This window comes from Ornithorhynchus anatinus, chromosome X1 (assembly GCF_004115215.2).
Source record: "Ornithorhynchus anatinus isolate Pmale09 chromosome X1, mOrnAna1.pri.v4, whole genome shotgun sequence".
Lineage (NCBI taxonomy): Eukaryota > Metazoa > Chordata > Mammalia > Monotremata > Ornithorhynchidae > Ornithorhynchus > Ornithorhynchus anatinus.
The window spans coordinates 124,580,552-124,702,447 of NC_041749.1; the positions used below are offsets into that span (position 1 = coordinate 124,580,552).

Genomic DNA, 121,896 nt, shown 5'->3' on the forward strand with positions numbered 1-121,896 from the left:
AATTATCATATCCTGTCTAGACTACTGCATCAGCCTCCTCGCCGACTTCTCTGCTTCCTGCCTCTCCGCTCTTGAGCCTCTTCACTGCCGGGATCATTTTTGTGATCATTTTTCTAAAAAAGCACTTAGTCCATGTCTCTCCTCTCCTCAATAACCTCCAGTGGTTGCCCATCCATTTCCGCAACAGACAAAAACTCCTCACCATCGGCTTTAAAGCACTCAGTCAGCTCCCCCAACCCACTTTACCTTGCTGTTCTCCAACTAAAATCCAGCCCGTACCAATTTACTAACTGCACAACAAACTTGTCAGCCTCGCCACTGACCCCTCACCCACATCACCCCTCTGCCCTGGAGCTGCCTCCCCTTTCATCTCTGATAGAACACCATTCTCCCCACCTTCAAAGCCCCACTAAAGTCAAATCTCCCCCAAGAGGCCTTCCCTGACTAACCTGTTTTGCCTACCCTATTTGCCCCCGCTCCTTCTGCATCACCTATGCACCTGGATCTGTGCCCCTAAGCACTTTGATACTTACCCCACCCCCAGCCCCACAGCTCTTATGTACAGATCCTTATACTCTGCCACTCCCCTTCTCTGTCTCTGTAATTTATCCATCAATTAATCATAATCAATAACTACTATGTGCAGAGCACTGCACTAAGCACTTGGGAGAGAATGAAATGACAATATAGCAGAGTTGGTAGACACATTCCCTGCCCACAACAACCTTATGGTCTGAGACAAGTTGTCTCCCGCTACAGACTGTAAGCTCCTTGATGGCAAGAATCGTATCTACCAACTCTCTCATATTGTATGCTCCCAAGCACTTAAGGACAGTACTCTGCCATGCTCTGCACCCTGGCCTCTTGAACAGGAGAGAGGGAAGAAGGTGAGAAGATATGTTGTTCCAAAAGGCAAAGAGACAAGGAGGCATTAGCACTCCCATGTGTCATCCTGGAAAGGGGATCCAGAGTGAGGAGATTTCACCCCTTTCTCCCCAAGACTGAAGCTGCACCCAAGAATGCCCCAGAGACCTAAAAAGAAGGATAGAATCAGAGAAAAGAAACTTGAAAAGCTTTTAGGGAGAATTCCAGACCCATAGTGAGCAAAGCTACTGCAACCTGGAGATCTCTCTGCAGTCTCTGTGAGGTCTCTGCAGTCTCTCTGCAGTGTTCTCTGCAGCCTCTATGGTTTCTCTGTAGTCCCTCTGTGGTCTCTCTATGGTCTCTGAAGTTTCTCTGGGGTTTTTCTGTGGCATCTCTGCAGTCTCTGTGTGATCTTTCTGCTGTCTCTCTGAGGTCTCTGTGGTTTTTAAAGTCTCTCTGGGGTCTCTCTGTGGCTTTTCTGCAATCTCTAGGTGGTCATTCCGTGGTCTCTGCAGTCTCTCTGGAGTCTTTCTGTGGCCTCTATGCAATCTCTGGAGGTCTTTCTGCAGTCTCTGTGGTTTCTTTTCATTTCTCTAGAGTCTCTCTGGGCTCTCTCTAGGGTCTCTCTACGGTCTTTCTGAGGTCTCTCTGGGGTCTCTGGGGGGGTGTCTCTCTGCAGTCTCTGTTGCAGTATTTATATGGTCTCTTTGTGGTCACTGTGCATCCCTCTATGGTCTCTCTGGGGGTCTTCACTCTGGAGTCTCTGCAGTCTCTCTGCAGGGTCCCAGCAGCCTCATTCATTCATTTATTCAATCGTATTTATTGAGCACTTACTGTGTGTGAAGCACTGTACTAAACACTTGGGAGAGTATCATATAACAATAAATAGAAACATTCTCTGCCCACAGTGAGCTTACAGTCTAGTTGAGGAAGCAGATACGAATAAAAATAGATAAATTATAGATATGTACATAAGTGCTGTGGGGATGGGGGGGTGAATAAAGGAAAAAAGTCAGAGTGATGCAGAAGGGAGTGGGAGAAGAGGAAAGGAGGGCTTAGTCAGGGAAGGCCTCTTGGAGAAGAGGTGTCTTCAATACAGCTTTGAAGATGGGGAGAGTCATTGTCTGTTGGAATTGAGGAGGAAGAGCGTTCCAAGCCGGAGGCAGGACCTGGGAGAGGGGTTAACGGTGTGGTAGATGAGATAGAGGTGCAGTGAGAAGGTTGTCAGTAGAGGAACCAAGTGTGAAGGCTGGGTTGGAGTAGGAGAGTAGCGAGGTGAGGTAGGAGGGGACAAGGTGATTCAGGGCATTAAAGTCAAAGGTGAGGAGCTTTTTGTTTGATGCAGAGATGGATGGGCAACCACTGGAGTTCTTGAAGAATGGGGGAAATGTCCTGAACGCTTAGGTAGAAAAATGATCTGGGCAGCAGAGTGGAGCATGGACTGGAGTGGGGAGAGACAGAAGGCTGGGAGGACAGCAATGAAACTGATACAGTAATCAAGGCAGGAGAGATAAGTGACTGTATTAACATGGTAGCCATTTGGATGAAGAGGAAAGGGAGGATTTTAGCCATGTTGTGAAAGTTGAACCAACAGAATTTAGTGATGGGGTTGAATGAGAGAGATTAGTCAAAGATAAAACCAAGGTTACAGTCCTGTGAGACAGGAATGATGGTGGTGCTGTCAACAGTGATGGGAAAGTCAGGGGGATAATAATAATAATTATGGCATTTGTTAAGCACTTACTATGTGCCAAGCACTGTTCTAAGCACTGGGGTAGATACAAGGTAAGCAGGTTGTCCCATGTGGGGCTCAGTCTTAATCCCCATTTTACAGATGAGGTAACTGAGGCACAGAGAAGTTGGGTGACTTGCCTGAAGTCCCACAGCAGACAAGTGGCAGAGCCAGGCTTAGAACCCATGACCTCTGACTCCCGATGACAGGGTTTTGGGTGGGAAGATAAGGAGTTCCGTTTTGGACATATTAAGCTTGAGGTGACCGGAGGACATCCAAGAAGAGATGTCTTGAAGGCAAGAGGAGATGCGAGACTGGAGAGAGGGAGAGAGAAAAGGGGAGAAGATGTAGATTTGGGTGTCATCCACAGAGCGGTAGTAGTAGAAAACTTGGGAGTGAATGAGTTCTCCAAAGGAGTGGGTGTAGATGGAGAAGAGAAGGGGACCCAGAACTGAACCTTGAGGGACACCCACTGTTAGGGGGTGGGAGGCAGAGGAGGAGCCCGCGAAGAAGACTGAGAATGAGCGGCCAGAGAGATCAGAGGAGAACCAGGAGAGGACAGTGTCAGTGAAGCCGAGGTTAGATGATGTTTCCGGGAGAAGGGGGTGGTCGATAGTGTCAAAGGCAGCTGAGAGGTCAAGGCGGTTTAGGTTGAAGTAGAGACCATTGCATTTGGCAAGAAGGAGATCATTGGTGACTTTTGAGAGGGTGGTTTCTGCGGAGTGAAGGGGACGAAAGCCAGATTGGAGGAGCTCAAGGAGGGTAATTGGAGGAGAGGAATTTGAGAGTGGTTGTAGACAATTTGCTCAAGGAGTTTGGAGAGGAATGGTAGGAGGGAAATGGGAATACAATTGGAGGGAACTGTGGCATCAAGAGAGGGATATTTTTAGGATAGGGGAGACACGGGCAATTTGAAAGCAGTGGGAAAGAAGTAATTGGAGAGCAAACAGTTGAAGATGGCTGTTAGGGAGGGAAGAAGAGTCAAGTGTTTGCTGTGATTTACCTTTCAGTCCCCTTCAGTTTGAAGAAGGTACTGATGACTTCCCTCTTGGGTTCAGGCTCCTCATTGGATACTAAAATCCTGCAGAAGCAGCTGGGAAATCCAAACAGGAAAGAGAAGGTCCAGAGAACCCAGAACTCCCAGGCTGGTCAATGTGTGTATAAGCCTTGGACATATTAGAATGTGCCTACCTATGGGAAGCAGCGTGGCTCAGTGGAAAGAGCCCCGGCTTGGGAGTCAGAGGTCATGGGTTCGTATCCCACCTCTGCCACTTGTCAGCTGTGTGACTGTGGGCAAGTCACTTCACTTCTCGGTGCCTCAGTTTCCTCATCTGTAAAATGGGGATGAAGACTGTGAGCCCCACGTGGGACAACCTGATGACCCTGTATCTCCCCCAGCACTTAGAACAGTACTGTGCACATAGTAAGCGCTTAGCAAATACCAACATTATTATTACCTTTGAGGAGCTTATAGTCTAATAGGGAGAAAACTGGAATCACGTACATCCACTTGAAAGTTCTTAAGGAACTCGGAGAAAAAGTTGCAGATTTCTGTGGGGAGTGTAACTTGTTGTTATGGATGGGTCATGGCATGGGAAGGCTGGCGAAACACCAGTGTAACTCTCAGCTATAAGAAGGGGTCCTGAGGAGAACCTGGGAATTTTAGACCAGTGTGTCTCCCCCTGCAACCATACCTGGAAAGTTGGTGGAATCGATGATGCTTGTTTTTGGCAGGGAGCGTATCTGCCAACTCTGCTTTACTGTACTCTCCCAAGCCCTTACTAGAGCACTCGGCATATAGTAAGTACTCAACAAATACCATTGATGAGGATGATGATTAATTTCAGGATCAGTGAGTAGTCAGAGAGACAGGGACAGGAACAGAGTTAGAGAGAGACAACAGTATTTCTGCTAGGGGAAATTGGGCCTCGGTGATCGGCTGCACTTCTCTGCCTGGATCAACAAGCTTGTAGATAGAAGGAAACCAGGAGACATAATAGATTTAGATTTTCAAAAGGCCTTTGATTAGGTTCCACATCAAAGATTTTGAAAAAAAAACAGTAATTTCCATGATTTGGATCTTGAGACTAGCAGTGAGGCTGGGGAGTGTGACCGTGGAAAAAGCTACTGGTCCTGGCTGAGGGGGAGAAGAGGAAGAGGAGGGAGAAGGCCGGGGGGGGAGGGGAGGGGGGAGCAGAGGGGGCGAAGGAAGTGGAGACTGGCTGAGAAAGATTTGAGTGACAGGTGGGGTACCAGCATCCTGCTTAAGAAACTTAGGGCTCGGACCGGGCTGGTGCAGGGGACTGTCCGCTCTGGAGCCCACAACTGAAGAGGGACATTATGTACTTGGGGCGGGAAGCCAAAATGATGAAAGCCTGTAAAACAAGACCAGCCTAAACCTTAAATTGATTTCCCAGTTAGGCAGGAGAACAGAATGTAAAGAAGACCCAGCCGAAAAACACCTAAATTCAAATGTGTGCCTGTCTGTCTCTCTTTCTCATTCCCTCCCTGCTCCAGTGTCTCTCTCCCCTGCTATACTGTAAGTTCCTTGAGAGCAGGAATGGTGTCTACCAACTCAAGTGTACTCTCTCCAGCCGTTTAAGTAAGCACTCGATAAATACAATTGATTGATTGATCAAGGTCCTGAAAGTCTACTGTGTGCAGAGCCCTGTACTGAGCACTTGGGAGAGTACAGTAGAGTTAGCAGACATAATCCCTGCCCTCAAGGAGCATTCAGTTTACTGAGGGCACAGTATTGTATTAAGGGCGTGGGAGAGTTCGTAACAGAGTTGGTAGACACATTCCCTGCCCACATGAGCTTACAGTCTAGAGGGGGAAACAGACATTAATATAAATAAATAAATTATGGACATATACATAAGTGCTGTGGGGCTGAGGGTGGGGTGAACAAAAGGTACAGATGCAAGTACAGCAGCAATGCAGAAGGGAGAGAGAGTAGGGGAAATAAGGGCTTAGTTAATAATAATAATGATGGTATTTGCTAAGCTCTTACTATGTGCAAAGCAATGTTCTAAGCGCTGGGGGGATAGAGGGTGATCAGGCTGTCCCACGTGGGGCTCACAATCTTAATCCCCATTTTACAGATGAGGCAACTGAGGCCCAGAGAAGTGAAGTGACTTGCCCAAAGTCACAGAGCTGGCAAGTGGCGGAGCTGGGATTAGAACCCACGTCCTCTGACTCCCAAGCCCGTGCGCTTTCCACTAAGTCACTCTGCTTCTCTAACTCCCTCCTCAAATCCCCCATTCACCTTCTCCCCCATCCCTTGCCCCTAATGACCTGGCCACCTACTTTATTGAGAAAATTGAAACCTTCAGGCATGATCTCCCTAAAATCTCCCCTGTTCCTCTCCAATCCCTCCCTCTTCCTGCCTCTTCTTCTACTCTCCCAACTTTCCCAACAATATCTCAAGTGGAGATCTTCTGCCTTCTCTCAAAATCCACCCATTCCACTTGCTCCTTTGACCCCATCCCTTCGGCTCCCTCCTCTCTTCCCTCCCTGACTGCCATCAACTGTTCACTCTCCGTTGGCTTCTTCCCCCCTGCTTTCACACATGCTCATGTTTCCCATATCCTAAAAAAACCCCTCCCTTAACCCCACAGCTCCCTCCATTTATTGCCCCATTTTCCCCCTATCATTCCTCTCCAAACTCTTTGAGTGAGTTATCTAAACCTGTTTGTCTCAAGTTCCTCTCACCCAATTCTTTTCTTGACCTCTTCCAATCTGGTTTCCTTCCCCTTCGCTCCATAGAAACACCCTCTCAAAGGTGGTTTGCCAAATCTAATGGCCTCTACTCCATCCTAATCCTCCTTGACCACTCAGCTGCCTTCGACTCTGTGGACCATCAACGTCTCCTGGAAACATTATCCAACCTCGGCCTCACTGACACTGTCCTCTCCTGGTTCTTCTCCCATCTCTCTGGCCTCTCATTCTCAGTCTCTTTCGGGGGCTCCTCCTCCACCTCCCTAACTGTAGGTGACCCTCAAGGTTCAGTTCTGAGTAGGCTCGTTGTGGGCAGGAAATCTGTTTATTGTTATATTGTTCTCTCCCAAGCACTTAGTACAGGGCTCTGCACACAGTAGTGCTCAATAAATACAAATGAACGTAAATATGATTGAGTATTCTCCCACTTCCTTAAAGAACTCATTCAATCCCACGGCTTCAACTACCACCTCAATGCAGATGATCCCCAAATCTACATCTCTACCTCTGATCTCTCTCCTTCTCTGCAGTCTCAAATTTTCACCTGTCTTCAGGACATCACTACTTTTTGTACATTCCAAGCGCTTAGTACAGTGCTCTGCACATAGTAAGCGCTCAAAAAATACTATTGAATGAATACTTTGATGTCCCACCAACACTTCAAACTTAATATGCCCGAAACACCTAAACTTTGCCCTCCCCTGGACTTTTCCATCACTGTAGACACCAGCACCATCCTTCCTGTCTCACAACCCTGAAATCTTGTGGTTATCCTCAAATTGTCTCTTATTCTACCTACATATTCAATCTGTCACTAAATCCTGTCAGTTCAGCCTTCGCAACATCACTAAAATCTGCCCTTTCCTCTTGCTCTAAACTGTTACCACGTTAATCCAAGCATTTATCCTACCCTGCCTTGATTACTGCATCGGCCTCCTTTGCTGACCTCCCTGCCTCCTGTCTCTCCCCTCTCCAGTCCATACTTCATTCTGCTGCCCGGATCATTTGTCTACAAAAACATTCGGTCCATGTTTCCCCACCCCTAAAGAACCTCAAGGGGTTGCCCTTCCACCTCCACATCAAACAGAAACTCCTTACCATCGCTTCAGAGCACTCAATCACCTTGTCCCTTCCTATCTTACCTCGCTGCTTTCCTACCATAACTCAGCCCACACATTTCCCTCCTCGAGAAGCGGCATGGCTTAGTGGAAGGAGTCTGGGCTCAAGAGTCAGAGGTCGTGGGTTCTAATCCCGGCTCCACCACTTATCAGCTCTGCGACTTTGGGCAAGTCACTTAACTTCTCTGTGCCTCCGTAACCTCATCTGTAAAATGGGGATTAAGATTGTGAGCCCCACGTGGGACAACCTGACTATCTTGTCTCTACTCCAGTGCTTAGAACAGTGCTTGGCGCATACTAACAAATACCATACTATAGTAAGAACTTAACAAATACCACCACCATCATCATCATTATTATTATTATTATTATTATTATTATTAATGTCGAACTATTCACTGTACCTAAACCTCCTCTGTCTCACTGCCAACCACTCCCCCTTCATATCTGACAGTCACTCTCCCCATCTTCAAATCCTTATTGAAAACACATCTCCTCCAAGAGGCCTTACCCAACTAGACCTTCATTTCCTCTTCTCCCATTCCTTTCTGCATCGCCCTTCCACTTGGGTTTGCACTCTTTATTCCCTCATGCCACAGCACTTTTATACATATCCTTAATTTATTTATTTATATTAACGTCTCTCTCCCGCTCTGGATGATAAGCTCACTGTGGGCAGGGAACATCTCTACCAACTCTGTTACAGTGTACTATCCCAAGTGAGAGTATAGTAGAAAAGCAGCATGGCCCTGGGAGTCAGAAGAATCTGGGTTCTAATCCTGACTCTGCCACTTGTCTGCTATATGACTTCGGGCAAATCACTTCATTTCTCTGTGCCTCAGTTACCTCATCTGTATAATGGGGATTAAGACTGAGCCCTCTGTGGGACAAGGACTGTGCCCAACCTTATTATGCTTAGAAGAGTGGCTGGCACACCACTTGTCTGCTGTATGACCTCAGACAAGGCACTTAACTTCCCTGTATCTCGGTTACCTCATCAGCCCCCACACACCTCAACCCCATAGCACTTATGTAGATATCCATAATTTATTCATTTATATTATTGTCTCTCTCTCCCTTTAGACTGTAAACTCACTGTGGGCAGGGAATGTGTCTGTTATATTGTACTCTCCCAAGTACTTAGTACAAAGCTCTGCACACAGCACTCAATAAATACAACTGATTGATTGATGGATAAAATGGGGATTAAGACTGTGAGTGCCACGAGGCTCAATTAGTTATATCTACCCCAGTGCTTAATACAGTGCCTGGCACATAGTAAGAACTTAACATATACCACTAAAAAAAACTCTATTATAGTCTGCCAAGTCATCAGTAGAGTGCTCTGCACCCAGTAGACTGGAAGCTCCTTGAGGGTAAGGATCATGTCTACTAACTCTGTTGTACTCTCCCTAGTGCTCAGTACAGTGCTCTGATCTGTATGGTTTTAATGATCTATATCTACACCCTTACTCTTTCACCCATACTATGTTTTTGATATTTTATGTCTATCTCCTCTATTAGAGTTTAATCTTCTTGAGTACAGGGACTGTATTTTATGTCCTCATATCCTCAGGAGAAGCAGCATGGCCTAGAGGATAGAGCATAGGCCTGGGAGTCAGAAGGATCTGGGTTCTAATCTAGGCTCTGCCATTTGTCTGCTGTGTGGCCTTGAGCAACTCACTTAACTTCTCTGGGCCTCAGTTACCTCATCTGGAAAACAGGGATGAAGACTGTGAGCCCTATGTGGGAGAGGGACTGTATTATCAATTATCTTGTATCTTGTATCTACCCCAGCGCTTAGAACAGTGCTTGGTGCATAGTAAACTCTTAACAAATACCACAGATTATTATTATTATTGTTGTTATTACTATTCTCTTCCCCAGGCATGGTACTCCCTCCCTTCCCAACCCCACTAAAACACATCGGTCACCAATTTTGACCACTCTATAGTCAGTCAATTAGTCAGTCAGTCAACCAGGCAATCATATTTATTGAGCATTTACTGTGTGCACAGCACTGTACTAAGCGCTTGGGAGGGGACAATACAACAATATAACTGACACATTCCCTGCCCACAACGAGCTTACAGTCTAGAGGAGGAGACATTAATATAAATAAATAAAATTACAGATATGTACATAAGTGCTGTGGGGTTGGAAAGGGAGATGAAAAAGGGAGCAAGTCAGGGGGAAGCAGAAGGGAGTGGGAGAAGAGGAAAGGAGGGTTTAGGGAAGCCCTCTTGGAGAAGATGGGTCTTCAATTAGGCTTTGAAGTTGGGGAGAGTAATTGTCGGATATGAAGAGGGAGGGCAATCCAACCCAGAGGTGGGATGTGGGCAAGAGGTTGGTGGCAGGTTAGACGAGATCACGGTATAGTGAGAAGGTGAGCATTAGAGGAGCAAAGTGTGTGGGCTGGGTTGTAGTAGGAGACTAGTGAGGTGAGGTAGGAGGGGGCAAGGTGATTAACTGCTTTAAAGATGTTTGCGTTTGTCTCCCTGTTAGAGAGGAAGCTCCTTTTGAGCAGGAAATAGTGGACAGAGCATGGGACTGGGAGGCAGAAGGTCATGGGTTCTAATCCCAACTCGGCCACTTGTCTGCTGTATGACCTTGGGGAAGTCGCTTCACTTCTCTGGGCCTCAGTTCCCTCACCTGTAAAATGGGGATTGAGGCTGTGAGCCCCATGTGGGACAGGGACCGTGTCCAACACGATTTGCTTGTATCCACCCCAGTACTTAGTACAGTGTCTGGCCCATAGTAAGTGCATAACAAATACCATTATTATCATTATTATTATTATTCTGTACTCCTCAAATGTCTAGTACATACAGGGCACTTCACCAAGCAGGTGCTCAATCAATAATACTGCTAATTTCACTATTAATACTGCTACTGCCCATCATTGGGCAGGGATGATCTCTATCTGTTACCGAATTGTACATTCCAAGCGCTTAGTACATGCTCTGCACATAGTAAGCACTCAATAAATACTATTGAATGAATGAATGAATATACTACCTTTGAAGCCTCCCTAAAAAGAGATCTCCTGATTTCTCAGCTCAACTTCCACCTTCCTGGTTGTGTTATTCCATAATAATAATGGTATTTATTAAGCACTTACTATGTGCTAAGCACATCATCCAAGTAGCATTATTGTGTATATTCACTAATATATTTATCTATTTGATATTCTATTCATTTACTCCCAAATTACTGTGCATTTGGCGATTTATTTCTGCCAGTCACTCTAATAGTAATAATAATAATAATAACAGCATCATTATTATTACTGTATTTGTTAAGCACTTACTCTTTGCCAAGCACCGTTTAAGTGCTGAGGTAGGTACAAAATAATCATTCCCATCCCACATGGGGTCCACAGTCTAAGAGGGAGGGAGAGTCGGCATTTGACCCCCATTTTACAGATGGGAAAACTGAGGCACAGAAAAGTTAAGTCTTCTGATTCTCAGTCCTGCGCTCTTTCCACTAGAGAAGCAGCATAGCCTAGTGGAAAAAGCATGGGCCTAGGAGTCAGAGAAGCTGGGTTCCAATTCTGACTCCACTTGCCTGCTGTATGACCTTGGGCAAGTCACTTCACTTCTCTGGGCCTGTTTCCTTATCTGCAAAATTACAGCGATCATATTTTTTATGGTATTTGTTAAGTTCATTCATTCATTCACTCATTCGATCGTATTTATTGAGTGCTTACTGTGTGCAGAGCACTATACTGAATGCTTGGGAGAGTACCAGCATTAGAGAAGCAGCGTGGCGCAGTGGAAAGAGCATGGGCTTTGGAGTCAGGGCTCATGAGTTCGAATCCCAGCTCTGCCACTTGTCAGCTGTGTGACTGTGGGCAAGTCACTTAACTTCTCTGTGCCTCAGTTCCCTCATCTGTAAAATGGGGATTAAGACTGTGAGCCCCATGTGGGACAACCTGATTCCCCTGTGTCTACCCCAGCGCTTAGAACAGTGCTCTGCACATAGTAAGCGCTTAACAAATACCAACATTATTATTATTATTACCATACGACAACAGACATATTCCCTGCCCACGACGAGTTTACAGACTAGAAGGGGGGAGACGTACATCAATGTAAATAAATAAATTACAGACATATACATTAGTGTCGTGGGGCTGGGAGGGGAGAAGAACAAAGGGAGCAAGTCAGGGTGATGAAGAAGGGAGTGGGAGAAGAGGAACGGAGGGCTTAGTCTGGAACGGCCTCTTGGAGGAGATGGGCCTTCAATAAGGCTTTGAAGGTGGGGAGATTGTCGGATTTGGGGAGGGAGGGTGTTCAAGGCCACAGGCAGGATGTAGGCTAGGGGTTGGCGGCCAGATAGGCGAAATTGAGGTAGAGCGTGAAGGTTAGCATTAGAGGAGTGAAGTGTGCCAACTGGGTTGTAGTAGGAGAGTAGTGAAATGAGGTGGGAGGAGGCAAGGTGGTGAAGTGCTTTAAAGCCAAAGGTGAGTAGTTTTTGTCTGATGCAGAGGTGGATGGGCAACCACTAGTTTTTTGAAGAGTGGGGTGACATGTTCTGAATGTTTTTGTAGAAAAATGATCCAGGCAGCAGAGTGAAGTATGGACTGGAGTCGGGAGAGGCAGGAGGCTGGGAGGGCAGCAAGGAGGCTGAGCAATAATCTGGGGGCCGGGGGGGGTAGGATGAGTCATGGTATTAATAATAATAATGTTGGTATTTAATCGCTTACTATGTGCTGAGCACTGTTCTAAGCACTGGGGTAGATACAGGGTAATCAGGTTGCCCCACTTAAGGCTCACAGTCTTCATCCCCATTTTACAGATGAGGTAACTGAGGCACCACGAAGTTAAGTGACTTGCCCAAAGTCACAGAGCTGGCATGTGGCGGAGCAGGGAATAGAACCCATGACCCCTGACTCCTAAACCCATGTTCTTTCCACTGAGACATGCCGCTTCTCTATTAATTATTAATGTATTAATGTGGTAGCAGTATGGATGGAGAGGAAAGGGAGGATTTTGGCCATGTTGGGAAGGTGGAACCGACAGGTTTAGTGATGGATTGACTATGTGGGTTGAATGACAGATAGGAGTCAAGGATAACGCCAAGGTTACAGGCTTGTGAGACAGGAAGGAGGGTCGTGCCATCTACAATGATGGGAAAGTCAGGGGGAGGAAAGAGTTTGGGTGGGAAGATAAGGAATTCAGTTCTGGACATGTTAAGCTTGAGGTAACAGGAGAGATGACTTGAAGGCAGGAGGAAATGGAAGGCTGCAGAGAGGGAGAGAGATCAGGGCTGGAGATGTAGATCTGTGGGTCATCCACAGAGCAGTGGTACTAGAAACCATGGGAGTGAATGAGTTCTCCAAGGGAGTGGGTGTTGATGGAGAATAGAAGGAGAACCAGAACTGAACCTTGAGGGATGCCCACAGTTAGGGGGTGGGAGGCAGAGGAGGAGCCCGCGAAGGAGACTGAGAATGAGCGGCCAGAGAGATCAGAGGAGAACCAGGAGAGGACAGTGTCAGTGAAGCCGAGGTTAGATAAAGTTTCCCGGAGAAGGGGGTGGTCGACAGTGTCAAAGGCAGCTGAGAGGTCAAGGCAGTTTAGGTTGAAGTAGAGACCATTGCATTTGGCAAGAAGGAGATCATCGGTGACCTGTGAGAGGGCAGTTTCTGTGGAATGACGGGGATGGAAACCAGATTGGAGGGGATCGAGGAGAGAACTGAAGGAGAAGAATTTGAGACAGTGGGTGTAGACAATTCGCTCAAGGAGTTTGGAGAGGAATGGTAGGAGGGAAATGGGGAGACAACTGGAGGGAGCTGTGGGGTCAAGAGAGGGATATTTTTAGGATAGGGGAGACATGGGCATGTTTGAAAGCAGTGGGGAAGGAGCCATTGGAGAGCAAACAGTTAAAGATGGCTGTTAGGGAGGGGAAAAAGGAGGGGGTGTGAGTGGGTGCGAAGGAATGAGGTCGGAGGGGTGGATTTTGAGGGGAGACAGGAGATCTCCTATAGAGATACTGCTGGGAAGGATGGGAGAGTTGAAGAGGGGACGAGAAAGGGGAGGGACTGAGGAGGGTCAGGGGCAATTTTAGGGAGCTGGCACCTGATAGTGTCAATAGTCTTAATAAATTAGTTAAAGTGCTTACTCTGTGCTTACTATGCATCAAGTACTGGGGTAGATACAAGTTAACCAGATTGGACTCAGTCCCTGCCCCACATTGGGCTCACAGTCTAAGTAGGACAGATATTGAATCCCCATTTTCCATTGAGAAGCAGCGTGGCTCAGTGGAAAGAGCCCGGGCTTGGGAGTCGGAGGTCATGGGTTCGAATCCCGGCTCTGCCACTTGTCAGCTGTGTGACTGTGGGCAAGTCACTTAACTTCTCTGGGCCTCAGTTACCCCATCTGTAAAATGGGGATTAACTGGGAGCCTCACGTGGGATAACCTGATTACCCTGTATCTCCCCCAGCGCTTAGAACAGTGCTCTGCACATAGTAAGCGCTTAACAAATAACAACATTATTATTATTATTATATGCAGAAACTGTTTTCTCTCCCCTCCTGTTGTTGGCTTTTTTGGCTGCTGACATAGTGGTCTGATCATTTTAAAGACGTCAACCAGGATTCTGAAATGTCTTACCTAAATGGAACTGGTAGTTTTGAACCTATCATCATACAGTCGGTTCTCCCCTGGGGCATGTTTTACTTCGCGCTTTGGTTAGAACCCTGTAGGGGCATCGGGGACTGTTTTTCTGACATAGAGAAGCAGCCTAGTGGATGGAACACGGGCCTGGGAGTCAGAAGGACCTGGGTTCTAATCCCAGCTCTGCCACTTGTCTGCTGTGTGACTTTGGGCAAGTCACTTCACTACTCTGTGCCTCAGTTCCCTCATCGGCAAAATGGGGATGAAGACTGTGAGCCCCATGTGGGAGATGGACCGTGTCCAACCCGATTTGCTTGTATGCATCCCAGTGCTTAGTACAGTGCCTGGCACATAGTGAGCGCTTAATAAATACCATAAAAAGTCAGACACACATCTGTACAGTGCTCAAGCACTTAGTCCAGTGTTCTGCACACAGAAAGCACTCGATAAATACCACGGATCGACAACTTCATGTGACATTGGAAGAAATGGATATGAACATCAGCCTGGTGTCAGCCAAGTGCTCTGAATTAAGAATTGAGACCCATAGTGAACCCAAACCCAAAAGTCATGGTTTTATCACCTCTGTTTTAAATGGAATTTATTAAGTGCTTATTTTGTGCCAAACCCTCTGTGAGGCACTGAGGTAACTACAAGATAATCAAATGAGACACAGTTCCTCTCCCACTCAGGCTTGGCTCACAGTCTAAAAGGGAGGGAGAGCAGGGATCTTATCCTCATTTTACAGAGAAGGAAACTGAGGCCCAAAGAGTAATAATAATAATAATGTTGGTATTTGTTAAGCGCTTACTATGTGCCGAGCACTGTTCTAAGCGCTGGGGTAGTCACAGGGGAATCAGGTTGTCCCACGTGGGGCTCACAGTCTTAATCCCCATTTTACAGATGAGGTAACTGAGGCACAGAGAAGTTAAGTGACCTGCCCAAAGTCACACAGCTGACAAGTGGCCGAGCCGGGATTCGAACCCATGAACTCTGACTCCAAAGCCCGTGCTCTTTCCACTGAGCCACGCTGCTTCTCACAAGGTGAAGTGACTTCCCCAAGGTCACTCAGCAGGCTAGAGGCTGAGCTGAGACTACAACCCAAGTCTCCTGAATCCCAGTCGCAGGGTCTTTCCACTAGGCCACACAGCTGACCATACCTGGTCCGAGCTCAGCCCCTACACCAGTCCTAGGCCTGCACAGGCTGCTCTCATCCAGCATCTTTATCTAAAATTGCCCTCAGCCTGGTCCATCCATTTTTTTAATAATATAAAATGAGATAGCAGAAATATTTGGGGAAGAGTACAAAGTGCCCACTGAAGCTGACTTCCTCCTTAAATAAACCCTGACCTGATTACAAACCCCAGGACAGTCTTGAAGTAGGGAATATTCCTGTAAGCAGGGGACATGTGGGTCAGAACTGTCTGCTCTCCCAGAACCAGTCAAGGACACACTTACTGCATGGCATCGTGGCTAGAGCACAGACGTGGGAGTCGGAAGGTCATGGGTTCTAATTCCGGCTCCGTTTGTCTGCTGTATGACCTGGGGCAGGTCACTTCACTTCTCTGTGCCTCGGTTACCTCATCTGTAAAATGGGGATGAAGACTCCGAGCCCCACGTCGGACAGACACTGTAACCAATCCACCCCAGCGCTTAGTACAGTGCCTGGCACATAGTGAGCATTTAGCAAATACCACAATTAGTAGTAGTAGTAGTACAGTCTCTTGAGGAGGGTGAGTCGAGGCTGGAGGGAGCCAGAGAGAAAGAGACCAGTGTTCCCTTCCCCTCTTCTGGAAGACCACACCCCAGGAGGGAGGGATTGATAGGGTTGACACATCGGAGTGAAAATTCCGTATGGGCAGGGAATGTATCATTTGCCGGTTTTGTACCTCCCAAGGGTTTAGTACAATTCACTGCAACCAGTGGATGCTCAATAAAAACTATTATTACAAGCTGCTGCTGGTAGGAGGCTTTGGCCAAAGAGCAGTGGGGAAACTCACTTCCTACCACTGACATCAGGTTTGATGGGGGGGAAATCAGTCACTCCGGTGGGGATCCTGCGGAAAGTTCATCCAGAGCGACCACCCTCCTGAAGAAAAGGGTTCTGGGAAACAGCCGATCATGTTTATTAAGTGCTTACTGTGTTCAGAGCACTGTATTAAGCGATTGGGAGAGTACACTACAATAGAGTTGGTAGATAAGTTCCCTCTCCGCAGCAAGCTTACACTCTAGAAGGGGAGACAGAGAGAGCAGCGTGGCTCAGTAGAAAGAGCACGGACTTGGGAGTCAGAGGTCGTGGGTTCTGATCCCGGCTCCGCCACTTATCAGCTGTGTGACTTTGGGCCAGTCACTTAACTTCTCTGTGCCTCAGTTACCTCATCTGTGAAATGGGGATTGAGACTGTGAGCCCCACATGGGACAACCTGATTGCCCTGTCTCTACCCCAGCGCTCAGAACAGTGCGTGGCACATAGTAAGCGCTTAACAAATACCATCGTTATTATTAAAGGGTGCAAATCCGAGTTCAAGGGTGATGCGGAAGGGAGTGGGAGAAGAGGAAGCGAGGGCTCAGTAGGCCTCTCGGAGGAGACGTGCCCGCAGTAAGGCTTTGAAGGTGGGAAGAGTGATCGGCTGGCAGATGTGAAGAGGGAGGGTGTTCCAGGCCAGAGACAGCACGTGGGCAAGGGGTCACTGGTGAGATAGACGAGATGGAGATATAGTGAGTAGGTTGGCATTAGGTACTTACCTGACTCCTCACCGCCGAGGGGGAATCACATGTTCTGTGCCCAAGAATCTCTGAACTCTTGCAGGGGGGAATCCTAAGGTTGTGACCGCCCCCCACCACTTCCCCATGAAAACAGATTCCCACTCGCCCGGTGGTAGGAACTTCTACTCCCAGTCACTCATCCCGTCCCTCCTCCTGGCGCAGCGGCGTGGCTTAGTGGAAAGAACTCAGGACGGAGAGTCGCCACTCACCTGCTGCGGGACCTTGGCTAAGTCACTTAATTTCTCCAGGTCCTCATTTTCCTCATCTGTAAAATAGAGATTAAACGCCGGTTCTCCCTTAGCCTGAGAGCCCCGTGTGGGACAGGGACTGCCCGATCGGATGGTATTGTGTGTACCTCAGTTCTGGGCTCACAGTAAGCGCTTATCTAATACCACGATGTTTCCCGTTCTCCTGCCAGTATTCCTTCCCCCTGCCACTCCACCTGTCCCTCGCGCTTTCCAGCCCTTGTGCACATCAAAGGCGCCCGCAGGGGGAAGCGCTTACTCCACCAGCAAGTCACGGAGTTTCCAGGGCAGCCACGAGGAGTCCACGAGTCTCCCGACCCTGGAAGGGAACTCATGTCAGGAGAAAAAGGCGGCTTTTCGGCTCGCCGTCTCCGCCCCTTCCCAGTGGAACTTTGCTTTCCCGGGGCAGCCGAGCGCTGAACCTTTTTCTCCCTTTTTTGGTCTCGGTCCCAATCCCAGTCCTCGTCCCTGGCCCCTTTCGGTGAATCTAGGGCCCCCTCGAGGGACGAGGAGCCGGGCCACGGTCACAGGGGCGAGTGGACGGACGGGCGAGCGAGGGGGCGAGCGGCAGTCGCCCCGTCCCCACCCTCCGGACCGGCGAGCGGAGCCCCCGACCCGGTGGACCGAAAGCCGGGCCCAGGGCGGGGAGGTGACTAGGATGCGATTCTTGCCCTCCCCTAAAATTCAGCGGCTCCCGGGCTCGCCCTGGCCCTGGCCCTCGCCCCCGTCCCCAGGAGCCCGGAGCCGGGCGACGAGCGTCGCCGGCCCGACCCCGTGGAGCGGGCGGGGAGGAGGGAAGGAGGAGGAAGAGGAGGAAGAAGGACGAGGAGGAGAAAAATGAAGAGGAAGGGTTGGGGGGGGGGGCATGAGAAGGAAGAAGAGGAAGAGGAGGAAAAGGAAGAGGAGGGAGAGAGGGGGGAGGATGAGGAGAAGGAAGAGGAGGAGGAGGAGGAAGAGGGGACGGGGGGGAGGAGGAGGAGAAGGAAGAACAGGAGCAGGAGCTCGCGTATTCGGCCCCGGCTCCCCCAGGCGGGTAAGGGGGCGACTTGGCCGGGCAGCTGGGGCCCGGGGGAGGGGCAGCGATGTGCGGGCAGAGCAGAAAGGAGGGGGACACTGGACCAGACGCGGTGGAGGGGACGGGAGGGGCTCCTCCTCCTGGCCTCTCTCCCTCTTCCGCCGCAGGACAGAACGACACGAAGACACCCAGGTCCAGTTAGGCAGGAGGCGGCGGCGGGTGCTCGGCCGGCGGGCGGTGCCGGGAGGGAGCGGTCTCCACCGGGCCGAGGGCCGTGGGACCCTCCACCCCCGCCGGGTCTCCGAGCTCGGGGAGCCGTCCCGGGCGCGGATGATGGGACGCCGGTCGAGCTTCCCAAACTTGCTCCTCCGCCTGTCCCACAGCTTCAGGGCGGGAAGTCTAGGAGGAGGGGAACGCTTGTCCGCAAGGACCCGACCGAGCCCGGCAGGAAGGGGCAGATCGGGTGGGGAAAGACCCCCCCCAGTGGAAAAGCTTCACCTGAGGACCCACAGGGCAAGTCCCAGACTGGGCCTCTGCCTCCCCCTGGCATCCCCTGACAAATGACCAGCGAGAAACTGGGAGATGGGAATGGGAAGGTCCGGGGGTTGGGGGCGAGTCTGATCGGGGCCACCTTTTCCCGACTCTGGCTTCCTCTTGCCAGTTTCACAGTCAGCTCCTAGGCGACAACTTAGCCCCATCCCTTTCCCACTTGGGTTTCATATCCCCCTCCAAGCTCCCCGTAAAACTACAGAAGTTTGGCTCTTCCCAAAGAGAAGTCAGTAACTCCTTAGTATGTCTGGGGAAAAAAAGGCCCAAATGACTGCCACAGGTTAGGTCAACCTATCCGGATGATTGGCCGGACAAACCCAGTCTGTACCCTCCCTACAGATCTCTCCTTTACTCACCCAGGGTTACCGAATTGCCAAGTGGCTGTGCTAAGCATTGGGATAGCTTCCAGATCATCGGATCAGACACAGACCCCTTTCCCGGACTGCCCCACCCGGAGCTCGCAGTCTAAGAGGGAGGGAAAGCGGGGATCTCCCTCGTTGTACAGAGGAGGAAACCGAGGCCCAGAGAGCTTAAGTGACATGCCCAAGGTCACCCAGCATGTGGTCCTGAGCTATGGTCTTTAATAGCATGGTTGTAGGTAGCTCCCCATCTCTGAGTCTGGGAAGTTAAAGTGTACTTGGAATAAAAAAGAAAGAAGACACTGCTTGGAAGATTTACATTAAAGAGATAGAGGGTTGTTTCTCCCCTTGTTGGAAACACATGGCTAAAGTTTTTTCTGTGTGCGTGTTTGAGTGACTGTTTGGAAATCAATGGGGAAGGAAAAAGTTTATGAATTCTAAGGGCCGGAAGGAGCCTCCTGCTTCTGGCCTGGATGTCACTTTTACCCTAGCCGAGACACGTCTCTTCTCATCTCAATCATCCCTGGGGACAGAAGGATCCTCAGGTGATGGAGATTATTTCTCACACGGCCAAGTCTGCCAAAGCAGCCCAAACAGAAGTTCATCTCTGCACAGTAGTTCGCGAAGCAAGTTTTCTGGGACCAAATCACTTGGCTTTGGCTAATCAGACAAATACAAATGACTTCTCGGGAAACACTCGTTGCAGGCTGAGTCCTCAGGAAATCGACATTTAAGTCTTTGGTCTCAGGATTCACGGGGCTCTAGAGGTCTTTTGGATGCCCCCGGAAATATTTGTTTTGACTCAGATTCCAGAGTTGGGGATCAGACTTGGGGTGAGATTAGTTAGGGGCGAGAGGAACCCTGAGGGGTCTGAAAGGGTCAGAGTCCTGTCTGCTGAAAGCGGTGTTGATCACAGAGGCTCCATCCTCCCCTAACTGGTGTTGAGCTCAGCTCCAGACCTTTGGTTAAGAAAGTCTCCTGAAGTCTGGGATAGCTGAAGCCATTTGGCCTTTTCTATCAATATTTAAATTACGACTCAAATGGCTGCATAATCCCTCCTCGAGAGAGAGTGGGTGTACTTTAGAAACAACGTGCAGCATCAGTTGACATCTGGCTGCAAAACAAAACAAACTACCATTAAGGACCTTTTTCTGTTTGTCTCCTCCTCCTCCGCCCACCCACCCCTCCCCACCCTCCCAACCCCAAATTCCCCACCCCCTGATTTTATCTACCTCCCTTCCCTTCCTCCCCTCCAGTCTTTTCTTTCATCTTCCCCTGCCTCTGGAAGCTCCATTCGGAAGGGAACAGGCAGCCAATACTCTTATGTCTGTAAGTAATCTTTTCGCTCTGCTTTAATGGCTTGCTTTGCAGCAACGTTAGGAATATTCAGTTTAGAGTGCTCTGGTGGGTAAGATAGCCAAGCAGGGCAGAAGCAAATGGCTTTCCGAATAAAAGAAGAAACTATTGTAGAGAAGAAGTGGGCCTTACTTATTCGGTATGCTCCTTTGAAGTCTGTTTTTGTTTTAATTGTGTTCTTTTTCTGCCTTTCCTTGTTCTTTCCTTTCTGGGGTCCACTTAGCTGGAAGTGTTTAATTGAGGTGGTTGGAAGACACGAAGAAATTCCACCTGCTTTGACAGTTCGAGGGAAAGGGGTCTTCGGGGCTGTGGAGGGACAGACAGTCCATAAGTCTGAGAGAAGCGGATCTGATTTACCTTTTACACTGTAATTTGCTTCTATTGGTTTTTCATGGTTATTTCCCTTGGGGCAAAATCAGTGAGGAATGGGGTGGGGGGCAGGAGGGAGGACCGGGGAAAGCAAAATTAAGAAAACATACGGAGGAGAGAGAAGGCACCCCCAGGTTCCTCCAGCAATGAAGTCGGATTTGTCAATAGATGTTTGATCTCAATGATTTAGTGATTAATCTGAAGCCAAAAAACATCCCTCCGTTTGGGTCTGGGGGACGGGAGAGAACACCGAGGGAGAGGGAAGGAGCCGGAATTTCATTTCAGGTGGGTGGGACAACCTGTCAAATGTAAATCATCCTTAATGTGAGACGTCCAGAAACTTTTTTAACCTTCATGCCCCTGTCTGTAAAATGAGGAGAGTGCTGCGTCTCTCCCTGTTTCCCTATGAGTGTTGTGATGAAAAAGATGAGGGAATCTTGCTTAAGAGCTTTCCATTTCTTGGGATCAAAGTTTTCAGCACAGAGAGGAGCTAAAACATGCTAGCAGAGAGGAGAGAGCATCTGTTTACCTCCAAGTACTAAATTCACTTCTCTCACTCGCAAAGGAAGGAATTAATTGAGAATCAATTAAGGACTGTATGGTCACCGCATTGCATAGTGATTGGAAACAACAACAGAACAGCCAGGGAAAATGGCATCGGGGCTGTTAAAGGTTAACATTAAATCTCAGGAATTAATATTGATTTATGACAGGAGGCAATTGGACACCACGGGGACAAGACGGAATAATTCCACTCCAGGTGATGTGACCAGTCAGTCCCTCACCTGATCGGACCAGTTTCTGAGATGTATTTAACTCACCACCTCTCGTAACTGCCTTAACATCTCGGGACAAGCCAGGGCTCTGTCCCGTGGGGGCTGCTGCACCTCTAAACATTAGCAAATCCATCCTGGATCTCCTAAAGCCCACCCAGCCGGGACTCTCCCTCCACAGGGGGACCAGGGCACTTTCCCTCCTATGCCCCTCGCCCCCCATGGTTATGGAATGGGAGGTCGACACCCAACCAATCAAGCGCTCAAATTTAACGTTCCCAACTAATAAGGCTTCGAAGATCCTTAACTTTTCCCTCTAGAGACTTATTAGGGATCACTCACCCATCAATCATTGAGAAGCAGTATGGTCTAGTGGCTAGAGCCGAGACCTGGGAGTCAGAAGGTAATGGGTTCTAATGCCGGCTCTGCCACTCTTTCATTCAATAGTATTCATTGAGCGCTTACTATGTGCAGAGCACTGTACTAAGCGCTTGGAATGTACAATTCGGCAACAGATAGAGACAATCCCTGCCCAATGACAGGCTCACAGTCTAAACGTTCGTCTGCTGTGTGACCTTGGACATGTCACATAACTTCTCTGTGCCTCAGTTCCCTCATCTGTAAAATGGGGATTGAGGCTGTGAGCCCTATGCAGGACAGGGACTATGTCCAACCTGATTTGCTCGTATCCACCCCAGTGCTTAGTACAGTGCCTGGCATATAGTAAGCACTTAATAAGTCAGCTGTGTGACTGTGGGCAAGTCACTTCACTTCTCTGTGCCTCAGTTCCCTCATCTGTAAAATGGGGGTAAACTGTGAGCCTCACATGGGACAACCTGATCACCCTGCATCTACCCCAGCGGTTAGAACAGGGCTCTGCACATAGTAAGCGCTTAACAAATACCAACATTATTATTAAGTACCATGATTATTATTATTATTGGCATTTTTCCTTTCCCCAGTAGCAGCGTTCTAACTCACACATTCACAAACCACTATGCCTAAGTGAAGGATCGATCTCAAACTGTATCCCAAAAGACTGCCCTCTCTTGCCCCACCCTCTTCTCCCCCCCACCCCACCCCCACCCCCTCTGCTCTCTACCTCTCACCCAAAGCCCTTCTTCATGAAAGTCTGGAAATGGACGCTAGGGATGTTCCCTGCTAATCCCCACCTCTCTGATCAGATATTCTGATTAGCAGCTGTCCATAGACTGGTTTATTACCTTTATTCATTTCATCATTTTTGGTTTCCTTTAGCTCTTAGCTGTTGCACCTGTTTTTATTCTGCTCCCCGCCGTATCAGTCGATCGCTGAATGTGAAAAATCTGGCTCTGCCTGGCTCCTTCATTAGACTATATACTCCTCGAGGATAGGGACCGTGTCTTCTCCTTATAGTGGACACTCCCAAGGGCCTAATTCAGTGCTCCGACCCCGTAGGTGTCGAATGAGGGTGAAATATTTAGGTTAGACAAAGAAGAACTTCCTGATAGTCAAGGCTTTGGGAGCCTGGGAAGAGTGTTCTGAAGAATGTGGTGGGATTTTCTTCCTCAAAATTTTTTAAGGACAGAAAGGCACATCATTATTAATAATAATAATAATAATGTTGGTATCTGTTAAGCACTTACTATGTGCAGAGCACTGTTCTAAGTGCTGGGGTAGATACAGGTTAATCAGGTTGTCCCACTTGAGGCTCACAGTCTTCATCCCCATTTTACAGATGAGGTAACTCAGGCACAGAGAAGTGAAGTGACTTGCCCACAGTCACACAGCTGCCAAGTGGCAGAGCTGGGATTCGAACCCACGACTTCTGACTCCCAAGCCCTTGCTCTTTCCACTGAGTCACGCTGCTTCCCTAATATTATTCCCTAGTGTTACTATTATTACAATAACTATGATATTTGTTAAGCACTCACTTTGTGTCGAGCACTGTTCTAAGCACTAGAATAGATGCAAGAATGATCAAGTCCATCTAAAGAATAGGATCTGAGTGCCTCACCAAATCCTTTCGGCTCAACCTTCACGACATCCCTAAAATCCACCTTTTCCTCTCCATCCAAACTGCTACCATGTTAATCCAAGCATTTATCCTAATCCTGCTATGATTACTGCATCAACCTCCTTGCTGACTTCCCTGCCCCTTGTCTCTCCCCACTCCAGTCTGCTTCACTCTGCTGCCCGGATCATTTTTCCACAAAAACATTCAGTCCTTGTTTCCCCACTCCTCAAGAACCTCCAGTGGTTGCCTATCCACCTTTGCATCAAACAGAAACCCCTTATCGTCATCTTTAAAGCACTCGATCACCTTGCCCCCTCCTACCTCACCTTACTACTCTCCTACTACAACCCTACCCACGCACTTCGATTCTCGTAATGTCACTGTACCTCGATCTCATCTCACCTATCGCATCTCCAACCCCTTGCCCACCTCCTCCAGGAGGCCTTCCCAGACTGAGCACCCCCCTTTCCCTCTGCTCCTCCCCTCCCGCCCTGTGCTCTTGCCCCCTTCCCCTCCCCTCAGCACTGCACATATTTGTATATATTACTCATTACCCTATTTATTTTGTTAATGAGGTGTATATCTCCATGATTCTATTTTATCTTGATGATGTTGTTTTTTGTTCTGTTTTGCTTTGCTGTCTCCCCCGTTATTGGGCAGGGATTGTCTCTGTTGCCAAATTGTACATTCCAAGCGCTTAGTACAATGCTCTGCACATAGTAAGCGCTCAATAAATACTATTGAATGAATCCTACCTCTGGCCTGGAACTCCCTCCCCTTTCATATCCGGCAGGTGAACGCTCTCCTCACCTTTAAAGTCTTATTAAAATCCCATCTCCTCCAAGAAGCTTTCCCTGACTAAGCCCTCATTTCCTCTTCTCCCACTCCCTTCTGTGTCATCCTTGCACTTGAATTTGTGCCCTTTACTCACCCCACAGCACTTATGTAAGATTTGTAACATTTATTTATAGAGAAGCAGGGTGGTTTAGTGGAAAAAGCACCGGCTTGGGAGTCAGAGGTCATGGGTTCCAATCCCGGCTCCATTACTTGTCAGATGTGTGACTTTGGGTGAGTCACTTAACTACTCTGTGCTTCAGTTACCTCATCTGTAAAATGGGGCTTAAGACTGTGAGCCCCACATGGGACAACCTGATTACCTTGTGTCTACCCCACTGCATAGAGAAGCAGCGTGGCTCAGTGGAAAGAGCCCAGGCTTGGGAGTCAGAGTCATAGGTTCAAATCCTGGCTCTGCCTCTTGCCAGCTGTGTGACTTTGGGCAAGTCACTTAACTTCTCTGTGCCTCAGTTACCTGATCTGTAAAATGGGGATTAAAACTGGGAGCTCCATGTGGGTCATCCTGATCAGCTTGTACCCCCCAGCGCTTAGAACAGTGCTTTGTACATAGTAAGCGCTTAACAAATACCACCATTATTTATTAGTACAGTGCTTGGCACGTAATAAGTGCTTAACAAATACTATTATTATTATTAATATTATGTCTTTCTCCTCCTCTAGAGTGCAAACTTGATGCGGGCAGGGAACATGTCTACTAAATCTGTAATATTGTACTCTCTCAAGCATTCAGCATAGTACTCTGCATATAGTAAGCTCTCAATAAATACCACTGATGGATTTGATTTCCTCACTGCTGGAGGCAGGGGAATGGATGGAATAACCTCGAGGAGTTCTCACTAGTTTTGTGATTTGTTTCAAATCCTTTTCTGCAGAAATGACTGTATCTGTGCTTCCAACTGAGATCATTCTTTGCAGATCAGGGCTCCCCTCTGACCTTTCATTTAAGACTGTAAAAGTCACGACTGATTCGGGGTCCGAATTCTCTATTGGCAGCTTGCCCCTACCCGTGTTGCTAAGCTGTGCTGCTGAGATCCTCTTCTCCCTTATAGATGGTCACCGCTTTCAATCGTCTCAGTTTCCAAGCAGAGTGTTTCTGTTTTTACATAAAGTAAAGGTAATGACATTATTGTCCTTTAATACCCTTCACCTTCAGAGCTCTCGAATAACAGCCCTTGTGATAACTCACTATGGTGAGCACAGTTTTCATTAGAAAGAAGCAGAGCAGGATTTGTTCTGTGTGTGAAGAGTAATAGTCACATTACTAATCGATTGTTGCATTAATTGATTGCCTGCTTGGCGCAGTGCACTGTACTAAGCGCTTGGGCAGTACAGCGTAACGAAGCCATGTGTTCTCTGCCCACGAGAAGCTTCCTCTCTAACAGGGGAGACAAACGTAAAATCAGTTACGACGAGACTGGTCAAAATAAATGAGCCGAGCAGACGAATATACCTGGGTGCTAAGGGGAATGAATGCTAGCCTTGGCTGAAGGGGTGACATGGCTCAGGGGACTGGAAAACCAATCGGGAAAAATCTGGTGGAGGTGGTGGGATCGTAGAAGGGACATGACTATGGGGAGAGCCGTGGTCCGTCCGATGTGGGGAGGGAGGGAGTGTCAAGCTGGAGAAATGGTATGAGCAAGGGGACCTGGGAGGGAGAGTCGAGAGCGAGGGTCAGGTGGGAGGTGGGCTTGGGAGAAGCAAAGTCTGCGAGTTGGGGAATAGTGGGCGAAGAGAGTAAATAGGTAAAATAGGACCAGATGGTGGAAAGCCTTGGAGCCGATGATGAGCTTTTGTTGGATGTGAAGAGACGCAAGGAGCCAGTAGAGGGTTTGGAGGGCAGGAGAGATTCTAGGCAGAACTGATGCTTCGGGAAGATGATCTGTACAGCAGCATGTTGCATTGATTGGAGTGGGGAGGTAGCTAATACAATAATCTAACCGTGTCAAGATCGGAGCTTTTACCAGGGCGGTAGCGGTTTGGGTGGACGAGAAGGGGTGGATCCGGAGATATTATGTGGGAAAAGATACGGTAGTGCACTGTGATAATCATCAGTGAAATGTTTGTAGCCACCTAGCCACCTATCCAGATGCACTGCAATGGAGTAGGGAAGTCGGTCAATCAATCCTATTTATTGAGCACTTACTGTGTGCAGAACACATAGTATGGAAACAGCATGGCCTAGTGGAAAGCACAGAGGACCGGGTTCTAAACTTGGCTTTGCCACTTGTTGGCTGTGAGACCTTGGGCAAGTCACTTACCTTTTCTGTGCCACAGTTTATTCATCTTTAAAGTGGAGATTAAATACTTGTTCTCCCTCCCCTTAGAAAATGAGCCCCTTGTGGGACAGAGACTGTGTCCGACTTGGTTTTCTTGTTCATTCATTCATTCATTCCATCATATTTATTGAGCACTTACTGTGTGCAGAGCACTGTCCTAGGCGCTTGTACCTGCTTGAGAAGCAGCGTGGCTCAGTGGAAAGAGCACGGGCTTTGGAGTCAGAGGTCATGAGTTCAAATCCCAGCTCTGCCACTTGTCAGCTGTGTGACTGTGGGCAAGTCACTTAACTTCTCTGTGCCTCAGTTACCTCATCTGTAAAATGGGGATGAAGACTGTGAGCCTCACGTGGGACAACCTGATTCCCCTGTGTCTACCCTAGCGCTTAGAACAGTGCTCTTCACATAGTAAGCGCTTAACAAATACCAACATTATTATTATTATTATTATTATTACCTAATTCAGTGCTTAGCATAGTACTTGGCACAAAGAAAGCTCTCAGTAAATGCCACAATCATTATTACCAGCGAAAGAAAACAGATTTCAATCCTTTTTCTATTGGATTGCAAAAGTATACAGAAACCCTCAGAGCATGAAGATATCATTGTTTGAAGGCTCTGTACATTTCATTCATTCATTTAGATTATTCCAAATGGCAACTCTGTTTGCCAGGTAAATTTAATTAGCAAATTAAATTCACACTGCCGCCCGCTTTCAGCCCGGAGCTCTGCGTGCCCCCTCCCCTTAACCCTCCCTGAGACGGCAGCACACACTCCAACCCCCGTATTTGGGTTCATTTGGTCTTTAAACAAAGAAGCAAAAGATTTCCCATCAAGATTTGGGAAGCGGTGTGCCTTAGTGGAAAGAGCACGGGGCTGGGAGTCAGAAGGACCTGGGTTCTAATCGCGGCTCCACCGCTTGTCTGCTCTGTGATCTTGGGCCAGTCACTTCGCTTCTCTGGGCCTCAATTACCTCATCTGGAAAATGGGAATTGATACTGTGAACCCCATGTGAGACACGGACTATGTCCAACCCGATTAGTTAGTATCTACCCCAGCACTTAGTAGAGTGCTTGGCACAAAGTAAGCACTTAAATATCAGAAAAAAAGTGCATTGGCGATGCAGAAGGGAGAGGGAGAGTAGGGGAAGCGTGGGCTTAGTCGGGGATGGCTTCCTGGAGATGTGATTTTAATAAGGTTTTGAAGGGGGAGAGAGTGGTGGTCTGTGGTATCTGAAGGGGGAGGGCGTCCCAGGCTGGAGGGGAGGACATGGGCATGGGGTTTGCAATGAGATAGATAAGATCGAGGTACAGAGAGTTAGGCTGGCATTAGAGGAATGAAGTGCGCAGGCTGAGTCATAGTAGGAAATCAGCCAGGTACGGTAGGAGGGAGAAGGCCCGATCGAGAGCTTTAACGCCAATGGTGAGGAGTTACTGTTTGATGCAGAGAAGGGTGGGCAACCACTGGAGGTTCTGGAGGAGTGGGGAAACATGGCCTGAACGTTTTTGTTCAAGAACTCGATTGGGGAGAGCGGGAGGCAAGGAGGTCAGCGAGGAGGCTAATTGCAGAAATCAAGTCAAGATGATATCTACACCAGACTACTTGTTTTGTTTTGTTCTGTTTTGCTTTGCTGTCTGTCTCCCCCGTTTAGACTGTGAGCCCGTTATTGGGCAGGGATTGTCTCTATCTGTTGACGAACTGTCCATTCCAAGTGCTTAGTACAGCGCTCTGCACATAGTAAGCGCTCAATAAATACTATTGAATGAATGAATAATACTGAACAATGAGACTTCACCCTGCTGGGAGTACCCCCTGGAACTTGTTTCTATCGTGTGGCTCAGGGGAAAGAGGCCGGGCTTGGGAGTCAGAGGTCATGGGTTCGAATCCCAGCTCCACCACTTGTCAGCTGTGTGACTGTGGGCAACTCACTTCACTTCTCTGTGCCTCAGTTCCCTCATCTGGAAAATGGGGGTTAAAAGTGGAAGCCCCATGTGGGACAACCTCATTACCCTGTATCTACCCCAGCGCTTAGAACAGTGCTTGGCACATAGTAAGTGCTTAACAAATACCATCATTATTATTAAAAGGGACCAACATGCTTTTCCCCATATATGCCAGACAGTCTATATGGAACACCCTAGAAATGGAAGGATAAGGGAGGAGGGAGCTGTGAAAAAGGGATTTTTCCCAACCAGATTTTCAGGTCCCCTTTTATTCTCCATTTATAGCCACTCCCTTGGAGAACTCATTCTCTAGGCTATAAGCTCATTGCGGGCAGGGAATGTGTCTATTGTTGTATTGTACTCTCCCAAAGTGCTTAGTATAGGGCTCTGCACACAGTAAGTACTCAATAAATATGATTGACTGACTGACTACCATCTCTATATGGATGATTCCCAAATCTACATCTCTAGCTCTGATCTCTCTTCTTCTCCACAGGCTCATATTTCCTCTTGCCTTCAGGACATCTCTACTTGGATGTCCTGCCGACACCTCAAAATTAACATGTCCAAAACAGAACTCCTCATCTTCCTACTCAAACCCTGTCCACCCCCGACTTTCCCATCCCTGTAGGCAGCACCCCCATTCTCACTGTCTCTCAAACTCATAACCTTCGAATTATCCTTAACTCCTCTCTCTCATTCAACCTGATAGAGAAGCAGTGTGTCCTAGTGGATAGAGCATGGACGGGCCTGGGAGTCAGAAGGACCTGGGTCCTAATCCCAAATTCACCACTTGTCAGCTGTGTGAATTTAGACAAGTCACTTAACTTCTCTGTGACTCAGTGACTTCATCTGTTAAATGGGAAATAAAACTGAGCTCCACATGGGACAGGGTATGTGTCCAACCCAATTGACTTGTATCTACCCCAATAATGTTGGTATCTGTTAAGCGCTTACTATGTGCAGAGCACTGTTCTAAGCGCTTGGGTAGATACAGGGTCATCAGATTGTCCCACGTAAGGCTCACAGTTAATCCCCATTTTCCAGATGAGGTAACTGAGGCCCAGAGAAGTGATGCTTAGTACAGTGCCTGGCAACTAGTAAGCACTTAACAAATACCACAATTATTATTATCATTGTTATTACTATTATTATTCAACCCACATTTTCAATCAATCACCAAATCCTGTCAGTTCAACCTTCACAACATCTCTAAAATCCACTTTTTCCTCTCCTTCCAAATTGTTACCATGTTAATCCGAGCATTTATCCTAACCCACCTTGATTACAGTATCAGCCTCTTCGCTGACCTCCCTGCCTCCTGTCTCTCCCCACTCCAGTCCCTACTTCATTCTGCTGCCGGGATCCTTTTTCTAAAAAAAGGTTCAATCCATGTTTCCTCCCTCCTCAAGAACCTCCCGTGGTTGCTTATCCACCTTCGCATCAAACAGAAACTCCACTGACTTTAAGGCACTTGATCGCCTTGCCCCCTCCTATCTTACCTCGCTGATTTCCTACTACAATCCAGCATACTCATTTGGCTCCTCTAAAGGCAAACTAACTCACTCTACCTCGATCTCATCTTTCTCACCGCTAACCACTCCCCCACATCCTGCCCCTAGCCAGGAACTCCCTCCCCCTTCATAACTGACACACGATCACTCTTCCCATCTTCGAAGCCTTATTAAAATCATATCTCCCCCTGAGAGGCCTTCCTTGACTGAGCCTTCATTTTTTCTTCTCCCACTCCCTTCTGTGTCGCCCTTGCACTTGAATTTGCAAGCTTTAATCACCTCACATCAACCCCACAGCAACTGTGTACATATTCATAATTGATTTATTTATATTAATGCCTGTCTCCCCCTCTAGACTGTAATCTCGTTGTCATCAGGGAACTTGTCCGGCAACTCTGTGACACTGTACTCTCCCAAAGATTTAGTATACTGCTCTGCACACAGTAAGTGCTCAGTAAATATGACTGATTGATTCACTGATTGATGTCAGACAGTTTATATGGAGCATTCTAGAAAAGGTGAGGGAACTGTGAAAAAAGGGTTGTTTTTTTCCAACCAGATTTTCAGGGACCCCATACAATCTCTCCTTCTAAACTGTATACTCCTTGAGGGCCACGATCATGTCTGCAACTAAAAATAGTAATTGTGGTTTTTGTTTAGCACTATGTGCCAAGCACTGCGGTACACACTGGGGTAGCTACAGTACAATTGAGCCTGTCATTGGGCAGGGATTGTCTCTATCTGTTGCCAAATTGTACATTCCAAGCGCTTAGTACAGTGTTTCGTACATAGTAAGCGCTCAATAAATACTATTGAATGAATGAATGAATCAGATCCAATCCCCAGTCCCACCTGGGGCCCACAGTGTAAAGGGGAGGGAGAATGGGTATTTAATCCTCCTTTTACAGATAAGGAAACTGAGTTACAGAGAGATGAAGTGACTTGCCCGAGGACACACAGAAGACAAGAGGTGAGCTGGGATTAGATCTCAGGTCTCCTGACTTCCAGTCCTGTGCTAACTCTATTGTACTCCAAGAAGCATTCAGTACAGGACTCTGCCCAGTGTAAGTACTCAATAAATAATGTTGATTGATAAAAATATCCCCTTGGGGCTTCTTTTCAAAGGGATACTGTGAGCCCCATGTGGGACAGGTGCTGTATCCAATGTGATTATCTTGTATCCATTCCAATGTTTAGCCCAGTGCTTGGCATATAGTAAGTGCTCACTTAATACCACCACCACCATTCTAAGCAATATATTAATATACTGAGAAGCAGCATGGCCTAGTGGAAAGAGCCCTGGCATGAGAGTTAGAGGAACTGGGTTCTAATTCTGGCTCTGTCACTTGTCTGCTGGGTGACCTTGAGCAATTCACTTCACTTCTCTGTGCCTCAGTTACCTCATCTGTAAAATAGGGATTAAGACTGTGACAAGGGACATAAACTGTGTTCAACCTGATTAGCTTGGATTTACCCCAATGTTTTGTACAGTACCTGTCACATAGTAAGTGCTTTAAAAATACCATTAAATATATAATTATTAATAATAACATAATTACTATCATAATAATAACCAGATCTTCTAGATCAGTAACAAAAGACACGTGAGTGCAGCTCTAACCTAAAGCTGACTTTCCAAGAATCCTGACAATTTCACTTCAGGATTATTTTTTTGCAAAATTCAATTCCATGAATTCACAACATTTCCTGTTGGATCCTTTCTAAAAAGCTAGAATTTATCATCTCTGGTGTTATTGGAGGAAAATGTTGGCTTAATACCATCACAAACCCCAAATCTTGGTGTCCTTCACGTGGGTCATCAGGCACAAGGAAAAGATATGCACACGAGGTACTTTTCTGCCGGAAAAACTTCAAAAATTACTCTTTTTCCATTTCTAACCTCGATTTTTACCTGAAATCTTTACCATTCTTGCCAAAAATTTGATCTTCAATGAAATTGTTTTTCTCCAATTTTGGCCACGTCAGTTATTCTACAAAGATGTGGTCCAAATCTGCTAATGTTTGCATTCAGACAAGCCTTCATATTTCAGATTGGAAATAAATTATGAGCTTGTGAAATTCTCTAAAGCTCCTCTTGGATTCCCCAATAAGCTTCCCTCAATGCCCCCCAAAATCCCATCTCCCCACTGCTATTCTCTCCAACATTCCCAAACCCTAGGTTGACCTCTGTTCCTTCACTCATCATTAAAGTAACAATATTAATAATGATAAGAATAAGAATAATGAGAACAACAATAACACTGGTATTGGTTAAGAGTTTACTATGTGCCAAACACTGTACTATGCCCTGGGGCAGATACAAAATAATCAGGTCAGGCACATTCATTCAATCGTATTTATTGAGCACTTGCTGTGTGCAGAGCACTGTACTGAACGCTTGGGGAAGTACAATACAGCAATAGAGAGAGACAATCCTTGCCCACAAAGGACAATCACTCATCCTGTCCCGACTGGATTAATGCATCAGCCTCCTTTCTGGCCTCCCAACCTCCTGTCTCTCCCCACTTCAGTACATACTTCACTCCGCTGCCCGGATTGTCTTTCTACAAACACGTTCAGGGCATGTCACCCCTCCTCAAAAATCTCCAGTGGTTGCCTATCAACCCCATATCAAACAAAAACTCCTCATTATTGGCTTCAAAGCTCTCCATCACTTTGCCCCCTCCTACCTCACCTCCCTTCTCTCCTTCTACATCCCAGCACGCACACTCTGCTCCTCTAGTGCTAACTTTCTCACTGGGCTTCCATCTCACCTGTCTTGCCACCAGCCCCTGGTCTATGTCCTATCTCTGGCCTGGAATGCCCTCCCTCCTCAAATCTGCCAATCACTCTTCCCCCTTTCAAAGTCCTACTGGAGGTGCACCTCCTCCAAGAGGCCTTCCCAGACTAAGCCCCCCTTTTCCTCAGCTCCCTTTCCCTTCCACGTTACCTCCACTCGCTCCCTTTGCTCTTCCCCCTCCTCCCCGCCCCACAGCACTTATGTATACATCTATAATTCTATTTACTTATATTGATGCCTGTTTACTTGTTTTGATGTCTGTCTCCCCCTTTCTAGACTGTAAACCGGGTATGGGCAGGGATTATCTCTCTTTATTGCTGAATTGTATTTTCCAAGTGCTTAGTACAGTGCTCTGCACACAGTAAGCACTCAATAAATATGATCAAATGAACAATAATAATAATTATGGTATTTGTTAAGCACTTACTATGTGCCAAGCACTGTTCTTGTGAATAAATGAATGAATGAATGAATGAATGAATGAATGAATGAATGAATGAATGAATGAGCTCACAATCTACAGTGGGGGAGACAGACATCAATACAAATTAACAGGGATCAGTATAAATAAATAAAATTACTGATATATGCATAAATACCGTTGGGTGGGGATGGGGGGAAAACCAAAGGGAGTGAGTCAGGGTGACAGGGAAGGGAGTGGGAGATGAGGAAAAGTGGGGCTTAGTCTGGGAAGGCCTCTTGGAGGAGCTGTGCCTCCAATAAGGCTTTGAAAGCGGGGAGGGTGATTGTCTGGCAGATTTGAGGAGGGAGGGTGTTCCAGGCAGAGAAGTAGGACGTGGGCCAGGGGTTGGCAGCGAGACAGGCGAGATTGAGGCACAATAAAAAGGTTAGCGGCACCAGAGGAGCAGAATGTGCGGGCTGGGTTGTAGAAGGAGAGGAGCAACGTGAGTTAGAAGGGGAAAGGTGATGACGAGCTTTAAAGCCAATGGTGAGGAGTTTTTGTTTGATACGGAGGCGGACAGGCAACGACTGGAGACTTTTGAGGAGGGGGGTGACATGCCCTGAACGTTTCTGTAGAAAGATAATCCGGGCAACAGAGTGAAGTATGGACTGGAGTGGACACAGTTTCTGTCCCACATGGGGTTCACAATCAAAGTCAGAAGGACAGCAGAGATTGAATCCCCAATTTACAGATGAGGAAACTGAGGCCCAGAGAAATGTAGTGATTTGCCCAAGGTCATACAGCAGGCAAATGATGGAGCATGAGCAGTATTGGCAGAAATTGTCAGACAGGTTTCTGCCATTTCAAATTAAACCTCTCTTGCCACAACTCTGCCCATCTGCTGTAACTCTACTCAGTAACATTATTCTACCTCCCTCGTTGACTCCCATGGCAACAACGCACACTAAGTATTCCAGGTCAATCAATCAATGGTATTTATTGAGCACTCACTACATGCAGGGTACTATTCTAAGCTCTTAGGAGAGTGCAATACAAGAGAATTAGCAGAGACGTTTCCTGCCCACAGTGAGCTAACAGTTTAGGTCTCGCACTCCTTCTCACAGCCCTTCAAGTCCCTGTCTCCTCCCTCTCCAACTGTTGCTTCCCAAAGCCCCCATGTCCCTGCCTCCCCCTTCTCTTGCCCCTGACCACCCGAACTAAGCTGTTGCTACAATACAGACCACCAAATGGGAACTTTCCCAGAGATCAAGCTGCCTTTTCCCCTGTCCCCAGCCTACTTTCTCCTTTTTCCCAACTGTGCCTCCAGAGGAGGTCTCCCACCTACTATCAAAATCTAACCCTTACCTGTCCCCCAGGCCCCATCCGCTCCCACCTTTTGAAATCCTCTGTGCCCACGCTTCTTCCCTCCCTGATGACTCACTCTCTGATGGCTCTTTCCCCTCGGCTCCGTGCGAAGCAGCATGGCCTAGTGGAAAGAGCCCAGGCCTGGGAGTCAGAGGACCTGAGTTCTAATCCTGGCTCTGCCAAGTGCTTCCTGGGTACCCTTGGGCAAGTCACTTAACTTTTCTGTGCCTCAGTTTCCTCAACTAAAATGGGGATTAAATCCAGGGAATGTGTCTGTTTACTGTTATACTCTCCCAAGTGCTTTGCACACAGTAAGAGCTCAATAAATATGAATGAATGAATGAAATACCTGTTCTCCCTCCTACTTAGATTTTGAGCCCCATGCAGAATAGGGACTGTGTCTGACCTAATTAATTCGTAGCTACCCCAGCGCTTGGAAGAGTTTGACACATAGTAAGCAGTTAACAAATACCATTTTTAAAAAATGCTTACACCTCCCCTCTCCTAAAAAAAGCCTCTGAATCCCACTTCTCCCTTCAGCCATCACCTCACCTCTCTGCTCTCATTTCTGTCTATACTCCTTGAACAGATGTATACATCCTTGGCTTCCACTGGAGGGTGGCCTAGTGGATAAAGCCTGGGTGTGGGAGTCAAAAGGACCTGGGTTCTAATCCCATCTCCACCATTTGTCTGCTGTGTGACCTCGATCAAGTCACTTGACTAGCAGCGTGGCTTAATGGAAAGAACACCGGCTTGGGAATCAGAGGTCCTGGGTTCTAATCCCAGCTCTGCCACTTGTGAGCTGTGTGACTTTGGGCCAGTCACTTAACTTCTCTGTGCCTCAGTTATCTCATCTGTAAAATAGGTATTAAGATTGTGAGCCCCACGTGGGACAACCTGATTACCTTGCATCTACCCCAGAGCTTAGAACAGTGCTTGGCACATAGTAAGTGCTTAACAAATACCATCATTATTATTATTCTCTATGCCTTAGTTGCCTCATCTGTAAAATGGGAATTAAGACTGTGAGACTGGGGGACATAATAATGACGGTATTTGTTAAGTGTTTACAGTGTGCCAGGCCCTGTACTAAGCACTGTGGTGGATATGAGTAAATTTGGTTGGACACAGTCCCTGCCCCACATGGGCTCACAGTTTCAATCCCCATTTTAAAGATGAGGTAACTGAGGCCCAGGAAGGTGAAGTGACTTGCCCAACGTCACACAGCAGATAAGTGGCAGAGCCGTGATTAGACTGTGTCCAACCTGATTAACTAGTATCTATCCCAGTGCTTAGAATAGTAAGTGCTTAACAACTATTATAATCATTCATTTTTATTATTATTATTCCCCAAGATCTCCAGTGACCTCTCGATCAAGACTAATAGGCTCTACTCTGCCCTAAATCCTCCTTGACAGCTTGGCCTCTATTGACACTGCTGACCACTCCCATCTGGAAATACTATCCAATTTAGGTTTTACTCATTCATTCATTCAATCAATCATATTTATTGAGAGCTTACTGTGTGCAGAGCATTGTACTAAGCTCTTGGGAGAGTTCAATACAACAATAAACAGACACATTCCCTGCCCACATTATCCTATTTCTCAATCAATTAGGCAGTGTGACTTTGGGCAAGTCACTTAATGTCTCTCAGGTTCCTCAACTGTAAAATGGGGAGTAAAACCTAGTCCCTCCTACTTAGACTGTGAGCCCCATGTGGGACAAGGACTTTGTCCAACCTAATAAACTTGTATCTACCCCAGCACTTAGAACAGTGCTTGACACATAGTAAGCCCATGTCTCAATACCACTGTAATACCATTTTTTTAAAAGGAGCTTACAAGTCTAGAGGACTGGCACATAGTAAGCACTTAGCAAATATCATGATTATTGATCATTATTTTAGAGCTCCTGCCCCCCTCAAATCCACCAGGACCATGTCCCTCCCCATCTTCATAGCCCTTCTGAAAACACACCTCCTCCAGGAAACCTTCCCTGATTCCATCCCAGCAGCCCTGTTCACATCATCCCAACAGCCACCTACCTGTAGCAGTTGTGAATCTATGGATTTATGAACTCCACTCATTTATTCACCTTCATTTGTATATACTCTGGCTATTACCAGTTCCAGCTATGTTTTTTGTCCTGCTCCCATGGCATGTATACTATACAGTGGAGCCAAATTTTCCTTCTGAGTGGGTGGGATGGGGACAGAGATTTTAAGGGTGGAGGGAGGACAGGAAGGGGTCAACCTTCAAAGAATTCATAAGCCCCAAAGCCACCATTTTAGGCCTTTTCAGTCAGATACCAGGGTTGAGCAAGTCTGGGAGTCCGGCTGAGCTGTATCCAACCCAGTGCTTAATACAGTGCCTGGTCCATAGTCTGCGCTTAATAAATACCACCATTATTAATCCCAGTTCTGCCATTTGTCTGCTGTGTGAACTTGGGCAAATCATTTCACTTCTCTGAACCTTAGTTCCCTCATCTGCAAATTGGGGTTTCAATCCTAGTCTCCCTCCTACTTAGACTGTGAACCTCATCGGGACCTAATCTACTCCAGCACTTAATACCGTGCTTGGCAATAAATGTTATTATTATCATTGCTATTATTCAGCATTCTGCACAGAGTAGGTACCCAGTACAGTTCTCTGCACACAGTGGACATCGAGTAAGTGCCCAGTATAGCGTTTCACATACTGAGAACATGAAGGAACTGCACTGCACCCCGACACCCAGACAAACCCAATTTTCACATGGCTACCATAAGGAAATGCATAAACATAGAATTTGGACAAAAAGGGTCCCTTGACAGGCCAACACAAGAAAGAAGTGAGGTGAAATCGTTTGTGCTTGAGTCCATTAGGTACCCAATCCAAAAACCTGAACAGCATGGGTTGGGGGTAAAGGGGGTGGGCTAAAATGGACATTCGGTGAGAAGGCTAAATGTAGGCAGAACAATGCAGACTGATAAGTAGGACCGAAGGTGAAAATTCAGAGGCAGAAGGCAGGCATACAAATGCAGCCACAGAACAAAAACATGACTTTTTATTTGTAAAAACAGGTTTGCAGGAAGAAAGTTTCTATTGTAGGGACTAGCACAAACTCTGACTGTTTCTTGAATTGCTCACATTTCTCAGGCATAAAAATGATTTCCTGCAGTCCTCCTGAGTACTAACTTCCCTGGGTGTGAATTGTTCATGTTATTTGTGAGCCATTTGAAACATATTACCAAGAAATTTTCATTCAATTATAATAGTGTACTTTCTTTAGGTTATTGCTAGGCACAAGTATTAATAGGTGGATTACCCCTGAGACAGTAAGCATCCAGGGTTACTGAATCTTCAGCTCTCCTTTTGCTTGGTGTCCAGTGTATCTTGTGGTTCGGAAAACATACTTAATTCTTTTTCAGTGACAGAAAGAAGCTGATCCAGCTTCTGTGGAATTTTGCCAAACCCAAAGATTTTTAAGCAAGTCAGCGTCCTGGGCATGGAGACAAAACTCTTGACAGATGATTCTTTCTTATTGCCCCTTGAAAGAGTTAACCTCAAAGGCAGGGATCTGTTCTCTAAAATGTAAAATTGGACTACTTGTGGAAGAATGTGTTTGTGCCCAAGGTCTGAGGCATTTTTTAATTAATGGCTAATTTATAATAGAGGAACTGGGGAGAGGCAGAATAATAATATTTGTGGTATTTATGAAGTGCTTACTATGTACCGAGTACTGAACTAAACATGGGGGTTGATGCAAGAAAATCAGATCAAACACAGTCTCTGTTCCATGTGGGGCTCTCACAGTCTAAAGGGAGGGAGGCCAAGTGGGTTCACCATGGGGGTGTGATTTGCATAAAAGGCGTTTTAGGAATTTTTCTGGGCGTCCCATCAGTTCTACCATTCCTGAACTGAAGGGGTTGAACTACAGCCCAACGTGGCTCCACCTGCCCTACGGTAGACTTCCGCCAGTCATACGACACAATCTACCACCAGCCTGGCAGTCGCTGCTGCCGTCCCAACTCGTGTCCCTGGTAGCGACAGCAGCAGCGGCGGGGTCGTAGCAGGGCGCACACTCCCTAGTCCGTTCCCCATCCTGTCCCCCCAGCCTCTGCCATGGGGGCCAGCTCTGGAGGAAGGTCCCACCTCCCTCTTCCCCAGGGCCACCCCCTGCCCCCAAGGTTTGGCCACTTTGTAATTTAAATTATGCAGGCAGTTTATCCTTCATGGGATCATCTTGAAGGATTCCACATGATTAAGTTTCTCAGAGCAAAATGCATCAATCCGTCATATAACCGGCCAAGTATTTCATTGCCATTTTACAGATGAAGAAACTTGTGCATGGAGAAGTTAAGTGACTTGCCCAAGGGCACACGGCACACAAGGGGCAGAGCCGGGATTAGAACCCAGGTCCTCTGACTCCCAGGCCTGGGCTCTTTCCACTAGGCCACACGATTTGACCGCAGAACAGTGAAGGAAACCCAGAAGTTTTGAGTCTCTCTTTGATGTGTTTTTGAAGACATCCTATCTCAGTGAAAGAGGAATGAAGAGCTTGACTCATTTATTTCTAGGCAGGGCTTTCTAAAAGTAATATTATTTTCCTGGGTACTTTACACAGGTCAAGAGCCTCTCCTCATTAGACATTTTTCAAATTCAGTCTTGTGAAATGAATGAGGATTGTAGGCAGAGACAAGAATAGTGCCACATTCTGCTTGGCACTGCCAAGTTAAAACCTGACTCGTTTTTGTGGTCATCTGCCCAGACCCCTCAGGGTCCGAGGGTGACTCCTCTCATGGAGCCCCAGAGAGTGAAACCACATTATTGACTTACTGTATCCTGTTGCTGTGTATCCATAGCTCCCGGCTCTCTCACTGCCCTTAGGCATGTCCCACTGGATTGATTTCTCCTCCCAAATATTCTGAAGGCTGATATCCTCGTTAGAATTACCCTGTTTGGGATGACTTGACATTTGCCAAAACCCCACAGAGAGGCCAGAACTATAAAGCCCCTCAAAAAAAAAAAATTGCCTACCCCTATTCTAGGAAAGGTAAGCAAACCCTCCGTAAACTAGTCTGGTCCCCCAGCACTGGAGATTTTGAGAACACCTCACTGTAGAATCCGCCTGTTAGCAGGGCCCTAGGGGAGACTTGAATGGCCCTCACTGGCAGAGGAGAAAGAGAGAGAGAGGTGTGTGTGTGTTTGTGTGCGTGTGTGTGTGTGTGTGTGTGTGTTGGGGAGGGGTCATAGTTGCGTGCATATGTGGGATGGTGGAGGTTCCTGTTCTTTGTCCCCACTTTTCTCTGCCCTCCTCTTTTCTTTCTTTGTCTTTCTGTCTCCCTCCGTCTCTCCCATTTTCTTTGTGCAACCCCCTGCCTCTGACCATCTCTGCTTCTCTGCCATGTGGGCCCCACCTCCCGAGACCCTGTCCCCCTGTTCCACTTATAGCTTGCACAAATCTGGTTATCATACATAAAGTGAACTTTTTTTTCATCACAGAGCCTCTTGATAGCTAAGAGTACAAGCTCTCAACCCTGTTGTCAGAAAATCCAATTAGAGAGTGAGTCAGAGAGGAGAGATGGAAGCTCCTTAGAGAACAAGAGTCCACTGGCCACACACAAGTCAGGGAAGGAGACCGAGAGAGGGAATGGAAGCATAGGGCTCTGCTCAGAGAGTCCGAGACCCGCGAGGGCGAGGACAAGTGGGGAAGTAAAATAGGCTTGGGGTCCATCCCTCCAATTGCCCCAGGCATATCCTGCTGGTGACCGAGTAGCCCCGCTCAAGGCCTCTCCTGTCCCACTCCACACGCCACTGCTTGAATTGTTTATTAAAACCTGTTCTTCTGTGGCCGTGGGGATTGGCCCTAGAAAGGTGCTGGGAGAGGGCAGATTCTCACCTGGTCGCTAGCTGGGGACGGTCACCACTTCTATTTCTTCCTCCACTGAAGGCCAAGTCACCTTGGCGATCGTGGGTTGCAGGGGAGAAAGGGGCCATGGGCTTGCTTCCAGGCTGCTGCCCTGTGGAACAGAAAAACACCGAGCCACTAGATAACCCTTGAGTTAGATAAGACAAACAGTGGAAGGTACATTTGGGAAGGCTTATTTGGTGGCAGCGGGGCTCTATTTTTATAACTTTCTTCCAGACTGCGGGCTTACCTCCTGTAAAACAGCGAGAAAGGCAATGTTTTCTGGTTCCATTTGCCCAGGGAATCAGGGCACTTCTGGCCCCAACAACTGAGTGTTTGTACCAAATCCCACAATCTTTGGGTGTGCGAGGGGTGGGGGTGGGGAGTCAGTCAGGCTCTTCTAGCTTCCAATTCCACTTCCCCTGCCCCTCCACCTTTCAGTGGAAGTGTGTGAGAGTTATCCTATTGCTAGGATGGATACACAGAATGTTGGGGGGTGGAGGGGGGTGGGGGTGGGGGTGGCGGCGAGGGGCCGGGGAGTATGTGTTACTTTAGTGCTCAGAGAAAATGCCACAGATGGTGAAATTCACCCTTAGGAGCGTGTGTGCCTGAAAAGACCAATGCAGGACCCATAATCCTGGCTACACTGTGCGCTTGCGTGCCCACACAGACTGACCTTTACTGTGTCGTGTCGTGAGGAGCAGTGGGGCCTAGTAGGGAGAGCCCGGGCCTGGGAGTAGGAGGACCTGGGTCCTAATCCCAGCACTGCCACGTGTCTGCTGTGTGACCTTGGGCAAGTCACTTAACTTCTCTGTGCTTCATTTACCTCATCTGTAAAATGGGGATTCAATACCTGCTCTTCCTCCTTAGACTGTGAGCCCTGTGTGGTACAGGGACTGTGTCTGACCTGATTATCTCATATTCACTCCAGCACTTAGAAGAGTGCTTGACATGTAGTAGGCACTTAGAAAATACCACAAGTATTATTATTTACTGTTCACAGCACCCTGTACTGTTTTCACTTTTGTCTCCTTGCCACAGGATTCGTATGATCCTTATGAAGCATCTGCCCAAAAAGAGCTGTCCCTTTCCTAATTGCAGTGCAACAGTTTGGTCTATACTGGTCTCTGCTGGTCCAGGGCAACCAAGTCAGTTGCACTTGGATTTGCGCCCTTTATTCACCCCTCCCTCAGACTCACAGCACTTATGTACCTATCCATGATTTATTCATTTACATTAATGTTCATCTCCCCCTTTAGACTGTAGGCTCGTTGTGGGCAGGAAACATGTCCACCGACTCTTTTATATTGTACTCTCCCAAGTGCTTTGTACAGTGCTCTGCACATGGTAAACAGTCAATAAATATGCTTGACCGACTGAGTCCCACTTTTCAGCTGGGGTTACTGGGACAAAGAAAGAAACTTGGTCAACTGTGAGATAGGTGCCAATTTGCAGCACCCAGACACCTCTTCCATTATAAATTAGACATCAAATATTTGGGGTGAGCAGCAATCGACAACTTAGGACAACAAGGTAAGTGATTCTCTAGCCCAAATAACTGTCCAGCCCTGCATTTGAGGATTAAGACAACTAGAGGATTGATAAAAATGCAAGTTTATACAGGAATGACATGGTCTCCTCACTGAAACAAACAAATAGGGCTATTTAGTTCACTTCTATGTTTTAAAAAGACTTTTATGATTCCAAAGCATTGGCATATTGATATTATTGTATTTTGTCCTCACATACCCCTGTGAGGAGGGGAAAGAGCAGGCATTTTACAGAGGAGGAAACTGAGGCCCAGAGAGGTGAAGTGACTTCCCAAGGTCACACAGCAGGCCAGGGGCAGAGCTAGGAAAAAAAAAGCGATAGGTGAAAAAGGGTGCCTCACCCACTCTTTGCTGGAAAAACAAAGGGATGCCCTTTCACCTTCTTCCTTCTTGCCTTGCCTCATGTCTGTGTCTTGAAATCTGTGTCTGCACTCCTGGACCCAGAGGGGGGTTATTTAGTTCCATCCCAGGTGACAGAGCCAGCCAGCCCCCCCGCCTCACCAGAATCCCCATGGTTGAGGCAACCTGAAAGAGCCAGGTAAGCCGTTCTTTCTAAACTCTGCAAAACAGAAATCTGAGATCTCAAGGTTCGTTCTGACTGGAGTCTGCTGTTCTTTTTTGTGCCGCTACCCTGACTAACATGTTCATTTCAAAGCAAAGATCCCAATTTCCTCATTTTACAACCATATCAACTTGCTTATCTGTTATCCCGACATCTGGGAAATATTCATCTCTTCTCTTTCTGCAGGCAGGGAGCTCGGTGGGGTACAGATCCTTGGTGGCGGGAGGGAGATGGGCATACGTGCGTGAGACTTGGATCCCTGCCGTCCATCATGACAGCACCCAAGCCCTACCCCGTCCCTGGAGCGGAGGGCATGGAGCAGGGCAGAGAGAGAGGGTGAAGCCAAGAGAGCAGCCGCTCTCCATTTTAGACCGAGCTTTAGGATTTATCGGGTTCATTGACACTGTCCTCTCCTGGTTCTCCTTCTATCTCTCTGGATGCTCATTCTCAGTCTCTTTCACAGGCTCCTCCTCTGTCTCCCACCCCATAACTGTGGGAGTCCCTCAAGGTTCAGGTCAGAGTCCCCTTCTCTTCTCCATCTATACCCACTCTCTTGGAGAACTCATTCGCTCACACGGCTTCAACTACCAACTCTATGAGGATGATTCCCATATCTACATCTCTCCCTCTCTGCAATCTCACATTTCTTCCTGCCTTCAAGACATCTCTACTTGGATGGCCTGCCATCACCTCAAACTTAACATGTCTAAAACAGAACTCCTTACCTTCCCAGCCAAACCCTATCCTGCCCATGACTTTCCCATCACTGAAGACAGCATCACCATCCTTCCCATCTCACAAGCCAGTAACCTTGTCATTATCCTTGACTCCTCTTTCTCACTCAAACCACATATTCAATCCATCACTAAATCCTGTTGGTTCAAACTTCCCAACATTGCTAAAATCCATCCTTTCCTCTCCACAATAATCCAAACACTTATCCTATCCCACGTTGATTACTGAATCAGTCTCCTTGCTGACCTCCCTGCTTCCTGTCATTCCCCACTCTAGACCATACTTGGCACAGGGGATGGAGCACGGCCCTGGGAGTCAGAAGATCATGAGTTCTAATCCTGACTCTGCCACTTGTCTGCTGTGTGACTCTGGGCAAGTCACTTCACTTCTTCATGCCTCAGTTACCTCATCTATAAAATGAGGATTGAGACTGTGAGCCCCATGCAGTGTCCAACTCGATTTGCTTGTACCCAATTCAGAGCTTAGTAGAGTGCCTGGAACAAAATAAGCGCTTAGCAAATACCATCATCATTATTATTACTTCACTCTGCTTCCTGGATCATTTTGGGGCAGGGATTGTCTCTATCCATTGCTGGATTGTACATTCCAAGCGCTTTATACAATGCTCTGCATATAGTAAGCGCTCAATAAATAGTATTGAATAAATGAATGAATTAATTTTTCTATAAAAATGTTGAGTCCATGTTTCCCCACTCCCTAAGAACCTCCAGTGGTTGCTCATCCACCTCCTCATCAAACTGAAATGCCTCACCATCGGCTTTAAAGCACTGCATCATCTTTCCCCCTCCTAACTCACCTAAACTGCTCTCCCACTACGACTCAGCCTGCACACTTCGCTCCTCTAATGCCAACCTACTCCCTGTACCTCGATCTCTATCTCGCCGCCAACCTCTAGCCTACATCCTGCCTCCGGCCTGGAATGCCCTCCCTCTTCATATCCAACAGACCGTCGCTCTCCCCACCTTCAGACCTTCTTGAAGCCACATCTCCTCCAAGAAGCCTTCCCTAACTAAGCCTCCATTTCCTCTTTTCCCATTCTCTGCTGCGTCGCCCAGCCCCACGGCACTTATGTACTTATCTGTAATTTATTTATATTAATGTCTGTCGCCCCCTCTAGACTATAAGTTCGTTGTCGTCAGGAAATGTGTCTGTTATATTGTTGTGTTGTACTCTCCCAAGCGCTTAATATAGTGCCCTGCACACAGTAAGCATTCAATAAATGATTGATTGATTGACTGATTGGGGACCAGGAGGGAGAGAGATGAGACAGAGGCACCTGGTAGGTGACGGATATCTTAGTACATTCCCGAGTGCATAGGAGAGCCTTAACTACCTACAGCACTGGCTTCAGTCAATAGCGGAGCAAGCCACTGCCTCAGGGCACTGCATGGCAGGGGTCAGCCGTGCCGGACCTCCCAAAGATGGCTTCCGCATGACCCTTTTCAAAAATGGCCACCACACAGCTCCTCTCAAAGCTGGCTGCATCACTGCCCTTCTCAAAGTTGGCAGTGGGACAAAGTGACCTGTTAGCTAGGTGAAGTTGGGCTCTCAGAGCTAGTAGAGGGACGGCCCCGGGGGTGGCGTGGCCAACAGCAGAGTAGCACACACTTCTGCAAAACATGGCATATGATGTCATCACGTTCGGTCATGAGCACAACGGGGCTTGGTGGTGCCACGCTGGAAGTGAGGGGCGTCCAGATGTCTGAACCAGGTGCTGGGTATCTAGTATGTGCACCGGAAATGTTAGCAGTGAGTGAGTGAGTGAAGGCAACAGCATTTCCTGATATCAATCGATCAATCAATGGTACTTATTGAGCGCTTAACTGTGTGCAGAGTACTGGAGAGTCCAGTATAAGAGTTGGTAGATGTTCCTTGCCCACAAGGAGCTTACAGTCTAGAAGGGGAGACAAACACACACACACACCACTCAAAATGTGTTTTCAAAGATATTTCACCCTTAGGCTAAATGGATAGAATGCTCCCGTTTGCTTCTGAAGTTAGTTGACCCGTTGGATATAACCCTCTAAAATGGATAGAATTCACATTTCTTCTTGGCAACATGACACAGGGGAAGACCCAAGTTAAATCCATCCTGGGAAATTCCTAAGATTCCTGAGATTCCCTGGCTCTGGAATAGGCTGGGCTTGCCATCTTCCTACAGCATTGGGGCAGGAGAGAAAGAAGCAGCACGGCCCAGTGGAAAGAGCAGGGGCCTGGGAGTAAGAGGACCAGGGTTCTAATCCTGGCTCCACCACTTGCCTGCTGCGTGACCTTGGGCAGGTCACTTCACTTCTCTGGGCTTCAGTTCCCTCATCTGTAAACTGGGAATTCAATGTCTGTTCTCCCTCCTACTTAGACTGTGAGCCTCATGTGGGACAAGCAGAGTGAGGATGTGGAAGGCAAAAAATGTAATTTGGTTACTGATTCAGAGTTGGGTCACTTATACAAGATCAACCAAGCTGTCTCTGTGTCCGCCTCAGTGGCCTCTGGGCCATTCTCAGTTGCCCTAGAATTGGTGGTGCGGGGAGGGGGGCGGGTGGGGAATTGAATTGAAGTTCAGTACCTTCCCCCGCATCGTAGCCTAGTGATGAACATTGTATATCAACAGCTTGATTGAACTTGTATAAGTGACCCAACTCTGAATCAATAACCAAATTGCATTTTCTGCCTTCTACATCCTTGCTCTGCTTGGACACATGCTAAGAGGAGTTGTTTCTGCACATTAGGAACTTAATTAGTGATCCATCATGCTGACTGGGGTCCGTGTACCACCCTGCCATAAGCCCACGGGAAGACAAAGGCGTGGGTTTGAGGAGCTGCCGAGGACACCAGGTTTATTGGGAAAGATTTGCGGGAGAGGATCCAAATCCTTACTTTTCCTCTCTCCACAATGGTTGGGGGGAGTAGGAGAGAATTGTTCTTCTGCCCCTGCCTGTCAGCGGGGCTTCATCTCCATCAGACTGAGGGGGCAGAGTGTGAAGCTGGGGCAGGGGGTGGGGGCAGGGACAGGACTCTAGAGTTGGAAGGTAGGAAGGGCTAAGGCCACTCACCTCTGATTTTTGCTCCAAGTTGGTGACCGTTAGACTTTTACATTGCTTTGTTTCCATGGTATTCATCAAGTGCTTACATTATGTCAGGCATTGTACTAAGCGCTAGAGTAGAAGCAAGCTAATCAGGTCGGACACAGTCCATTTCCCACATGAGGCTCACAGCTTCAATCCCCATTTTATAGATGAGGTACCTGAGGCACAGAGAAGTTAATGACTTGCCCAAGGTCACACAGCAGACAAGTGGCAGAACGGAGATTAGAATCCAGGTCTTGTCTGACTTCCAGGCCCGGGCTCTTTCCACTAGGCCACGCTGCTTCTCCATTTTCCTTTCCCGTGAACGTTTTTCCCTTAGCCTAGCGGCTCACTGACAGCACAGACAATTATTCCCCAGGGTTCTCCTGAGCCCTGAATAGAGTGGGCTCACAATCACTACTGTATCCCAGTCCAGAGTAGACTTAATCAGGGGCTCACCGAAGGCCTCTAGAAAGCTCGAATGGGTGCCCTAAGTCAAATTTTGCCCTCTCTCCAGAGTTGGCCAACAGCGCTAAGTGAGCACCCATTGTGTATCGACAGCTCGTTTGATCTCGTATAAGTGACCTGCTTCTGAATCAACAACAAAATTGCACTTTGTGTTTCATACATCCTCTCTCTGCTCACACGCTGAGAGGAACTCTTTCCAACCTCTAAGTAGAATTACAAAATCTGAGGGTTGTTGATGTAGCAGCAGATAGAGACCCACTATCACCAGCAATCACCCACTTGGCACAGTTTTACCACCCAGAGTTTCATTCCCCATGAGACTGAAAGCTCCTTTAGGGCAGGGACCATATCTGGTCCACCTTCGGTAAATCCCCACTGTACCCAGTACAGGGCACAGCCCATCACGGGGGCTCAGCATTCCAGAGACCAGGACTGAGCCCGCTGGATTAAAAGATCAATGGTCACCAACTTCAAACAACAACAACAACAAAAAATCAGAAATGAGCCCTTCTAGCTTCCAACCCTTTTGAGCTTTGCTGTAGTGAGGGGGGGCGGAGGAGAAAGGGGAGAGAGGGGGTTGAGGTCCTCAGTCCTTGGGGATGAAAGGCCTGGGGAATACCTGGCCTGGATTCCTGCCGACTGTGATGTCAGTTGCGGGAGTTGGGGAGGGGCGGGGAAGGGCACGGTCGGGAAGCTTTAACTTGGTTCGCTCTTCCCGGCAGCCTTCCTTCAACCTAAATTTATTTCTTATGGTCTTTCAGTTCAGAGCGCATGCAAACTGGCCCAGATCCCCTGGAGGGCATTTCGCTTTCTGGTGATCAATGCACACTCTGTTTCTCTTTCCACCAGACGCCTTGTAAGGAAGAGGACCTGTAAGGTGACAACAGACCCCGCCTGCCATCATTCCAAGGAAACCTGCGGCCAGCAAACTGACATACGCAAGTGAGTGACCTCCCAGCTGCCCTTTTCCTCATCACAAAGACCAGTGTCTCTGGCTTCCCACACCGCTCTTGGTCCCTGCCTGGCCCCACAGCGCTTATGTCCATAGCCATAATTCATTAATGTCTGTCTCCCCCTCTAGACTGTAAGCTCCTCGTGGGCAGGGAATGTGCACATACAGTGTACTCTCCCAAGCTCTCATTATGGTACTCTGCACCCTGTAAGCACTCAATCAGTATAATTGATTGACTGATTGATTTACTTACCTGTTCCGGGTGCCTGATCTGGGTCTTGGCTCCGGTTGTCTTCGTCCGTTACAGTTGCTTTGGGTTGGAGAATGTTGGGAGCAACAATCGTCCCTGCCTCTCCCTGTACAACAGCTCCCAGAATTATACACGTCAAATTGGAATTTCATATCCATAATTTATTCTATCCATAACTTAGTCGGATCTGCAATTTATTTATATTAATGTCTGTCTCCCCCTCAAGACTGTGAGCTCGTTCATTCATTCAATAGCATTTATCGAGCGCTTACTATGTGCAGAGCACTGTACTAAGCGCTTGGAATGTACAATTCGGCAACAGATAGAGACAATCCCTGCCCATTGACGGGCTTACAGTCTAATCGGGAGAGACGGACAGACAAAAACAATAGCAATAAATACAATCAAGGGGATGTACATCTCATTAACAAAATAATTAGGGTAATAAAAATATATACAAATGAGCAGACGAGCACAGTGCTGAGGGGAGGGGGAGGGAGAGGGGGAGGAGCAGAGGGAAAAGGGAGCTTGGCTGAGGGGAGGTGAAGGGGGGGGGCAGAGAGGCAGCAGAGGGAGCAGAGGGAAAAGGGAAAGCTCAGTCTGGGAAGCTCGTTGTGGGGAGGGAATGTGCCTACCAGCTCTGTTGTATTGTGCTCTCCCAACCGTTCGGCACAGTACTCTGCTCGCAGTAAGTGCTCGATACATCCGATTGATAAGGGTCATCCTGGATCGGTGACTGTGATGGGGCTCCACTGTAGGAATGAGGACAGAGTCAAGTCAAAAGAAAGAAGAGTCTTTTCAAAGACAGACGAAGCCCTAGCTAAGGCTTCTTCCTGGTAGCCATGAATGGTGTGCCAAGGAGAGGAGAGCGTCAGGAGGAGCAACAGGGGTGGAGCAGAAATAGTATAGATATGTCAGGGGGAAATAACCGAAGTCATCATTGAATGTACAGGCAGATAGATAAATAAGGAAACATATATAAATAAGTGGGAAGCAGTGTAGCCTCATGGAAAGAGCCCAGGCCTGGGAGTCAGAGGTTGTCAGGCCTGGGTTGTCTGCTGTGTGACCTTCTCTGGGCCTCAGTTTCCTCAGCTGTAAAATGGGGATTAAATCCTATTTCCCCCTATTTATTCATTCAATCATAATTATTGAGCGCTTACTGTGTGCAGAGCACTGTTTAGATGGTGAGCCTCATGCGAGACAGGGATTGTGTCCAGCCTGATTATCTCCTACCTAGCCCAGCGCTTAGTTCAATGCTCAACACATAGTAAGTGCTTAATAAACAGCATTTTTTTAAAGTGTGGTGGACAGGAATAAAAGGCATAAATGATGCCTCTGTGCTGTTGGAAATTAATCAGGGAAGGTTTGTTGAAGGAGGTGGGCTTTTAGGAGGGCTTTGAAGAGGAGGAGAGCAGTGGTCTGGCAGATTTGTGGGAGGGGACTTAATGAGCGAAAAATGGGGAAGGGAGGCCCAGCCGGTGAGGATTCTGGACGAATGGACGCAAGCTGCAGTGAGGTCCTATGGAGGCAGCATGTGGGGTCTCCAGTTTCCCCAGGTGCGGACGGGCCAGAGTGAGGGCTGGGAGGGGTGGCAGCAAGAGATCGCTGAGGGCCAAACCGATCTAGGCAGATCTCACTTTTGCTCAGGACCCCAGAATCAGCTGCTGAGCTCATTTGGAAGCGATTATGGTTGCCCTGGGAATGAGGCAAATCTCTCTCCAAGTAAATAATTATAATAATTGTGGTACTTGTTATGGACTTACTCTGGGCCAGGTATTGTACTTAGTGCTGGGACAGATACCAGAAAATCAGATGAGGCAGAGTCCCTGTCCCACATGGGGCTCACAGTCTAAGGGGGAAGGAAGAAGCAGAATCTTATCCCTACTTTACAGATAAGGACACTGGAGCCTAGAGAAGTTAAGTGACTTGCTCAGAGCCACACAACAGGCAGGTGGTGGAGGTGGGATTAGGACTCTTTAGAAAGGGAAACTGGTCAATAGCTTTTGTGAGAAAGAGGAACAAAAGTCTTTTGACAGGTAATGAATGACCAGGCTGGTCATCTATTCTCACAGCCTCTCTTTCCGGTTTTCACCCTTGACCCTGAACTAATAACAGGAGTTAACTGGTGGCAGGGAGCAAAGGAGGAGGAGGGCCATCCCATCTCTAATTGCTCACTAGGATGTTGGTTGTCTGAGTCCACGTTGTAACACGGAGGTAGGTGAGATCTCAAGTTAAATCATGGGTCAATCAATCGATCAATCAATCAGTGATATTCAGGGTTAGCTTAATGGGTGCAGAGAACTGTACTATGAACTCGGGAGGGGACAACAGAGTGAGAAGATATGATCCCTGCCCTCAAGGTACTGACAGCCTAGTGGGAGAGGCAGACATTAAAATAATATACAGAGAGAAGAAAAAGGAAGAAATGGTTAAATAGTAGGGAATGTGAGTTAATATGTGCAGGCACAATCAATCAATCAATCACATAGCTTAGTGGAAGGAGCACCTGCTTGGGAGTCACAAAATGTGGGTTCTAATCCCTGCTCCACCACTTGTCTGCTGTGTGACGTTGGGCAAGCCATTCAACTTCTCTGTGCCTCAGTTACCTCATGTGGAAAATGAGTATGAAGATTGTGAAACGTGGGACAACCTGCAGCTCAGTGACATGTGGCCCCTTAAAGCAGCAGCAAGGGATAGCCATGGGCCAGGCAGCAGGAGTAAAGTTGGGCGGGAAGTAGCTGTTCATAAAAAGTCAGCCACCCCCCAGGAAAGCAGCTCTGACTGGATTGGGGTTAGCCTGTGCTCAGCATTGGTGGACAGTGACCATACTGATGACCTCAGAAAAGGTGGCAGCATTGACCTTAAAGTACCCCACCCCCTGACTTGCCTTCGTGGATGGATGCACCTACCCAAACTCACAGAAAGTCAATCATTCATTCATTCATTCAATCGTATTTATTGGGCACTTACTGTGTGCAGAGCACTGTATTAAGCGCTTGAAAAGCACAATTCAGCAATAAAGAGAGATAATCCCTGCCCAAACCAAGTTTATAGTCTAGAAGGGGGGAGACAGACAGCAAAACAAGTAAACAGGCATTGATATAAATAAATAGAATTATAAATATATACACATCAAAACAAGTAAACAGGCATCAATATAAATAGAATTACATATATATACATAGATACATAAGTGCTCTGGGGTGGGAAGAGGGGGGAAGACCAAAAGGGAGCGAGTCGAGGTGACACGGAAGGGAAGGGGAGCTGAGGAAAAGGAGAGCTTAGTCTGGGAAGGCCTCTTGAAGAAGGTGCGCTTTCAGTAGGGCTTTGAAGGGGGGAAGGGTGATTGTTTGGAAGATTTGAAGAGGGAGGGAGTTTCGGACTACAGGTAGGACGTGGGCCAGGGGTCGACGGTGGGACAGGCGAGAATGAAGCACAGTGAAAAGGTTAGCACCAGAGGAGTGGAGTGTGTGGGCCGGGATGTAGGAGAGAAGCGTGGTGAGGTAAGAAGGGGCATGGTGATGGAGACCTTTGAAGCCAAGAGTGAGGAGTTTTGGTTTGATACGGAGGTTGTTAGGCAACCACTAGAGATTATTCGGGGGGGCGGAGGGGGAGGGAGGGGAAGGGTGACATGCCCTGAACGTTTCTGTAGAAAGATAATCCAGGCAGCAGAATGAAGTATGGACTGGAGTGGACACAGTCCCTGTCCCACTTGGGGCTCACAATCTAAGTCAGAGGGAGATTCCCAAACAAAGCCAAGGTGTCAGAGATTCTGGGATCTAATCCCAGTTTGTTTTTTGTTTGTTTTTTAATGGTGTTTGTTAAGCACTTACTATGTGTCCAAACACTGTTCTAAACGCTGGGGTAGGTCTCTTGTTTTGTCTTATTCTGTCATTTCCAACCCATAGCTACACCACCGACACATCTCTCCCAGAACGCCCTGCTCTCTGACTGCAATCGGATGGTAGTGTATCCATAGTTTTCTTGGTAAAAATAAAGAAGTGGTTTACCATTGCCTCCTTCCACGCAGTAAACTCGAGTCTCCGCCCTCGGATCTCTCCCATGCTGTTGCTGCCCAGCACAGGTTAGTTTTGATTTGTAGCAGATTGCTTTCCACTTGCTAGCCACTGCCCAAGCAAGGAATGGAATGGGTGGGACTCTGCTTGACTCTCCCTCCCGTAGCCAAGACTGGTAGTGGACTGGAATCTCTCCAGGAGCGACCCTGAGAGGGGACTGGGGTAGGTAAGTACAAGTCAGTCAGGTGGGACATAGTCCCTGTCCCATATGGGGCTCACAGTCCAAGTAGTAGGGAGAGAAAGTATTGAGTCCCCATTTTACTGATGAGTTCCAGTTCTTGCCTGCTGTGTGAACTGGGGCAAGTCACTGAACTTCCCTTGGTGACTCAGTTTCCTCATCTGTTAAAAGGAGATTCAATACCTGATCTCCCTCCCACTTAGACTGCGAGTCCCGTGGTAGGATAGGGACCTGGTGTGACCTGCCTGATTAGCTGTGTCGTCCCCCCCCCCAGTGCTTAGGACAATGTATGGGACCTAGTAAGTGCTGAACAAATACTCCAATCATCATTATTATGATAGGTTTATTCAGAATGGCAAGGCCAGAGCAGACGACAGCTGAGTCCCCTAAGAGCTACTCCCAAGAGAAGCTACTTCTTTCTCTGTAATAGCAGGACCCATTCTTAATAGGCTCAATTCATAGTATTCCCTAACAAGCCAGGTAATGTCCGCAAGTGCACAGATGTGGACTCTCTTTCACCGACTTCACAAAATTCCTATTGGAGCATAAGAGTCCTTTCATGCTAATAGCTTTTAGATTGTGTTATTTTTCTGCTGTTGGATTTCTCTCCCACTGAGAGGCCAGACTGTTAACCATGGCATCCAACTGCAGAATGAACCTTTCTTTCTTTCTTTCTTTCTCTCTCTCTCTCTCTTTCTCTCTCTCTTTCTGGTCAGCACCACTGAGCCAAGTTCTCACCCGAATTTGGATTTGCTCACCCTTGTTCTAATTCATTCATTCATTCATTCATTCAATAGTATTTACTGAGTGCTTACTATGTGCAGAGCACTGTACCAAGTGCTTGGAATGTACAATTCAGCAATAGATAGAGATAATCCCTTCCCATTGATGGGCTTACAGTCTAATCGGGGGAGACAGACAGACAAAAACAATAGCAATAAATAGAATCAAGGGGATGTATATCTCATTAACAAAATAAATAGGGTCATAAAAATATATACAAATGAGCAGACGAGCACAGTGCTGAGGGGAGGGGAAGGGAGAGGGGGAGGAGCAGAGGGAAAAGGGGGCTTAGTTGAGGGGAGGTGAAGCGGGGGGGGCAGAGGGAGCAGAGGAAAAGGGGAAGCTCAGTCTGGGAAGGCCTCCTGCAGGAGGTGAGCTCTCAGTAGGGCTTTGAAGAGGGGAAGAGAGTTAGTTTGGCGGAGGTGAGGAGGGAGGGCATTCCAGGACAGTGGGAGGACGTGGGCCAGGGGTCGACGGCGGGATAGGTGAGAACGGGGGACGGTGAGGAGGTGGGCGGCAGAAGTGCAGAGCCTACGGGGTGGGCAGCAGAAAGAGAGAAGGGAGGAGAGGTAGGAGGGGGCAAGGTGATGGACAGCCTTGACGCCTAGAGTGAGAAGCTTTTGTTTCTTGTGGAGGTTGATGGGCAACCACTGGAGGTTTTTAAGAAGGGGAGTGAGGTGCCCAGAGCGTTTCTGCAGGAAGCAAATCAATCCAGCAGTGGTGGTGGTGGCTGCGGTGAGCTTCAAGAAGGAAGTATCCAATTTGTGGGGTTGCACTCCCCCTTAAAAACCACCCTATCTGCATGCTGATCAGATGCTGTTTGCACATGATAGATGACAACCTGGTAAACCAGAGCAGGGTGATAAATACTTCCTCGCCCACCTGATCCTGCCCCCAGCATGGCTGCCACCCTTACTATGCCATGCTCTTGCAGAATCTCTGCAGGAGGAAGAGAGGGGAGGGGGAGACAGAGAAGGACAGTGGGGAGGGAGAAAAGAAAGGCGGAAGGGAGAGGAGGGGATGTACTTCCTGAGGATACACTTGCTGTCCTAGGACCCCGCTTTCAAAGATCCCAGAGAATTCAATCTAACAAATCCTATGGAGTTAATATCCCTATTTTAGGGGTAGAAAAACTGAGGTGTACACAGTTCAGAGGAAAACAAGATGGAGCTGTGAAAACTTGGTGCAGGTCTCCCATTTTTCCTCTTCCAAGTGGCCCTCCTGTCAAACACAATGCGATGGCAGTGTGACATCAGGCTCCAAACCAACTAAAGGTCTACAGAGCTGTGGAACTTTCTCCACGGCTGTGAAACCTGGACCCTACTGTACTAAGCACTTGGGAGAACGCAGTATAATACAACTGGTAAACACGATTACTGTCCATAAGGAGCTTTCAGTCTAGAAGGGAAGTTCATTGTGGACAGAGAAAGTGTCTACCAATTCTGTTATATTGTACTTTCCCAAGGACTTAGAAGAGTGCTCTGCAGTAAGCACTCAATAAATATGATTGATTGATAGAATTGTAGTGGGTTTCGGCGGAAAAGTAGTTCGTGGCCAGGGAAAACTGTGAGCAAGGGGTCGGAGGCAGGTGAGACAAGAGGGAAGTACAGACGGGGGGTAAGCTTGGGAAAAGCAGAGAGCTATCTGGGAAGTAATAGGTGAAGAGAGCCGTTCTATTAGGTGGGGTGAGTTGGTGGAGAGCCGTGAAGCCAGCCGTCAGGATGTTCTGCCCAGTGTGGATGGAGATGGGCAGCCAGAGGATGTTTTTGCAGGAACAGAGAGAGGTGTGCTGAGTGACCTTTCAAGACAACAGACCAGGCTGCAGTGGAAGATGTGGTCTGAAGTGAGGAGAGGTATATTGACTTATGAAACAGACTACTTGTTTTGTTTTGTTGTCTGTCTCCCCCATTTAGACTGTGAGCCTGTTGTTGGGCAGGGATTGTCTCTATCTGTTGCCGAATTGTACATTCCAAGCACTTAGTACAGTGCTCTGCACATAGTAAGCACTCAGTAAATGCTATTGAATGAATGAATGTGTGGTAGGGAAGGCAAGTGAGGAAATTGTGGTCAGATAGAGGGATTTCAGAGTTGGTGAGGGTAGAGATTGTACAGTGACTAGAGATGATGAGATCAAGTATGTCCAAGTTGGTGAGTGGGTGAGGTTGGGTGGAGCAGGAAGTCAGTGGAGTTGAGGAATGAGAGGAAGCAGGCAGCAGGAACATCCACATGGCTCTTGAGGTCCCCAGGGATCAGGGATGGAGAAAGGGAGCAGGACTGTGAGAAAGGGATCAAAATGCTTCAGAAAGTTGGAGGTGAGGCCTGAAGGGTGGTAGATGATCATGACTAGTAATTGGAGACAATGGTGGAAGCAGAAGCGGCTTCAAAGGAAGGGAAAGAGAGGGCTGGGGGAGGTGGGATGGTGCGATGGTGTGAAAGCGGCATTAGGAAGTGCAAAGAAAGCCAACTCCTCCCCCTTTCCCAGTGAGTCGGGGGGGGGGGGGGAGGTAGATGGGGGAGAGATGGGCCCTCCCCGTGGAGAGAGCAGCAGGAGAGACAGTGTCATCTGAGAAGAGCCATGTTTCAGTGATGGTGAGGAGGAGCAGTGACTTGATGAGAAAAGGTCAAGGATGAAGGGGAGTTTTCCCATGATGGAGCAGGAGTTCCACAGGCCACACTTGGCTGAGGCTGGGAGGGGGGAATTGGGGGAGGGGTTGAGAATGAGGGGTAAGGAAGAGGTTGGATGGGAGTGAGCGGAAGGGGGCTGGTGCACGGGGATGGGGATGAGAGAAGGGAGGGCGAGTAGGTCAGGGAGGTGAGAGGTTAGTCAGAGAAGGCTTCTTGAAAAAATATGGTTTCAAGAGGGCTTTGACGATGGCGGGAGTGAAGGTCTGTCAGATATGAAGGATGAGGGAGGTAACGGCCGGTGGGAGGACATGAGCAAGGGATCAATGGCAATAGACACGAGATCAAGGAACAGTAAACAGGTTACTGTTTATTGAGTATCTACTGTGTGCAGAGCACTGTACTAAGAGCTAGGGAGAGTATAATAGAGTTGGTAGACGTGACTCCTGCCCTCGAGGAGTTTACAATCTAGTGGGGGAGACAGACACTCAAATAATTTACAGATAGGAAGTGGAAGGAGCAGTGGATATGTAGATAAGTTAGTGTTTAAGTAATAGAGAATGTAAGGTACGGACAGAAGGCTTCAGGTGGTTGTGAACCCAATAACAATAATAATAATAGTGATTTTTTTAAATGTTTACTATGTGCCAAGCACTGTACTAAACTCTGGGGTAGAGAAGTAGCATGGTCCAGTGGCAAGAGCATGGGCTTGGGAGTCAGAAATCATGGGTTCTAATCCTGGCTCTGCCACTTCTCTGCTTGTGACCTTGGGCAAATTACTTAACTTCTCTGTGCCTCAGTTACCTCATCTGTAAAATGGAGATTGAGACTGTGAGCCCACGTGGGACAGCCCGATTACCTTGTATCTACCCCAGCACTTAGAACAGTGCTTGGCAGATAGTAAGTGCTTAACAAATACCATAATTATTATTATTCTTACAAAATAATCAGGTGGGACCATAGTCCCTGTCCCACACAGAGCTTACAGTGTAGTGAGCGCAGAAGTGCTGAGGTGGCAGCTGGGGTGGTTATAACCTGGGGAGTTTAGAAACTAATTCTGTTGTATCATACTCTCTTGAGCGCTCAGTACAGGGCTCTGCACATAGTAAGTGCTCAATAAATGCCATTGATTGATTGCTAGCTTCCTAGAGTGATTTTAGAAGGGCTTTGAAGATGGGAAGAGCTGTAATCTGTCAGATTTGAAGGGGGAGTCCCAAGCAGGGGAAAGGACGTGAGAAGCAGCACGGCCCCGTGGAAAGAGCCTGGGCCTGGGAGTCAGAGGACCTGGGTTCTAATCCCAGCTCCACCACATATCTGCTATGTGAACTTGGCCAAGTCATTTAACTTCTTTGTGCCTCAGTTCCCTTATTGACAAAATGAAGAGTCAATTTCTGTTTTCTCTCCTACTTAGACTGTGAGCCCCATGTGGGACCTGATTAACTTGTATCTACCCCAGCGTTTAGTACAGTACTTGGCACATAATAAGAGCTTAACAAATACCACAATTATTATTATTATTATTATTACATGAGCAAGACGTTGAAGGCGGAGGCACGATGAGTCAGTTAGCTTGAGAGGAATGAAGACTGTGAGCTGGGGTGTACTAGGAGAGGACCGAGGGTAGATAGGTGAGGAGAGAGCTAATGTGGAGCCTTAAAACTAACGGCCAAGGATTTTTGCTCGATGCAGAGAGGAATGGGTAACCAGAGCTGTAATGGATACCTACTGGATTCAGAGGAATAAACCAGAACCTTGAGAACATGAAATAGAAGTAAGAGATGTCCTTGAGCAAAGAGAGCTTATAGACTAATAGAGAAAACCAGGGAATTCAAATTGCTGAAAATATGGTAAGAGGGAGAGAGAATTGATAGCACAAGCTCATCAGTGAACTAATAACAAATAATCATCATTCAGATTGTTCTCCTCCCATCACCAATTATCTCTGGACTGTTTTCACATTTGATATTCACCCCATTCTCCCCCCCACAGCACTTGTGGACATATCTTTAAAATATATATTTTAAACTATTTATGTTTATGTCTGTCTCCCCCTCTATTCAGTATGCTCGTAATGGGCAAGGAATGTGACCGCTAACTCTTGAACTCTCCCAAGTGTTTAGTACAGTGCTTTGCACATAGTAAGCACTCAATAAATATGATTGGTTGACTGACTGATTTCACGGTGGTGGGTCTGGATGTATTGCTTACACCATAAGGCACAAGGATAAATGATCCATCTACTTTATACAGCCCAGCCCCGATCAGGCTGAGTGACTGGATTTGGAAAATCCACTCTCAGAAGTATCCATTCTCAGTGATTATTTCCATGCTAGCAACTGGAATTTTTCCTTGCTGAACACTGCGGGCCAAAGCCCCATAGCCAATCAGGGTCTGGATGACACACAGAAAGAGGTGGAGCAGAGAGGGCTTTGTCTTGAATGCTGAAACTGGAGATTCTGTTCATTTTTAAAATGCTTGTTTTGAAAAGGTACACATGATTCTTAATAATAAGAGGAAATTGAATTTGTGGAGTGTTTTATTTTCCCAAAGCACTTTTCCATTATCTGTCTCATTGTGCCCTCCCAACAGCACTGGGAGAACAAATGGAACCATGGCTCAGATTCCTGAAGGGTTCTTCCCGGGTTCTGGGTCCTGAGCAAATGCGCTTACCGGCAGCAACATCTGGCCTCAGGCACCACCTGAGTCGGAAACCAGGTCCCTTCCTGGCCTTTGTTAGCTGAAAAAAAGGGGGATCCAAAGACAGTTTCCATTGGCAAGGAAATGAGCTGATCATTATCTTCCCAACTATCGATCAATCGGTCAATCAGTAGTATTTCCTGAGTGCCTCCTACTGTATGCAGCACACTGTAATATGCGCTTGGGAGAGTACAAGAGAGTTAGTAGACACTACCCCTGCCCTCGAGGAGCTTCCAGTCTACCGTGTGCATTCATTCATTCATTCATTTGTATTTATTGATCACTTACTATGTGCAGAACACTGTAGGAAGCACTTGGGAGAGTGCAATAGAGTTAGAAAACATGATCCCTGCTCTCAAGGAGTTGACACTCTACTGAATGTAGAGCACTGTACTAAGCGTTCAGGGGAGTATGAGAGAGCCAGTAGAAACAATCCCTGCTCCAAGGAGTTTATAGTCTAGTGTTTGCAGAGTTCTGTTCTATCTTTATTGTACTCCCCAGCATTTAGTACAGAACTCTGCATACTATTGATTGATTGATTGAGTAAATACTACCCGTGACTGCTGCCTGAAGGGTCCTCTTGACTTCATTAGTCCCTTCTGACATGAGTACTCTGCCTCCATGCCCTCACTGCTACCAAAATCTGGGCTAGAGACAATTCGTAACATCCCTCAATTGTGTGTCCAGCTCTCCTGTTAGATTGAAAGTTCCTTGAGTAACTGTAGTAAGAGTTTTTATTAAGCACACTATGCACTGAGTATGCAGAGCATTATACTCAGTGATGGGAGAAAATCCAAAGGTGCAAAATCAACACGGTCCCTGTCCCTCATGGGGCTCACAATCTAGAAGATTGTAAAGGCAAGAAATGTGTCTTCTCCAGTTATTTCGTTCTCCCAAGCCCTTAGTAGAGTGCTCTGCACACAGCAGGATCATCATCATCATCATCATCCATGGTATTTATTGAGTGCTTTCTATATGCACAGCACTGTACTAAGCACTTAGGAGAGTACAGTATAACAGAGTTGGTAGAATCAAATCAAAATCCCAGCTGAGAAGCAGTGTGGCCTAGTGATCAGAGCACGGGCCTGGGAGTCCAGAGGCCCCGGGTTCTAATCCCAGCTCCACCACCTGTCTGCTATGTGACCTTGGGCAAGTCGTTTTACTTCTCTGTGCCTCAGTTACCTCATCCTCAGTAAAATGGGGATGAAGACTGTGAGCCTCATGTGGGACATGGACTGTGTCCAAACTGATTAACTTGTATCTACCCCAGTTTTTAGTGCCTGACACAAAATAAGAGCTTAACAAATACCAAAAAAAAAAGCACAACTAAGAACTCTCCACCTCAAATCATTGAATCAAACCAAAAGTCCAAGAGTGTGACAAGTAAGAGCAGGTTGGCCTCCCTGTAATCTCCAGGCAGAGGAATAACAGGGGTGGGAACTCAGAGGTGGGAGAGTGGAGAGTGAGCCTGCCATGGAGGAGCTGGTAATAATAATAATAATGTTGGTATTTGTTAAGCGCTTACTATGTGCAGAGCACTGTTCTAAGCGCTGGGGTATACAAGGTAATCAGGTTGTCCCACATGAGGCTCACAAACTTCATCCCCATTTTACAGATGAGGTAACTGAGGCACAGAGAAGTTAAGTGACTTGCCCACAGCCACACAGCTGACAAGTGGCAGAGCTGGGATTCAAACCCATGACCTCTGGCTCCCAAGGCCATGCTCTTTCCACTGAGCCACGCTGCTTCTCTATTCCAGGACATTCTATGTGGAGAGAAATGGAGATAACCTGAATACATCAAGCCTGTCCAATTTACTGAGTTGTGAACTGTGAAACAGAAAGGAGAGTGTTGGCTATGGGTTTAGGTTCCCATGAGTCTCACGCAGATTCAGTCAACCAAACAATTAATCAGTGGCATTTTTTGAGTACTGTGTACAGAGCACTGTACTGAGTGCTCAGGAGAGGACAACGGAGTTGGTAGACACGATCTCTGGCCTCAAAGAGCTGAAAGTCTACTGTGGGCAGTGCAGTGGACTGAGCACTCAGGAGAGGACAAGAGTTGGTCAACACAGTCCCTGCCCTCAAAGAACTTACAATCTAGTGGGAGAGTTTATTTGCCCGGGGCACTAATCCAGCTTTCCCCAGACTGGCGATCCTGACCAGATCAGATGTAAATTACCCAGTTGTCTCAGCCGGAGACTGGACTTGGGATCTGGAAAGATAAAAAAAGGGTGTGAGCTAATTGAAAATGAATCAATTCTGCTGGCAGGTTACAAACAGAAAGGAAGAGTAGGCTTCATTTCGACCAGGGAGCTGAAACAGTATCACAGGGTCCTAACTGGAAAAATATACTACAAGCATAACAGCTAATAAATGACAAGTCTGGAAAACAATGACTTCACTCTATTGGACCAGCCAACAATGAAAGAAAATCATTCTAAAACCAGAGAAAGATTCATTAGAGAGGCAGTATGGCCTAGTGGAAATCATTTCACTTCACTTCGCTGTGCCTCAGTTACCTCATCTGTAAAAATGGGGATTAAGACTGTGAGCCCCATGTGGGACAGGGACTGTGACCAATCCGATTATCTTGTATCTACCCCAGTACTTAGTACAGTCCCTGGAACGTAGTAAGAGCTTTACAAATACCATAAAAAAATTAGCATGATTGACATAAATACCTCTATCTCTGTCCTGGGTTTTTCAAAGGGAGGCTAAGGGGACAGTGAACTTTAAAACACGAGGGATCCTGAAGTTAAGATTTTGATCCAAAAGGGCAGTGATTGGCCATTATTGCAATCAGTCAATTGCAGTTATTGAGCACTTATTGTGTGTAGAGCACAGTACTAAGCGCTTAGGAGAGTATGATATAACAGAGTTAGTAGACTTGTTCCCTGCCCATGAGGAGCTTGCAGTCTAGGGGGGAGATAGACATTAAAATAAATTATGGATATGGAGCTATGTCCTGTGGGGCTGAGGGCTGGAAGAATATCAAGTGATTAAAGGGTACAGATTCACACAACTTGTCTGCTGTGTGACCTTGGGCTAGTCACTTCACTTCTCTGTGCCTCGGTTCCCTCATCTGTAAAATGGGGATTAAGACTGTGAGCCCTGTGTGCAACCCAATTACTTTGTATCTACCCCAGCACTTAGAATAGTGCCTGGCACAGAGTAAAAATGCTCAACAAATATCAAAAAAAAAAGGCGGGGGGGCTACGCAGAAGGGAGAGGGAGTTAGGGGAAGCATGCAGATATTATCTTTCAATCCCATTTGATTCAGACATTCAGCACCATTGGTGCCAGAAACAAGCTGTGGAAACACAAAAGACCAAAGAGCAGAGCCTCAGCATTCAAGCAGCCATAACAAATTAGACCAGTATCTCACTGAAGGCAGGAAATGTGTCTTTTACCTCTTTTGTATTCTCCCAAGCCCTTAGCACAGTGCCTCGCACACAGTAGGTGCTCCATTAAATACTACTGATTGGAACAAACGTGCTGCAAGATTTTCCATTTCAGCCAGAGGCCAGACACAGTGGCACAGTGACGGAGGGGGGAATCGGGATCCACCATCCCCAATGTCTCCGGCCCAATTAGCACATCACTGGCCCTTCTCCAACCTCCTGTCATCCAGCCTTCAACTGCTGCCAATTCCATAAATCAATCAATTATATTGATTGAGCACATACTCTGGGCAAAGCACTATACTAAGCTCTTGGAAGAGCCCAATAGAGTTGATAGGCACTATCCCTGCACTCAGGGAGCTTACAATCTACTGTGTGCCAAGCACCGGACTGAGAGCCTGATAGAATATAACAGAGTTAGTAGACACAATTCCAACCCTACTGTGTGCCAAGCACTGTGCTAAGGGCTTGGGAGAGGACAAAAGAGTACTCTGCCCTGCCCTCGGGGAGCTTACAATCAAGCCGGGGAGACAGAAATTGCAACTCCAAAGAGATTTGATCAAGAAGCCAGTGTCGGATACTCCCAGTTCTGGGTGGACCCCATATCGCCTCATCCTTCTTTCCATCTACCCGCCTTCAGAACCCTGCTATTGAAGGGGAAAAGGTTTGTTTTTTTTTTCATTTTTAGTTTGTTTGTTTGTTTTTTGGGGGGAGGGAGGGTGGCGGGGAGGACACAGTGACCTGATGAAGTAAACCAGCACAACTCAGGACATAAATTCCAAAGCAAATACTTTTTCATCTAGCAACAATTTGCTGCCAGCCATCAGGGCTAAATTTCAATTTTCTGTTAAGAGGAGAATCATAATACCGAAGCACCTCCCCGAGAATACTAAAAAAATTCACTGAGACCGAATCCTATCGTGGCCTACTAGACAGAGAGTCCAGGGCTGGGAAACCACTTAATACAGTGCTCTGCACACAGTAAGTGCTCAATAAAAACAATTGAATGAATGAGTAGGGAGACTCAGAGGGGTCTGCTCTCAGATCTACCACCTGCCTAGTGTGGGATTCAGGGCAAGTCACTGAACCATTCTGGGCCTTGGTTTCTTCAGCTAGAAAATGGGGCTAAGAGACTTTCACTCCCATCTCTTAAGACTGTGAGTTCAGTACGGGACATAGATTGGGTCTATATTATATCTGTAATTTATGTACATATCTTTAATTTATTTATTTATATTAATGTCTGTCTCTCCTCTAGACTGCAAGCTCATTATAGGCAGGGAATGTGTCTATTTATTGTTATATTGTACTCTCCCAAGCACTTAGTACAGTGCTCTGCACACGGTAAGCGCTCAATAAATACAATTGAATGAATGAACTGGGTCAAATCTGGAGAATCAATCATATTTATTGAGTACAACTGATTATGTACCCCAGCTTAGCACAGTGCTTGTCACAGAGTCAGTGTTTAATAGCCAGGACTGTCATTATGATTTTTGGATTCCTAAATAAACAGGTTGGGTTGGCCTGGGCTTCCGGAACTGTTTCAGCCACAAAACTGTTTCAGGTATAAGGGGAACATAGAATTTCCAGACTATTTTGTTTAGTGTCTGCCGGGACTGGCAAATCTTTGTTTTTACAACACTCTATCATCCTACCAAACACCCTGGAGAACCGTGTGGCTCAACTCTTGCCAAATGCTGACTCCTAGGTAATTATTCTCCCCGAGACCTCGACAAGCAGGTTGTTAGACGATTGATCTAGCCCCCAAACCACGGAAAATTGGACTTATCCCATTCCCAAGTCTTCTAGATGTGATCAAACTCCACAGCAATATGTCAATTCAATTCAAAAACCTTTCAAAAGGATTCTTCCACCACTCGGGTTCTACTAGCCCTGCTGCGGGCCTTCTCTTTGGGGCTATTTACTGGACACCCAAGAGTGGCTCTCACTGCCTCCTCCATTAGTGGTGCTCATTCTTCAGAATCAGAATTTTCCCCCCCACCCCCAGCGTAACTGGGGAACACTACGCTCCTTGGGGAATTCTAGATGAACAACAGCCTGGGCTCCAGGAAGGAAATTACCCGTTTGTCAGGCCATCATCATTTTCTTTCCATCTGAAATAAATTACTCAATTCCCTTTGAAATTCAATCATTTTATTGGGACAATAAAGCTTCTGAGTGATTTCTAAATTTCAGTGCCAGGGGTGAGCCTGGAGTTGCAAGAGGCGAGTTTTGGATCTCCAGAAATGCCCGATCCGGTCTTGGGGTCTGGCCTCCTGAATGAATTTTCCACCATCTCCCTCCCAGCCAGTGGGCAGAGGAGATTGGAGCTGAAATCGCCTCTTTGCCCATTTCTGGGGCAGTAGGCTGAACAGATTTACGGAGCCTTAGAGGAACTAAAGGAACGCTCTCTCCTGGCTTTATGCTACAGCCATGTCACAGATTATGCCACAAAACCAGAATCGAGACAGTCGGTCAATCAGTCGATCTCTCAGTGGTCTCCACTGAGAATCTTCTCTGTTCAGAACACTGACCTAAGCTCTTGGGAGAGTCCAATAGAGGTTAGATGACATGACCGCTGCCCTCAAGGAGCTTAAAGTCTACTGTGTGCAGAGCACTGGCCTAAGATATTGTAATGCCAGTGGAGGGTGGATGACGTATGGTCAGACTTCTCTTTCCTCTCTCCACTCAATGAAGGTTCAACACAGAACTGACCCTGACTGTGAATTGCAGCCGACATTTAACTTTGGACCGGTTTCCCTAAAGGAGAAACACAGCCACTGCTGGCTTTGGCAAGACCCATAATAAGTCTCCCAGGCAGGGGGGGAAGAGGGGGAGATGGAAAAAAGTTGGATTCCTAGAAAGAAACTCACACTAACTAAGGCTGTCCCCACTGAAAATTCCTCTGCAGGCTCTGTGCTTCAGTCATTTCCCTTTGTAAACTCGGGCATTCAGAGCCAGCTAAATGGTGAAACAAACTGTCGGGGGAGAAGGGAGATCACCACTCATGATCATTTGCCAAATCACTCAAGAAAAGTATACCAATTCTTCATCTCAAGGTTCACTAGCTGGTGAATAATGAAAGCCCTTTCTCAACATAAGATGGCGGCCACAGGAGAGAAATTGCAGTGTGGCACTATCTTTCTCTAATGATATTAATTCATCAATCGTAATTACTGATCTCTTACTGTGTCCAGAGTACTGTACTAAGTGCTTGGAAAGTACATATTAATCACTTGTGCATAAGTATCCCCAAACACCGGATGCATTGGAGAAAATGCCTATAACAAGTGTTAGAAACCAGAATTCCTGTTGTTTTGGCCACTGTAATTTACAGCCAGCATCTCTCAGGGGTATGGGGGGAGGGTGGGAGAGGGTCAGGGCGAGAGCCAGAAAAGAGATTTCCATTTGGTAAATAAATTTAAGATAATCTCATACTTGGCCAAGTAAAATAATAAGAGGGATGAAATACTCAAGAAGGTATTTAACCCCTTTCGTTTAGTGATGGCCCAAACTAGATGTTGGTTCGCAAAGGAGGATAGGATTCATTTGGTCCAACTCCACAGGCAACATAAATACCACAACCCCAAATTCTGTATGTTTAGCTGTCCCCCCATCCCCGCCCACCACCACCCTCAGAATCCATAGTTTTAAAATAATGGTATTTGTTAAGCACTTACCACTTGCCAATCACTGCACTAAGTCCTGAGAGGTAGATAATAAGATACTCAGATCGGACACAGTCCCTGTCCCAAATGGGGCTCACCATATTACTTCCTCCTTCCTGTAATTTGTAGTCTGCCATCCCCGCTAAATTATAAGCTCCTTGAGGGCGGGGATTGTGTCCACTAACTCTATTGGGCTCTCCCAAGTATTCTGCCCATGCTCAGTGGATTGACTGACCCTCCCTCCGCTTCCTGTGCTCCTAAAAATGGTCCCTTGCTGTGCTGTTGCCTGTTACCTACAGTTCTGCCACGCAACCTTAGTGAGAAGACCACAGCCAGGGGAGTCAGAGGACCTGGGTTCTCATCCCGACTCTGCCAGTTGCCTGCTGTGTGACCTTGAACAAGTCACTTTGCTTCGCTGTGCCTCAGCTTCCTCATCAGTAAAATGGGGATTCAATATCTGTTCTCCCTCCCACTTAGACTGGGAGCCCCATGTGGAACAGGGACTGTGCCCAGCCGAATTACTTTGTATCTACCCTGGTGATTAGATCAGTGCTTGGCACATAACAAGCATTCAACAAATACTCCAATTATTATTACTCTTATTCCCCCTCTTGGAGTTACAATCTTCCCAAACCCCCTGGGTCTGCCCCAAACCCCATTTAATTCTATCCAACCCCAGCGCTTAGTTCATTTCCTTAGTAAGCACTTAATAAATACCACAATTATTATTATCCTAAGACAGTCGCCCCATTCCTGATTGCTGCCCACCAGGCTGACCTGTCTACTGCACTGTCTCCAGGTTGTCCACTGCTCTACCTCAACATTTGAGGTGTTGCTTCATTGTCCTATAAAATATTTCTTCTCTCCTTATTTAGTCTGTCCATTTCCACTCACCAAACAGCAGCTGTCTTGGCCCATTCTCCCTCCTTCTGTGAGGGCTGCGAGCCCCAAGAGTGAAAGGGACCCAAATCCAATCTGATTATCTTGTATCTACCTATAATAATAATGATGGCATTTGTTAAGCTCTTACTATGTGCCAAGCACTGTTCTAAGCACTGGGGAAGATACAAGGTGATCAGGTCATCCCACGTGGGGCTCACGGTCTTAATCCCCATTTTACAGATACACAGAGAAGTTAAGTGACTCACCCAAAGTCACACAGCTGACAAGTGGCAGAGCTGGGATAGATACAAGGTAATCAGGTTGCCCCATGTGGGGCTCAGAGTCTTAATCTCCGTTTTACAGATGAGGTAACTGAGGCACAGAGAAGTTAAGTAGCTTGCCCGAGGTCACCCAACAGACAAGTGGCAGAGCCGGGATTAGAACCCACGTCCTCTGACTCCCAAGCCCGTGCTCTTTCCACTAAGCCATGCTGCTTCTATAACAGAATTGGGAGACGCATTCCCTGCCTATCAGATGCTCAAAGTCCATCCTCCTCACACGTCCCACCCAGAGGAGCCATGTGTCTGTGGGCACTGCCTTGGGGCTGGAGAGCTGACGATGCCCCAAGCCCTCGTGGTCGGTGGCCTTGTCCTGCCACTGGATGAGGACAGTTGCTTGTGGGGGATGCCAGTGGTAATTCCAGCTTTCACTGCCATAATGAAGGTTGGGCACCACTATGGCTTCATAGGCCTTCAACTGGGCATGAAATTTGCGCTTCAGAGACAGGGAGGATGGTCGTTGTGTCCACCGTGAGGGGAGAGTTGGGTTGTGGAGGAAAATATCCAGAAAGGAAGACAACCCAACAAGACTGTCGACAGGCAGATAGCTGAGCAGCTGCCAGAGGGAAGGAAGAAGGGCTTAAATATCAGTGTGCAAATCGATATGAACAAAAGTGTAATGGGAGGTTGTGATTGCAAAAGTGCTGAGGAGTGGAAAAGTGCTGAGATGGTAGCTGGGAGGTTGTAACCTGGGGAGAAGAACAGTGACTCAGGGGAAGGCCTCCTGGAGGCCGCTGGATTTCAAAAGGGCTTTGAAGATGGGGGGAGCTCCTTTTCCTCTGAAAAAGGAGAAGCAGCATGGCCTAGTGGACAGGGGTCGAGTCAGAGGACTTGGGTTCTAATTCCGGCCCTGCCACTCGTCTGCTGTGTGACCTTAGGTAAGTCACTTCACTTTCTGGACCTCAGTTACCTCATCTGTAAAATGGGGATTCAATACCTGTTCTCCCTCCTACTCAAACTGCGAACCCCATGTAGGACCTGATTATCTTATATCTACCCTGGCGCTTAGAACAGTGTTTATCCTCTCCTTAACCCTCCCAAATCCTCTCCTCCCCCTATGTTTCCCAACATCGTAGAGAGTACCACTATCCTTGCTGTCTCACATGCCCACAACCTGGGCATTATCCTTGACTCCACTCTTTCAACCCATAAATTCTGTAAGTTATCAAGTTCTTTCTTCAGAGCATCAGTGGAAACGGCCCCTTCCTCTCCATCCAAACTGCTGCTATGATGGTCTAAACACCTGCCATATCTTGACTACCGCATCAGCCTCTTCACAGATCTTCCTGCCTTCAGTCTTTCCCCACTCCAGGCCATACTTCACTCTGCTCCCTGGATCATATTCCTAAAAAGTCGCTTGGCTCTTGTCTCCCCACTCTTCAAAGTCTCCCAGGGTTTGCCCATCCTCCTCCACATCAAACAAAAACTCCCAATCATCACCTTTAAGGTACTCAATCAGCTCTCTCCCTCCTACCTATCCTTGCTCCTCTCTCACTACAGCCCAGCATGCACACTTCACTCCTCTCAAACCAATTTACAGCCTATGCCTCACTCTCATCTTGTCTCGCCATTGACCTTTTTTGTTCGTGCCCTCCCTGCTGCTTGGAACTCCCTCCCCCTTCACATCTGGCAGACTACTACTCTCCCCATCTTCAAAACCCTTCTAAAATCACATCTCCTCAAGGAAGCCTCCCCCTAACTAATCTCTCATCTCCCCCTTCAATTTCCCCTGCTATTTCATCATCTATGGAACAGCATGGTTTGGTGGAAAGAGTCCGACCCTGGGAGTGAGAGGATCTAGGTTCTAATCTCAGCTCCACCACTGGCCCGCTGTGTGATTTTGGGCTGATCACTTCACTTCCCTGTGCCTCAGTTTCCTCCTCTGCAAAATGGAGATTAAGACTGTGAGCCCTATGTGGTACACAGACTGTGTCCCACCCACCTCTGCATCACACAGAAACTCCTCACCATTAGCTTTTTAAAGCCAATTACTTTAGGACTCAACCACCTTGCCCCCTCCTACCTCGACCTCCCTACTCTCCTACTATAACCCAGCCCTCACACTTCACTCCTCTAATGTTAACCTCCTCACTGTACCTCGATCTCATCTATCTCACCATGGATCTCTCATCCTCGTCCTGCCTCTGGCCTGGAACACCCTCCCTCCTCATATCCAAAGGACAATTACTCTCCTCACCTCCAAAGCCTTATGGAAGGCACATCTCCTCCAAGAGGCCTTCCCTAAGTGCTCCTTTCCTCTTCTCCCACTCCCTTTTACATTGCCCTGACTTGCTCCCTTTATTCATCTTCCACCCAGCCCCACAGCACTTACATGCATATCTATAATTTATTTATTAATTTATATTAATGTCTGTCTCCCTTTCCAGACTGTAAGCTCATTGTGGGCAGGGAATGTGACTGTTTATTGTTATAGTGTACTCTCCCAAGCTCTTAGTACAGTGCTTTGCCCACAGTAAGAGCTCAATAGATATGATTGAATGAATGAATGCATGAACACAGGGCCTCTGACTCTCAGGCCCATGATCTGCCCTCCAGGCCACGTTGCTTCTCTAGCTTGTATACTATGTATACCAGCTCTTGTATACCCAGCTCTTAATACAGTGCCTGACACATAGGCTAAACAAATACCAATTTTTTTAAAAAAACAACAACTTATGCAACTGAGTCCCTCCCTTCTACCACTCCACACACCACTTATGTCCATATCTTTAAACTCTGTTCCTTCTCCCACCTGCAATTTATTTTAGTGTCTGTCTCCCCCACTTGATAGCCAGATCCTCAAGGGCAGGGATCGCATCTACTTACTCTACTGTACTCTCCCAAATGCCTACTAGAGTGTTCTAGAGAGTCAGTGCTCAATAAATACAATTACTGATTCATTGATTGACTGAGGTGTGGTGAAGGGGGAGGGAGTTCTAGGCAAGAGGAAGGGAGCGGACCAGGAGTCAAAGGCAGGAGAGTCAGAAACAAGGCACAACATGAAGGTGATCTGGGGAGGAATGGAGAGTGCGAGCTGGGGTACAGTAAGAGAAGAGAGTGGATAGGTCAGAAGGAGAGAGCTGATGGGCTGCCTTAAAACCAACAGTCAGAACTTTCTATTTGATGCAGAGAGTTATGGGTAACCATTAAATATCTTTGAGGAGTGAAGAGATATGGGCAGAATGATATTTTAGAAAAATGTTCCAGGGAGTGGAGCGAAGTTTACACGAAGAGTGAAGTAGAGAGAGGCTGGGGCAGGAAAACCGGTGAGGAGGCTGATAAGGTAGTCTAGCAGGGATATGACAAGCCCCTAGGCCAGGGTGGTGGACATTTGGATGGAAAGGAAGAGGCAGATCTGGGAAAAGTTGGAGAGGAACAACTGAGAGGATTCAGAGGGAGGGAGGGAAGGAGGGAGGAGTCGAGGATAATGCCACGGTTATGGGCTTTGGAGACAGGTAGGGTGGTGACACTGCCAACTGTGACAGAGAGTTAGGCGGTGGAGGAGAGTCAATAGGATTCTCGACTGGCAGGGAGCAGATGAGATGGCAGGGGAAGAGGATGGCCATCAAGCAAAAGTCAGAAGAGGCAATAGTCAGAAGGGGGTCCAGGTTAACATCATCATCATCAATGGTATTTACTGAGCGCTTACTATATGCAAAGCAGCACACTTAGCCCTTGGTCTTGTTTTATGCTATCGAGTTGTCTCTGACTCATAGCGACTCCACGAACACATCTCTCCCAGAACGCTCCACCTCCATCTGCAATTGTTCTGATAGGGTATCTATAGAGTTTTCTTGGTAAAAATATGGAAGTGGTTTATCATTGCCTTTTTCTGCGCAGTAAACTTGAGTCTCTGCCCTTGACTCTCTCCTAAGCCACTGCTGCCCAGCACAGGTGAGTTTTGACTTGTAGCATATTGTCTTCCACTTGCTAGCCACTGCCCAAGCTAGGAATGGAATGGATATGCCTCTGCTTGACTCTCCCTCCAGTAGCCAGGGCTGGTAGAGTATTGGAAACTCTCCAGGTGCTATCCTGAGAGGGGTATTAAATGCTTGGGAAACTACAATATAACAGAGATAATAATAATAGTAATAATAATAATAATTGTGGTATTTGTTAAGCACTTACTATGTGCCAGGTACTGTACTGAGCACTGGGGTGGATACAAGCAAATTAGGTTGGACACAGTCCCTGTCACGTGGGGCTCACAGTCTGAGTCTCCATTTTACAGATGAGGTAACAGAGGCACAGAGAAATGGAGTGACTTGCCCAAGGTCACACAGCAGACAAGTAGCAGAGCCAGGAGTAGAACCCATGACCTTCTGACTCCCAGGCCTGTGCTCTATCCACTACACCATGATGCTTTTCAGAGTTGGCAGATACGTTCCCTGCTGTGACCTTGCACAAGTCACTTTGCTTCTCTGTACCTCAGTTTCCTCCTCTGTAAAATGGGGGTTCAATATCTCTTCTCCCTCCCAAGCGCTTAGTACAGTGCTCTGCACATAGTAAGCGCTCAATAAATACTATTGAATGAATGAATGAATGAATTCCACATCCTGTCTAATCCACAGGACAAGGGGAGGACTGTGGAAGGTGGGGGGCTGGAACAAGCCCCCTTAGTGCTCTCACCCTAGCTGTTTTTTACAGATTTTGAGAGCCAGGCCCTTTAGGGGCCCATCTCACGTAGACCCACCTAATTATTTCCATCTTCTGACCGTGTCAAGACTTTAGCTCTCAAAAATACCTTGTTCTTTCCGCCCCTTCCCTTTTAATGGGCAAATTCAAGACTTCATAGTTCAATTTTCTGCAGCTTGTCCTAGAGAAGGTTCCATCCAGAACAGTGACACTCCATTATCTGAAGAGGCAAATAGCAAAGCACAAATGTCATTCCATGACTCATAAGACACCAGGTGCCATTTTGGACTTTCAAATTTCCTCTATGTTTAGACTCCAGGCACTCTCCCTTGTCAGACAGCGATGCTCTAAGTTAGAACTTTCCAAACCCATGTACCCTAGTGCTTTGGGGAGCCTTCTATGTAAGATCCAAGGTTGGTGCTGGTGCCAGCCCTAGCAGAGAAGGGCAACAACTCAGTTCTGGGAACCAGGCTACATCCTGCCGGGGTCCACTGCCAGCAGATCTTCAGGGGCTAGGAAGCAGGGATCAGCAGCTGAAAAGACAGCTAATGGCCATGTCATGGATCCTGGCCTGTGGATGATGGAGTCCTAACCGTTTGAGCGCAGAGCTGATGGAGGCATTCCACCGAGTCTGCAGTACTTCAGAGCCCTCACTGCCTTCCAAACGCTGCCTGCAGCTCCCTCACACTTAAGCCGGAAGCGGAGCAGAAAATGTCGCAAACACACAGCCCCGCCCAGGTCTCCGCAGGCACATGATCTGAATAAATGAGGCCCTTTCTTGAATTAGCCAAAGTCTACTTTAGGGTCCCAGACGATCTGCACGATGCCCCTGGGGGGATCTGGCAGTGGGCCCGGTCTTCCGAAATAATAGTAATGGTGTTATTTATTAAGTGCTTGCTAGGTGCCAAGCCCTGGACTAAGTGCTGAGGTAAATATAGTGCCATCAGGTCAGACACGGTCCTCCCCGGACCACATGAGACTCAATAACAATAATAATAATAATGGTATTTGTTAAGCGCTTACTATGTGCAAGGAACTGTACTAAGTGCCGGGGTGGATACAAGCAAAGGGGGTTGGACGCAGTCCCTGTCCCCCATGGGGCTAGGTCTAAGTAGGAGGAAAAACAGGCATTGAATCCCTACTTGACAAAGGAGGAAATTGAGGCACTGAGAAGTGAAGTGACTAGCCCAAAGCCACAGAGCAGGCCAGTGGTGGTGCCAGAATCAGAACTCAGGTCCTCTGACTTCCAGGCCTGGGGGGGTCTTTCCTCCGGCCTGCCACGCTACTTCCTTTACTAATCATCCATGTCTGTGATGGATTTCCAGTGTCCGTCCTTCTGGACGATCTGTGCCTCTCCTTTCAAAGCCCACTTCTTCCGTGAAGCCTTCCCTTCCCACAGTAAGCACTCAATAAACACAATTGACTGATTGCAACACAAAGCTCCTCTGGCCCGCAGCTAAGAGGATTCATGCTTTTAAAGAGAATAAAAGACAGGGGGCTTCCAGTTTTGCCCCCAACCCCTGAGAGTCCAGAGTCATAGGTATGGGCTGACTGTTTGGGGAAGGCCACTGGGTTAATTCACATTTCCTGAATGCTAAACAAAGGCATGAACTGAAGAGGCCCAGTCATTCTCTTTGCCAAACAGCTCAAAGGAAGTGGAGAAAACATTAGGTGGAAACCACACAAAGACAGCAAAAATAAAATCCACTTGGCCACTTAAATTCATCCCTGTGTGTTCCAAGTGAAAACAAGCTGCCAGCATGCTATGCGGAGAGCAGGCCCTTAAACAAGAATCTTTGTCCCTTTTTACCAACAGGGAGTGCAAATCATAGAGCAACATCAGGCTTGAATTTTGTTTAGCAAACACACCTCCACTTGGTGCATGGAGGGAAGAGGAGGAGCAGGAGGAAGGGGGAAAACGGGTGAGGGGAGGAGGAAGAGTAAGGGGAGAGGAGGAGGAAGAGGAAGGAGGAGGGAGGAGAATGAGGGAAGGGGAGGAGGAGAACGAGGGGGGAGAAGAAGGAAAGGAGCAGGGGGAGAAGAGGAGGAGAAGCAGGAAGAGAAGCATGGGAGAATCAGGGGGAGGAAAAGCAGCAGGAGGAGGGAAGGAGGAGAAGAAGCATAAGGACGGCAGGAGGAGAAGCAGGAAGAGGAGGTGAAGAAAGAGGGGTAGGGGAGGAGGAGGAGAAGCAGGTATGGAAAGCATTCTTCATCACACTGTCACTCTGTAGTTCCATTTGCACTGGTGGGTGAAACGGGCCGTGGAATTGACAATTTAAAGGTTTTTCCTCCTAATGGGAAAAATCCCGGATCCTTGCTGCTGCGGCCACCCAGGTCCCACGTGAAAGCCATGTCAACGGGAAAGATTCATTTGCCACTCCAACATCTTTGCCTCTGACATTCCCAAATGGCTGGCTGCCGAGGAGACGATCTCAGTTGTCCAGGCTTTATAGGAAGGATGTGCATTGAAAGAAGTGGAAAGTTTTTATCGTTGTGGGCAGGGAATGTGTCTGCTAACTCTGTTGTACTGTCCCAAGCGTTTAGTACAATGTTCTGCACGTAGTAAGTGCTCAACAAATATGTTCGATTGATTGATTGATTGATAGATAGATAGTTAGGAGCCAGGAAAGTTCACAATTCAGAAGCTGGGCCACCCTTTTCCAGCTTGCCAAAGATACCTTAAGGTCAGCTCTCCCCTTGATTCCAGTTGCCTTTAAAGAAACTCCAGGCACGCGGTGGGAAGGAGAGCAGAGGGTCTCGAGGGCGGCCCCTGTCCAAACAACCAAAAGGACCCACGTGTTCTCTGACCATGCCTTTTTTTAAAATGGTATTTGTTAAGTGCTTACTATGTGCCAGGCACCACATTAAGCACTGGGGTAAATACAAGCTTCTCAGTTTGGACACAGTCCATGTTCCCCATTTGGGTTCCCCATTTTACAGATGAGGTAACTGAGGCCCAGAGAAGTGAAGTGACATGCCCAAGGTCACACAGCTGACAAGTGGCAGACCTGGATTAAAACCCAGGTCCTCTGACTCTCAGGCCCATGATTTTTCCACTAAACCACACTGCTTCTCCTCTTTTGGATGCAATTCATTTAGTTCATCTTTTTTATCATTATTATTCATCAGACTTATTTATTAATTTAAGAAGTGCTGACTACCTGCCAAATAGCACGCTAAGGGTTGGGGGTCAGTACCAGATAATCCGCCAAAGTCCCAGTCCCAACACGAGATTCACCATCTATCTGCATTTGACAGATGAGGAAACAGACCCAGAGAGGACAAAGGATTTCCCCAAGATCAAACAGCAGGTGGGACTAGAACCTGGGTCCCCTGGCTCCCATTCCTTTGCTTTTTTTTATTGAATTTGTTTAGTGCTTTCTATGTGCCAGGCACTGTAGTAAGCTCTGGGATGGATACAAGATAATTATGTTGGACACAGTCCCTGTTCCCCATGGGACTCACACCAGCTATTTGTCATTTCGATCTCAGTTTGAGTAAGCAGCTGCATCTGTCACTGTGGCGCATTGGTCTCTGGTGGGCTGGAAGAGAGAATGTATTATCAATCAATCAATCAGTGGTATTTATTTAGTGCTTACTCTGTGCAGAGCACTGTACTAAGCACATGGGAGAGTGCAATATAACAGAGTTGGTAGACACATTCCCTGCCCACACCGAACTTCCAGTCTAGAGCTTTCCCATTTGCCAAGGTCCCCAGTCAGCCACTTTGGTCAACTGGAGTCAACCAGCAAGGATCATGAACCCCAGTCTGCCTTCCATCAAATTCTCTCTGGTCCATCAATCAGTCGATCAATGGTATTTACTGAGTGCTTACTTTGTGCAGACCACTGTACTAAGAGCTTGGGAGAATACAGTGCAAATAGCATGGGTAGACCTGATCCCTGTCCAGAAAGAGCTTACGGCCCCAGTCCCCAATTCTCAAACCGGCAATGGTTCAGCCTCTTACCACATCACGCCTTCCCTAAGCCATCATTTCCCCTCTCCACCCTCCCCAGCCCCTGGAAGCAGCGTGGCTTAGTGGAAAGAGCACGGGCTTGGGATTCAGAGGTGGCGGGTTCTAATCTCGGCTCCGCCACTTCTCTGCTATGTGACAAGTCACTTAATTTCTCTGTGCCTCAGTTACCTCATCTGTAAAATGGGGATTTAAGACTGTGAGCCCCACGTGGGACAACCTGACAATCTTTTATCTACCCCACTGCTTAGAACAGTACTTGGTACATAGTAAGTGCTTAACAAATGCCATTATTATTATTATTATTATTTTTAACTCTGTGTCCAGAAGGAAGCTTCAGTTTCAGGGAAAACCTCTGAGGCTCATGAAACCTCGAAGCCCCAGACTCACAAAATTTTCATTCACAGGAAAGCATTCCAACAAAGAAGATAAACCAGTGTTTTAAAAAAAGCCTCATAACGTATTCGCACTCGAGCTGGGCTCTGAAAATCTTGCCATAAACATTCTGGGCATGTGCTCAGTGTTTACTGTTTATGGGGCCCTTGTTTTGTTTGAATATGAAAGTTGTGAGCGCCTCTCTGTCTGAGCACCCACCCTGCACCCACCCAGCACCCATCCAGCCAGGATCCACCCTGCACCCACATGGGTACCCAGGAGCTACTCACAATACCTCTCAGTCCCCCCGCCCCCCACAACCCCACCGTTGCTGCTAACATTGTGTCTAAGCCACCTGAACCATGGATTGTGTTCCACATCCTGTAACCTCTCTGACAAATGCACTCAGAAAAATCAATCTCCACTATGGATTTTCATCCATCCTCCTTTTTCCTTCCAAACTGCACTTTCCAGCCTTCTTCTGGTGAAAGCCCTAACCCGACACTGACCTGGGTTTGGTTTCAAAGCAATAACCCGGCTTCTTTTGAGGAGGGCCCTGCAGACTGAAATCTGCTTCTGCGCTTGGCTAAGTGGTAAGGCAGTTGTGTGACCCATATTAAAAGCCGAAGCGCCTGTAGTAGGACTGTGGCAGAGCTTTCCAGTGCTAATTAGTAATCAAGCCTTTTAAGTCTGAAGATACAAGTTATTGTACACTGGCCTCCATTTGAAACAACTCGGAGCTAAAGGCCGAACAGGCAAAAGAGGAAAAGATTATTTCTGCTGGAAATTCCTTCCCCCGTACTATTGTCTGAAAGATTGATTGATTCTGGACAGTGTCTAGATCATTCTGCTCCAACTCTTGGCTTTCCTTGGCCAATGAAAATGAGTGAAGCTGCAGAGCAACCAGCCAGGCCACTTGGCTCACAGCAACAAAGAATCCATGTAAACCATATCTGAGCCAAGATGAGAGAGAGAGAGAGAGAGAGCGAGAGAGAGACAGAAAGAGGAGAGACAGAAAAAGAGACAAAGGAAGGAAGGAAAAAGAAATAGAGAAGAGGGAGCATGACCCAGAGAAACCTGGCAGGAAAGTGGCATGGTGTCATAGAGACAGAGACCTGTGGGCATGCTGCATGAAACAACTGGCTCTAATGGCCAAAATTTATACTGGCTCACCCATCCCGGCCATGCCTAGGTGGGGTATTGGCCACATCAGCTAAGGACCCCTCTGCACCATCTCATGGCCTGCTACCAAAAGTCATTCTGGAGTATCCAGTGAGTTGGGTGAAAGGAGGGCAGAGCGAGAGAGTAGTGGAAACAGTAATAAAACTAGTACTAATAGTACTAATAGTTGCCCATCAACCTCCACGTCAAACAGAAATTCCTTACTGTCAGCCTTTAAGGACTCAATCAGCTCACCCCCCTCCTACCTTACCTCACTGATCACAACCCAGCCCGCACACTTCACTCCTCTAATACCAACCAATTCGCTGCACCTTGAACTCCTCTATCTTGCCACTGACCCCCTCACCTTCGATCCAGGAAATAATCATATTTATCTAGTGCTTACCATGTGCAGAGCACTGCACTAAACGCTTTGGAGAGTACGATTCAACAGAGTTGGTCGGTGCGATCCCTGTCCCCAAGGAGCTTACAATAATACTGGGATCAGTGTGGCTTGGGGCCACCTCAACACCAAATGTAGTCTGGATGAGGAGTGAAGAAAAAAATAAATGAAAAGGGCCTACCTGGGTGGTAGGTGGCAGAGTTCACTTATGCTGGGCATATGGGCGGGTGGGTGACAGAATGTCAAAGGCCCCCTCTGACACTCACCCTCGAGAAGGGCAACCCAGGAAGTAAAATCAGTAAAAAGCAGCCATCATCCATTCCTCATTTCTCAATGGCATCTTCCCTGGGCAAGTGGCTTCTGCTGTGCAGAAGAGTTTGGCCCCTTTGGCCCCACTGGTGCCCAGCTAAAAGAAGATTCTCATTTGAAAAATCAGCATTTCCTTCAGTCAAGCAAATTGGCTCAGCCTAGGGATAGTTAGCATGGAGGGTGGCACAGTCCTTGAGTGGGGCCTAAGCTCTTCCTTCTTCTCTTCCTCCTCCTCTTCATCGTCCTCCTCCTATTTGTCCCCCAGAGGACACGCAAGGAAAGGAGCAACCACTGCTGAGTGTTTGATGATGGGAGCACTGTCCTGCTCAGAAGCAGGGGATGGAGTTGATGACTCTCCCAGCTCTTCCAGGGCTGAGATGTTTGATGTCATCAAGGCAGGGCTGTGGGGGAGGGGGACAGTCGAGGTAGAGGAATGGAACCCCAGGAACCTGACCAAGAGCTCCCATTAGGCTCTCCTCTGCGGCTACCATCACCAGTGATCTGGCTAGGAGGAGAAACGGGGCCTCGGACACCCCACCTCCCCACCCCGAGCAAGTGCAGCATGATTTTGGAGAGGAAGGAGGGTGGGTGAGCCTGTGATCTCTTTGGGTGGGCTCCCACCCTCCCCCCCGCCCCAGCCTAGAGGAGGGAAAGAGGCCCCCAGTTCTCCTGGGAATGCCTCAAGCCAGAGGGGAAAAGCACCTGGGGCCAGACCCGGGATAATCAGATCCACTAAATGGAGCTGAACTGAACCCGGGCCCAGACAGTAACAGGTCCAGCCAGCTTCACGGCTGGATTTCCATAATGACCTCTCTCCTTGGCCTAGCAGAATGGCCAAGGGTGCAGCACTAATCAGCCCACACGCATTAGCTGGGAGAGAATCCCAGCGGTCACAGAAGTCCAGCCCAAATATTCTGCTCTGCTAAATTCCTCCCCTGCTCCCAACACTCCTGGCCAGGACGTCCTCCCCGATTGTTCCCTGGGTTCAAGGACGTTCAGATTCTCCCATGCCTTCTCTCTCCCCGGTGAAAAGGGAAATTTACTTTTGTTTTGCAGAGTGGAATCAGCCTGGGCCCCAGTGAACACAGTGCCACTGACCACCCCCACCTGCTTCTGCTGAAGGAAGGACAAGAGAAGGCCACAGAGGGCAAATCTCACCAGATGGCCATTGCTTTCACGGCTGCTTTTTGACTGCCAGTGTCCCGAGTCGTCCACACAGGCGAGCGAGACAAGCAGGAGAGTGAAAAGAAGAAGTGAAACAATCAGAACCTACAGCCTGCAGATGACGGCCCTAGGTTAGGTCACTTGGCTCTTTCTTCTCGCGGTCTCAGTAAGCGACTGCCACTGCAGTGGGTCCCACTCCCCGGGGGCCGGCCTGGGCCTTGTTTTCTCTGCTCCCCCTCCTCCCCTCCACCCTCGATGAGGCACCCATTGGTGCTCTGGACCCACGGGCAATCGCTGAATTCTGGCAAACCCCACCCCTCCACCCCACCCCATACCCACCCCATTACCACCCTCTGACCTTTCCTTTCCTCTGTCTCCTCTGCCTCTTTCCTTCAGTCCACCCAAACCAGAGCATCCCCATAAACGAGTTCCCCAGCTACACTGAGACCATCAATGACCCGGGTCTGCTGGTGTCCCCGCTCCTGGTGGCCGGCGTCGTGATCGGCCTGGTGCTGTTCCTCTCCTGCATGACCATCATCGTGGGTGGCCTGCGGAAGGAGAGGCGGCTGAGGCACCAGAACTTCAGCGGCACCTATGGTGAGCCCCCCGCCCCACTGCTGCCTGAGAACACCCAGAGTAACTGCAGCAGCAGTGAATCCCAATGAGAGATGGGAGAGCAGTTGACAGGAAAGGGGCTGCTGCCTGAACAGCCACTCAGTGAAGCCAATGGCTGCGGGGGGGGGGGGGGGGGGGGGAGAGATAGTTCAGAGGGAAGGGGAGAAGGTTGTTGAGGACAAAAATTCCCATTATTCCTAAGCCCCAATGGGCCTACCCTTTCCTGTGGCCCCTCCATCACAGGTCAGAGGCCAGTCGAATCCTGAATCATGGCACTGGGGAGGATGCTGGAGCAGCTGACTGGCTCGCTCCTCCCCAGGCCAGGCGGTGGAACATGCCCCCGACTGATCCCACTCTCACATACACGCCAGAGGTCAAACAGCAAATGGGCCGAAGCCGGCCAGCTGAGGGGGGCCGACTCAGTAACGGACGGGGCCGGGTCTGGGGCTCCCAGCCTGGTGTCTGGCGGCCGACCTGGTCGGCAGAAAAAGAAGTCCCTCTCACCTGAACGCCCGGGTGCCTCATCTCAGGTCTAGCTCAGTCCCAGCTAGACCTGGTGAAGCAAGCTCAGGTTCCCTGCACGGGGAGGCCCATTCTGGGAACCTCCCCAAAGCCAGAAAATACCCCGGTTGCCCTCTGTCCCAGTGATTCCCGAGGGAAGGCCAGGCACAGAGCAAAAGGCTGGTGAAGGCCCCGGGGCTGAGGGATCGGCGGCTGCTCCAGCAGGTGCCCAAAATGCCCTAGCCCGGCTACTTCTCGTCCCGTCTTTTCTTCTCCCCAGGGGTGGTGACCCCACATCATCCCGCACGGGGGCCTGTTCCAAGGTTCCAGAGCTGACAGCAAACCTCTCCTCAGGCCTGGTCTGGAGCGTCAGTGGGGAGCATTCCCCAGCACTAGGTTTTGTGGTTGGAAGGCTGTCCTTCATATCCTAAGGTACTGGCCTCCGGGCAGCATCCCTGAGGTCTCCCAGGCCAATCAACCCAGAACCAAAGTCCACAGGAAATTGTGCCCAGCTCAATATTCCAGAGACGCCTGATACTGCAGGGAGCACCTAGCAAAGAGGGAGTGGGCCCTCAGCACGCCAAGCGATCAATCAATCAATGGTATTTATTGAGCGCTTACTGTGCACAGAGCACTGTACTAAGCGTCGCCTTCTTTCATTGCACCCTCTCCTCCCCTGCAAGTCGAAGCTGCTCGGGGCTGCGTGACAGGAAGCCGACCCGCAGTTTGGCATGGTCAGGCCTCAACAAACCTGGCAGGCAGGGATGTCTCCACGGGGCCAGGCCACTTTCCTTTTGAGGGCCACTCCCGGCTTGAAACACTGGCCACTGGCTACCTCCTCTGATAACAGTCCTGCTGAGGCCAGCCCTCGGCTTGCTGGTGAAACCTGGATGGCCAGAACAAATTCTGGAAAATGCTCATTATAAAGCATTATAGAGAGCTCCTTTCAGGCACCCAGAGACCCTGCTCTCTGCCAGGAGAGTACCCCAGGAGATCGGGATGCCCTTCCTACCCACCCCCCCTTACCTTCACAGTCCTCTCCAGGGATGAAGGCACAACAGGGCCTACTGTGTGGGCTACTTGTCCTGACCGGGGGGGTGGGGGTGGGGAATGGGAGGGGTAGTGAGGATGGTTCGGTGCAAGCCATCACCACTACCAAAAACCCAGATGCACGTCCCACTAACTTAGGTGAATAGAGGCATTAGATGAAAGCTCTTCAAGGGCAGGAACTGTGAATTCTACTTCTATTGTCTGCTCCCAAAGGCCTAGTTCAGTGGTCTGCACACATGAGACCGAGGAGGAGGAGGAGGAGGAGGAGGAGGAGGAGGCGGAGGATGCAGCAGGAGTGTTCGACAACCCCCGGCTGTCAAGCAAGCTTTTCGGGAAGGCCCTGCTCCCCGCAGCTGCGGGAGAGGTTTGAAAAGTGCGCTCAGTCTGCCTCACCCACAACCACACCTCTGACCGCAGCCCCCCTCCGGCCTGGAGATGCCCTCCCCACCCACAGCACAGACGGTGAGGGACTCGGAATGATGAAATCCATGGCTCTAGAGCATGGCTGCCCGCCGGGGATGAGACACGGGCTTACAGGAGCATCCGACCTGGGATACGCCCACCTCTTGAAGAGTTTGGCTGCCTCGAGAAGTTCATCTAGACCCTAAGATCGCCCCCCCGTTATGATGTGGTTGGCTGCATCCCAACTGGGGGCGGGCCTTGCCAGATCCTTCCCCCAACACTGACGGAATAAAGCAGGATGGTCTTGTTCAACCCATTCTACACAACCTCACTTGAGAGAAGCTGCACACAGTAGGCATTCAACACAGCACTCTGCCCCAGAGTAGATGCTCAACACAGCACTCAACACACAGTAAGTGCTCAGTACCATGCTCCGCACAAAGTAGACTCCCGGTTCATTGCCCTGCACCCAGCAGACGTCCGGCACAGCACTCGGCCCAAAGCAGGCAGCCAGTATCTTCAGCGCAGCTTTCACTGAATGCATCGGGCAGGATGCTGTTAAGGAATCGGAGAACAGCGGTCCGACCACGTGTGCCTGTCCGGATAGAGAGAGGGCGCCACCGGGTCAGGGGCAGCAGGGCGGGGGACAAGAGGTCAGTACTTCAGAGCCAGTCCGCTGGACGTGTGTTCTGCAAGAACGCCTCCCCCCCGCCCCCCCCTTTACACTCTTGGAGAGCGCTAGCGAACATCTCAGAGAACACACAAACAGGCATTCCGGAGAAGAGGCAGAGTGTTACGGGCATCGGAGGGAGAAGTTGACTTGTTTCTAGGAAGAGACGATGATTTGGATCACCTACCCTTACAGAGTTTATGCGGATTCATGTGAAAGATCAGAGCGTCCCAAAGAACCGATTTGCACAAGCCATTATGAGACTTCAGGGGCCAGTGGGAAAAGGCAGAGCAAAAGGTTTTCCCGCAGATGAAAAAGACAAAAAAGGCCCGGGTTGCGATGGTGATCAATCCATCAATCAATGGTATTTGATTGATGATGACATCACTTGCACTCTGCCTGACTGAAGCAGCAGGATGATGAAGACAGGCTGCTTTCTGCAAGAAATGCATCACGTTGGGGCTTCCCCAGCCATGGAGGACTGCAGTGGGGCACGGGGAGGCAGGAATCCCCAGTCCTGAAACCGGCTGCCGCTGCAGCAGACTGACTCGAGTATATCAGGGCAGTAAGCTCGGTGTGGTTCTTTTCCAGGGGACAGACCTTGGGCCACGGACCGGGTCCTGACATCCTGCCGGCCTCTTTCCAGTGAGGCGGCGTCAGCCAGGCCAGTTCCCCGGGCCCAGCCACCTTTCACCGACCGGCGAGACGGCACCAAGTCAGACCGTCCGGGTCAGGGTGGCAGCGAGGGAGGCCTAACGGGAGGCCCACGGGATGGGCAGCCAGATGACCCGGGTCCTAGTCCTCGGCTCTGTCTCTGGCCTGCCGTGTGACAGTAGGCAAGGCAGTCCACCTCTCCCCCGGCCCTCAGTTTCCTCCTTTGGAAAGCGGGGCTCCCCACTCTCCCTCCCTCTTAGGTTGTGAGCCCCGAGGGGGACAGGGGTTGGGTCCGATCTGATCAGCTTGTATCCTCCCCAGCGCTTGGGATACAGTCAGCACTGAATAAATACCATCATAATTGTAATTATTATTATTGTTGTTGCTCTTGTTGTTGTTGTTGTTGCTGCTGTTATTATTATTATTATTATCAAACAGCCCGGCCCCAGTGACAACGTCCGCGGGCAGCGCTGACCTGCGCCGGCCCTTCAACAGTTAATGATGGACCAAGAGGCAGCAAGGCTAGGGGCCAGGAGTCCCAAGTGGCAATCAGACCCTGCCCATTCCGGGCAGTTTCAGGGCCGAGCCAGAGGCCCTGGGGTCCAGGTGGGTTACTTGGCACTGGTTGACATAACCAGTGAAGATCACTGATCACTGGAATCGCTGGCAATTTACAGTTGCCATCGGAGTGTTTCTCAAACTGTTCCCCTGGCCTTTCCACAGAATCAGGCTTTCTGGGGAAATCTTCCATTTGGCGCCAATCAAGGCCCTCTGTGATTGGGCTCAATTTGGGAGGCTTTAGATGGCTGAACGATCCACCTCTCTTGGAGATCGATGTCTGGTAATGACTGAAGGAAATTCCCCAAAGGAAACCATCGGAGTAGGTCCCGCCAGGTGACTCCTGTGAGGGGAAGGGGCCGGGGCCCTCCCAGACCCCCAGGGATCACTTAGTGCCCCAGAAAGGGTCAGATGGGATGCTGCGGGCCTGAAGGGGTTGATGCACTTTATGATCATCATCATCATCATCCTCCTCTTTCTTCTCCTCCTCCTCCTCCTCCTCATCATCAGTGGTATTTACTGAGCGCTCAGCACTATACTGAGCACACGCTGCAGGCCCAGCACTGTACTGAGCGTTTGGGAGAGTTCTGTGGAAGCATGACATTCGCTCCTGCCCGATTGACTAGGGTAGACCGGCAGACATACAGTGAGCGGGACGAATAGCAAAGATTGGGCAGGAAGTAGTAGAAACTTGGCCTAGTGGAAGGAGCTTGGGCCTGGAAGTCAAAGGACTGAGTTCTATTCCTGGCTCCACCTTGTACCTGCTGTGTGACCTTGAGCAAGTCACTTAACTTATCTGTGCCTCATCTGTAAAATGGGGGTTAAGACTGTGAGCCCCATGTGGGACATGGACTGTGTCCAACCTGATTAGCTTTTATTTACCCCAACGCTTGGCCCACAGTAAATGCTTAACAAATACAACTTGAGAAAAAAGTGCGTCCCCTGGCAAATCACAGGTCCATGCTTTTTCCTCTATTTCTAACTTTCCTTCCAAACGACCAGAGTCCTCAAGCTTTCCCAGGAACTGCTGATTTAATTGTGCCTCTGCAAGTGGTTTGGAAAGGTCAGAGGGTTGGCTTCTTTTCAGAAGCATTAAACAATACTGAGGCTTGAAAATAGTGCCCTTCTGAGATGGGGTTGCAATGGGACCATTCGATTTGAGGGCACTGCTTTTTGGTGACATTTGCTGCGAGGGAGGTGGAAGCAGCAGCCAAAAGTAGACCATCCAAATGGAAATCACTCTCCCCTCGTTGAAGGGGGCGTACTCTGACAATAGCAAAGTGTCTCTCGGCTCCCCCGCTTCACTCAGGTGCTCTATTACGCAGAAATGGTGGTGGTTCGGCAGGCTCCTGGTTTTCAGCATGTACTGTTGGTTTTCAGATTGTCATTTCTACAGATAAGTCCACAGGGTTGGGATCAGGCAATCACAGCAGCTCAGATTTTGCACTGTTCATTGTTCATTGGTTTTAAGTAGGCATCTAAATGGACAATTTATTGAAGTGCCCACTGACAATGCAATCAGGGGAAATGAAGTGAATGGCCATTGAAATTAATCCTCCTCTCCCCCCCATCTTGGGAGTGACTCCCACCTTGCTGCCTTTGCTGTCTCCCCATCTCTCTGGTCCCCCAAAATGCTCCAAACTGGGAGATGGGGAGTATAGATGGGGTGACCTTGGAGAAAAACAGACTCCAGAAGTTCTAGGGGCATTGAAGCCCTCCTTCCTCTCTCTTCCCCTCTAACGGTCCTCTCACAGTCAGGCCCGGTTGAGATTTTAGGGCCAGTGGGGTGGAGTAGGGAACTGAGGAAATGGGGTGGGGGCGGTGGGGAGGATGAAGAGAGACTTCCCCAAGATTTTACTCCCGGCCAGTGCTTAAACCTAAGGTTGGTCCTGGAGTGATGACTCTGGATGATGGATGATGGATAATGGATTGAGAACTCTGGATTCTGGATCCTGTGGTCTAAGTTCCAACCTCCCCTATTGTGGAAAACTGCACTAAATTGAACGTCTCGTCTTGCCTCCAAATCCTCTCCTCTACCTCACTTTCCCATCACCGTTAACACCACCACCACCATCCCATGTCCCCAGCCCGTAAACTGGGCATTATCCTTGACTTCTCACTTTCAACCCCCATATTCAATCTGTCACCGGACCCTGTTGGTTTTATTTTCACATCTCCAGAATCCACCCCTTCCTCTCCATCCAAACTGCCATGATGCTGGTTCGAGAACTTGTCATATCTCTCACCTCGCTTCTCTCCTTCTACAACCCTGCCCGCACACTTCACTCCTCTAGTACTAACCTTCTCAATGTGCCTCGATCTCAACTGTTTCACCACCGACCCCTAGTCCACGTCGTCTCTGGCCTGGAATGCTCTCCCTCCTCAAATCCAACAGACAATTACTCTCCCCGGCTTCAAAGCCTTATTGAAGGCACATCTCTTCCAAGAGGCCTTCCCAAACTGAGCCCCACTTTTCCTCATCTCCCACTCCCTTTTGTGTCACCCTGAATTGCTCCTTTGCCCTTCCCCCCTCCCAGCCCCACAGCACTTGTGTACATATCTGTAATTCTTTTTATTTGTATTGATGTCTGTCTCCCCCGCCTCTAGACTGTAAGCTTGTTGTGGGCAGGGAATGCCACTGTTCATTGTTGTGTTGTACTTTCCCAAGCGCTTAGTACCGAGCTCTGCACACAAGCGCTCAACAAATACGATTGAATGAATGAATCCCATATATATGGTGGTATGTGTTAAGTGCTTACTATGTGCAAAGCACTGTTCTAAGCGCTGGGGGATACAAGGTGATCAGGTTGTCCCACATGGGGCTCACAGTTTTAATCCCCATTTTGCAGATGAGGTAACTGAGGCACAGAGAAGTTAAGTGACTTGCCCAAAGTCACACAGCTGGCAAGCGGTGGAGCCGGGATTCGAACCCATGAACTCTGACTCTCAAGCCCAGGCTCTTTCCACTGTGCCACGCTGCTTCTCTCAACTACTGCATCAGCCTCCTCGCTGACCTCCTGTCTCTGCCCTCTCCATTCCATACTTCACTCTGCTGCCCAGATCAATATTCTAAAACATCATTCTGTGCACAACTTTCCAATCCGCAAAAACCTCCCATGGTTACCCATTCCTCTCTCCAACAAAGAGAAACTCCTCCTCACTGGCTTTAAAGGCCCTCAATCAGATCGCTCCTCCCTACTTAGCCTCCCTCCTCTCCCACTACACCTCAGCTCGCACTCTTCGCTTCTCTTGAACCAACCTACTCACTGTGCCTCGTGTTCATCTCTCTCTCCACCAACTCCTTGCTCACGCCCTCTCTTCTGCCTTGAATTCCTTCCCCCTTCATATCTAGCAGACCACTGCTCTTCCCATTTTCAAAGCCTTTTTGGAATAGCACCTCCTCCAGAAGGCCTTTCCCGATTAATCTCTCATCTCCACATCCTATCCCCACCCCCATTACTTTGGCACTTCTGCATCACCTAAGCACTTTGGTACTCACTCCCCCACGCCCAACACCCCCCACACTCTGTTGCTTTTCCCTACCTATAATTTATTTTTGTGTCTGTCTCCCCCACTAGACTGTAAGCTCCTTGAGGGCAGGAATCGTGTCTCCTTAATGCTATTGTCCTCTCTCAAGTGCTCAGTACAGTGGTCTGGCACTGTGAGACTGTGAGCCTCAGGTGGGACAGGGACGTCTGAGTTGATGACCTTGTTTCTCTCCCAGTGCTGAACACAATGCTTGAAACATAATAAGGGCTTCACTGTACTAAGCACTAGACTAAGAGTACAATAGAGATAGAAGACATGCTCCCTGCCCTCCGGGGGCTTATGGTATAAAAGGTGGGAGCGGAAAGGCAGATTTAAGCCATTCACAAACACTACTGCTGCTGACTGCAGGAATAGGGAAGGATAAGTAGATGCGTAAATAAGTGTAAATTAATCTAAGTCGAAAATGTGCATAAATGCTATCTGTGGCTGTTGGACGGACATGACCTGGGAGGGGGCGGGACTTAATCAAGGAAGGCCTCTCTGGGAAGTGGGAAGCAGTGGAAAGAGCCTAGGCCCGGGAGTCAGAGGACCTGGATTGTAATCCCAGCTCTGCCAATTGTCTGCAGTGTGACCTCAGGCAAGTCACTTCATTTCTGTGTGCCTCAGTTCCCTCATCTATAAAATGGTGATAAAATCCTACTCCCTCCTACTTCGACTGTGAGTCCCATGTGGGACAGGAACTATTTCCAACCTGTATCTTGTATCTTCCCCAGCGCTTAATACAATGCTTGGCACACACTAAGTGCCTAATAATAATAATAATGATAATAATAATAATTGAAGATGGGGAGAATTGTATTTCCAGAATGCCAAGAGCCTTGCCCAACTACCTTTCCCTTTCCCAGAGGCCTCTGGGAAGACTGGAAAGCAAAGTGGGCAAGTCAGGCATTTATCCAGAATGGGTAAGGAACTTGTTAATGAGGGTGCCCAAGGCAGTCGGCAGAAACCAGATATGGAACGTAGACCTGGTTTTACGTAACCATCCATTTTCACTCTCAGATAGCTTGCTGTCTCCTCCCCATTGCAGGTGAGTGATGTTACCAGAGCACAAAGACTCAACACTCATTGTTTCCTTTCCAGGTCCTGATAGCTTCTCCTTTGGCGATTCCATTGGAGAAATGAGATCCACTTGCTTTGAAGAATTCCCTCCAGACTTCGACTTTGAGTCCTTCCTAGAGTCACAGCCCCAACCCCCTGTGATGTATTCGGATTTACCTCCACGGTAAGGGGCTCCGCTTTTTAAAAAGTTCAGAATGTTTGGTTTGGGCAAAAGTATCACTTTCTCCTTTGAAAATCAAGGTTGGGGTAGATTATTGTAGATCTGTGAAGGCTTCTTTTGACTCAATTCCATATCAACACACCCCTCCCTCAGTCCCCGCTCTCTTCCTCCCCCCACCCTCACCCCAAGTCTCTGATGTTGGACTCTGCCATCTCACATTAATGCCAAGACATGAATTAGGAGGAGCTGCAGACTTCTAGCGAAATGGAGACACTCTGATGATTTGGATCGGTCCATTAGAACTACCAAGTGCGTAAAACATACTCTCTTGCTTTTGAATCACCCGTTGCCATCCGTGTTTGAGGGAACTCATTCTGAGGAGTTTCTTTAAACGACAGCTCAACTTTGGAAGCTGGGAGAAGGGTGGTAAATACAGGCAATCAATTAACTCTGCAAGTTGTGCAAGTCAGAAATCCGAATAGGTTCAAGAAAGGTTTGGAGACATTCACTGTCGAGAGGTCCTCTAGAGGAAAAGGTTGAGGCTGTTAAGCCGGTCCATCGCTAACCATTGAGGAAACCATCACACTGCTTCTCCTCATAGCCTTTGGTGCCACTGCTGGAGACCAAATGCTGAGCTGGATGGATCACTGGTCTGCTCCAGCGTGACACTGTTTACGGTCCTATGATAGCATCTTTATTTCTAGACAGGCTGCAATTGATTCTTTAAGTAGGCCGGGACTTTCGAAATGACTTAGTAAATCTGGCTACCCTGAAAAGTTCATGAAGAGTCTGAAACTGTTTTCTGATCGTAATAATGATAATGATGACTATGATTATAATAATAATGACATTAATAACAACAATAATAATCGTGGTATTTGTTAAACATTTACCCTGTGCCAAGCACTGCGGAAGGTACGAGATAATTAGGAAGCAGCATGGCTTAGAGGATAGAGTACAGGCCTGGGAATCAGAAGGACCTGGGTTCTAATCCTGGCTCCACCACATGTCTGCTCTGTGACTTTGGGCAAGTCACTTCACTTCCCTGGGCCTCAGTTACCTCATCTGTAAAATGGGGAATAAGAGTGTGAGCCCCATGTGGGACAGGGACTGTGTCCAACCTGCTTAACTAGTATCTACCCCATTGCTTAGAACAGTGTTTGGTACAGAGTAAGTGCTTAGCAAGTACCATAATTATTTATTTATCATGCATTAGATACTACATGGGCTCACAGTCTAAGTAGGAGGGAGAATAGGTATTGAATCTCCATTTTGCAGATGAGGGAACTAAGGCACAGAGAGGTGATGTGACTTGCCCAAGGTCACACAGCAGGCAAGGAAGAGAGCAGGATTAATAATAATCATAATAACTGTGGCATTCTGTTAAGCACTTACTATGTGCCAGGCACTGTAGTAAGCGCTGAGGTGGATGCAAGCAAATAGGGTTGGACAGAGTCCCTGTCCCAAATGGTGCTCACAGTCTTAATCCCCATTTTACAGATGAGGTAACTGAGGCACAGAGAAGTAAAGTGACTTGTCCAGGGTCACATAGCAGGCAGGTGGTGGAACTGGGATGAGAACTCAGGTCCTCTGACTCCCACGCCTGGGCTCATTCCACTAGGCCACGCTGCATATCCTGATGCCAGGCTAGTCAGGGCAGAACTGGGGATGTCCTGTCCGATCCGTTCCCCATCACCAATGGGATAAATAAGGGATGTGTGGTTGGCCAGGAGATCCTGTCCAAATTATTCTACATAGCCAGGCTGGAGGACACGGCAAGAGACCTGGACGGAAGTGTTAGAATATGTTTCGGTTTTCCAGAGCACACAACGTGGCCCAATGGAAAGAGTCAGAAGATCTGGGTTTTAATCCCAGCTCCGCCACTTGTCTGCTATGTGACCCCGGACAAGTCATTTCACTTCTTGGGGCCTCAGTTTCCTCATCTGTAAAGTGGGGAATTGATACCTTTTTTATGGTATTTGTTAAGCACTCACTTTTTGTCCAGCACTGGAGTAGGTACAAGTTAATCAGGTCAGATACAGTCCCTGTCCCACTGGGACTCACAGTCTAAGTAGGAGGGAAAACAGGTATTGAATCCACATTTTACAGTTGAGGAAACTGAGGCACAGAGAAGGTAAGTGCCTCGTCCAAGGTCACACAGCAGGCAAGTAGCAGGCCCGGGCTTTTTCCATTAGGCTACGCTATTCTCTCTCCTACTTAGATTTTGAACCCCATGTAAGATAGTCCCTGCATCCTACCTGATTACCTCGTATCTAACCCAGTACTTAGTGCGGTGTTTGGCACAGAGTAAACGCTTAACAAATACCACAGTTACTAGTATCATTTATAAAACTTTGAGCTTCATCCAAAGTCCTAGAGTGAGTCCTTCAAGAATTGCTGTTTGCAGAAGACTAGAGAAGTGGTGTGGGCTAGAGGATAGAGCATGGGTCTGGGAGTCAAAAGGACCTGGGCTGTAATCCCAGTTCCACCACTTGTCTGCTAAGTGACCTTGGGCAAAATCACTTAACTTCTCTGGGCCTCATTTCCCTCGTCTGCAAAATGGGGATATAGACTGTGAGCCCCACGTGGGGCACGGAGAGCGTCCAACCTGAATAACTTGCCATCTACCCTAGCATTTAGTACAGTGCCTGGCACATAATAATCACTTAACAAATACCATAAAAAAGACTACATCCTAGAGACACACATTCAAGAAGACGTGAGAATCATTGTAAATCAGTTTGCCCAAACAGGCACCTGCTACAACTCTAAAGAATACTGAGGTAATGCATCGACATACACCAGGGAAGTCATAGACTCAACCAAAAATTCCTATATGCTGTCACAGCATTCTGTTACCTAGGCAAGACACTGATCAAAGAAGCAATTGATCCAAGCACTTATAACACACCTTAACTACTGCATGAGCCTCCTCACTGACCTCTAATCAATCAATGGTATTTATTAAACATTTACTGTGGACAGAATACTTGTAGTGAGCATTTGGGAGAGTTCAGTACAATACAGTTGGTAGACATGTTTCCTGCCCACAAGGAGTTTACGGTCCGAGGGGCGGAAACAGACAATAAAATAAATTAGGAATATGAACCTAAGTGCAGTGGGGCTGAGCTAACTGTACTAATCACTGGGATAGATACAAGATAATCAGGTCCCACAAAGGGTTCACATTCTAAGTAGGAGGGAGAACAGGTATTGCATCCCTATTTGGCAAATGAGGGAACTGAGGCACAGAAAATAACAACAACAACAACAATTTTGGTATTTGTTAAGCACTTACTATGTGTCAGGCACTGTCCTGAGCACTGCAGTGGATACAAGCAAATTGAGTTGCACACTGTCCCTGTCCCACATGGAGCTCACAGTCTTAATCCCCATTTTACAGATGAGGTAACTGAGGCCCAGAGAAGTGAAGTGACTTAACCCAAGTCACACAGCAGACAAGTGGTGGAGCCGGGATTAGAAGCCAGGTCCTCTGACTCTCAGGCCCGTGCTTTTCCCACTAGACCACAATGCTTCTCATCGAACCTATGCGCATCGCAACACAACTGCACCGGGTGGGACATGGGAGGGGAATGGACAGCAGCCGGAGACCCAAACAGCTGCTGTATGGCGAGCTGAAACTGGGAAACCGAAAGCCAGGAGGGTTGAGAAAATGTTTCAAAGATAGAGTGAAATAAATCCACTGCTATCAAGAAAAAAGCAGAAGCTTCATAAGGAGCGAGATACAAGGATGCCAAAGCGAAAACAGCGCAAACAGCAAACGCAACATCTCAATTGTGGATCCCACATTGGTCTTTCCAGTCACACATACGCCCTTAGGGGAATTTCACCAGCCGTGAGGTGTGCGCGACAGCTAGTTAGGGAAGCATCAGTAAAATACGGAGAAACCATCTGTCCAACACAGGGAGGTCATATTGTAATCCAGATTTGGAGACGGTTTGAGCCGACTACTTAAGATGATGCACAGTGTTGCTAATGAATTTATCCTGAACACTCACATTGTTGAGATTAAATCAAGGGCCCTGGAGATCTCTAGACCGGGAAACAACAACCGTCACATTAAGAGGTAGTTAAGACTTTCCGGCTTTATTTAGATGCTGAGCAGAAGAATCATTAGCTTCTGGGTAGAAGATTAGAAGAACTCACCTGTCTCTCCCAGCTCCTGTCACCCCCAGGACCTCCCTGTGGGTTTAGGGTATCCAGGGAAGGGGAGAATTTGCCTCTGGAGCACAGGAGTGGCTCAGCAAACATCCTGCCATTTTTCCCAGCGCCCCCCCAGTCCCAGTTTATCACCCATAAAAACATCCACCACCACCCCAAAGTGCAGAGGAGTTTCTCATCTCCTGGGGTTGAACTTGGAAACCTGGAACTTGGAAACTTGGTGTCTGAAGGCTTAACAACAAAAGCCTCAGCTGCCTCTTCAGCTCTCCCTCACCGAATGCCACTCCTCCCATGGGGCTCTCAGGGTCTGGGGGTTTCTCCCTTGGAACCCCAGTGCTGAGTAGGTGCTAAAGTTCCTCTCAGCAGTGCCATCTGATCCTTTAGGACTGGTCTGCCCTCAGTTTCCCTGCTCTTCTACTAGCCTCCCTTCGCCCTGCTGCCGTATCTTCTTCGCCAATCCAGGGACAACCCCGCGATGGCCTACCCAACCCCCTTCTTTACTCCCAGTTGGCTGATTTCCCTTTTCTGGAGCTTTCGAGACAGGAAAGAGGAGAGGAAGGGGTGGACCCCAGCCTTGCTCCAGGGGTGCTCCCCGAGGGAGAAGGATATTTACCAAGCACCGGCACAGGGCTGGACAGAGAAGTACCATCTTTTAATAAAGAAACTCTCCAACACCCAAATCACATTAGCTACTGCCCTTGAGATGGATGGACTCGTAACTAGAGGAACAGAGTGGTAAAGCAGAATAATAAGTCGAGAAAGCCTCTGTCTTCCCTTTTCCTGCTTTTACAACAGTATTGGGTGTCTCATTTCTCAGCCTACGTAACCTTAGTGCTCTAGCCAGGTTCAGTCTTGGAGAGGATCGGGATTCCTGGGAAACAGCCCAGGAACACCTGATCGGCCAAAGAGCGGCAAACGAAAAGCAGCACTGCAGGCTCGGGGGCTTGCCTGGCTCCCAGTGGGCCCAATCCAATTACTAGCCTCCATCCCCGGGACACTGCATGGCATCAAACTAATAATTAATACTAGTAATTGTGGTATTTGTTAATCACATACTATGTGCCAGCCATTGTACTAAGTGCTCAGATAGATGCAAACAAATAATAATAATAATAATGGTACTTGTTAAGCACTTACTACGTGCCAAGCACTGTTCTAAGCACTGGAATAGACACAAGATAATCAGGTTGTCCCACGTGAGGCTCTCAGTCCTAATCCCCATTTTACAGATGAGGTAACTGAGGCCCAGAGAAGTGAAGTGACTTGCCAAGGCCACACAGCAGACATGTGGCAGAGCGGGGATTAGAACCCAGGTCCTTCTGACTCCCAGGCCCATGCTCTATCCACTACACTATGCTGATTCCCTTCAAAGAGACACAGAAGCCCCGCCCTGGGGTGCAACGGCTCCCTGAGGCAGCTTGAAGGACCTGCCCGAGCTGGCCCTCTGCCCAAGGGGACAGGCCGATGCCGACACGGAGTCGGGCTCTCGTGAAGTCTTAATACCTTGCAGACACATCAGTAGCATAGGGCAAATGGAGCAGGGTGTGAGGTTGGGGGGGTGGGCAGAGGTGGCAGAAAGGAAGATCCAGGAGTGGGTATCTTCCCTTGGGGCCCTCGAAGACAAAGAGCCCACCAATCTCTTGCTGAGTGATAATAATAATAATGATGATGGTATTTGTTAAGCGCTTACTATGTGCCAAGCACTGTCCTAAACTCGGGGGTAGATACTAGGTAATCAGGTTGACCCACGTGGGGCTCACAGTCTTAATCCCCATTTTACAGATGAGGTAACTGAGGTATAGAGAAGTGAAGTGACTTGCCCAAAGTCACACAACTGATAAGTGGAGCCAGGATTAGAACCCATGACCTCTGACTTCCAAGCCCGTGCTCTTTCCACTAAGCCATGCTGCTTCTAGAGGTGACTGGGTGGAGACCTTGAAGGTGACCTAGACCCAGAGGGGAAGAGCGGGGCGCTCCCACTCTGGGTGCCTGAGTCAGTCGGCCGCTCGGGAGTCTGCTCCCCAAGGTGCAATGGCCACATCCCCCGACCAGAGCGAGAAGCCGATTTGTATGGACCGTCATGAAGAAATTCATTTTGGGAGGATGCCTGGGGATGTTAGTAATTTAATTTCTTTGAAGTAGGAGTTGCAAATCCCATTTAGATTATCGCAATCCGATTATCTCCATAGATAATTGTTTCTTACATTTGATTTGGAGTGGGGAGGGGAGGGGGGAGTGAAAAGTGGCTTTTCTCCCTGTCCCGATAAGCCCTCCGGCCTCTGCCGCCGATGTAGTTTGGTCAATATGTTTTGACAACCTTGAATATCCAACATTCGCATCATAAATGCACCTCTTGGACGATAAATGACTTTCTAATGAACCCCAAATCAGCAGGGCCTCCGTCAAATTGATTGGATATGAAAAGCTTAAAGAAATGACAGGTGTAAACTACGAAAAGACAGGATGATCCCAACCCTCCTGTCCACAGCCTCTTGCTCAAACATTCACAGGTTTTGGCTGTTCCTGTGCCACAAGGGGGAGGAAGCTCCCTCTGTCTCCCTGGGAGAGGGAAGAGGGAAAAGAAGCGGGCGGAGGACGATGCCTGTGGCCCTGCCTGGGAGGGAGGGGGAAAACACACTGGTTACCATGGAGACCGGCCACGATAGCCAACACAGCCACCGCTGGGTTGTTGATGCGGCGTGGAGATCCGTGACTAGGCCCACTGTGGCCTAGGGCCAAGTGGCCACCGGAAAAACATTTCTTTCTGGACACCGAATCAGGCACCCCTCGTCTTTTACTCCTTGTATTTGTTCCCCTGAAAAGAGCTCTGTAACACAGTAGGGCTCAGGATCCTGCTCGATATACAGTAAGCACCAGGGCTAGCACTCTGTACACAGAAGGCACATGGTCCTTGCCCTCAAGGACCTTACAATCTAATGGAGGAGAGAGTTGGGCAAACAGAAATGATTTACAGTAAATAGAAGCCGGAGGGAGTCAAGGAGAAAGCAGGAAACGGAACAAACACATCGGGACAAAGATGTTGAATAGACAAGCGAATGTATAGGTGAATAGAGAAAAACCTTTAGATATAAAGAAATACAATTATACATGCTGAGGCAAGGATAGTGGAAAGAGCTCGGACCTGGGAGTCAGAAGACCTGGATTCTCAAACTGACTCTGCCACCTGCCTGCTATGGGACCTCGGACGAGTCACTTCACTTCTCTGTACCCGTTTCCTCATCTGTAAAATGGGGATGAAATACCAGATTTCCCCTTCCTACTTCGTGAGACCCATATGGAACGGAGACTGTGTCTGACTTGATATCTTGTCTCTACCCCCATGCTTAGCCCAATGCTTGACATATAATAAATGCTTAACAAATACCACAATTTATTATTTTACTATTGTTATTATTATTATTAGTCCAATGTGACTGTGGTGTTGGGAGTTAATAGAGGTAATTCCCCTGGAGAAGGTGGGAGAAGCTCCACCATGATGAACAGCTGCTCTTAGATTTATCATCACCCTTGTCTCTCGTATTGTTTTTATGTTTTTAATGCTTCTTCTTTTCTTTTTTTTATGGCATTTGTTAACCACTTACTCTATGCCAGGCACTGTACAAAGCACTCAGGTAGAGACGATCTAACCAGGTTGGACAGAGTCCATGTCCCGCATGGAGCTCCCAGTCTTAATCCCCATTTTGTAAATGAGGTAACTGAGGCCCAGAGAAGTGCAGTGACTTACCCAAGGTCCCACAGCAGATAAGTGGTGAAGCCGGAATTAGAACCCAGGTCCTCTGACTCCCAGGCCGATGTTCTTTCCATCAGTCTATACTGTTTCCTTTTGCATCTGTCACCAATTCCCTCACCCTTTCAATCTTAGACTGACCTCCTTGGGGACCAGGGACCATGTCTAATCAATCCTTGTCTGGGCACTTGTTTTTCAGTCCTTAGTACAGTGCTTTGCACACAGTAAGCACTTAATTGATACCATTACTGCTAGTCCTGCTATTTCAGAATGGCTCTGAAGATGGAGAGAATGGTGGTCTGGCAGAGTTGGAAGGGCAGGGAAGAGCAGGACAAGGGGTCGGGACGGGCAAAGGAAGCCTGGTAATACGATGTACACAGACTTGCCCCTTAGGAGTTAGAACCCAACAGGAAGGCCAAGAACACAATGGCCCCCTGGGTTTGTGGGGGGCGTCTCTCTTTCTCTAGATTTGGGCTGGTTTGGGAGGACTGGAATGGGAGTCGGGAGACCGGATCCTAGTCCCAGCTACACGACCGACTCACTGTGTGGCTTTGGGCAAGTTACTTCGCCTTTCTGGGCCTCAGTATTCTCATCTGTGAATCGGGCAGACTCCTCCCTGCCTCTTCCGGCCTCCCAGGGATCACTGGGAGGTCGTCGTCTTTGTCTAATCCCCCTCCCCCACCTCAGCCCTGCTTTACTGTGAGAGCACTTAGAGTTTCTGGAAAATCAAGTGGCCCAGGAGTCCAGACTATCATTCACTGTTCCTCCTTCTCTTTAACCTTCACTACCTCCCTCAGGAGTTGAGTTTCCCAAGGAAAGGTGGTGGGCAATGCTAGCCAAGGCAGCAGGGTGGACAGCAACCTATCTGGACCTCCTTTTCCTCATTCGTAAACTAGCCAGCCCCCGCTCCCCATCTCTGACCCTGATTTCTCCTGGCCACTGCCCTTGTGAAATGCTCTCCCACCTCGTGTTCTCCGACCAACCCTCTCCAGCCCCTTCCTTCTTGAGGCCTTCCTGACATAACCACCTGACTCTGGGCACTCCAGCCACCCCAGCCCTTGCCCTCTGTTGTGAACTCTGTCGCATGTACTCTCCTCTCCCAAGGGCGTAGTACAGTGCTCTGCACATGGTAAGTGCTCAAAAAGCTTGCCCATCGTGCCACCCTCTGAAGTCTGACTATAGAAAGAAGATCTGTTGAGGAAACCTTTGAAACGTTCTTGCCATCAACTCAGGATTCCCTCCTTCTCTGTGATGAGACTGGAGCCATCTTCACACACTTCACCGAGATGGCATGGCCACTTATCAGCTGTGTGACTTTGGGCAAGTCGCTTAACTTCTCTGTGCCTCAGTTACCTCATCTGCAAAATGGGGATTAAGACTGAGAGCCCCACGTGGGACAACCTGATTACCTTGTATCTACCCCAGCGCTTACAACAGTGCTTGGCACATAGTAAGTACTTAAATACCATCATTATCAATATTATTATTATTCCCTGGGCCTCCATGAGCTCATCTGCAAAATGGGGATGCAGACTGGAATGTGGGACACTGACTGCATCTGACCTGATTAGCTTCTTTCCATCCCAGCGATTAGTATAGTGCCTGGCACATAGGAGATGCTTAACAAATACCATTAAAAAAAAATTTGATCAATGACATTTATTGCATGCTTACCGTGTGCAGAACACTGGACTAAGCTCTTGGGAGAGTGTGATACAACAGAGTTGGTAGACACGTTCCCTGCCCACAACGAGCTTTCATTCTAAAGGGGGAGACAGTAAATATGTATATGTAATTTATATTAATGTAGATATGTATTTATTAATCTCTGGAATGTTATGTTGAAGTTCTTGGTTTCCCAGCGGTCTGCCTAGCCCTGGATCTCTTCCACCTCTTGCACCCATTCCTTAATTTGATCTGTGTGCTACCACGCAGGTAGCCTCACTCCTGTCCTAGGCCTGAAGTGCTGCAAGATGTTATCGGTGCAGTAGATGTTTCACTCCAAGTAGACTTTTAGCTCTGAGTCATTTGCATGGACCCCTCACAGCCACCTTGAGCACTTTAGTTAGGATCAATTTTCATTAGCCACTTATTTACACACTTATTCATCTGTGGATTCACTTTTCCAGGTTCTTTTCCTCCTGTTCCCATTCTTTCTAAATTATGTCTCCTTGTCTCCTGGATTAGATTGCAAACCCCTCGAGGCAAGGGATTGTGTTCTTCTGCTACTAGTGTACTCTCCCAAGTGTTTAGTACAGTGGCCTGCTCGATACATACCAGCGATTGAGACCACGAACCAGATTATAATAACTGTGGTATTTGTTAAGCACTTACTGGGTGCCAAGCACTGCACTAAAGCTCTGGAGTCCCACATGGGCTCACATTCCGAGTAAGAGGTAGTGAACGGTCTAGTGTCAAGAGCCCAGGCTTGAGAGTCAGAGGTGGTGGGTTCTAACCTATCTCTGCCACTTGTCTGCTGTGTGACTTTGGGCCAGCCACTTCACTTCTCTGGGCCTCAGTTACCTCATCTGGAAAATGGAGATTGAGACTGTAAGCCCCATGTGGGACAGAAACTGTGTCCCACCTGATTACCTTGTATCTACCCCAGCATTTAGAACAGTGCTTGGCACAGAGTAAGTGCTTAACAAGCACCATAATAATTATTATTAGAGCTCTCTATATACTACTAATAATAATTGAGATATTTGTTAAGAATTTGCTCTGTGCTAAACCCTGGGGTAGATACAATACAATCAGATAAATGCAGTCCCTGTCCCACTTGAGGTTCACAGCCTAACAGGGAGAACAGGTATCGAATCCCCATTTTACAGATGAGGGAACTGAGGTCCAGAGAAGTGAAATGACTTTATTCATTCAATAGTATTTGAACGCTTACTATGTGCAGAGCACTGTACTAAGCTCTTGGAATGCACAATTCAGGAACAGTTAGAGACAATCCCTGCCAAATGACGGGCTCACAGTCCAAGGTCACGCAGCAAGCAAATGGCAGAGCTGGGATTAGAACCAAGCTCTCCTGACTCCCTGTCCTGTGTTGTCCCCAGTAGGCCACGCTACTTCTCTCTGCCCTAGAGTGCCCGGAGTGTCCCAAGCAGCAACTGCTCCCTGCCTGGATGTACCTTAGCAAGCATCAGTGCAGATCGATCCAGCACCCCCCAGGATCACTAAATTGGGAACCTTATCTGTAAATTTGTTGTGGAGGGGGAATGTGTCTACCACCTCTGTTGCACTGTACTCTCCCAAGTACTTAGTACAGTGCTCTGCACACAGTAAGCACTCAGTAAATACCATTGATTGATTGGCCAATGGCAATGTGGTATTTAAGCATTTATTATGTGTTAAGATGACCCGAGAGCCTCCTGTAAAATCCATTCGACCTTTCTGAGGTTGGCCCCCTAGAGCCCTACTTTCTGCTCTGAAAAGGAGAATGTTGGGGGCTAAAGCCTCATGACCTTTACCTTTGGGTCACTCTTGGCTCTGGGGTGAGAGGCATGGTCCCTTCCCTGGAGAAGCTTCCAGTCTACTATGTGCAGAGCAACGTACTAACACTAGGGAGAATACAATAGAGTTGCTAGACACAATCCCTGCCCTTGAAGAGCTTACAGTCTTCTGTGTCTAGAGCACTGTACTAAGTGCTTGGGAGAGTAAAATAAAGTTAGTAGGCATGATCCCTGACCTTGGGGATCTTACAGTCTAGTGGCATTTGTCCATTTGGGGGCATTTGAGTTCATCTGTTCCCACAATAGCATCAGCAGCAGCACGGCTTCGTGGAAAGAGCACAGGCCTGAGAGTCAGAGAACCTGGTTCTAATCTTACCCTACCACTAATACTTGCCTACTGTGTGAACTTGGGCAAGTCATTTTACTTCCCTGAGCCTCAGTTGCCTCATCTGTTCTCCCTCCCCCTTAGACTGTGAGCTCCATATGGGATAGAGACTCCATCTGTCCTGAACATATTATATATCTACCCCCACTATACTATGCTTAGTACAGTGCTTGGCATATAATAAGCACTTAAATAATACACAATTATTATCATCATAATAGGCCATCACAGTCAAATTCTTCCTTATTCGTGCCATCAGGTTTCATAGCAAGGGCAGAGATACCGATTCCATTTGCAGGCCTCAATCAGTGGAATTTATTGAGCACTTACTATTTCTTACTATTACTAAATACTGGAGCGCATGCACTTATTATCCTAAGAAAGCAGCATGGCCTAGTGGATAAAGCATGGGCCTGGGAGTTAGAAGGACCTGGGTCCTAATTCTTGCTCCACCATTTGTCTGCTGACTCAGGGCAAGTCACTTAACTTCTCTGTGCCTCAGTTACCTCATCTGCTACATGAGGATTAAGGCTGTGAACTCCATGTGGGACACTGACTGTATCTGATCTGATTAGCTTGTATCTACCCCAGTGCTTAGTCCAAGACCTAGCACACAGTAAGTGTTTAACAAATACCATTATTTTATTTTTTTTTAAAAAAAAAAAGGTCTCCAGTCACCTAAGGATATCAATCTTGATGACATACCCTAAGTCTGGCTCTCGCCCCGTGTCAGCAGGTTTACCCCTGCAGAGGAACATGTGTCCATCTATCTCTCCTTCTGAAACCCCATCCTAAAGTCAGATTAGTGCAAGGATGGGAGATGGGAATTTGAATTTTGGTGGAAAGGAAGTGATGTGTGCTTTTGGTGGCGTCACCTCCGATGAAGGGGGTTGGACTAGGGTTAGGAGTTAGGAATGAGAAAAGGGTCATCATGCCATGCTCTGCATGCTAACTCTAGTTTTTTCCACCACCCCTACGTAGATCTGCCAGGTGTGTTTCTCTGGTTATAGTACTGTCATTGGTCAGCAAACATAATTGGAGTCAGGGCTGAGCCAGGGGTTCTGTCCAGAAGGAACCTAATGGGCAGAGCTGCAGGTCCTGAGAAGGTTCAACTGAGTCAAAAAAAAAAAAGTCCTTGCCATCGGTGGCAATGCTTGCACCATCAGGGCTTAGAACAGTGCTTCGCACATAGTAAGAGTTTAACAAATACCATTATCATCAAATACCGTTATCATCATTTTGTTGTTACTAGTGGCGGGGGGGGGGGGTCCGCTGTCTTTTTGACTTCCAAAGCTAGGCCGTGACCATTGATCTCTTCCCACCCCGGCACTGAAGTCACCAGGCAGAACCCAGTCAATCAGTGGTATTTCTGAGCACTTATTCTGTGCAAAGCCTTCTCCCCTCCTTCTACTGCTTGATATGGCTGTGTCTGCTTGTAAGTCTCTTTGTACAGTGCTCTGTATACGTGAAACAATTAATACCAATGATTCATTGATGGATTGACTGAGGATGATCGGTCAGCTGGGATTTGCCAGCTGGGGCAGGGGAGGTGAGGCCAGGTTTCAAGGGTGAGGTCAGCAGGGAGCAGTTTAGCCTTCAGAGGGAAGGTCGGTACCCCAAAGTAAGATGGCATCTTCGGGGTGCTCCACCGGGGTGGGGCAGGGAGATCTCCTGTGCCACCTACGTGCAGGTTTTGCAAGCCCATCCCATCTCCTTCTGACCCCCTCCCACATCAATAACTGGGGGAGGAGCGGGGGGGAGAAAAGGAAGTGTTGCAGGAAGGATATCCACGGTGTAGAGCACCCCCCCAAACAGATTCCCACAAAAAAATAATTCCAGCAGAAGTGGGTTACAGGTGTATTGACAATGTAACAATCAATCAGTGGTATTTACTGAGCATTTACTGTATCCAGAGCACTGTACTAAGGACTTGGGAGAGGACAATATAACAGAATTAGTAGACATGTCCCCTGCCCACAATGAGCTTACAGTCAAGAGGGGAAGACAGACATTAAAATAAATTACACCTAAGTACCTGTGTGCTGTGGAGCTGAGGTGAGGTGAATAAAGGGTACAGATCCAAGTGCAAGGTTGACACAGAAAGGAATAGTGGAAATAAGGGTTTTTATGGTATTTATTAAGCATATACAATGTGCCAGGCACTGCCCTAAGCATTGGGGTAGATAGAAGCCAATCAGGTTGGACACAGTCCATGTCCCACATGGGGCTCACAGTCTTAATTCCCGTTTTACAGATGAGGTAACTGGGGCCCAGAGAAGGTAAGTGACTTGCCCAAGGTCACACAGCAGACAAGTGGCTTAGTCGGAGAAGGCCTTTAACACACCTCAGTTCATTCAATCATATTTACTGAGAGCTTACTGTGTGCAAAGCACTGTACTAAGCGCTTGGGAGAGTACAATATAGCAGACACATTCCTGCCCACAACAAGCTTACAGTCTAGAGGGGGAGACAGACATTAATATAAATAAATTACAGATAAATACATATGTGCTGTGGGGATGGGCAGGAGGAATGAACGAATGAAGGAGCAAGTAAGAGCAGCGCAGAAGGGAGTGGGAGGGGAGGAGGGCTTAGTCAGGGAAGGCTTCTTGGAGGAGATGTGCCTTCAATAAGGCTTTGAAGTGGGGAAGAGCAATTATCTGTCTGATATGAGGAGGCAGGGCGTTCCAGGCCAGAGGTAGGGATGTGGGCGAGAGGTCAACGGCGAGATAGACAAGATCAAGGTACAGTGAGAAGGTTAGCATTAGAGGAAGGAACATACCTCAGTGGATCCCCAGAGCGATTTTCATCCCTGTGCAAACTCTAGTTCATGTCCATTACCTGGAGATTAGATGGCGAATCTCCCTGTGGGCGGGGACTGTGTCCAACCTGTGTCCATTCTGTTATGACCCCGAGGGCTTAGCACATAGCATGTGCTTCATAAATGTTATCATTGTTATTACATTTATGCTGTGTGGGGGACATCATGTAGCCCAACCCCACTCCTTCTCTTCCATTCATCACCATGGAGAATTCCTGCAAGGAGCTTAGGGAATCCAGCCCTTCTTTCCTTCAACATCACTACAGTCTCCAGAATTGCTGGTGATAACATAGCTGCGTGCTTGCAGAAAAAAATATAATTTCTTGGAGAGTTTTAGACACCACTTTTCCTCAGAAAGTCAGTGTAGAAACCACCTGTGAGTCACCGGGTCCAGGAAGATGCTAATGGTAATTTTCTGTCGACGTTCAGTCCACTTTTACCTCAGAAGAAACCTTTAAGTTCGGCTCCCACCAAAGAAACCTTTTCACCCGGCCACCCCCCCACTGAAAGCTTCCCTATATCTCCCTGGATATTAATGGATGTTCCTTGGGAAAATGACTCTCATCACCACCTTGTGGCTCTGACTCATGCGAATTTCTATCCTTAATATTTAAGCTGCCGCGATCACAGAAGTGAGAACATCTTCAGGAGACGTGGAAGCATTTCACCCCTACAAAAGAGAGTGAAAGCTTTTTTCAAGTGGTCCTCAAAGGCTTTAGTAGTCCCCCTTCCCCTCTCACAATTGCCCAATGATTCCTTCTCCCCCTTCCCCACCCCCGGATCCCACCCCAAGACCTGTCAGGCAAGAAAAAGTAGCACCTGGGCTTTTACACTTCATTTGCATTTCGCAGAAAGAGAACAAAGCTCAGACCCGTTTACAGGGTGGGATTTTATAGGCAAAATCTGAAAAGTAAACAGGTCCCAAACTGCAAAAATCATTACCACTCAGAGGCCCCAACCATTACTGTAGGGAGAGAGTTTTAATGGAAAAAAAAAGAGACCATTCATTCAGTTAGCTAATGGGATGGCATTTAGATTTAGATTCCGCTGAGCCTTAAAAGATTGCTTTGGCCTATGAAACTTGCTGCAGCCACCACTCCACTTAATGAAGCAATTTTATTTTTTTTTTAAATTTCTCATGGATTTGGAGAATTCAAACAAAATGCCCCGTATTGATCTCCATGGGTAGCGATGTCTTATTGAGTAGCACGACCCAGGAACTCTGAGGCTCTCAAGACCCAGAACACTCCCGCCTCACCCCCAGCCCACTGCAGTTTTGATGAAGTGTCTAGGAAACAGAGTGTCGTCGATCGCCACAGTGATGAGACAAGGAGCTCAGAAACATGAACTTCATCACAGGCACCATTGATTATGTGATTCATTCTGATGCATCAACAAGTGTTTTCACTCAAGGACAGGCTGATGGTTTAGCTGGAAAAATCAAACCTCTTACGCCTGGCCTCCCCCCAGCCACTGCCTGGCTACTGTCTCATTCCCAGGAGTCTATCTGGGAGTGGGTGGAAAAGGGTGTTGGCCTTTGTGTGGTAGGATGGTGTGAGAGTTCTCCAGAGGTTAAAGAGTCCCAGCCTACCTTCAGGACCCTACAGCGCCCCTCCTACCCACCCTCTCCCCATTTCCCCCATGCCGGGTGTGATCACTTACAAAAGGTCCAATCTATCAGTTTGCTTTGGCCCGGCTATTTAATGCCAGCCTGCAGCTGCCCATCTCCTTGCCTCCACCTCTAAAGGGGGTTAAACTGGGCTGACTCCCCATTTTCTGAATACTGGTCTGTTAATTTCCTCAATTCCTCACTGCTGGGATCTCTAGAGTGACGATGTAACCCTGGATTATTTCCTGAGTTCTGCGCTTCAGTGATCCCAGTGGTGTTTACAGCAGGTCAGTGCTTGCTGCTGCTGAAGAGGACTCACAGGGCCCATCTCTCTCACAGCCACGGATAGCACCCTGACTCCGGCCAGCCGTCTCACAGTGCGGCGCTGGTCCCGATCTGGGGTGGGGGGAAGCGAGAGAGTGTGGATGGCTCAGTGTGAGCCATCACCACTACCAGTGACACGACCCAAGCGCACATCCCGCTGATGGTGGGGAAAGCTAATCAAGAGTCCAATGCAAGTAGGTGGCCCAAGGCATTGGAATCTCCCAAGAGATTCAGCTAGGGGCACAGTGTCCTTTACCCTCTGGTATCTTACAATCTGTTGAGGGAGACTGGCAGGCACAGATCATGTACATACAGTGGAGCAGAAGAAAGACTATGGATTCAACTAGTGACAGCAAGAATGCGGCACAGTGAATGAATGAATCTCTGCAGAGCTAGGCTGGTAAACCAGAGAAAGCTTTTAAATCTTTATTTGCAGGGCAAAGGGGAGCAGGGAGGGAGGAATTGTAAACTTCTTTGGGAACTCCGAAAACCATAGCCTCATCTCTTCTCAAAGAGGTGGTCATAATTTGAGTGAGAGTTGCTTAACTCAGTTTCCTTGACAACAAACTCACCTCTTTGGAAGCCTAAAGAGTGAGGGTGAAAAGAGTTCTTCCTTGAGAGCCATATTTACATTCATTCAGTGTTCACTCATTCATTCGATAGTATTTATTACTATCGATAATAAATATCGGTAATATCGGTAATACTATCGGTATGCCTACCGAGTGCATAGCACTGTTCTAGGTCCTTGGCAGAATACAACAAAAGCAGAAGACTGTCCCCGCCCTCATGGAGCTTACAATTCAATTGGAAAAACAGACAAATCTGTTGTCCAACTGTACATTCCAAGCGCTTAGTACAGTGCTCTGCACATAGTAAGCACTCAGTAAATACTATTGAATGAACGAATGAAATTGTGAACGTACAATGAAACCAGAAGGAAAATCTCCGTACAATAGCTGATAGCAAGAGTTTGGAAAATCAAACAAAGGAATAAATAAATGGAGTGTGTATATTGAACATTCATCAAGGAAGGCTTCCTGGAGGAGGTGGGATTTTAGAAGGCCTTTGAAAACGGGCAGAGCTGTGGTCCGATGGATTTGAAGGGAGAGGAATTCTGGGCATGGGGGGGAGGGAGTGCATGAGCAAGGGGTCAGAGGCAAGAGAGTGAGGCATACTAGAAGGTGAGCTTGGGAGGAACAATGAGTCTGAGCTGGGGATTGGTGGGAGAAGAAAGGAGCTGAAATGTAAGAAGGAGAGAGCTGGTGGACAGACTTGAAGCTGATGGTCAGGAGTTTCTGCTCAAAGCAGAGGGAGATTTGGAGTCACTGGGCGTTTCGAAGAAGGAGGGCAGTAATGCACGCTGAGCAGCATTTTAGGAAGAAGATAAGGCAATAGTGTGGAGAACAGACTGGAGAGGAGAGAGGTTTGAGGCAGTGAGATGAGCGAGTAGGCTGATGGAGTAGCCCAGCGTGGAGGTGGGGATTGGACCAGAGGGGAGGGTGGCGGGGAGGGGGGCATGGAGAATAATCTGTTTTCTCTGGGTTCTTTGCCGACTGGATGGTTTGGCCTGAAATTCTGACTGTGAGCTCAGGCAGGGGCTCTCTCAAATCAATCGATCAATCAATGGTCTTTATTGAGTGCTTACTGTGTGCAGAGCAATGTACTCCAGGCCTGGGAAAGTGCAGTACAATAGAGTTGGTAGAGACAATCCACAAGGAGTTTTCAGTCGAAAGAAAACAGCTTGGATAGTAGGACCTGCTTCCTTCTAAATCAGCTTGCCCCAGCTTTAGTGAGACAACTCGTTGCTGATATGGAAGGTAGGTAAGTAAAGAGCATTTATTGAGTACCCACTGGGTGCCATGTACTTTACTAAGTGCTTGGAAAAGTACCATAGAAGCAGGAGAGAAGCATTAGAGAAGCAGCGTGGCTCAGTGGAAAGAGCCCGGGCTTGGGAGTCAGAGGTCATGGGTTCAAATCCCGGATCTGCCACTTGTCAGCTGTGTGACTATGGGCAAGTCACTTAACTTCTCTGTGCCTCAGTTACCTCCTCTGTAAAATGGGGATTAACTGTGAGCCTCACGTGGGACAAGCTGATGACCCTGTATCTACCCCAGCGCTTAGAACAGTGCTCTGCACATAGTAAGCGATTAACAAATACCAACATTATTATTATTATGAGCTCCATTCCCTGCCCACAAAGAACTCACACTATAATATGGGGTGGGGACAGGCATAAAACTATTTATAAATAGGGTAATTCTAGTAAATAAATTGACTGTACGATTGATCGTGCATATAATTACGGTATTCGTTAAGCACTTACTATGTGCCAGCCACTGCACTAAGCGCTGTGGTGGATACAAGCAAATCAAGTTGGACACAGTCCCTCTCCCACACAGGGCTTGCAGTCTCAATCACCATTTTACAGATGAGGTAACTGAGGCACAGAGAGGTGAACTGACTTGCCCAAGGTCACTCAGAAGACAAGTGGTGGAACCGGGATTAGAACCCAGGACCTTCCGACTCCCAGATCTATGCTCTATCCACTATGCCATGCCACTTCTATGTATATGTACAAATGTGCTGAAGGAGGGTATAAATATCTAGATATGGGCTAGGGGTGGCTAATGGGTTCAAGTGACTTGGGATGTTGGGAGTTAAATCAGGGAAGGTTTGTTGGAAGTGGTGGGATTCACTAAGGACTTGGAAGGTGGGAAAATCATCCAAAACAAAACTCCTAATTTCCCCCCCTACCCAAAACTTGCCCTCCCCCCGTCTTTCCCATCACTACAGACAATACCACTACCCTCCCTATCACACAGAACTGTAATCTTGGTGTCGTCCTCGACTCATCTTCTCTTATTCCACCGCATATTCCAATCTATCACCAAATCCTGTCAGCTCCATCTTCCCAACACTGCTAAAGTCCAACTTTTCCTCTCCATCCAAACTACTACCACACTTATCCAAGCACTTATCCTATCCCGCTTCAACTAGTGCATCTGCCTCCTCGCTGACCTCTGGCCTCCTGCCTCTCCCCACTCCAGTCCATACTTCACTCTGCTGCCCAGATCATTTTTCTACAAAAACGTTCAGTCCATGTCTCTCCAATCCCCACGAACCTCCAGTGGTTGCCTATCCACCTCCGCTTGAAACAGAAGCTCGTTATCATTTGCTTGAAACCAGTCAATCGCCTTGTCCTTGTACCTCTCTGATCTACTATAATCCAGCCCACACCACTAGCACCAGTTTACTCACAGTGCCTCGATCTCTTCTATCTCGCTGCTGACCCCTTTCCCACATCCTCCTCCTAGCCCGGAATTCCCTCCCCACCTCATGTATGCCAGACCATCACTCTCCCCACCTTCAAAGCATTATTAAGATCACATCTAGTAATAATAATGGACTTGCTAAGCACTTACTATGTTTCCCAAGCACTTAGGACATTGCTCCACACACAGTAAGTACTCAGTAACTACGATTGAATGAATGTTCTAAGCACTGGGGAAGATACAAGTCAATCAGGTTAGACACAGTCCCTGTCCCACATGGGGCTCACATTATTCATCCAAGAGGTCTTCTTCAACTAAGCCCCCTTATTCCTGGCTCTCTCTCTCTCTTCTGCATCATCTATGCACTTGGATGTGTGACCTTTTGGCTTCAACCCCACAGCACTTATGTACATAACTTTAAAATACATTATACATTACAAATTCATATTAATATCTGTCTCCCCCTCTAGAATGTAAGCTCGTTCTGGGTAGGAAACCTGTCTACCAACTCTGTGGTACTGTGCTCTCCCAAGTGCTTAGTACAGTGCTCTGCATATAGTAAATGCTCAATAAATAATAATAATAATGGTATTTGTTAAGCACTCACTATGTGCCAAACACTGTTCTAAGTGCTGGGGTAGATACAAGGTAATCAGGTTGTCCCAAGTGGGGCTCACAGTCTTAATCCCCATTTTCCAGATGAGGTCACTGAGGCACAGAGAAGGTAAGTGGCTTGCCCAAGGTCACACAGCAGACGAGTGGCGGAGCCGGGATTAGAACCCACAACATCTGACTCCCAAGCTCGTGGTCTTTCACTAAGCCACGCTGCTTCTCTAAACCCTGGGGTAGATACAAATTAATCGGGTTGGACACAGTCCATCCCATTGAAGATAATGATGATGATGTTGACAAATAGAAAGGGAGGGAGTCCCAAGACGGTGGAATAGCCGTGAACAAAGGGATAGAAGCTGGATAGGAGGAGTAGGGCCAGGGTACGCAACTCACAGTTGGGGGTGAGGACTGAGTTCATGGGAGAGGGGATGTGCGTGAGAAAGCAAGTCAACAGGTTGTGATAGGTGTGAGTCTGTCTCTGACAGGATGCTTGGAGGAAACATGCGCTGGTCACCCTCCTAGACAACCATCTTCCTCTCCCCTCTCCATCCCTGACACTCCCCCAGCATGGACCATCTGACATCCCTAACCCCCCTCTCCCCATCCCTGACCCTCCCCCAGTAACCCAACATAGATCATCCCACCCCTGACTTTCCCCTCTGGATCCCTGACTCTCCCCACTGTGCCCCAGCACGGACCATCCAACATCCCTGACTCCTCCTTCCAGTGACTCAGCACTGACCATCCAACTTCCCTATCTCCTCCCTCTTTATCCCTGCCTTTTCCTCCGGTGATCCAGAAGGGCTGCTCATCCATAAGCCTATCTAAACCCCTCATGAGCTGCCGGTGCTTACGGCCGCCCAGCTTCCTGGAGGAATAGGTTCCCTGGGTTTAACCACCCTAATGGGGGAAGAAGTGTTTCCTTGTCCCCGCTTTGAACCTGCCACCTTCCAGTTCCAAGGGGTGCCCCTCACCCAAGTGGAAGGGGGCAGGGATTTGGAAAATAGCAATTCCATGTTTGCACTTCATCCTGGTTTTGTAGAGTTTTGCAGGCTTTTTGTTTGTTTTCTCCAAAGCACCGGGTGGGATCTGAATAATGTGTTTATTTTGTCATTCCTTTTTTGGATCCTCAGGGTAAAATATCTGGTGTTTCCCCACTGCCTCATCTTCATTCCTCATCCTCTCCCTCCCCATGCTCAGCAATTAGTCTCATCGACTTGGAGCCCTGTTCAGCAGGGACTAGGGGACCCCAAGGAAGGGAAAAGGGAAGATTTGAGCACCTCTGGCACTGGAGGCTGTGCATTCGTTGCTGTCTGGCGCTGGGTTCAGTTCATCACAAACGGCCCCAGGGCTTGGGTCACCAGCCCAAGTAACACGCCGGGAGTCACTAGTTTAGAAGGGATTCATTCATTCACTAGTATTTATTGAGCGCTTACTATGTGCACAGCACTGTACTAAACGCTTGGAATTTATACTTCGGCAACAGATAGAGACAATCCCTGCCCATTGACGGGCTTACAGTCCCATTAGAAGATGCAAGGGAGAATCTAGGATGGAGAGGGCAGGGTGACCTCTGACCTCCTCCACAGGGCGGGGGGGCGGTAGAGGCAGGAAGGGGTGAAGAGGGGTGGGAAGCGATGAGGCTGGGGGATGGAGAAGGGTGGGAAGGGCTGGCCTGGTTTCCCAGGAGCTAAGAGGTGCAAACCCCGGTCCGGGGGAGTTTTCTGACATTCGCTGGAAAGCCAGTTTACTTTCAGATCTCCTAACTTGGCAGAGGCAGCACGTCCGTCCGCCCTGCGGCCAACCAATATTCGCACCTTGAACTGGACCGCCTCTAAAAGAGAATCTCAGAGAAGCAGCATGGCTCAGTGGAAAAGAGCACGGGCTTGGGAGTCAGAGGTCATGGGTTCGAATCCCGGCTCTGCCACTTGTCAGCTGTGTGACTGTGGGCAAGTCACTTCACTTCTCTGTGCCTTAGTTACCTCATCTGTAAAATGGAGATTAAGACTGTGAGCCTCATGAGGGACAACCTGATTACCCTGTGTCTACCCCAGCGCTTAGAACAGTGCTCTGCACATAGTAGGCGCTTAACAAATAGTTAAGTAGTAGTCTCCCTATTACCCTTCCTTTCCAAAATCCTAGAACGAGTCGTCTACAATCGATGCTTAGAATTCCTTAACTCCCATTCTCTCCTAGACCCCCTCCGATCTGGCTTCCCGTCCCCTCCAGTCTACCGAGACTGCTCTCTCTAAGGTCACCCGTGACCTCCTTCTTGCCAAATCCAATGGCTCCTACTCCATTCTGATCCTCCTTGACCTCTCTGCTGCCTTTGACACTGTCGACCATCCCCTCCTCCTCCATACCTTATCTCACCTTGGCTTCACGGACTCCGTCCTCTCCCGGTTCTCCTCTTACCTCTCTGGCCGGTCATTCTCGGTCTCCTTCGCCGGCGCCTCCTCCCCTTCCCATCCTCTAATGGCAGGGGTTCCTCAAGGGTCAGTTCTCGGCCCTCTTCCGTTCTCCATTTACACTCACTCCCTCGGTGAACTCATTCGCTCTCACGGCTTTGACTACCATCTCTACGCGGATGACACGCAGATCTGCATCTCCGCCCCTGTCCTCTCCCCCTCCCTTCGGGCTCGCATCTCCTCCCGCCTGCGGGACGTCTCCGCCCGGATGTCGGCCCGCCACCTGAAACTCGACGTGAGCGAGACCGAGCTCCTCATCTTCCCTCCCGAACCCGGTCCTCTCCCGGACTTCCCTATCGCCGTGGACGGCACGACCGTCCTTCCCGTCTCTCGGGCCCGCGATCTCGGTGTCATCCTTGACTCGTCTCTCTCGTTCACCCCACGCGTCCTATCCGTTACCGAGACCTACCGGTTTCACCTTTACGATATCGCCGAGATCCGCCCTCTCCTCTCCACCCAGACGGCTACCTTACTATTACGGGCTCTCGTTATATCCCGGCTAGACTACCGTGTCAGCCTTCTCTCTGATCTCCCTTCCTCCTCTCTCGCCCCGCTCCGGTCTATTCTTCACCCCGCTGCCCGGCTCATCTTCCTGCAGAAACGATCCGGGCCTGTCACTCCCCTTCTTAAACACCTCCAGTGGTTGCCTATCGACCTCCGCTCCAAACAAAAACTCCTCACTCTAGGCTTCGAGGCTCTCCATCACCTCGCCCCTTCCTACCTCTCCTCCCTTCTCTCTTTCTACCGCCCACCCCGCACGCTCCGCTCCTCCGCCGCCCACCTCCTCGCCGTCCCTCGGACTCGCCTATCCCGCCGTCGACCCCCGGGCCACGTCCTCCCGCGGTCCCGGGACGCCCTCCCTCCTCGCCTCCGCCAAAACGATTCTCTTCCCCTCTTCGAAACCCTACTTAAAACTCACCTCCTCCGAGAGGCCTTCCCAGACTGAGCTCCTCTTCTCCCTCTACTCCCTCTCCCGCCCCCCCTTCACCTCTCCGCAGCTTAACCCTCTTGTCCCCCCATCTCCCTCTGCTCCTCCTCCTCTCCCTTCCCATCCCCTCAGCACTGTACTCGTCTGCTCAACTGTATATATTTATTACCCTATTTATTTTGTTAATGAAATGTACATCGCCTCGATTCTATTTAGTTGCCATTGTTTTTACGAGATGCTCTTCCCCTTGACTATTTATTGCCATTGTTCTCGTCTGTCCGTCTCCCCCGATCAGACCGTAAGCCCGTCAAACGGCAGGGACCGTCTCTATCTGTTGCCGACTTGTTCATTCCAAGCGCTTAGTACAGTGCTCTGCACATAGTAAGCGCTCAATAAATACTATTGAGTGAATGAATGAACAAATACCAACATTATTATTATCTCTTTTCTTGCAGCTACGAGGAATGCGTGAGACCAACTGCCCTGCAAATCCCCACGGACGAGCCGCCGCCCTACTCTCTGACCGACCCCGGTCAGAGGATTGAGCTGCCGGTAGGTATTGGCCCCATGCCGGGAATGGCTTTTGGGGAGCCCGAGTGGGCCTCCAACTCGCTAGGCTGCCGTCACGGAGGGCAGCCCCTCGTTTCTGCTATTTCCCGGGCCCGATGCCCCCTGGAGACCATGCCCCACTACGAGGTGATGGTCTGTGACCAGAGCCGTCCGATTCCGCTGATGCCGCGAGATGCCCCGAAAAATTCCAATCTCGAATATCTGCATCTCTTCAACAGAATCTTCTGAAGGACCCCTGTTCCCTGTCCCCTACGAAGGCGTTAAAAAAAAACAACAAAAAAAAAACAAAAAAAACCCCAACCCATCCCAAAACCCAAGACGCGACAGGGGGAAACGAAAAAAAAATAACATTTGATCTACCCCGGGACCTTTTATTGGCTTCGCAGCTCCTAAAAGGTCCGAAAAAAAATCGGGGGGGGGGGTGGGAGGGGAGGGAAAGTGGGCGGGGGGGAGGGAAGAGGGAGGAGGGAGGAGGGAGGGGAAGTGGGCGGGGGGCGGGGGGCTGGTCAGTTTGCTTTATCCCCTCCAGTAAATTTTGAAAATTGCCCCAATCCAGGCGGACAGGCCGTGTCTCCCCATTCGGTGACCGCCGAACGTCCCCACAAAAGCAGAAGTCCCAAGGCAAAAATTCTCTGCAAGAAATCGTTTTCCTTTCCGATCAGTTTGAGGGGGATAAACCAAATCTTCTCTTCTCCCCGCTACAAGGGGGGGACCATTGGAAACTCATCCCTCCCTCCCCCTCACCCCATCCCCCCACGGCCCCCATCCCGGGCTCCGACCGATCGCTCCGCACAGCCGGGAAGGGTCCCTGGGGCCGAGCTACGACGTTGGAGCCCGGGATGCATTTCCACCCTCGGCCTCCAGGGGGATCCGGGTGCTCTGCTTTACCGACCCCGCTTCCCGTGCTGTGCTTTTCTCGGCCTTTAGCCTCAGTCCGTTGGTCAGTCCAGTGAGTCAGTCGAACAGTGTCGCGATGGTAATTGTTTCAACGTGGAGTAAATAATAGATGCTGCCGCTTCTCGTGGACCCTGGTGATTCATTCCCAATATGCACTGGGCAAACTCTCCTCTAACCGCCCTGGGCCATGGTGCCTACCACTCGCCCTTCCCCAGCTCCCTGCGGGCTATTCCCAGCCCCGTCCCCCTCCTCAGCACCATCCTTCCCCTCCCCAGAGCGCCGGGAGGTTGTGGGGGGAGGGAGGAGGAAGGCGGGCGGGGAAAAGGTCCGGGGTGGGCCCCCGAGGCCCAGATCAAATTCCCATTTTAGACCTCGGGGAGGCTGGAGCCTCCGGCGACGAAGGCTCCAGGCTGCTTGGGCCTGGAATCCAAAAAGAAGCTTCTGCTGCCTAGGCAAGGCGCTGAACTTCACCCTGGATTTCTCGGTGCTGGGAGCGGGAGGGAGATCGGGGTAGCTTTTCCTCTCCAGGATGGGGATGTGACCATTCCCAGCGAAAAAGGCTGTTCGCTCTCGGAGGGATCGCTCGCGAACATGGAGGGCGGCGGCGCCTTCGGGGTGAACGGCTCTTGGCGCTCCCTTTCGAAGGCCACTGGGCATCTCCCCGACCGTCCGGTTTGGGGGTCGCCGTGGCCCCCGCAGCCCGCCCGGGAAGCAGATCCGCTTCACAACCCCGCAGCTCCGGGATGGTTTCTGCTCCGGGGAGCACCCGCTTACTGACTCGATTCAGTGTGGACGCAGCGGTGGGGCAGACCTCTGCTCCGATGAATCGCTGCGTTCAACAGCCTCTTTGAAACCAACATCCCAGTTACCACTACGGAGGCAGCACAGCCTAGTGGGAAAGAGCATGGGCCCCGGGAGTCAGAAGACCCGGGCTCGAAGTCCCAATTCTATTCTTGGCCTGCCGTGTGACCCTGGGCAAGTCACGTCACCGCTCTGGGCCTCGGTCTCCTCAATCTGTAAAATCAAATCCCACTCTCTCCCTCCTTCTTAGGCTGTATGAGCCCTGTATGGGGCAGGAACCGCGTCCTATCTGGTCATCTTGTATGCTTCATAGAGGACCACGGTGCTTAAAAAAGACCGTCGTTATATTAAAAGCAAATGGGGGAGGGGAGTAGTATTTCCAGAAACAGCTCAGATCTTAATTAACTTCTGAGAGTCTGCTAGGGCCTAGGAGATTCTAAAACTTCTCTCAGCATGCCTTCTCCACCCAAACAACTCAGACTGCTACAGAATGTATTAAAATGATAGACTGTCCATCAGTTCCCTCAACATTTGCCAGCATCCTCTTTCCAACTCTGATGAAGGGCTAATCTCTTTTTTAAGTGGTTGGATAACCTGATTGACAATTTTATATTTTATTTTCCGGTAGTGAAGCCAGTTTCCCCAGTGCAGAGCCAGTAGCTCTTCACCCACACCCTTCACAACCCAAATCAAACTAGGAATACTAAGGATTGTTTACATCCAATTGTCTGTCACCTTTGTAGGGTACTATTTTGTAGGAAGTAGAGCATCTGCTTGCCATATTGGACCAATTGGAAAACCCACTTCAGGGTTTAGTTCCTTTGCAAAAATATGTTCAGCGTCTGGGCTGCAGAAACCCAGGCAACCAACCGATGTTCAAAAAAACATAACTGCAGATCACCCTGGGAGCCGAATATGTTTTTCCACCCTGGATGAGGTTCCGGGTAAATAATAATTGTATTGTTTCTCGGCTCTAAATCAATAATTCTGGATCGTTATAATGGGGGCCAAAAATGCAGCCCTTCCCAAAAGAAATTTAGAGCTGGGGACCAACTTGTGATTTCATGCTATATCCGAAGCAGAGGGAAGTGAAAATGTCCTTAGCTGGACAAATGATATTTTTCCAGCACTTCTTGACTGGTGAAAATTTGAATTTCTTAGTGGGAGAGTGTTTTATTGCTCAAAGTCATTTTGCAACTCATAATACACTAGAAATGATGGGTTGTTTTGTTTTTTGGGTTTTTGGTTTGTGGTGGGTTTTTTTTTACTTAATACCAAGTGAAACAAGGTGGCATTTTTTCAGGCTGGTAAACACATCCATTAATGAAGCCAACTGATTCGTTGTCCTGCTTTAAGTGGCACCAACTCCCATAATGTTCAGGACAGAGCAATTTTTTAAAAAGCAGTTTTTAAAAAGCAACTTGCGGGTTACAAAAGTATTTTCCTACCATTAAAAAAGTGTAACAAGAGGTGACCGTCGATTTGCTTTTAAAATGTCACAATAAGAGAATTCATCCCTCACCCAGGGCGGCCTTCTGCCGTCCTGGTTCAGCGCCCGCTTCGAGAAGGGCCGAGAGCAGCCACACTTTGGGCTTTGACTAGCTACACCCACATAGGGAGTCTGGTGTCACGACCCTATGTACCTTACACTGCCTCCCCGATTCCCAACAGAAGATCGCAGCAGCCCTGAGAGCCTCTGATTCAACAGCAGGGAGGGGGGGGCGGAGGGGAAAAAAGCAAGATCCTGGTGTCATCTTCTACCTAGAAACCAGAGCCTACCCCGGGCGGAGGAAAGAAAAAGAAAGGGAGAGGAGAGAAGCCCTCACGGGGCCAAGAGGGAGCTATAGTTGGAGACCGACTAGGTCTCGTGAGATGGATTCTCCTGGAGGTGCCTAATTAACCCAGACATCTGGCGGCCTTAGATCAATCTGAGCACTTGTCAGTGCTGGGATCCTGTGTCCAAGCCCAGGGCCCGAGTTTATAAGCTATTAAATATGCTGGTGTTTCTCGCTTAGCCAAACGTGCTGTTCCGCTCCTTGGTGAGAAAACTTTTCTTCTATGAAACGCTATTGTCCACTGCAGAAGCGAGCCTTTAAAAAGATGAATGTTTCAAGCTTAGAACGTCTCTCTTATTAGTAGACTTGTGCACTCCTGTACTGTATCTGCGTTTCTTCAATCAGTGTACAGTATTGGCTTCAACTTCTTACTACTTTTTAGGAATAGCTTTGTTTCAGATGCATTCACTTTTCAGGGGGAAAATATTGGTTCCAAGGCACAACACCATAGCGGTTACATCCTGGATTCGAGCAGCTAAACAACTCATTCTTAGACTTGGACACACAATCCACTTTATACACCTACTTTATACTCAAAATTCTCAGCAAAGATATTCCCACTCTTTTCTAAAGGGAATAAACACAACCAAATAAACATAGTAGCCTTTGTAGTGTCAGCACAGAAACCAATATATTAACCTCAAGTTTTGTATCTTTTTCTGTCCAATTTAGTCTGTGAACTGAGGTAGCATAGGTAGGGGAAAGGGAAGGGGTGGGGGTGGGGGGAAGGGGACGGAGTTCTTGTGTTATTCTTCTATTCTGTCAACTGCCTAGCAAAATGGATATTCCGAATTTCTCTATTGTGCTTTTTCTCTCGTTTCTCTGTCTTTGCTGTATCTTGTTGCTATTTTATGCCCACATCCAGCACAAGAATAAAAACCTGCACACAGTGAAATGCCTTATTGTTGTGTTCTCTGATGGTCGCCCGTGATTCCTGTCAATTAATCACTGGTATCGATTTATTGAGCCTCAGGGTCATACTTGGAGAGTTTCCAGTACTCTACCAGGCTTGACTACGGGAGGGGGAATCAAGCAGAGGCTTATCCATTCCATTCCTAGTTTGGGCAATGGCTAGTGAGTGGAAGGCAATCTGCTACAAGTCAAAACTCACCTATGCTGGGCAGCAGCGGCATAGGAGAAAGTCGAGGGCGGGGGCCTCAAGTTTACTGCACGGGAAGAAAACTCCATGTCCACACTACCAGAACGATTGCAGATGGAGATGGTCGTTCTGGGAGAGATGCGTCCATGGCGTGACTCTGGGTTGGAAGTGACTTGACAGCGAAAGACATGATTTATTGAGCACTTACTTTGTGCAGAACACTGTACTGAGCACCAGGGACAGTACAGTAGAGTTGGTAGATACTGCCCACGAGGACACAGACCTTAAAATAAGTTACAAGTAGGGGAAATGGCAGAGTGTAAGGTTATGGACCAAGTGGTGTGGTGCTGGGGTGAGAATCAAAATGATTAAGGGGGTACAGATTCTAATGCATAGGTGATGCCGAAGGGAGGGGGAAAGGTGGGAAAAAAACGTTTGGCAGGAAAGGCTTCTTGGAAGAGATATGTTTTTAGGAGGGCTTTGAAGATGGGGAAAGTGGTGGTCTGCAGGTATGAGGGGGAAGCAGCGTCAGGACAGAGGGCAAACACAGGCAAGGGGTCAGTGGTGAGAAAGACGAGATTGGAGTGGTGTTAGAGGAGCAAAGTATAGAGGTTGGGTTGTAGTAAGAGATCAGCGAGGGAGGGAGAGAACTGATTGGGTGGGTGCCTTAAAGCTGATGGCAAGGAATTTCTGCTTGATGTGGAGATTGATGGACAAGTAGTGGAGGTTTTTGAGGAATGGGGAGTTATGGAAAATCCCACCTCCTTCCGGAAGCCTTCCCCATTAATTCCGAATACCCCAGTTGCATTAAGCCAACAGCCACTCTTATCATTTATATATTTTTACTAGCCCATTCAATTATTTATTCAGCTATTTCATCCTGATACATTTGTACTACCTCCTACTATATCCTTGTTCTTTCCTCCTACTCTCACTATTTATAAATTGTGCCCACCTGTCCCCAACCATTGGCTATTAAGCTCCCTGGTGGAATCAAGGGTATTTATTGAGCACCTACTACGTGCAGAGAAGAAATGCCGACACTCCACTGTGAGTGTGGGGGCAAAGGGGGGGGGCAAGGGATGTGATGAGGACTAGGAGAAGACAAGCTTCAAGGAGCCAAAAGGCCAGCAAGTCACCATTTTGGGTCTAAGTTTTCAGCCCTGATTGGAAACTGTAAGGTCTCATCAGAGACCAGTGATGAGCAAATCCGGGAGTCTTAGGGGTGATAACCCCCCTCACGCCCATCGAGTGGACAGCAGTCGTGCAGAGCTAGAAGAGTACAAGTCTGTAAAACGACACGATCCTTACCCTCAATCAAGTGAGCCAAGCTCTTGGGAGAGTATAATAAAAGAAAGTTGGTGGACACGTTCGCCGCCTTCGAGGAGCTTACGGTCTACTGTGTACAGAGATGGCAGGGCTGTGACAGGCGGCAGCGATGGCGCCAGAGGCCTGAGGTGGGGCAACCCTCCAAGACCCCCGCACAAAGGGGAAGGGTCGATTTCCCCTCCCCGCCTGCTGGGGGAAGGACTGAGACAGAAGGAAAGGACGGTGAGCTCTCCAGCCCCTCCCCCCATCCATACACACAACTCTGACCGCATAAGCGCTTAGTACAGTGCTCTGCACACAGTAAACGCTCAATAAATACGACTGAATGAGCCAGAGAGAAGGACCGCCGACCACACCAGTGCCCACTCGTCAGGGCAGGGACCATAAACTGAGTCAAGGGGAGGATCTTCGCCCACCCCCAACCCCCGGGGGCCGGGGATCGCTCCAGAAGAAGGGACGCCGAGCCCTCCGGCTTCTCGTTCATTCCTTCATTCATTCGTATTTATTGAGCGCTTACTGTACGAAGCACATGCCTATTTACTTGTTTTGGTGTCTGCTTCCCCGTTCTAGACTGAGCCCGTTGTTGGGTAGGGAGTGTCTCTATTTGTTGCCGAATTAGCACAGTGCTCTGCACACAATAAGCGCTCAATAAATACGATTGAATGAACTTGGAAAGAACAATGCAGCAATAGAGATGATCCCTACGCAAAATGGGTTTACGGTCGGTGGGGGGAGGCTCACACCGGAGGCCTTGGATCACGCCAAAGAAACAGGACAGGGACTCACCAGGGAGATAGCGTGTCAACAGTCATCCATTACAACTAACGACTTAATAGTGCTCGCCTATTCACTCCGCGCAACTGCTTTAATGATTCGCAAATGGCAACTCAGGACTTGTGGATTCCCCCCAGCTGGAAGCGGCTGAATGGCCACCTACTAGAACCACCTGTCTTGGCCACTAAGTCTATACATCAACTGCTGCAGCTCCGGATTTTCCCTTACGCCCTAATCTGTGTGTCCACAGTCCCTTCCTCTGATCCTCCCTGCCCCAGCACCCCTCTTCATCCTCCTCCACACAGCCTCAACCCAATGGGGCCTGTGGAACCCCCGCCCTATAGTGGAAAAGTTTCCCTTTATCCTTGCCTTATTCCTGATCCAGTCACTACTCCTCCTCACAAATCTCCTCTACCACCCACCCCAATTACAAATCACGGTCATCTACCGCCGACGCCCCCGCCCAGCTCCTCCTCCAACTTTCCGAACCATTTTGATCCCTTGCTCACATTCCTTCTCTCATTCTTCAACTCTATATTGATCCTTGGGGGCTTCGATATCTATGTGGATGATGACGATGGTATTTAATGATATTTAAGCGCTTACTTTGTGCCAAGCACTGTTCTAAACGCTGGGGTAGATATAAGGTAATCAGATTGTCCCACGTAGAGCTCAGTCTTAACCCCCAATTTAAAGATGAGGTAACAGCTACAGAAAAGTTAAACGAATTGCCTTACAAGTCACAGAGCAGACAAGTGGCAGAGCTGGGATTAGAACCCATGACCTCTGACTCCCAAACCCATGCTCTTTCCATAAACCACGCGACTTCCCTAGCAGCCACATCATCCAGCATCCAGGAGAAGCAGCATGGCTCAGTAGAAAGAGCCCAGGCTTGGGAGTCAGAGGTCATGGGTTCGAATCCCGGATCTGCCACTTGTCAGCTGTGTGACTGTGGGCGAGTCACTTCACTTCTCTGGGCCTCAGTTACCTCATCTGTAAAATGAGGATTAACTGGGAGCCTCACGTGGGACAACCTGATTACCCTGTATCTACCCCAGCGCTTAGAACAGTGCTCTGCACCTAGTAAGCGCTTAACATATACCAACATTAATTAATTGATATCCCCGACGATTCTTCCACTGTCCACCTCATCTCACTCTACTCCAATGACCTCCTGCCCTACCCCACCTTACACAATCACCAATTTGGGCAATCACTTGATTTTATAATCTCTATTTACTATGCAATCCCTACCTTCACCCATTCTGAAATTCCTCTATTAGACCAAAACCTCCTCACCTTCTCTCTTTCCCATAAACCCACCCCTCGCAAATCTGTCTTTTTTTTCCTCCCAGAGACTTCCGTTCTTTTGGTCCCCTCCAATATTCTAGTCACCCTCCCCATTTGGTCTCCATACCCAAACTACCTTCTCCTAAAGCAAAAATAGACACCACCCTCTCCAGCGAACTCAACTCCTTCGCTTCCCCTGTCCCTCCACCGATCTCATCCCTCTTACCCCGCAACCCTGGATCACCTCCACAGTTTGCTTCCTCCGCTCCTGTGCCCGAGCTGTGCAGCGCTGGTGGCGGAAATCCAGACATCTCTCTGACCTTGCCCACCTGAAATTCATTCTATTCTGTTTCATTTAGGCCCTCATCACTGCCGGACAATGATACGTCTTCTTCCTAATTCACTCCCATACCCACTGCCCCTGCCAGCAGTTCCAGACATTTAATTCCTTCCTCAAATCTTTGGTTCCCCTGCCCCCATCTCTTTCTCCTAATAATAATAATAGTATTTAATCCCTTACTATGTGCCAGGCACTATAGTAAGCACTGGGGAGGATACAAGCAAAACAAGCTGGACACAGTCCCTGTCCCATGGGGCTCACAATCTCAATTCCCATTTTACAGATGAGGTACTGAGGAACAGAGAAGAAGTGACTTGCCCAAGGTCACACAGCAAACACGTGGCAGATGCTGGATTAGAACCCATGACGCTCTGACCCGCAGGCCTGTACTCTCTCCATTACACCATGCTGCTTCTATGCCGTCCTCATACCTGCAACTTGGGCAGGGTCAACAAAGACAAGGCTCAGGAAAAGGCGAGTCACTGGGGCTCGAAGCTGTCTGGCCCTGTCTGGCGACTGAATGTCAACTGGCTCCAGTGGGCGAACAGGAGGCGGCTTGATCAGGTCCACGACCCTTTCCTCGCCTCACATGAGAGCCAAGTTGGGCTGGCAACCCTCACCTGACTGGGCAGGTAGCCCAGAGGCCATGTTCCACCATGTTCCTCCTCTAGTGGTGGCCCGGATACCCACCAAACCCGCTCATGGAGCCCTTTAATTAAGATAATGCACTAAAGCGCTTATTCTGTGCCCAACATTCTGTTAGAATAAGGCGGTCCCTGCCCAACATGGGATTCACCGCTAAAGAGGGAGGGAGAACATATGTTCTCTCCCCCATCCTAAAACTGAGGAAACTGAGGCCCAGAAAGGATAAGACCACAGTCCTCCAGTAGGCCTGAGGCATAGCCCTTCAGACCCAAACTTCCTAGGGTTGCTACCCAGAGCGAGGGTGAAAACCACCAGAGATGGTAAAGGTCATCGTGGGCAGGGAATGTGCCTGTTTATTGTTGTAGTGTATTCTCCCAAGCGCTTAGTACAGTGCTCTGCACACAGCAAGCGCTCAATAAATACCATTGAATGAATGAATCAATCAACTAAACAAGCCGTCAGGCCTTGAGAGTCATGCAGGGGGAGCTGGGGA

General features: G+C 48.4%; 1 protein-coding gene and 2 non-coding genes across 3 annotated transcripts; 2 read left to right on the forward strand and 1 right to left on the reverse strand.

The window, feature by feature from the left end:
* Positions 1-20,245: 20,245 nt before the first annotated feature.
* Positions 20,246-112,799, forward strand: LOC100680566 (protein BEAN1-like). The gene is made up of 6 exons (XM_029049781.2): positions 20,246-20,315; positions 47,773-47,865; positions 78,688-78,926; positions 79,192-79,392; positions 87,875-88,016; positions 112,279-112,799. The coding sequence occupies exons 3-6, from the start codon at positions 78,914-78,916 to the stop codon at positions 112,619-112,621; spliced, it is 699 nt and encodes a 232-aa protein (XP_028905614.1). The 5' UTR covers positions 20,246-20,315; positions 47,773-47,865; positions 78,688-78,913; the 3' UTR covers positions 112,622-112,799.
* On the reverse strand, positions 70,680-70,817 carry LOC114806985. Its single transcript, XR_003755038.1, has one exon. It is a non-coding gene; the product is annotated as a small nucleolar RNA SNORA7 (small nucleolar RNA).
* A 4,092-nt stretch (positions 112,800-116,891) lies between the features above and the next one.
* On the forward strand, positions 116,892-117,027 carry LOC114806745. The gene has a single exon (XR_003754807.1). It is a non-coding gene; the product is annotated as a small nucleolar RNA SNORA7 (small nucleolar RNA).
* The last annotated feature ends 4,869 nt before the right edge of the window (positions 117,028-121,896 follow it).

Coding starts and splice junctions, on each gene's coding strand:
- LOC100680566 (XM_029049781.2), top strand. Junction 79,393..87,874: donor GAACTTCAGCGGCACCTATG/GTGAGCCCCCCG, acceptor TTTCCTTTCCAG/GTCCTGATAGCTTCTCCTTT. Junction 88,017..112,278: donor TATTCGGATTTACCTCCACG/GTAAGGGGCTCC, acceptor CTTTTCTTGCAG/CTACGAGGAATGCGTGAGAC.